Source organism: Nothobranchius furzeri, chromosome 16 (genome assembly GCF_043380555.1).
Source record: "Nothobranchius furzeri strain GRZ-AD chromosome 16, NfurGRZ-RIMD1, whole genome shotgun sequence".
Lineage (NCBI taxonomy): Eukaryota > Metazoa > Chordata > Actinopteri > Cyprinodontiformes > Nothobranchiidae > Nothobranchius > Nothobranchius furzeri.
In genome coordinates, this window is record NC_091756.1 from 22,593,831 (window position 1) to 22,738,009 (window position 144,179).

General features: G+C 42.8%; 2 protein-coding genes across 3 annotated transcripts; one reads left to right on the forward strand and one right to left on the reverse strand.

Moving 5' to 3' along the window:
• Positions 1-8,480: 8,480 nt before the first annotated feature.
• On the forward strand, positions 8,481-48,519 carry ogfod3 (2-oxoglutarate and iron dependent oxygenase domain containing 3). Of its 2 annotated transcripts, XM_015963734.3 has the most exons (10): positions 8,481-8,671; positions 11,001-11,227; positions 11,757-11,832; positions 12,705-12,747; positions 20,311-20,375; positions 22,859-22,915; positions 23,391-23,544; positions 29,278-29,401; positions 48,117-48,169; positions 48,256-48,519. In XM_015963734.3, exons 1-10 carry the CDS (start codon positions 8,604-8,606, stop codon positions 48,292-48,294), a joined length of 906 nt encoding a protein of 301 aa, XP_015819220.1. In that variant the 5' UTR covers positions 8,481-8,603; the 3' UTR covers positions 48,295-48,519. The 2 variants fall into 2 exon arrangements, with proteins under 2 accessions (XP_015819220.1, XP_015819219.1); XM_015963733.3 differs by having other exon boundaries at positions 8,482-8,671; positions 48,117-48,465.
• Positions 48,163-73,659, reverse strand: LOC107388282 (urotensin-2 receptor). The gene is made up of 2 exons (XM_015963732.3): positions 72,429-73,659; positions 48,163-48,297 (listed from the first exon to the last, which is right to left on the reverse strand). Exon 1 carries the CDS (start codon positions 73,524-73,526, stop codon positions 72,447-72,449), a length of 1,080 nt encoding a protein of 359 aa, XP_015819218.1. The 5' UTR covers positions 73,527-73,659; the 3' UTR covers positions 48,163-48,297; positions 72,429-72,446.
• Positions 73,660-144,179: the final 70,520 nt, after the last annotated feature.

The window sequence follows — 144,179 nt, forward strand, 5'->3', positions numbered from 1 at the left end:
TTGTCAACGAGCACACGGCAGAGGAAAACGTGCGCGCGCGGCAGCCTCTGTGCGCGCTCGGCAGCCTCTCTGCGCGCTCGGTTTCTGACTCCTGCTCGCTCGGCTGTAAGGGTTTTGGCACTCTGGAGGCGTGGCCTGTGGCAGATCTTCTCTGTCCTCTGATTGGTTAGTGTACCCCGCACTTTACCCTCTACCTATCTATATAAAAAAGTCTGCTGGTAAAGTAGTTGCTGGCATAGCTCAGTTGGAAGAGCGGGTGACTCTCGCCCCGGAGGATCCGGGTTCGAGGCCGGGCAAGGAAAATGCAGTAGATGTCATGTTAATTTTTCTTAGTTTCAGGTATTTTACAGTTGTGACCGTTCAACTGTCATTAAACGTCCGAATGTTTGCTGGGCAGTGTTTTAAAAAGTGCACATAAGCTAGATGGTTTTAACCATAGAAAATTACATTTTTTGTGATACTGGAAAAATACATACTGAAATAAAACTACTGATTGAAAACTTTATGACTGTGGTTGTACAATATATGACTCACTAATACACTGCAAACTCCCTTAGAGTGGGGCTTCCAGAGAGAGAGAGAGAGAGAGAGACAGAGAGAGAAAAGTTCTTGCCTCATTAATGAATTGTTTATTTTTTTCAGTATTTAATTGACAAATTATCCTTTCAAATAATTAATTGATGAGTTACATAATTGTCCATTTAGAATTGTTGAATGGACTGAGTCAAGTTTGGTGCACTTTATATATTTCAAAACATGTTTTTTTTTATTTTAATGATGCATATAAATAATTTAAATGTTAATTTAATGAAATATTTCTATTTTTTCATTACCTCACCCTTGTTTTGACAAAAACGGGACCTTGCTGGATAATATCATGGAGAAACTATTTGTTCACAGTACATGGCTCCGTAAGGATCTGTGTACCAAAGGAGGAGATACTCAGAAATCTGTCTGCAGATTGTTACAACCCAGACTGGAAGTGGCGGGCTGTAATAAGAAAGGAGACCAAACAGAGCAGTGGGGGTTCAACAACTGATTTATTTAACAAAAGTAAGGATTTACTAAAGCAAGTTAGTGAACAGAAAATGGCCATCTCAAGGTTTTACTTGGATGTCCCTCAGCAGGGTGCAGCACTGTTGAAGGTCATCTGAATGAAAGCTTGATATGCAGTTTCTTTATGAAAGTGTGTAAATATACAGTGTGGTTGCCGTACATATGTTGAGGTTCTCAGACATCAGGCTTCTTTGCCCAGGCCTTCACTAGTGGGCTATTTTAAAAGTTGGTAAGGAGAAAAACCACAGCATATAGCTGATTGTTTACAAATGCAAGGAGGGGAATAACAATCAAAATGCTTGTGTTCTTGGACCAGATGAATGGAGCGCTCCACATGCACTCAGAGATGTTATGGCTTCTGTTTCTATAACTTTACATGCAGACATTTGAGGTTTGCCAGAAAGGAAAGCTGGCCTGTACACTTTGCAGGGCACAATGTCATCAATGAAGAAACCCCTGTCTACCATGATGACCATCTCTAGTTGTAGCATTTTCAACACACCAGATTCCCAGGTTGGTCGCTGATAGTTCCAGCATACAGTGCTGAGACAAAGGTCACTGGCCTATGTGGCACAATCCAAATGAGCCTCTTCAGAGTGCAGTTGAACTTGAGGAAAATATATGACTCTGGAAGAGAGGGGAATATGGCCATTGACACCTCAGATCAGTGCAGTCAAGAATTACTGGTGTTTGGGTAGTCCTGAACGTGTTGTGATGCCCCCACCGTCTCATTGGGTTTTCATTTGTGTTTAATTGTGTTTTTCTTCTGTTGTAGGCAGCTGGTTAAGCAGCCTTGGAGGCACCTGGGCTCAGGGTGTGGTGCTGCCTACAAAGCCTACTGTTTTTCTGCTTTCACTGGGTCTCTCCTGTGTGGTGGAGAGTCCTCACTGGCCATTTTCTGTTCACTAACTTGCTTTAGTAAATCCTTACTTTTGTTAAATAAATCAGTTGTTGAACCCCCACTCCTCTGTTTGGTCTCCTTTCTTATTACAGCCCACCACTTCCAGTCTGGGTTGTAACAATCTGCAGACAGATTTCTGAGTATCTCCTCCTTTGGTACACAGATCCTCACTGAGCCATGTACTGTGAACAAATAGTTTCTCCATGATATTATCCAGCAAGGTCCCGTTTTTGTCAAAACAAGGGTGAGGTAATGAAAAAATAGAAATATTTCATTAAATTAACATTTAAATTATTTATATGCATCATTAAAAAAAAACATGTTTTGAAATATATAAAGTGCACCAAACTTGACTCAGTCCATTCAACAATTCTAAATGGACAATTATGTAACTCATCAATTAATTATTTGAAAGGATAATTTGTCAATTAAATACTGAAAAAAATAAACAATTCATTAATGAGGCAAGAACTTTTCTCTCTCTCTCTCTCTCTCTCTCTCTCTCTCTCTCTCTCTCTCTCTCTCTCTCTCTCTCTCTCTCTCTCTCTCTCTCTCTCTCTCTCTCTGGAAGCCCCACTCTAAGGGAGTTTGCAGTGTATTAGTGAGTCATATATTGTACAACCACAGTCATAAAGTTTTCAATCAGTAGTTTTATTTCAGTATGTATTTTTCCAGTATCACAAAAAATGTAATTTTCTATGGTTAAAACCATCTAGCTTATGTGCACTTTTTAAAACACTGCCCAGCAAACATTCGGACGTTTAATGACAGTTGAACGGTCACAACTGTAAAATACCTGAAATTAAGAAAAGTTAACGTGACATCTACTGCATTTTCCTTGCCCGGTCTCGAATCCGGATCCTCCGGGGCGAGAGTCACCCGCTCTCCCAACTGAGCTATGCCAGCAACTGCTTGAGAAGCAGACTTTTTTATATAGATAGGTAGAGGGTAAAGTGCGGGGTACACTAACCAATCAGAGGACAGAGAAGATCTGCCACAGGCCACGCCTCCAGAGTGCCAAAACCCTTACAGCCGAGCGAGCAGGAGTCAGAAACCGAGCGCGCAGAGAGGCTGCCGAGCGCGCACAGAGGCTGCCGCGCGCGCACGTTTTCCTCTGCCGTGTGCTCGTTGACAATGCGCGCACGCAGGTTTGTCACTTGTGCACATCCTTGTGCGCTCACAGACACAGTTTGCTCCCTCTCAGTGCACAAATGACCTCTCGCCATGTATATTTCCGCTCGCGAGTCCCGTTCACACGCGCGCTGTGGACCCAATGCGCGTGCACGGGTTGTGGCACGCTTTAAACGCCATAGTCACTGGACCTCAGGGACCTGCTGGGGGTATAGAGACTAAGAAGATCACCAATGTAAGATGGTGCTTGTCCATGTAAGGCCCTATAGACCAGAACCAGGACTTTGAAATGAACCCTGAAGTTGACTGGCAGCCAGTGAAGCTGGAGGAGAAGCGGGGTGATGTGGGTGTGTTTGGAGGACTTGGTCAGAAGCCGAGCACAGGCATTCTGAACCACCTGTTCAGGGAGGTTCTGCTCAGACACGTGAAAAGAGAGTTACAGTAGTCTAAGCGTGAGGAGATGAAGGTGTGGAGAACTGTCTCAAGTTCAGAGCGGGACAGAATGGGACTCAGCTTAGCAACGTTCCTGAGATGGAAGAAGGAAGAGCGAACAAGAGAACTGACATGAGAATCCAGGGTGAGAGCCGGGTCAAAGGTCACGCCAAGATTCCTGACAGAAGGTTTGGTGTGGGAAGCAAGCTGACCAAGAGAGTCCAGGTGTGTGGCCCTGCTGTGATGGCCTGGAGACTTGTACAGAGTGTCCTCTGCCCCTCGCCCAGTCTCTGTTGGAAGTGGGATTGTGGTTTTGGTCAGGAGTGGGCAGGTTCAGAAAGTGAGCAAGAATGAAATTAGTGTCCTTTATAAGATCTTACAACAGCTAATGGTTGGAAGACCCCCAACCAGTTTTTTCCCCCCATTCAGTATTTGCAACAAAAAAAGTCCTATTTTATAAATTATATCTGATATTTCAAATTATTACAATGTGGTGTAAAAGTTTGCTTATAATAATAATAATAATAATAATAATTATTATTATTATAATGATAATAATAACCCTCCTCCTTGAACCGTCACCTTATCGTGGTGGAGGAGTTTGAGTGCCCTATTGATCCTAGGAGCTATGTTGTCTGGGGCACCTTGTGCCCCTGGTAGGGTCTCCCATGACAAATTGGTCTTAGGTGAAGGGTGAGACAAAGAACGGTTCACAGGATCTTTCATGGGAGTAAATTCAAAGAGTTGGAGTACCCGGCCCGGAGGGTTACTGGGGTCACACCCTGGAGCCAGGCCTGGGGTTGGGGCCCGTGAGCGAGCGCCTGGTGGCCGGGCTTTCGCCCATGGGGCCCGGCCGGGCCCAGCCCGAACCAGATACATGGGCTCATCCAACTGTAGACCCACCACCTGCAGGAGGAACATGAAGGGTCCGGTGCAATGTGAATCGGGTGGCAGACCAAGGCGGGAGCCTTGGCGGTCCGATCCCCAGACAAGAAAACAGGTTTTTGGGACATGGAACGTCACCTCTCTGGCGGGGAAGGAGCAGGAGCTTGTAGCAGAGGTTGAGCGGTAGCGGCTATAGTCGGACTCACCTCGACACATAGCATTGGCTCTGGAACCCAAGTCCTTGAGAGGGGTTGGACACTCTCCTTTGCTGGAGTTGCTCCGGGTGAGAGGCGGAGGGCTGGGGTTGGCTTTTTGTTAGCCCCGAGACTCTCTGCCTGTGTGTTGGGTTTACCCCGGGGGACGAGAGGGTAGCTTCCCTGCGCCTTCGGGTCGGGGAACGGGTCCTGACTGTTGTTTGTGCTTATGGGCCAAATATCAGTTCAGAGTACCCACACTTTTTGGAGTCCCTGGGACGAGTGCTAGATAGTGCTCCATCAGGGGACTCAATTGTCCTGCTGGGGGACTTCAATGCTCACGTGGGCAATGACAGCTTGACCTGGAGGGGTGTGATTGGGAGGAACGGCCCGCCTAATCTGAACTCAAGTGGTGTTTCATTGTTGGACTTCTGTGCAAGCCGCAGTTTGGCCATAACAAACACCATGTTCAAACATAAGGATGCCCACCGGTACACTTGGTACCAGGGCAGCCTAGGTCGCAAGTCGATGATAGACTTTGTAGTCTTATCATCGGACCTGCGGCCATATGTTTTGGACACCCGAGTGAAGAGAGGGGCGGAGCTGTCAACTGATCACCACCTGGTGGTGAGTTGGATCAGATGGCAGGGGAAGATGCCGCGTAGACCTGGCAGACCCAAACGCATAGTGAGGGTCTGCTGGGAATGCCTGGCAGAAGAACCTGTCAAGACGGTCTTCAACTCCCACCTCCGGCAGAGCTTTGACCGCGTCCCGAGAGCAGTGGGGGACATTGACTCCGAGTGGGCCTTGTTCCACTCTGCGATTGAGGCGGCTGTTGCTAGCTGTGGTCGTAAGGTGGCCGGTGCCAGTCGTGGTGGCAACCCCCATACCCGCTTGTTACATCCCCGACAAGAGATGTTAAAATGCGGAGGGGGTAACATAAGAAAGATGACGGTGGAGTTTAAAATGGTTTTATTTGTAATAAAAGGTTCTAAAAACGGGCAAACAGATGGCGCGCATTATAAAGATAATGCAAAAACAAACAAAAAACAAACAAAACTCTCAAAAATGTTAACATTACACAAATGATCAACTATAAAAAAACCTGGTTAAAACTTATTAAAAGTTTTACGGAACAGAAGGTGTTTTTAAAATCCCGAAGTTGATAAAAGTCTGAAAACAATCTACTGACTAAAACACCTGGTAAAAACTTATTTTAAAAGCTTTACCCAACCGAAGCTGTTTAAAACCGAAGTCAATAAAATTGCCACAAACAAAGTTAACCTCTAACACAAACATCACAAGATCCCACTGGATCATCCAAAAACTCATCACTAAGAGTTAAAACTACCAAAGTTTAAAACTCATCACAACGAGAGGGGTTAAACCAAACCGAGACCTGGAGGACAGCAGAACCCCTGCACTGCTGCCTCCCAGACTGCTGAAGGCACAGGCTTTTTATACAGGTGTTGGTAATTAGCAGGATTCAGCTCAGCTGTGCTCCTCAGCAGCCTGGGAGAGAGGAGAAGGAGGGGCGGTGTCAGGCTGATCACTAGGGCTGGGTGATCCTGGCTCCTGCTTTTCACTCATGGCTGGCAGCCGTGACATCGCTGGTGGACACCAGATGTTCGGGGAGCCGTCAGGCTGAAGAAGGAGGCCTACAGGGCGTGGCTGGTCTGTGGGTCTCCGGAGGCAGCAGACAGGTACCGGATAGCCAAGCGGGGTGCAGCAGTGGCAGTTGCCGAGGCAAAATCTCGGGCGTGGGAGGAGTTTGGTGAGGCCATAGAGAAAGACTATCGATCGGCTCCAAAGAGGTTCTGGCAAACTGTCCGGCGCCTCAGGAGAGGGAGGCAGCAACTCGCCCACACTGTTTACAGTGGGGATGGGGAGCTGCTGACGTCAACTGAGGCTATAGTCGGACGGTGGAAGGAATACTTTGAGGAGCTCCTCAATCTCACCTATGCGCATTCCGAGGAGGAACCAGAGCCGGGAGACCTGGGGATGGACTGTCCAATCTCGGGGGCAGAAGTTGCTGAGGTAGTCAAACAACTACACAGCGGCGGAGCCCCGGGATCAGATGAGGTTCGTCCTGGGTATATCAAGGCTATGGATGTTGTAGGGCTGTCATGGTTGACACATCTCTGCAACATTGCGTGGTCATCGAGGGCAGTTCCTGTGGAGTGGCAGACCGGGGTGGTGGTCCCCATCTTTAAGAAGGGTGACCTGAGGGTGTGTTCCAACTATAGAGGGATCACACTCCTCAGCCTCCCTGGAAAGGTCTACTCCAAGGTACTGGAGAGGAGGGTCCGATCGATAGTTGAATCTCAGATAGAGGAGGAGCAATGTGGCTTTCGTCCTGGCCGTGGAACTGTGGACCAGCTCTATACCCTTGCAAGGGTGATGGAGGTGCCATGGGAGTTTGCCCAACCAATCCACATGTGTTTTGTGGATTTGGAGAAGGCTTATGACCGTGTCCCCAGGGGCACCCTGTGGGGGACGCTCCAGCAGTATGGGGTGGGTGGCTTTCTGTTAAGGGCCATTCAGTCCCTTTACCAGAGGAGCGTGAGTTTGGTCCTCATAGCCGGTAGTAAGTCGGACCAGCTCCCGGTGAGGGTTGGACTCCACCAGGGCTGCCCTTTGTCACCGGTTCTGTTCATTACCTTTATGGACAGAATTTCTAGGTGCAGCCGTGGTGTGGAGTGTGTCGAGTTTAATGGCAGGAGAATCTCGTCTCTGCTTTTTGCGGATGATGTGGTCCTCCTAGCTTCATCCAGCTCTGACTTTCAGCTCTTGCTGGGTAGGTTCGCGGCCGAGTGTGAAGCGGCTGGGATGAGGATCAGCACCTCCAAATCTGAGACCATGGTTCTCGACCAGAAAAGGGTGGCTTGCCAACTCCGGGTCGGGAGAGAGGTCCTACCTCAAGTGGAGGAGTTTAAGTATCTCGGGGTCTTGTTCACGAGTGAGGGTAGGAGGGATCGGGAGATCGACAGGCGGATTGGTTCGGCGTCTGCAGTGATGCGGACGCTGAGCCGATCTGTCGTGGTGAAGAGGGAGCTGAGCCAGAAAGCCAGGCTCTCGATTTACCGGTCGATCTACGTCCCAATCCTCACCTATGGTCATGAGCTTTGGGTAATGACCGAAAGAACGAGATCGCGGATACAAGCGGCCGAAATGAGTTTCCTCCGTAGGGTGTCCGGGCTCAGCCTTAGAGATAGGGTGAAGAGCCCGGACATTCGGGAGGGACTCGGAGTAGAACCGCTGCTCCTCCGGATCGAAAGCAGTCAGTTGAGGTGGTTTGGGCATCTGGTCAGGATACCTCCTGGACTCCTCCCCGGGGAGGTGTTTCGGGCATGTTCTGCCGGCAGGAGGCCCCCGGGTCGACCCAGGACACGTTGGAGAGGTTACATCTCCAATCTGGTCCGGGAACGCCTTGGGGTCCTGCCGGAGGAGCTGGGTGGAGAAGGCCGGGGAGAGGACGGTCTGGAGCTCCCGAGTTGGGATGCTGCCCCCGCGACCCGGACCCGGATAAGCGGAGGAAGACGATGACGATAATAATAACCCTTATGTAGAGAGCATCCACATAGCAAGGAGACATTCAATAAGAACAAAATAACAGATAAAATACAAAATAACAAACCAAATTATTAGAGTAAACACGACCTAAAATAAGCCTAAAGCTAAGAAGCCACAGTTTAACAACACGAGGTATAACAGCTCCGAAAATCTTCAATAATAGTCTCGGCGGAGCACTATCTACAACATTTTTCCAATAATCACCTGCATATCTGCAAGCTGCAAACTCGCTCTGTGTTTGTGAAGCGGTGGCAGGCAATGTACGTGGTCCAATCACAGCACGTCTTTCTTTTCCGCCTCAGCCAATGGGAGAGGTCGAATCGCGGGCACCAGGAAGTGAAGAGCATCCGGCGGCGGTACAAGTTGTTGGCGCGGCGTTCGTGATGGTTTGTATCGTTTGTGAAGGTTGGTGGAATCTGTGAGTAGGAGACATGGCTCTGCTGCGACTCAGGAACACGAAGGGCCCAAACGCAGCTGAGATAGAGAGGAAAATCAAGAGGTAAGCAAATGAAAAGGGGCGAACGCTTAGCCTAGCCACTTAATCCACACACGTTGAAGGGATAAGAAACACTGCTGAATGAGGACACGGCAACATCTAAAAGCATGGTAAAATAACGTTTTACTAACACAGCAACGTTTATGTTTATTTCTCTGGTTGAACAGAATCCCGGTCTGTTTTTTTCTGAAAAGGTAAAAGTAAAGTTGTTTGCTGTACCACTGATTAAAATATTGTTGGTATTTTCTATATTATCCTCCCCTACATAACAAGACCCTGAGCTGAGAGTTAGAATGAACTTTGACCCAATATGATTAGGAAAAAAAAAACGTTTTCATGCCAGTTTCTGTCTTTATTTGGCCTTTATCATATGACTTATAAAAAAATTAATAAATCGCGAGATTCAAGTTTATTTATTTATAAAGCGCCAAATCACGACAAGAGTCGTCTCAAGGCACTTCACATAGTAAACATTCCAATACAGGTCAGTTCATTAAGCCAATCAGAAAAAAGTTTCCTATATAAGGAACCCAGCAAATTGCAATCCTCATCCTAAGCAAGCATTTAGCGACAGTGGAGAGGAAAACTTCCTTTTAACATGAAGAAACCTCCAGAGAATCCTGGCTCAGTATAAGCAGCCATCCTCCACGACTCACTGGGGATGGAGAAGACAGAGCAGAAACACGCGTACACACACACCAGCCCACCCATACACACACATCCTCACACACACACCATATACCAAGTAGTGCTTCTATGGTTACATTGTGATTTCTTAGTAAATATTCTATTTGGTGAGAGATAAACTTTATTGTATTTATCCTAGTGAATCTATAAATGGTTAAACTAATAGTAGCACATTCAATGTCAAAGAAAGTAAAATGTTATTATCAGGAGAGGGAGAATGTTTAAATGGTTAGCAACTAGGGCTGCGCGATTCTGGATAAATTAAGAGTCACGATTTTTTTTCCCTAGAATTGAGATCACGATTCTCTCACAATTTTTTTTTCCAATATAAATTTTTATTGAACTTATAAGATCAAAGGAGATATGAAACCTTGGGAGCGAGGACCTTTTATATCTTGCGGATGGAGAAGGCAGACAACCACTTGGGTGGGGTGAGGTCACTTTAACCCTACAAACTCAAACAACTACACAACCTTGTGTAATATTACCTGCCCAAAGTCTGTTTTTTCCTGTTGTTCTGGGCCTTGACTTCATCTCACTCTCAGGTCTGCGATTTGATGTCTGAACACAGATACTGGTTTAAGTCCAACAAGAGGCAACTGTAATCATTTATGCTAGATTCATCAGCATGGACATCTACAAAATGCCATCAGCTTGCTTTTTTTCTGCTGTTGCACCAGCCCACCTACTGTCTGTTCCATCGTGCCCAAGTCCCTACAGAATGCTGTCAATGAGGCTCACCTGGATGACTTTGGGAAAAGTTCATTACTCTGTCAGTTACAACATGAAAAACTCTGGAGAGAACAACAACAGGATCCATTTGCTCAAAATCTATAAAAAAGAAATCATGGAGAAAGGAGAAGTTGAAGAAAGTCAGTCAAATACACTGTGTTGGAGGACAAAGTATACCGCGTGGTCATGCTTCCCCTCAAGACCATTTACCAGGTATATATCCCTCCTTCGCTGCGTCAACAACTCCTCCATCATTTCCATAACGACCCTCTGTCGGGTCATTTTGGAAGATACAAGACCTACAAAAGACTACAATCCCTTGCTTACTGGCCAAAAATGAGGTTTGACATCCAACATCACGTACGCTGTTGCCAAACATGCCAGTTACGCAAACCAGAGACACGGAAACCAGCTGGACAGCTTCAGCAAACAGAAGTCTGCGAGCCCTCGGAGATGCTCGGTGTCGACCTCATGGGACCCTTTCCCCGCAGCTCTGTTGGGAATGTGTACCATTTAGTCAGACAAAAATCTGGGTTACAAGGCTTTGTGGCAGATAATCTGAGGAAAGTGAAGCAGAACCAGAAAAAAACATTATGAGAAAGGACGAAGAGATGGAGAGTTTTCTGAAAAGGACTGTCTGGATTCATACCCACCATTTGTCAAAAGGAGATGAGGCCTTTGTAGCAAAACTTGCTCCCAGATGGAGGGGACCTTACAGGGTGGTCCGGAGAACAGGACCTGTTAATTTTGAAGTTGTCCTGGAAGACACCGGAGAGGATCTGAGAGTGGTCTACGTGGGGGGGTGGGGAGATGACAACCTGAGGAAATGAAACGGTTTGAACTAAATCCAGAAATCCTCTGAGCTGCGAGTTCCGATTATTTTGGCCCTCTAAACATTTCCTGTCTTTCTCAGAGGAAATGCCCTGAGGCAGGGGTCTTCGTGGCGGGGGTCTCGCGGTCTGTTAGCCCTGCTTCTGGTTGTTACGTGTGGCTGTGCGGCGGCTACTTGGCTCTACGTGACCTCTTTGGACAGTGACATCACAGAGAGTCTGGCCCGCCAGAGGGAAATCATCTCTCCTGAGCCCAGAGTCTACCTTGTCCCATGCTCTGAAGACTACGACAACTACAAACGGTATCCAGGTGAGGATGGGGTCTTTACCTTCATCTATGTGGAAATGGGACGGAGGCAAAACGTATCAGCTCCTCAATATTCAGAGTAGATTCTCTGTATTTAGTGTGAATCTAAAAAACAAGTTAAACATTTTTAGTTTTTAAATAAGACATTAGGAAGGTGTGATCTGTCAAACAGGTTTATTCCACTAGGTGGCACTACAGGCCAAGCCTGGGAGTTTAAAGCAGTTTGAGCTTTTGATCTTCTAGTTTAGAAATAAAACCAATAATGTTTGAAATAAAAACTCCTCAACTGTAACTCTTTATATATTTTGTACTTTCAAAGATAATCCCAATGGAGTTTTTATTTTTTGAAACGATGCAGCATCACAGAATAAGCACAGCTTATTCTCAGAGCGGTACTCTCCATCAGGATGCTGCAGCAAAGCCATGACGGGGGGTTTCTTAAACAACCTTTATTTTGGTCTACGTGCTGCTTCCTGTCTCAGCTGCAGGCCTGTAGAAGTAAACTCCTTCCCTTCCCGTGTGTCTCCCTCAGGATGCACACCTCAGAAATGTGGCCGAGCAGTTACAGACAGCGCGGTGACGAGGGAGGAGGCTCAGGTCCTCCGGAGGTAAATGTGACGTCTCTCTCTTCTGGTTCTAGTTTCTTCAGTTGTCTTAGGCTACGTTCACACTGCAGGTCTTGATGCTCAGTTCTGTTTTTTTTTGAGTAAATCTGATTTTTTTGTGTGTGTGGACATTCACACTATGATTGAAATGAGATGTCAAACTCTCTCCAGTGTGAACGCTCCACGGTCCCAAAGCGACCCGCATGCGCAGAAGATAAGGAGTCACAGTGGAGTCAGAACCAGGAGAGGTAGAGTTGTGATATGAAAACCTTCACTGAAAGTTCATTCACAACTTCAGGATCACGCCGGTCAAGTCTCTTGTTTTGGGCTGGAAACTGTAAAAAAAAACCTGTAAACTATTTAACTCCTTATTTCCGCCATCTTTCCGAATCATTATTCACTGAAAATGTTCCAGTATTAAGTTAATTCATGGAGAACTCACGGACACACACACACACACACACACACACACACACACACACACACACACACACACACACACACACAGCCACCCCACCCCCTCTCACGGAGAGCCGAAACCGGAATGACGCGTTGCTCCATCAGCACCTCCTGTTCTCATGCTCTTCGGTGTTTTTAATTTCTAAACAGACCTCTGAATGTTTCTGTCTGTGCTTCTCCTCAGAAACACCACGCTAACATCCGCTGACTCGGTGACGTGAAAGGCGGATCGCTACCACATATGAAAGTGACATGGGTCAGATTTGGGAAAAATCGGATCTATGCTGTTCAGTCACGGGAAAATCAGATATGGGTCACGTGGGGGAAAATGGAATTGATGCGCTTTAGCCCGCAGTGTGAATGTAGCCCAGGTCTGCAGCTGCATTAGCTCCTGTGTTGTTGTTTCTAACGTGCAGGTTGGCGGAGAGGGCGCTGGCACTGGCGGGGTCCGAGGGAGGAGTGAGTAAATACCAATCACTTATGATCTAGAGACCAAATGAGACTCCTAAAATCCACCTTTGTTAGATGAGCACACGGGCTGCTGCTGATGCAGGAATGAGTTGTTTGCTCTTTTTTATTATTTATTTTTTTGGCTAGCTTATTTTGGGTCTCGTACATTTGTCTCCAGAGTATTATTCATTCAGATGAATTATTTATATTTATTTTCAAACTCCAGATCCAGGGCAGTGGGGTCAGACTTTGTTAGTGATGCACCGATGCCGTCGAGTATTGGTTACACACCGTGTCCTCTTAAAGTGTTCTGATACACGGATTAGTACCGTAGAACCTGCGGTTGGGGCTAAACTCTCTGATCAAACCTTATGAACGTGTGCTCTGGAGTAGCATACAGAGGGCCACCGCTCAGACTAATGCTGTGGAGGAGAACTGTTGTTTCAGTGGAAATCTGTTGTCTAAAAGTGTCTCCACTGCAATCAACCCAATGGTGTTTGTTATACACTAAGAGGACTATTTGCAGCCGCCCTAAAACAGATAGTGAGCTTAAACGGGACTCTTCTGAAACCAACTTTAATAGGAGTCTCCTAACGTCATGCTGGCCGGTGATAAAAGATTTAGTACATTTCAGGATTCTCCGCAGAGCGGCTTATCCGTAAAGCCCGTGGCCGTTCAGTGTGGCCTCTCAGCCGTTCAGCTGTTGCTTTCTGAATCCCAAGATGTTTTTCTCATGACCAAAAATGGAACAGAGCCTCCAACTTGCTTTTTATTGGTGTTGCATATGGAGACTCCCAGGTCCTGCTGAGGACATTCTTGTGTGGACAGATTCTGTCCAGATGGACGGATGAACAGGAAGTTGTAGGGAAACTCGTGACAGACATTTAAATGTATCTTTTAACCTCATGTGAATGCGGTCTTCCTTCTAGGGTTGCTATGATTGGTCAGAATGCAGTCCCTGCCTCCCGCCTGGCAGCAACATTTATACCAAAAACATGTTTTGGAACCAGGCTGTAAACATGTTTATTTCTGCTGTGAAATTGGTATTTTTAGCATGGGAGTCAAAGAGGATTTGCTCGCTTCTGGCACCAGCCCCTAGTGGATGAGGGTGGAACTGCAATTTTTGGTACTTCCGTGTTGGTCTCAATATTTCACCTGCATTGTGGGGGCTTGGCGTGAACGCGCATGAAGCAGCCTGCTCGACCCGAGCAGCTCTCCTTTTCTGTGATTTTACAGAAAAACAGGCAATCACAGTAAAAATGCCAGGGCTCATTCTACAGGACCAGGGCATTGCAGGAGAATGTGAAGAAGACATTTATTATTTCTATGCATGTTTTGACTGTCAGACTTCCATAATGACCCTTTAAACCCTTCATTCTCTGCCTTTTTGATGCAAACTTATTTCTCTATCACACACCAAAGAACTGTCTCAATAACTCACTCGGGGTTCCAAGTGATGCAAATAAGATTTGTTTAGCAGATCTCAAAAAAAAAAAAAAACAACAGAACACACAAACTCAGTCCCAGCATAAATCTAACATTCAAGTTTTTTCTTGTAAACTGGTTTCCACAAATACATTTTAACTTAAAAGAATATTCCACCACTCAGTAAAACCGTGTCTTGTTAAGATTCCCCAGAGTTGGACAAGTCAGAAAAAGCATTTTATAACCAGCCAAATATGACCTGGCAGCAGTTGGTTTTCTTAGTTTAGCATAAAACAACGTAAGTGAATTCACATACACTATAGTGTGTTTTTATGTAGGTGAATGCAAGCCTTCCCTTCCACTGCTTTATGCTAAAACAACCGGTTACAACACACTTGTTCTGACTTGGCTAACTCTGGGGAATCTAACAACACACACACGTTTAGGGTCAGAAGATCCCTGTAAGAATATTAAAATTATAACAATGCAGCAATAATTACAAGGTAATACTTGTGCTTTGTAACAAAGTAACACTCTGTGGACGTTAACTTGGTGAACTTATTCACCCTGGACAGGAAATAACTGCACATAAGAAACATAAATAAGAATCAATAAAAACAAAAGTTCCAAAACAATAATTTGTGTTCAAAGTTCAAAGGAGTGGGAGAGGGTGCTCGCTGCAGAACCACAAAGGCGGAGCTGCACCAGAGTCAGCCCCGCCCACTCACGCAAACAGCCTAGCCCACCGACTTCTTCTGTTTTGTGTTTTTTTTTATCGCAAACTAACCTGACCCACATGAATTACGGCTGTTACTAGTTTACAACTGTTAATGCTATGTTCTATGCTCCAATTAAACAAGATAAATATAACTTGCTACATGACAAAGCCAGAATATATATATAGGATATATCCTGAAATGAAAAAGTTTCTTGTAGTGAATATGTGCCCACAGCCGCTCCAACAACAGCGTCCTATACAGCATTTAAGAACAATTGTTTAGTGGGCTCTGGTAGTCCAGTGGCAAGATCGTCAAACCTAAGCTTTCCTTTCCCCTCAGCTGATGCTGGTTCGACTCTCGGTTGGGTCGGTAGCTATCTATTTAGCCAGCTGAAACATTTAATTTGTTTATATTTTAGTTGTAATGTTTATTTTCTGCAAAATATTTATGTCACTAAAAGTTCTTTGAATTTGGTCGTTCCTAAACAGCATTTTAGTCGAAACTCTGCTCACAAACAGCAGGGTTTCCCTTACATAGGCTGAAATCCCACCGCCATGCCTACAAGATCCCAAGTTTGTTTTTTTTTGCGCCGTTTCCCAAAGAAGCAGCGGGAACTACTCTGTTGTCACTTGTGATCACAGCCGGCGGCTGCAAGGAGGAGCAAGCAGAGCAAGGTGAAGTTACAGCAATAAGTTACTGAGTTTAAAATTAGAAAGCTAGCAGTGGATATAATGCTTTTTGGTTTACATGTTTCAATAGCATTAAGATAAACGAGTGTTGACGATCTTGCCAGGTTTTCCTCCCCCCACCAGGCTAAGCATCACTCATTCATGTAAAATTTATTTATTTTTTCATGTCTGACTTTAACCGCATCTAATACTGTATTACGGCGTGAGCGCAACAGCGACAACTTAAGATCGATGTGTGAGCAGCCTGAGAGGTCGGGTGTTTCATCGGAACCCTTAAAACCTCCAGCAGGCTATGCTGCACTATGGACGTGTTAGCGCGCGGCACTAACAACTTAGCAACGTGACATGTCTCGGAGAAAGCGTAAAAACACGTTGGACGCTTCTTCTGAAGCGGGAAAATAACACCTCTTCTTAAGCAGAGCACGACGTCGCCTCGGCCCGTTCACGGCCGAGGCGGACTGAGCTCGATAACTGACCCAGCACAGCCACTGGGTCGTTGGAGCTGTCCCGTGACTGCCTGATGGAAAACCAGCAGGTTTCATCAGACTCGTAAAGTTTCTTGTTTTTGCTGGGGACCCCCTGTATTTTACCGCTCCCTCCTGCAGTCTTACCCTATTAAAATGTTAAATGATTCTGTAAATTCTGTGTATCAATAGAAAAAATCTCTGCCTCTGCCAGCTGCAGTAAATGTAGTCTCCAAATAATAAATAGGAGGTGCATTCATCTGTGTGTCTCCTTTGATCCGCATTAGTGATATTCTCAGCACCAGAACAGTGAAGCAAAGAAACACATTCCTGAGTTTGTTAGTCATTTTATTTATTAGGTGCATCTAACCTGTTCTATTTTTCTCTGAAATGAGATCAAATCAGTGCTTCTATGGGTTGTCTCCAAACTGCACTGGAAAATTTTACTTTATTTAGAGACGTGTCATAATTCCCCCCCCCCTCCCCCGCCACAGCTGGAAAAAATCCTAGGGGAAACACTGAATGGACTCGCACTGGCTAAATAAACAAATAAATAAAAACAAACACATTAGTCATAATATTTTAAACTGTATACCAATAAATGGTTAAAAACATAGTACTGGCAAGTGTAGCTAGAAAAGAAGAAAAAAGTTTGCGCCGCTACCGGGAGGAGAACCTGCATAAAACAACATGCCAAGCTAACTGCACAACCACTTCACCACTACATCTGATAACGAGGTAGTGTCGTTACATGTAATTGTGCCATCCAGAGTGTTTTTATAGATGGGATGAATGGTTTTTCGGCGGTATCTCTGTAGAGGTCATTTCAGAAATAATTTGTCAGAAAATTCACAGAATATCCAGATTTGAGAACCAAGACCAGACCCGCTTCGGGGGAGGAGACCAAATTGAAGCTGAGATGGGAGGAAAATGTGTGAATGAGGCCAAAATGGCTTTGGCGTGTTTCTTATGAGGAAATGACAATATAACATGATAAAAAGTTCCAAAAGTTAGATTTTTTATTTTATGGAACCTTTACAAAAACGGTTCAGTTAACTTCTCAACCCCGTCCTCAGTCTTGCATTTTAGATGATATTCTCTATAACACCCTCTTTGGTTCCAGAATGCTATCAAATCTGACAACTGGAAGGAATTGGACTGACTCTGATGAATGGGCGGGGCTGACTCTGGAATGGGCGGGGCTGACTCTGGTGCAGCTCCGCCTTTGTGGTTCTGCAGCGAGCACCACTTGGAGAAGAGGAGCCACACAACATGAGTTCATAAAGCTGGCGCCATCTGCTGGATAGGTAGCGCAATATCGGCCGTCTTTTTGGCCGATAGCCGATACTGTTAATGATCCCAATATCAGCCGCCCATAATATCGGTCGGCCGATATATCGGTCGGGCCCTACTGTGAACATTACTGAATTTTCTGATTAGTGTAAAGAATATTATTATTAGCAGGTCTGGATCTAAATCGGGTCGGTCTGAGGTATAAAACTCTGCCCTGAGGCTAAAGCCCTGCAGATATGTTTAGTTTCTATAAACATCAACAACTAATAAATAACAGCAGCCGGATTCTACTTCGTTCCTTAAATTGACTCGCCTAGTTTTGCAAGTTCTGCAGCTCTGCCAGCTGACACAGCTGGTGCCCCCAGAACCCCCTAGAGTAGTTTAATACTCATCATCTTTTTCATGTGTGCTCTTTGGTGCTGGTGCACACCTTGTGGTAGAAAATGAACTGGATATATATATGTGTGTATATATATATATATATATATATATATATATATATATATATATATATATATATATATATATATATATATATATATATATACCGTAAATCCTCTAATACAGGCCCGGGCCTGTATTTGACTCAAGCTCATCAAGCTCCAGGCCTTTATTGGAAGGAGGGCCAGTATTAGAGGCAGGCCTCTATTTCTATTTGAGCAAAATGAACTAATGGTTCGCTGGAGTTTTTGACAATTAAAATTGTGCTCACATTTTCAAAGTTAAACACATTTCTTTTAACAACGATAGTTTCTGCTTCAGCCCTCTCCCCTCCCCCTGCGCAGCAGCCGCAAACTCACTGATGCGCCTGCAGCCTCTCAGAGTTCCTGCTGCTCTAAACATTAAAATAATTATTTCATTTTCTGTTCCTCACTTCTGATTACCTTCAATGGTGTCTGTTTGTTGCAACCACCAGATACAAAAACTAACTTGTTTTTATTTGACTATTTTTCTGTCCTGTCTGTTTATTATCTTCCTGCATCTCCTCTCAATCCTAAAGAAAAACTGCTACCTGGGTTCATATATATTCACCTTATGAGTTACCTTTGAACTGCAGTTCTAAAAGATCTACCGACCACAAATACAGCCGAGTGCTCGCTGCTTGGCGGCCGCATCAGTGATCGGTGCGTCGGCGGACAAGGTGTGCCCCGCTCCACAGCAGCGAAACACATCAGGCGCAAATAAAAGATAGAAAACTTTAAAGGAAATGAACCAACATGAACGATCGCGTGTCAGTACCGACGCTCTGGCACAGCGCGTTGCCCCCCCGAGCGCAGGAGCTTGTCACCTGCTGACAGCAGGCTGCTGTCTTTTCCGAGGACTCCATCTTGCCGGTCATTATCACGTGACAGCGACTAGTCAATGACAGGCATAAAAAGTCACTATAGAGAAGTGAAGTCGACTAGTGACTAGTTCATACAACCCTGCTACTGCTCCCCAGAGTGTTCTGCAGCATAAGCAGCACGTTCTCTTTGAACTTGATATCAAATTTTCGCCTCCTCTTCGTCTCCGCACGGTTAAAGTTACCCTCGCGGTCTATCACTGGCAAATCAAAAGTGAGACGATGACACAACCGCCCCCCGTACTTGCTTGTTACCACATTCCACCCGGCCACAATAAGAGACCGGCCATTATTCACCTCCGCCGCCTCCGACACCGGCCAAAATTGGAGACCCGGCCTTTAATTGAATACCGGCCTGTAGTAGAGGATTTACGGTGTGTGAGTATATATATATATATATATTAGAACAAAAACTGAGATTAAACAGCTTGCAATAAACTCCTATTTAGAGATAATTCAGAGCTGTTTGTTTTTAGAAATGTATGGCTTCTTTTGAATTAACTGGTTTGGGGCAGCCATGGCTAAATGGGGAGAGCGATCATCTATTGAAGACAATTGACACAGGGTCACCTTACTTGGTCCGACTCTGGATTCCAGCTGTACGATTCAGATGGTGGTGCCAGAATTTGGTGACTTCAGTTTGTCCAGAATCACACAAATAAGGTAAAAAAAAAAAAAAAAAACCATGAAGGTTGGTCTGTCAGAGCCCGGATCTGAAAAAAGAAGTGTTCCCCCTAGAAAAATGTCACAGGGTTAGCAACAATTACTTGGCAGTAGCAGAAGTCTTTTGCAGACACACATTTAGTTTTTGTGGATGTAAAGTCATCAGTGAGGTCATCAGATGCAGCGCTGCTTCTGAGCTGAGCTGAGTTTATGATTGGCCGGATCAAGTGTTCTTGAGCCTGAAGTTTGAGAAGCTTCACTCGGCAGAAGCAGATGTAACAGGGAAAGGTAGGGGTAACTTCAAACTTCAGCAGGGGGCACTGTGGATGATTGGGGTTTACTTGAAGATGGATACGTTTTTCACTCATTTATGACTCTGGAAAAACAGTCCCGGTTTGCTGAGAGGTTTAAAATTATGGTCCACTGCTGGGTAAACACTCTGGCTTAGTGGTGGTTATCTTTAGCATCACCATCTGTAAATATGTGAGAGTGATTCGGGGAAAGGAGGCTGTTTCTCTGGTCATTAATGCACCAGTTTTCCACTGGAGTTAGTTTCTGCAGCAGTTGATATAACAGAAATGGATTTTTAAAGGATGTTCTGTTTTTTACTGCGATCTTAGCTGTAATGGAGTTTTCAGACAGCAGAGGGCAGACTTGTACTTAACCAGAGCCTGAAGACAGGCTTTAAAAGGGCCTGGTTTGTCCTCTGTTAATAAACAAGATGTTTACGGGGTGTTAAGACATTTAAGCGGACCAGTTGAAAGCAGCAGGGGAGCACTTGAGAAAATTACTTATTTTCAGAGCGGTGTCCCTCGTGATTTGAAGCAATAAGTAAAGGGCAGAGGCGTAACGCCACAGCAAAGCTGCAGAGGAATCGGAGCCGAACCTGGAAGCATCGCCGTGTCTACGCCAGGCTCTCGTGTTTGTTCAGTTGCTTGTTATTTGTTGTCATCCTTGTTTTTCACTGACGTCTGCAGGCTTCCATCCTGGACCTGCACTCCGGAGCGCTGTCGATGGGAAAGCAGTTCGTCAACATATACAGGTGGGAGAGCACAGCTTGTCTTGGTTCTGCTGTCTGCCATTTTCCAGAAATAAACTCAGTGTTGCGTGAAGCGGGGCGTCGGTCTTCCTGGCGTTAGTCTTTCAGTTGTCCTCGTAGTCCAGTGAAGCACGCATGTCTCGTTCATCATCAGTGGCAGAATCCAGGCTCATGCGGATCACCTGCCCCCCCTCTGTCCTCCAGGACCAGTGGGTGACATGAACTCAGAGATCCTTGGGCTGATTTTAATCAGGAAGCTGTGACACCATCACACTCCATCTCCCCACCCTTCACTTCCTGTCAGCCTTGGGGCTTCCTGATGTGTAGCAGTCACTCCGCTGTTTAGGATCTGCTCTGTGGCTGGTACATGGAACATCCTCTAGGGCAGTGGTTCCCAACCTTTTTCCCAGGGGACCCCGTTTTTTACCAGTAAAATTTTTGACGACCCCCTCCCATTCTCTCTTCCAGTACAAACATTATTAAGAAATGATAAAATTGTTCAAGCACATTTTAATATGCCTTGATTCAATAGATAACAGTAATAGTAGGCTCCAGTACAGAACAAAGTCATTAACAAAACCAAACAGAGCATAATGTGCTTGACAGTTTGTATCACTTTTCTGAACACATTGTTTCTTGTAAACACTGATAAATCAATCATTCCTTTCAATAAACGTTTGACACATAAAAAATACACTGAGCAAAATGTACTTAAATGTGTATATTACTGTTTATACTAGATTATTTACTGTAAAGGCTGTGATTAATCAACCGGTCCTAGCTTTAATGAACTTTTGACACTTGAAAATAAAACAGTGAGCTGAGCAAAATGTTCTTAAAAGTGTGTTACTTTCTGTACTAATTATTTCCCGTCTTAATATCAGTAAACTTTTCACTCATGAAAAAAATGTGAACAAAATGTAGGCTATAAACAAGTAATAAATGAAGTTTTAACCCCTTAAAGTGGAGAGGTCCTGGCGACCCACTGAGAGGCTTTGGCGCCCCCTTGTGGGGGTCGAGACCCCCAGGTTAGGAACCACTGCTCTAGGACACCGGTGTCAAGCTCTGGTCCTCGGGCCATATCTGGCCCGCGATCTATTTATATTTGGCCTACGAGATCATATAAACATATTAAAACCGGCCCGCCAGAGCATTTGGCACAACTACAAATCCCCTAGTGCTTTGTGGTGTTAGCACGTCACTTGACAGTCCGGGAGACCAGCTGTCTTTAGCCGTTCCCTCCTCAGGCTCCAGCTAACTGAAAATGCTCCTCTTACTCAAAGCTGACTTGACTCGGAGATTTGCCGACTTTGAAGCCCAGAAAGTGAGATTTTAACTGCCCAGTGACCCGTTTGCAGCCGACAGAATGCGCACCAACTAACCTCCAGACAGAGCTGGTTGAACTCCAGTTTGGTGACGCGCTGAAGTCAGAGTCTGACTCTCTGGCTGCTGCATACTGACCCAGCCCATGTTCAGCAGCACTTATCTATGTGAGCAACTGTTGTCTGTGACATGGACGTAATTTTGGGGGGGGGACATGTCCCCCCCACTTTTTCCAAAGTCAAGTTTTGACCCCTGCACTTTTTACCATCCAAAAACAGTATTACGCTATATTAAATTGACACTGGTTGAGCTCTAGGACCAAGTGGAAAACAACTGTTTGTGTTGAAGCCCGTTTCCCATTAGAGCATACTGTAAAGATCCCCCCCCCCCCCCCCCCCTTCTTAAATGAAAATTACGTCCTTGGTCTGTGATGACGATGAGCAAAACAACACCGAAGTCTCACTGATGAACACCTTCCTCAGCTCAGAGCCCAACCCCAGAGATACCGGTGAGCAGAATAAACCAGAGTGAGCTTGAATTATTATGGTTTTTATGCACTTTCACTGCTCCTAGACATGAATAGCTGAAATATAGAATTTTAATAGAAGTTATTTTTTCTTGGATTTGTTGAAAAAGGATTTAACCTACGTGAACAGGAAAGACTACAGATAGATGAGTAGAATAGAAAATCCCTTTATTGTCCCTCAGTGGGCAACGCTTGGTGTCCCAGCAGCAAGAGCAAACAATAAGAATAGAGTAGGTCGAGATAAAACTGAAATACTTAAAAGATTCAAAATACTCAGATTAAAAATTCAAAAATGATGAGTGTTCACACAAAATAAAAGATGAAAACCAACACAGACGAATATCACTGATGTTTAAACTGCACTTGCTCGTGCGTATCAGGTTTTTTTCCGGATTGAGTGTTTGTGCAAAAATAAGTTTGTTTTCAAATGAAGAGGTTCAAAAATACACATCTGGAGATCAGCGCGTGTGTCATCAGTTGTTCTATTACTGAGCCTGCAACTTGGTCCCGGTTCTTCATTTAGCCCCAGTTTGACATCCCTGCCCTAGGAAATTAATTCATACTAACAGAAGCCCTCTGTTCTCCCCCCCCCCCCGGTCAACCTGCTGTGTGGCGGCGGTGGGGAATGGTGCTGCAGGTATTTTGGAGATCAGATCAGGGACGTCTTCACACAAGAGGATTTTCAGCTTTACAGGTAAACAAGACGCCTTTATTCTAATAACCCTTGTAAGTTGTTGTCATTCAATTACAACTTTTGATCGTAAATCTTATGTCAGGAAGTTATTGATGGAGTATAATGTGACCTAAAGACTATCTCACGAAATCTAGAGCCATCTGAGAGTGTGTGTATGATGGGGATGGCTATCGGCTACTAGCTCTTCATATTGTTGCTCATTAACTGTAAGACTGACTGAGGTGTAACCATGTTCGTGTTTGCTAACGTCAGCTAGCTGTGGCAGCCATCTTGAATGGGGTTGACTCCGACATTAGTTAGCTGTAGACGTGCATCTAATGATTCTTTTCTGAGTTTCATTAAAACACAGCCAAAGTTCTGATGAGTGTCTAAAAGCTTCTGAAGTCTCACCACCTCAACAGTGGTCCCTGTAAGTGCACCAAGTTGACTAAAGCCGCCTTGAATAAAAATTTCTGTGTCCGTTTTTCGTGTTTAGAGACGTCCGAGGGAGAATCCAGGCCATCGTTGCCAGGACGTTTGATTTGGACCCAACTCTGCTATACCTCACCAAGCCCACTTTCTTCTCCAGAATCAACAGCACAGCAGCCAAGACCCAACATGACGAGTACTGGCACCCACACATCGATAAGGTAACTGACCCAAACAGAGCCGCGCCTGGTTTGGCTTCAGATAACGAAGCACAAATCTGTGTTTGCATGACAAGTTAATCTGACCTCATTGTGCAGAGGTGAGGTCAGGGCTGAGCTTTAGACTGAAGCATTTCTGCATCATTTAAAAAGGCTCCAGAGTGTGAAATATACAGCGACAATGAGAGAAGTCTGCTTTTTTCCAGGGTGTGAAGTCAGTCTCACATTCCAGCCATGAGCTTCTGTAGGGGAATTAGGGACTTCACTTGTTTTCTGTTACAGGTGGGCGGTTTATGATATTATGAAACCATGTGATCAACGAAAGTAGAATGTTTTGTCTTGCCTTCTTAATGGCAGGAACTTTTGTTCCTTCAGAGTTTAAACTTGAGTGTGTTTTGTGATGTTTTAAACAGCCAGAACAAGTGAAGCCGAACAAAGGCGAATTCTAAAGTAGCCAGTGGAGTTCTGGTTTTAATGCTTCACCAGCCATATGGTGTTAAAACCAGTTACGTCCCCCAAACATTTGGCTTGTCGTACAGTAAAACTTTTCCATATTGTTCCAGTGTTTGTGAGGTAGGTCTTTGAGTAGCAGCTTCCTGCTTGGCCACCCTTGCTCTTCTCTGCTTTTGCAGCAGCTCCGTCTGAACTTGTGTCTGATCGATCCACTAGAAGTTAAATTTGATGGTTTTGAATTAATGTCTAATCTAATGTTTAAAATTTTTTGGGGGGGATTTCTATCCTAAATTGGCTTTAACCCTCCCACTGTCTTTGTGGGTGACCCCTTGAGGAAAGTTGACCATTGAGCAGGGTTGATGGTTTATTCCTTGAGGTCCACGTGGCAGGGGTGAGGTGGTGCTCACTCCTCACCCTTGCCACGTGGACCCAAGGGATAAACCATCAATCTTACTGTGGGAGGGTTAAGATTGGTTATTTTCTGTCTTTTTGTTCTTGTGCAAGACAAGTATCTTTGCTCTCCTGAGTTTTGATCACCATTAAACAGTCAGCTGCTGATGTAAGCCCGTGTCTGCAGTAGTGCTGCAGACGTGATTTCTTCACAACCCTGTGATGTACATCCCGACTTAAAAAAATACAGTTTTTTAATAGATAATTTGAATAGCAGTAAGCAACTTTTTCATATTTTTAAATCATTTTCTTGAGCCACTATGTGCTAAAATGACCCTTTACAGGGCTAATAAAGCCTCTGTGCCCCTTTTGAGTAGGACACCCTGTCTGCGACTTCAGCCTCTCCGGACCGCTGCCCCGACTCTCCAGTGTTGTTTAAATCAAAACTTAAAACCCCGATGTGCTCATCAGCCTCGACATGAATTGTTTCTTATGCTGCGTCATCTCCACTGTAATCTGTGATGTAATTGATCAACGTTAATTGTTTTCCTTTTAGCTCTAAATTATAATTTTATCTGTGTATATTTTTAATTTGTGTTCTCCTGTTTATGTTTGTGCCATTTCCAGCTAATTGTAAAGCACATTGACTTGTCCGTGTTTGAAATGTGCTACATAAACAAAACTGCCTTGCCTTGCCTAAGTGGTCTCTCAGTCTAGTTAAATTACTGAAATAAATAATTTTACACAGTATTATAATGTTTCCAGTTTCACATAATTGTGTGTTTTTAGCAGCATTTCTGTTGCTGGTAATCTAGTAACGGTTAAATAAACAAATAAAATCCTTTAAAATGACACTAGAAGAGGCACAAGCCTGGTGGAGGACTTACATTTACTGACGTGGGTCAGACCCAACCACAGAAGAGCTGCAGCTGGGTGGTAAACACACACACAGGTAGTTCTAATAACACCTGAGCTCCATGACGTCTGAGACTGATGCATCAGTGTTACAGCGGGACTAAAGACACGATCAGAAACAGGTTACAGCTGGATGAGCTAGGAAGGTAGAAGATCAGGACTTCTAAGCGGTGAACAGGTGAGCGGATTTTCGGGACGTCCCGCTGTCACGCCAAGAAGCTGCAGATTCACGCCTGCAGCAGCGAGTCTGTGGATCTGCAGCCGTAGACTATTCATCACGTCTTCCTCGTTCTTCACTGGCCGTGATGCGCTTGGATGAAAACATCTGCCTCTTTAGCTCCCGATTAGCTGATGACAGCTTCAACACACCGCGCTGCTGAATTAGTAACGCACTCATTTTCTTATCACTAACGGAAACGGGGTCATGATGAAAGGAGTAGGTAATCAATTAGATTACTCGTAAATTTTTTTTAGTAACGCCGTTATTTTAAACAGCGTCATTCTCATCACTGCTAGTGACTACTACTCAACAACTGAAGCTATTTCCAACCACCTACCTCACTGCTGGGGGTGTTGCACAGAAACGCGCTCCCCTGTGGAAAATGTTTTTGTTCATTAATTCTTGAACTCGAACCATGTTAGACAGAAGAGATATTGCTGGTTTGCTGGTTGTTTGTACATTTTCTGTTGGTTTCATTTCACTCTTTTTGTCATCTAATCTCATTAGTTTAGCAGCTTTTTCATTAATGCCTCTCCATCTTTTCTGAGTGGCTCTCAACAGCGGGGACGCATCGAATGACAGAAGATCCACTTCACCTCCCAGACTGTCTAGGCCTCTCATTCTGAAGCCAGTTGGCCAACCCAACCCTCATTTGCATGCAAATAGCCTCTGACATCTTCTCGTGGTGGATTTTCCTTCCCCATGATCATTCAGCTGACATTGTGTCTGAGCCGTAGTCCAGGTGTGATAGTATTCCAGTTTTATCTCGCATCAGCCCTGGACATGGCTGTGTAATGAAACTGAATTACTGCTACAGACCGTGAGGTCACTTGTGTTTAAATTCCTGACCTGGTCTTGTTTTTTGTCGAAAGGAAGCATTTCACTTATTGATCCTCAGATTCTATGATGGTTGTGTAACACTGGTGTAATGTAATGAGATTGGGGGGCTAAATCATGACCCATAAGATTTGATGATTCTATGTAAATATAGAATATCAACCTGATTGACTTTGGAATGTTTAACTAGAAGAATTTAGGAGTCTTTGCTTGTTCAGGGACCATAAACACACTTCGTATCAATTCAGTCAGAGTCAAGTATATAATTAAAAATAAACTTTATTTTCTAGACTAATTATAATACACGACAAGCTATGAATAATGATGTGATGGAATGTAGAGAGAGAAAGGGACATTGTCTGCTCACACAAGAGAGAGGATCGGAGGACACTGTGCGACTTTTTCATTTGTAGCATTCAGCTTCAGCTCAAACTGTACGACTTCCTCGCTGGGCAGATCTCACAAGTCATGCGCTCACACTGTACGTCTGGTAGCAACACGTCGGACCTAAAATATGCTAAAAAATAGCAGTTTTTACACAACACGTCAGACGTTTTTGTCTTGTTTTGCCTGTTGTCCTTCGGGAGTGCTGCAGGACACACAGGGATTCATGGGGGTTGGATGAGGAAAACGAAATAAAGAAAGTAAATTTATGTTTTGTGATCAGTTTAATTTGACATGAACACGACAAACACACTTTCTTGACAATCCTTATCATTGTGTGTAAAAAACATTTAGAAATAAAAACGAACGTGTGTTTTTAGGGAAATGGCGGGCGAGCGGTGTTAATGCACGATTGCGCATGCGCCGTGAGCGGTACTGGTACTTTTGGGGTCGCAGCCGCTCGCTGCACCGCTTCAACAGTGCGATACCTTCACGAGGAACGAGCAAAATATCAAACACTCCAGAAGTCCGTGCGAGCTCACGATTGCTGATCGGTGGCTGGTCACGTGGTGTTAATCGCCTCTCATAACCCCCTGTACACTACACGACGCTCAGCGCAAAACTCGCCCCGATCTTGTGGATTCTCACACGAGTGGAAAATCGGCTCAAAAAAGTGAAAAGTCGCACAGTGTCCGCCCGGTTTTACTCGTGTCATGCTCGTATTTGTCAAAAATGCTTTATCTGTACCGGATACTAGTCTGAAATGAGTATCCGGCTCATCCCTAGCTGTAACCACCCTGGCCTGCCTCCTCCTCCTTGCTGCCTGCCGCCTGTGATCACAAGCAACAACACAGTAGTTCCCGCTGCTTCTTCGGGAAACGGCGCAAAAAAAAAATCAATAAAACTTGGGATCTTGTAGGCATGGCGCTGGGATTTCAGCCGTGGCGGGGCGCCACGGCTACGCCTATGTAAGGGAAACACTGGTTCTTATATGTGAAGCCATATCTGTTTGTATTAATGTGGAGGTCGTCTGTATATTTCCTTAGTTGTTATCTAAATACATTCTTTGACTCTAAATATTGCTTGGTGTCTTTCAATAAAGTTCTTATATTTTATTTTGCCCCATTTCATCAACATCAAGAGCTTTTGAGGGTCACCGTTTATCATTTGCTTATATTTTACATTTCCTTAAGAAATTCAAACATATTTTCTCCAAAAAGTGTTGATTTTTGGACTACAAAACTACAACCGCTAAGACTACGACCGCAAGTTTGTTCTGACCAATCAAAATCATAACATGATAACGTAACTTCCATAAGCTTCTTGTTCAGCCAATCCACTACTTTGACGTCATCGGCAGTCGAAGGACCCCGAGCCGATCCTGTACCGACACCGGTAAATCAAGAGCTTTGCCTTCCGGCTCAGCTCTCTTTTTACCACAATTAGACTGGTACAATGCCCACATCACTGCAGACGCAGCACCAATCTGCCTGTCGATCTCACACTCCAGTTTTCCCTCACACGTGGATAAGATATTTCAGTTCAGTTTAGAGTCCTTCTTGGTTGCTTTTGTGGAGGGTAACTCTGAAGTGCCTTTTTTCCTCCACCTGAGCCAATCCTCATGTAACCCTCTGATCGTGACTCGGGTTGCGAATGACCACAGTGACCAATTCTTGTCATGTGTCTTTGCCTCTGTCTGTCTGATCTCAGAATCGTGTGTACTGAAACTCTAATTTCCCTCTGGGATTAATAAAGTATCATTGAATTGAATTTACTTAATCAGCTCTCAAAGAAACGAGTTCCTAGAACTTCAGGAAACCCTGGAACCGTTTCAGACCAGCAAGACTAAACATCAGCTCGGAGAGACAAGATTGAAGTTGAAACTTTTCAAAAAAAAAAAAAAAGTGAACTTTATCCAAACCTATAGTGTTTAGAATTTTTTCTGTAAAAAGCCAAAAGTCACTCAAGATCAAATCTGGAGGCTAACTACAACTACGGCTGGTCTTGCTCACTTAAATCATCTTTTCTTTAGGGATCAAATACATTTTTTTTCATTCAATTAAAACATTTTAGGTAAAACAACATCAAGAATTTTTGCTTAGCTCAGCTATTTCTTCAGCAAAACAAACTGGATCGACGTCCTCATTATAGCAGACTGTCCATTCATCCATCTTTAGCTCCATCACTCATAAAGATACTTGAACTCCATTTAAAGCCAGGCCAAGGGGGCGGTGGGTACTTGTGTCTGAGCTCCTGATAGTCAAGTCTTTGCTTGCCGGGACTCAGTTGTGCTCAGCACCGTCATAGGTCACCTCTGTGGGCTCACTAGAAACCACGGTTGGAGGTAGTTGAAGTTGGGTGGCAGACAAGGGCGGGGTCCTGAGTATGCTAATTCCTGGCAATACATTTTTAGCTTTGTTTCTTGTCTCATTTAAAGTAAATGGACAGCCTTGAGTTGCTACATGGATGTTTATCCTTCTAAGGATCAGTATCCTGTTTCTACGGCGGGTTTTTGACTCGTTGTTATTCTCTGCCAGGTGACTTATGGCTCTTTTGACTACACCTCTCTCCTCTACCTGTCTGACTATGGCTCAGACTTCACTGGTGGAAGATTTGTCTTCATGGATCAAAATGCCAATCGGACTGTGGAGCCACGGGCAGGTACTAGTAGCTGAATTATTATACACATTTCAATTGACAACAATAACGCAAACTTCCTCTAAGGTGCAGAAATGTTTACATGCTCTGAGGCAGGGGTGTCAAACTCATTTTAGCTCAGGGGCCACAAGTGGGCCGGACCGGTAAATTAAAAACAACTTCAGATTGTTTTCTTTGTTTTAATACAATCAATATAAAACAAGGCTGGAGCCTGAGGACAGTGTATCCAAAATAGAACAAGTACAACACCTGAAGTGTACTTGAAAATTTGAAAAAAATAATCAATAAATAAAAAAAAAACATTCCTTAGTGATTCAAAGAGCTTACAGATCACATGGCTAGATCAGTTTCATGCAGCACTTAAAATATATTTGACTCATTTTACTTTTCATCTTTTAGCTTTCACCAGCACATCAATATCAGGAGTCACATCCTGAGTGGCGGCCGACTTCAGGATGTGTCTCAAGTTCTTATGTGAGCCTTGAGCGCAGCTTTGTTTTATTTATACTCATTACAGAGGAAACTTGCTCACAAAGATAAGTTTATTTTCACTCTACATTGTAAAGTATGAAAATAAAGTTTACACAACCATCTCGCGGGCCGGATTTAACCCGCTTACGGGCCGGATCCGGCCCGCGGGCCGCACATTTGACACCCCTGCTCTGAGGTGATTTTATTTGGTTTTAAAGCTATAATAATAATAATAACTTTGAAAATCTCGTCTGACCTGGCAAATAGTAAATCACAAGACGTAAATCATTTCCCATTTAAAAGGGTAGATCATAAAATCTGTGATTTAATGTAAAGACAAAGTTTATCTGTTTTTTGAAATCATCTTTTTGTCCAATGCAATTGTTTATGTGGTTTTTAGTCCTGAATGTTTGTGTTTAGGATTACTGCTACTTATTTAAAACCATGAGTGATCAGAGATGTCAGAAGTATTCGTTTTCATTTGTAACATAACACTTCAAGCGACTGCAGGATTGTACCAGAACAAGGGTCGACTGCAGGAGCCTGAGTGGGAAATAAATTCCACCTCAAAGAAGTTTTCATAACATCAGATGAATTGTAACGACATAAATAGCAAGCGTGATAAGGGGGAAATGCCCACACACAATAATAAACAAACAATAATAATGTTGGGACAATATTAATAACAGTAATAATGAGAACAGGAAATGTGTATCCAAACTAAAGTAGACTCAACCAGGTAGAGGGTTGGGTTTCAGTCTTTAGTGGCTTTAACCACCATGTGCGATTGTCGGTATGCAACTGGAATCCAGCTAGCGTAAAAGTTCCAGCAAAGAGTTCCCAACAAAGAGCAACCAGTGTAGTATGGTCTTCGTAGTCCCACGTGTACAATACATGACCCCTAACCATATGTGGATAGTACCTACCAATAGGGTGTCAGGTTGATAGACGCTTAAAAGTTTTATCTAACTGCAATCAGACTTTCTCTGGATGGTGCGATTATCTGGATGGGTTTATTGTCTCTATGAAATATTTCTTTAACAATGGCAAGTGGAAGTGAAATGTGCATGATGAATATTTACTTCATACAAGGAGTAGAAGGTACAGATAACTGTGTGAAGCTCTAGGTGTAGAAGTAAGAAGTTTTTAATACATAATTACTCTGTTGTAGTATTGGCTCCCAAAGTTCTATTAAGTAAGATAAAGAGTTTCTACTTAGTCACTTAACACCTTTGTGAGTGATGTAGTCTTTCCTGAGAACTCTGTCCAGGCTAAATAGCTCCTGATCAGTAATCAGAAACATATCTGATTCACCTCAAGTCTGATGAACGTGAAGCTGACTAATCAGCTGCTATAATCTAAACGGCTTCATGACACGTTTTTCCTGTTTCTGTTAGTCGTACTTGACCTGCTGTGTTTCAGCTGCACCTCTGAAGGAGGCCTGAGTGCACTAAACGTGCAACTGAGTGGGTAATCAGCAGCGCCGATTGCTGCACGGTGAAGATGTCTGGGATTAGATATTCATGCTCTTCTTGCTCCCAAAAGAACAAAGTTTTTTTGCTTTTGAGAAACCTGATCCATCTTTGTCATAGCAGTCTCTTCAAATAGATACTTGACTACTAAATATGGGAATGCTGGTAGTTGGAGGTAGCTTCCTCAAGGAAGTTAGAAATCCATTAAATTTATAGATTTGTTTCCCTAATTTATTTCCAAATGTCAACTTTCAGCTTAATAAGAGTGAATTTAACTAGAAACGCAATCTGAAACGAGCAGATCCATCCTGTTTGTGCTCAGACTGAGCGGAGCAGTGGACAGTCACAGTAAGGAAAATAAAATGAAACAAAATAAACAATAACCTAATATATGTAAAGAACATTATTAACTTGGAATATTTAAAATACTCAATGCTGACCAAAATTCTGGACAAATATAAAACCACAACAAATACCATCAGTAGCTACCCTGGCCTGCCAGACTCCTCCTCTGTTTAATTCTGCACAGAGAAAGGCTCTGGGAACCCTCCTATTCAAATAGCCCCACCCCCTGAGACTTCTCACCGAGCCAATCAGCGCTGAGTAGCGTACGTCACACACCACAACGCTGAGTTTCTCATAAACATGGCGACTAAGCGGAGTTCGCTGCAGCTCTTTCCTCTGTTCTAAATGACTTGAATGTCTTTAAAACCACAACAAGCAGAAGCGCTAAAAGCATTTCTTCTAAAATAAAAAATATATGTTTGCGCCGTTGCTAGACGCCTTTTTTTACTACAGCTAAAACACTACAGCATCGCGTGGTAGAGTCAGCATTTCCGTCTTTTTTTTCTAACTGGTCATTTTTGAGCTGCCTAGTCCCGCCCCTCACGTGCCTCTCTGCCTGCGGGTTACCAGACTCTCTCTCTGTTTCAGCATGGGCGATAATCAAAAAGTCCATTTGCCTCTATTTGAACCTACTAGCATTACAAATGCAAAGCTTTTTATCCTTTGATACACCAGAAAGTAACAAAGTACTTACAAACCCAGAGCCTTTACACCAGAGGTGCGCGCTTGTTTGCTGCCTGCTAAAACAATCACTACTTTCATTAGTTTAGCAGAAGCCGTGGGAGGCATGGGCCCTGATTCCTTCTATAAGGCGTCAACGCTAAACTAAGTGAAGGAACCGTTTCCTACAAGTGGACTGAAAGTGAGCCACCACTGCTCCTAAAGCCTGTTGAAAATGGCCAAATAGCAGTTTATGTTGCCAGATTCAGAGCCTTCGTGTTATCATAGTTTTTCACTCTTGCAGCACAAAGTGCAGTGTCCTCTTTAAAAAATAAGCATTAGCGCCTCAGGTTTTTGCTCCCATCAACATCAGATACCAACATAGGCCCATTTATTAAATGTTTTGTATGAACTATAGCTCCCTCAGTAAAGGTCTTTATCTAAATGTCCCCATTTTTACAGAAGGAAACCATCAGAGAGCTTCAGAAGGAGAGTGGAATAAACGTAGCACATCGGCCTTCTGAAAACTGTGTGGTGAATCTGTTCCGAATGGAAAATCTACTCCTGAGGCTTTCTTCACTTCCTGACAGCATTACTCGCCCTTTATTGCATTTGACAGAAAGCAATCCCACGGTGTTTCTGTTCACTTTGTCCCTTCTTTCACTTTTCATTGTCCTTCACTGCTGTTTCATTCCCTCTTACCACACAGTCCTTTCTTCTCTGGCCGTCACCTCAGCTCTGTTTTCACTTTTATTGAACAAAAACGCAGCAGAAAGCTGCCGGTTCCCTTCTCTTTATTCATGCATTCTCCTGTGTCGTTTCAGTCTGATTGTTCAAACTCTTTATGCACCATCAAAACGCAGGCAGCTTATCACTTGAGCGAGCAACAGGGAACCATTTCGTACCCTTGATGAACCCTATGATGGAGCGATTAGGAGGGCATACTAAAGGTTGTTACGGTAACATGTCTGCAACTTGCTTGCCCTCTCATAAGCAACCTTGTTTCAGTAAATTACAAATTAACAAGTAACGGGAAAGGTAGTTCTATTTTAATGCTAACCCAGGTTAAGTCTAGTTGCTAATAAGCAGAAATACGACAGATAATCTGTCCTGTTTGAAAAATGTCCCACAAGGAGGAATTTCCTGGCGACCCAAGAGGGCAGAGCTAGCAGTGAGAAACAAACTGCTAACAGTAGGGGTGCAACGGATCATCATTGATTGGTGATCCTTACGGATCTTTCTCTATGGTTCGGCACACAGGCGGTTCGCGGATCGGTCACGTGGAGGACGGATGTGCTACCTGTTCAGTCCAAAGGAGAAACGCACAGCGGCGGTAATGAAGGAGGAGGAGAAAAACCACTTGTATTGTTTAGGAAGCATGTTTGGGAGCATTTTGGCTCCCCTTTAAAAAACAAAGATGACACAAACAGCAAATATTATGGAGGATGAAAGAAAAACAGACGGCGAGGATATGAGTGAAAGCTGAACACAACGGGAGATCCGATCCTTGACTGAAAACCACGACATTATCCGAACCATGAGATTTTTGATCCGTCGCACCACTAGCTAACAGATTTATTTGTTTTGTAAATTAAAGTAGTTATTAAAAATGTTGGACGTCGCCATGCCACGACTCTGACATAGTGAGTTTTGAATCTAGATGAGACTTTTTCAGCAGCACGGATCGAACAAACAACCTTAAAATAGTCGAGTTTTAGTTGACACAACCTCTAAACACTGGCTGCATTTCCAGCTGGACGACGAGCATCTCTCTCCTCCCATTTTTGTTTTTTGCATTTGTGTACTTGGCTTCTTGGTATCTACTACTTGTTGGTTGTCCTCATGCTCAAAACATGACTTATTATCCCAACGCCACTCACCAAAACACAAAACGAAAGCCAGCAGATCTTTTACTAAGGAAAATGTTACTGGCATCATTGACCTGTACACACACAAAACTAGGGCTGTCAAGTTCTTGTGTGGGACACAATCCCCACTTGACAGGGATCATCTAGCTGGAGAAATATGCGCAGGATTCCACTCAGGACTTCATGGCTTCACTTTTCATTTTCCTTTATTTCATTTCCATTTCATATTATTCAAGATGGAAATGGGAGATGACGAAGCACGAAGCAAGGCAAAGCCTACGAGCAGGTGAAAAACCTAAACAAAAACAGTGTAATTGTGTAAATTATCATTATCCCTATGTAAACTACCATTCATAAAATAGGTAAATGTGTGATACTCAAATTCATCACTTCAGCTATTTATGTTTCAATTTTACATCACAACATTAAATAATTAGCAGATCTGAAATAGCTTATTAACAATCAAACACCAAGTTGATTTCTAAACACCCAACCCAAACATTTATGATGCGCACCGGAGTCCACAGTGCCAGCTCCGAGCTGCGCTTAACAATCACCCATCAGCTGATCGGCATCGCACATGCGCTACAAATCGGCGTCTTACCGGCTGCCTCTCCAGTCTTCAGATGAATCTCGATGGCACCGCCTTGGAGGATCACCACGTTGGTGCTTCCTCTAGGAATGTTCACAACAAGTTTTCTCTCCTGACATGTACTACATAAAACATTTCAGGAAATGTGCGATGACGTACTGAGACGTGGAGCGACACGCGCACTGACCATAATTAGTTCCAGCTGTTTCATTACCACCTACCCCGTGTTTTTGATTTTTATTTTTCAACTTTTTTATGTTTTTATTTTAGTTTTTTATTTTGATCTAAATACAACGCTGTATGATCAAGACTTTGACCGCACAATGGCTGAGCCACTGGAAGAACATTAAGACCTAATTAACCATCTGCCTTAAGCTTGGTTTATGCTTGACACATTCACTTTCCGCTTGGTGATGCGGCTCGCGGATGGAACGCGCTTCACAACTCGCAGCGTTTATGGTTCATGCGGCTTGTCTCTGCGGTGAGCCAATATTCTCCCAAACTGTAGGGGGCAGCATGGAGCTCTACGGCATGCATCCAACACTACACCATAGTAGAAGTAAAAATTACTGTTTACAACATGGCATTCCAGCATTTTTAACAGCGTCCTCGTCTTTTCCGACAGTGCGAGCTATTTCTCTCCAAGAATTATTAACAACATGTTGATCACGGTGATCTCTGAGAGCTGAATCATACAAATGTCTGTATTTACCAACCTCTGCCATACTAGTTCTTGCCAGTCCGCCATGTTTTTCCGCGTCCGACCGTCCGCGTGGTTAGAAAATTTCCTAGGTGCGCGTTGCGGAAATTTTGGGCCGTGCGGAGGCGCGGTGGAGGGGCGTGGTTGTTAAAATGACGCAAAATGGCGCAACTTTTCCGCGCGGAGCCGTGCGGACCTCGCGGACGCGTCAAGCATAAACCAACCTTTACTTTTTTCACGTTTGTTCACCTGGAAAGCCCTTCGCTCCCCTGATGTAGCTGCTACTCTGCCACCTAGCTGCTTAAAGTCAGGCTGCTCCATACCTTCTTGTTTTTGATCTTCTTCTCCTTCTGTGTCTTCACATTCTTCTTTTTGTTTTTTTCTTAAGTGACTTGTATTCAATTTATGGTGCATCACCACCGCTTACCGGGTTGTAACTTTTGTGCACAACTTAATACTGTTAGAAGGAAGCAAAGCTCCCATCACGCTGGTATCCGGTAGTATTTACATTTACTTGGTATCCTACAGATACCCAATGTTGGTATCTGCATCAGCTCAGCCCTTATAAATTCCTTATTATGTTGAACATTTTGACATTTGAATCCCGACGTTAATTATCCATTTCTCTGATTTTTACTTAATGATAGGAAACGCAACCCCAATAATGGAGGATTTCATGAGTTTTCTTTAGAAAAAAATCCACATCTTATTGATGAACTTTCCATGCTAGGCAGGTGGCAGACATGGTTTGAGCTGGCAGGAGTCTCCTTATCAGATCTAAAAAGCTGATGAGTGCACAGAGGTATTTATGATTCTCCTGAAGTGGCACTAAAGAATGAGATGTAATTATAGCAGCAGGAAGACAATCAGGACCTGGCCATCTGAGCGGGTAAAGTCTATGAGCACCAGGTGGATCAAGCAACCATTGTTGTCAAAGAGTTTATAATTGGAGAGGAAGCCGAGGTGGTATGGGGTTTGATGAGAGACAATACAATTTCTTACTGTAGAAGGAATGGAAAAACAAATGACAGAACAGCGCTACAACACGCATGAAGAGAATATTTTTACTGCATGTGGGGAAAGGGACTGAACTTTACTATCAGCTAGTTCTAAAACCCTTTGGCATGTTTTGAAAGTTTTATGCTTCAGCAGACACGCGTTCTAAATATTTCCTGAAGATTCACGTTTCACATCTCCACCTTTATATAATAAAATGTATAGTTTAGTCTCAAAAAGTAGAGTTGGGAACACCTTTTTCACCTAAGATTTTTGCTGAACGTATATCCCTAGAGGCAGCAAAACGCTGTGATTCTTCAGCTAATTAATTATGACCCAATAAGAGGGATCGATATTTGGACTGGGCCCTGTTGATTAGCTTAGTCTCATGTGACTGTGCTGCTGATGTGTTTATATCCTGGTGCATACTTTGTTTTTGGTTTCCTATGTACCGTGCTGTACATAGCCAATTGTTTGCCGTGCACACAAAGCTACTCATGTATGGATGTCTATTAAAAGCTAAAGTAATGCATAGGTGTAAGGTCAACTGTAGGACTGAACGTGCCAACCGTTTTTTGCTCATTTAATGGACATTCAACAGTAGAGGTGCTGAAAAAAATCGATTCAAGTCTGAATCGGGTTTCTTATTTATAAAGATTCAGAATCGATTCACAAAGGTTCAGAATCGATTCCAGGAACTCAAATGTTTGGCACGTTACAGGTTTGAGATGCACTTTTGTCTGTTTTTTATTTTTATCTTTGTTAGGAGAGTCAGTACTCCGTTTACTTTTGTGGTCCCATAAATTGGGATGATTTATGTTTGAATCTGCTGACAAGCAGAATGTAATTTTTTTTCCATACTCATTAATTTGAGATATTCTCATATTTATTTTCTAAGTTGATAAGTGAGCACTCAGGATTACTCGTGTTTATTTGAAGTTTTTGATAAACGAGAGAACACATTTTCCTTTGTAAGAAATCCGAGGCACTTTTTTTAAACAGGTTGAGGACTCAAATGTTAAACTTGTTTCCACAGATACTTAAAGTATTTTACCGTATTACTTTCAAAGCTACTATTAGGTAACTACAGATTTGTTATATTTTACAAGGTAAGCAAAAATAAATGTTGCCTTTTGGTCATAAGATTGTTTCTGGTTACAGTTTTAGAATCACTTTAGTTTACCTTGTAAATTAGCATTTTTTTTAGCACGACCAGTTTAGTCAAATAAAAATGTCCCATAGCTTTAACTAACTTGCACAACAAAGTAGTTCATCCTAGAACTGACACTCTTGGTTAATATTAATTGTGAATCGATTTAAATCGAATCTATTCTGAATCGAATCGGCACCCCGAGAATCGGAATCGAATCGTGAGTTGCTCTGAGATTCACATCCCTAGTATGCACACACACACACACACACACACACACACACACACACACACACACACACACACACACACACACACACACACACACACACACACACACACACACACACACACACACACACACACACACACACCTATTTTTTACTTCAGGACCACTTCAGTTGGAACATATTCTGACTTTGACAATTCAAAGTGCCTCTTTTTAATTATTTACAGCAATACTTAATGCATTATAAACATATTTGACACAATTCTGCTAATTATTTGGATCTATTGATACCAAAACACCCCATAACTCATTTCCACCTGTCTACAATAAAACTTATTGATTTCTTCATCTTCAATCATTAAAATTCCTCATCCACCATATACTTCTCAAACATTTCCTTTTTGCATTGTTCTTCATTCATGTCATTCCATAACCCCACTCCACAAATTGATATACTCAAACTTATCTGTATGAGTTGAACATGTTCTTTAAAACAAGTTGATGGCTTAAAGCTTCTTTCCAGAGTATTTCTCTTATCCGATGGCACCATCTAGTACCTGACAAGCATATCACACTCCTTCTGGTTTTTTAAGATGGCGACTTCACGTTTCTATTTCTAAATGTGCTTCTGTAAACGGAGCTAAAACACATTGTGTTACGAGTATTATTCTCATGTCGTGCTGTGTTCTCATATATTTATATTTAGAGACTTACTTGTCCGTGAAAAGTTAATCAACTCTGCATCAGCCGAGGTATTCATAAAATTTGAAGCAAGTAAGTGGTAGTCTAACGCTATTGGTTAGTTCTGGTCGGCACTCAGTTTCGTATTGCACGTAGCTCTGCGGGGCAGGAGGCGTGCGTGCGTAGCAAAAAAAAAAAACAACCTATTGCTTACATCATATCACAGTTCATGATGAGACAATCGCTTTTACGGATTTATGACAAATCATACATCATTTCTGAAAGGGGAAAACTCCGGAAAGATACTTTTAATAATAACTCCCTACTCTGTCACTAAACATTTGTTGAACGTTTCTTAGAAGTAAATGGTGTCTTACTTTGGACATGTTGACATGAGTTTTTAACAATCATTTGGTCAATGCAAAACATGGTTGTGAATTTTTTCATCACAGAATCAGACTCGCAAAATTAATCTCAACAGCTTTTCAATACTTTCCAGGATGAGACATTTCAGGGCTCTGTCACTTTAATGCCCTGCGATTTTCAGCTGTCCTAGACAAATCCCTCGTCGGGAGCAGAATCGTGTCAAAAACAGTTAACGTTAGGCTTATTTGCACATCTGTGGCCACAAAAAGAAGTGTTAATGGTGGCTCTTTTTTATCTTTTCAGCATTGTTGTTTCGGTTAGCTGTCTGATTTTAGTGACGTATGCTTCTCGGGGGATGCGCTTGTGATGTTGTCATTATTATTATTATTATTATTATTATTATTATTATACTTAGAAATTGAACTTCCTGGTAAACCTGTACTGGAGACAGACTCGTGTCAGGCCAGCTCAGATGAACTGCAGTGATGGAGCTCTTAGGCCTTAGCTGATTTTAGCTGAATTAAACTGCTCTGATAGGATCACAGGCAGTGTAGCTGTTAAATTATTCAATGAATTTCTGGCTTTGAAAAAAAAAAAGAAAAGTAACAGAGAGCTCTTTAGTTCTACAATTCAGGGAAACCCATACTTTGGGTTGAAGGAACGTTCCTATCTAAATCTCCCTGTGAGCTTTGAAGTTTGTTAGTATATTTTTGGAGTACTGACAACTGTGACGACTGACAGAAGGACAAACAAGGGGATGCCAGAGCAATGGCGAAGCCTGGGCTGTTGTTCCGTCTTGTAAAATGTCCTCGTCTTCTGCGTAAGGATTATTTTGTAGCCATATTTTGCAAGCGCTGTGGGCTAATACACACATCTTGTAAAAATGCTGCACTTGCACCAGTACTGTAGAAAATGCTTACTACTTAATGAGTCGGCTGCTCCCACCCCAAAATTACTGATCCGTCAGTAAACCATTCCCTTAGGATGGGACATTTATTCTGCCCGAACACAAGCATATCTGGTGTTTTTTGTTATTCAGTTATTCATTCATTTTATTTGGAAACAGGTTCTTTTTTACCCACTTTTAGCAGTCAGACAACATTCTTAATAAAATGCATTAGTTGAAAGTTTACATCCACTCACCATGAGCAGGAATCCAAAATAAATTTTTGGCTTGCAATGATTGGATCACTTTTTATCCCTATTGTCACAACTGTTATTCAACACACAGCTTTAAAGCGGGAATTCACTTGTTTTAACAATCTGCTGTGGTGTCTAGTATGATTTAATGCCTTGTGAGTTGTCTGTGAAAATTAAAGCTCTGGCGCTCCTGTTTCAGGGGGTAGACTTTGAGGGTGCAGGACGAGTCTTACTCGTTAATATTCATGATTTTTGAACATCTTGCTTCCGATCAGTTGACAGCAGTGTGACTCCAAAGATGCCCTAGCCACCTTGGATGGTTGCTCTTGATGAGGAGGAGCAGCGGGTCAAGTCAAAATCCCTCCTGGACGACCGAGCTTCTCACAGTATCTAAGGGAGAGCCCAGCCACCCTGTGGAGAAAACTCATTTCAGCCGCTGATTATTTCCGTCACTACCCAAAGCTCATGACCATAGGTCAGGCTAGGAACGTAGATCGACCGGTAAATCGAGTGCTATGGCTTCCGGCTCAACTCTCTCTTCACCACTACAGGTCGGTACAATGCCCGCATCACTGCAGATGCAGCACCAATCCGCCTGTTGATCTTGCGCTCCATCTTTCCCTCACTTGTGAACAAGACCCTGAGATACTTAAACTCCTCCACTTGGGGCAGGACCTCATCCCTGACCCAGAGAAGGCATTCTGCCCTTTTCAAACTTAAGACCATGGTCTCGGATTTAGAGGAACTGATTCTCATCCCAGCTGCTTCACACTCTGCTGCGAACTCCTCTAGTGAGAGCCGGAGATCATGTTCTGAAGAAGCCAACAGGACCACATCATCTTTTGGCCTCCAAAACGGATCATCTCTGCACCTTGGCTGCGCCTAGAAATCCTGTCTATAAAAGTTATGAACAGAATCGTTGACAAAGGGCAACCATGGTGGAGCCCAACGCTAACTGGAAATGACTTACTGCCGGCTGTGCGAACCAACCTGTGACATGGGTCATACAGGAGCCTAACAGCTCGTGTCAGAGGGCCTGGTATTCCATTCTCCCCAAGTAACCCCCAAAGTTCCTTCCAAGGGACGCAGTCAAACGCCTTCTCCAAGTCCACAAACCCATGTAGATTAGTTTGGTGAACTCCCACACACCCACCAAGACCCCCTAAGTGTATAGAGCTGGTCCCGTGTTCCACAGCTAGGACGAAAACCACATTGCTCCTCCTGAATCTGAGGTTTGACACTCCGTCGGTGTAGGGCTGTGCGATCTGACAACATATGATCGTTAAGGATTATAAAGTGGTGATGCTTGGAGATCGTAGATCCATCTATTGCGTTCCATTGCCTGTGCCATTTCTTGCTCAACTGAGTCACGCAATTTGCTAGTTTGCTTCTGTTGTCAGGACAGACACACCGACAGCAAGTTTAAGGCAGTGCGGTTGTTTAGTGCGGGTGCTCGGTAGGGCTGAGGAAACCTCCAAACGCCAACTCCAAACGGGAACACCCCCTTCTTATTCACTCCTGAAATGTTACTTCACCTCTGATATTTCAAAATAAGATATTTTCTCCGCTCATCTATTTGTCTAGACAGACAGGAGCCCATATGAGCTCTGGGATGATGGAAAACGTTGGTCAAATTCACCAGTGTTTTCTTCACAAACTGAAATTCCTGGACACTCGACTCATGAAAATGAAAGGCTTTCAAACGTCTGGAGGCCTGCAATTATTTTGTTTCAAGGAAAGTTGGACCGATCTCTTCTGTATACAGAAAGCCGTAGTCGTGCTAAGAGCAGCAGTCAGCTCTGACGAGAAGAGTTACAGCATTATTTGCATCACTTGGTGGTGTTGGCTGAAGAAAACGGATAAATTCTCGCTGCAAAGCCAAGTTAGTCTTCATCGATCAGTGTCCTGTTATCTATTGATTTATTATTATTATTATAATGATCGCGGGTTGAGACACCTGAGTCAGAATGCGACCAGAGACGATTTCTGATGGAATATCGAAAAAAAGGTCTGTCACGGATACGGAGTTAATTATCGACAGTCAATTTGTGGTTTTCAGGTTTATTTTATTTTGCCGAGATCAGAGAAGAGGCACATTGGTCATATTTTCCAACGATTTAAAGTTTTTTGTTTGATAAAATTAAAACACGTCACCGACGTGTTTTCGCAAACACTGCACATGCACACATTCTTCTCATACATACACACATCCCACAATCATACACACACACACATATCACAGCAAGGCTGTGGCAAGCCGTTGTAGCATGTAATTCACCAATGCATCTATTTTTGATAATAATTTAATCTGGATTATTGCCAACCCACACACGTTACAATACATACGCCACCATCATAATGTTACCAGTAGAAATGAAATGTTATTAGCATTTCCAGTAGCTTGCTACTAAAAATGTTCTTGAAATAATTAAATTCGACTGACTATATGTGGATGTATTTAGATCTGTTATTTAGACTGAGATGAGTGATGTATAATACAAGCATAAAATGCTCAGATGGGAAAAAGAAAACTAGACAACATGAATTTAGTACACTTTTTTGAACCTTTTATAATTTTGTTGTATTTTCACATCTTTAGCAGCAGACCACAGTCTCGTTCCAGTTGAAACATCATCAAATAGAATATATGATTAATCGACAGCCCTACCCTACCTTCCATGGTTGCATGAATACAACCTTTCCCTGCATGTGAAGCTCAGATGGACCAACTGTAATTTAACAGTAACACGTATGATGCAGTTTTTCAGTGAAGTACACTTTTGAAGGCTGGCTTGAGTCATACCAACTTCTCCAACTGATTATTATTCTGCTTCTCTGCATGACCTGGAAATGTTTCCTTTTGGAGTTCAAAACTTCTTAAATTCCTCAGGCTATTACCTCGCCTTTGTGCTGCGGCTAATCCGCTCCTCAGACTTTCTGGTTTCCCACAGTAAACACTGAAATGTTTATATTGCAAGAGCTGTTTTTCAGGTAACTTCACTTTGAACTATTCTTAAGATCATGATACTAGTTCAAACACCAGAAGATGTTGCTGTTTCTCAGCGGCAGCTCTTAAGCTGGGCGGACACTGTGCAACTTTTTCACTTGCAGCATTCAGCTTCAGCTCAAACTGTACGACTTCCTCGCAGGGCAGATCTCACGAGTCATGTGCTCACACTGTACGTCTGGTAGCAACACGGCAGACCTAAAAATATGCTAAAAATAGCAGTTTTTACTCAACACGTCAGACTTTTTTGTCTTGCCTGTTGTCCTTCGGGAGTGCTGCAGGGGGACACACGGGGATTTATGGGGGTTGGATGAGGAAAACGAAATAAAGAAAGTAAATCTGTGTTTTGTGATCAGTTTAATTTGACATGAACACGACAAACACGCTTTCTTGACAACCATTGTGTGTAAAAAAAGTGTAGAAATAAAAATGTGTGTTAATACGGAAATAGCGGGCGAGCGGTGTTGATGCATGATTGCGCATGCGCCGTGAGTGGTTCTGGTACTTTTTGGGTCGCAGCCGCTCGCTGCGCCGCTTCAACCCTCACGAGGAACGAGCAAAATATCAAACACTCCAGAAGTCCGTGCAAACTCACGATTGCTGATCGGTAGCTGGTCACCCTGTACACTACACGACGCTCAGCGCAAAACTCGCCCCGATCTTGTGGATTCTCGCACGAGTGGAAAATCGGCTCAAAAAAGTGAAAAAGTCGCACAGTGTACGCCCGGCTTTACTCTTTCTGCACACACGTTTGTTTGTGATTAAATAATCCCACCGCTCATTCTTTGACTTCTTTCTCTGGACCTCTCTCCCCCTGAGCCTGAGATCAGTGGACTCAGTGGTCTCCTTTAAAAAGCAGCTGAAGACTCACTTGTTCAAGCTGGCTTTTGTATGACCTTCTTCACCACCCTCTCTTTATTCTGCTCTCCCCACCTATTCCACCTTCCTCAGGATCCACTGATTTCCCTCTTTCCTATTCACTCTCTCTCTTTCTTAACATTTTTTCTTTTAAATCGCAATAGCTTATTCTTGCTCATTTTAAATATATTTTTAAACATTTTCTAAATGCTTTTTTATATTTTTACAATTTTTATATTTTTTGTTTTTGTGAAGCGCCTCGTGATTTTTGTCTTGAGAGGCGCTATAGAAATGATATTTTCTTCTTCTTCTTCTTCTTTATTAAGTCCTTTGTTTAGCAGTGAGCTCTAATTTTCACTGGCATCCTCTAATCTAATAGACTCCCAAGGGGAATTAAAACTCCCACAGACGCACAGGAAAAGACACTAACACAAGCAATTTGTATTTTCTCAAGGGGCCATGGAGCACACTAATTGAGGCACAACCACAACAATTCCAGCTTTTTATTTCACATTATCAAAAAATCCTCAAAGGGTAAAGAAATAGCAGGTTTTATAACAAAACTAGTTTCAAGATTCTTTAAAATGCAGGGCTGTTAATCTGATCCACAGCAGCACACTTCCTTTACCAACGGTTACATAAACGGGGCTTCAGGAGAGATCAAACTGTTTTGGGAGCACCAGTCTGGCTGCTTTATAACAGTAGCTCATTAGTTGGTAAAACCTAAGATGAATAAAGGTTTGTGCTGAGAGGACCTCACCAGACTACACTGTGTGTTAGTCGACGAACAACGAAGAGTGCTGAGGAGTTTAGGATGAAGTATAAAGCCGACATCCCCTTTCGGTTCAAAGCTTGCATCATTTAACTATTATTATGTCACAGATGTAAAAACTATAAACATCAATTAGTTTATTCAAGTTATTAAATTCTATGCATGTGGGGAGGGGGGGGGGGGTGCAGGAATCGGTCCGCTACCGTTTGTCATCATCAGCGGAGGGCAGGCCCGTGGTTCGTGTAGCTCATGTTGCAGTGTTGTCATTTTAGCAACCACGCTCCTCCAAATGGCCTCCGCGCGGCCCAACGTTTCCACACCTAGGAACTTTTCTAACTACGCAAACAGTCCTGCACGGAAAAACATGGCGGACTAGCAAGCGCTCGTAGTGGCGGAGGTTCAAAAGTACAGACATCTTTATGATTCGGTCCACCGTGATCAAAATATTGTTAATAATTGCTGTCACAGTCGGAAAAGACGAGGACACAGTGAAAGAATGTTGTAAACAGTGGTTTCTACTTCTTCTGTGGTTTAGTGTTGGATGCATGCAGTTGAGCCCCATGCTGCCCCCTACAGTCTGGGAGAATATTGGCTCACAGGTGAGACAAGTCGCAGGAACCATAAACGCTGCAAGTTCTGATGCACGTCTCGTTTCCGCACGGGATGTACCTACGTCAAGCATAAACCGAGCTTTAGTCTGGCGGGTGACCAAGCAAAGCCTGGCGGCTAGGCGGGCTTATAATGCGCTGCATAAATGAATCGGCAGATTAAATCCGTAAGTCAAACATTAACCTTAGTGCCATTCTCTACCAGTCTGAGTTTTAAAAACACTGAAATAGCTGTCTGTTGACTTTCTTTGTATTTGTCCTGGTTCATCTTTTTACTGTATTTGTAACTATTTTTATTGTAAACTGGACCTCGAGTCTGTAATAAAGTATCTGTGTCTGTCTAAGGTGAGAGCTAAAGATGTCTGAAATGTCCCACATGCACTTTTTATTATATATTCATCCTTAATGTAAAATAATGTAAGTTCCATCTGGAGGTGGCCCACATCATTTCATTCATCCTATTATCGGTAATTATTTCTTGTCCAGAAAAAAAAGTCTATCAAGTTAGGCTTAATTCAAGGTGTAATTGCATCTGCTGAGGGTTACACTCACATGGGTCATGCACCGTGGAGTTGGTAGAAAACATGGCTGAATTCTAACAGTATTGACTCATATCAGCGATCACATCGTAATGACTCAGACTCTCTGGTTTTCGGGCTACTGTCACCCTAACCCACGCCTTAAAAACTCTTAACGTTTTCAACTGAATCACTCGTAACAGAGTATTTTCTAGCATAGCAAAGCAGCAAAAAGTGGAACAACTTCTCCCGTCCGCTGAATTCACCCTTCTAAATAAACATTAACCCAACGTTAACTATTCAAACCGTTTCAACAGGTTTGAGGTCATTTGGCCTCTCTGTAGGTGTTTCCTGATTACACGGGGAAGGGGCTTGGTCCAACTCTCCACACAAGCAGGATAATCAGAACACCATTTTCATATTTAAAAAATATCAATAATACTGCCCAGCTCTAGTTCAATTCAATACATTTACTTAGTGAAGGGTAGCTATCGTTAAATCCTAATTCAGCCCACTGCCTCCTGCTGGTGTTATTAATATCAGCAAATAAAAAATACTAAACACACTTATTGGAAGTTAGGACTCTTTATGGTTTTAGTGTTTTCAGCTCAGAACTTCATGCTCCATCATGTCTCTGAAATGAGACCCTTGGGCTCAAACCAGATAACAAGGCTGTGAGTGTGAGCGGCTACTTTACCTGATGTGGAGTTGCCAAGCATCTTTTTACGAAAGATTACAGCATAAAGGGGGTATGGGGCTACGCTGCCGCAGACCTTCATCTCCTCACGCTTAGACTACTGTAACTCTCTTTTCACGTGTCTGAGCAGAACCTCCCTGAACCGTCTACAGGTGGTTCAGAACGCCTGTGCTCGGCTTCTGACCAAGTCCTCCAAACACACCCACATCACCCCGCTGCTCCTCCAGCTTCACTGGCTGCCAGTCAACTTCAGGGTTCATTTCAAGATCCTGGTTCTGGTCTATAGGGCCTTACAAGGACAAGCACCATCTTACATTGGTGATCTTCTTAGTCCCTACACTCCCAGCAGGTCCCTGAGGTCCAGTGACCAAAGCCTACTGGTTGTGCAGCACCAGGCTAAAGGTCAAAGGTGACAGATCATTTGCTGCTGTGGCCCCCAGACTCTGGACCTCTCTCACCCTGAGCCTGACATCAGTGGACTCAGTGGTCTCCTTTAAAAAGCAGCTGAAGACTCACTTGTTCAAGCTGGCTTTTGTACGACCTTCTTCACCACCCTCTCTTTATTCTGCTCTCCCCACCTATTCCACCTTCCTCAGGATCCACTTATTTACCTATTTCCAATTATCTCTCTTAACATTTTTTAATCACAATTGTCTATTTTTGCACATTTTAAATATATTTTTAAACATTTTCTAAATGCTTTTTTATATTTTTACATTTTTTGTTTTTGTGAAGCGCCTCGGGATTTTTATCTTGAGAGGCGCTATAGAAATGATATTTTCTTCTTCTTCTTTCTTTAATCTTCGATATAACTAGCTTTTTTTGCGATTGAAGCCACGATTGTTAAGTTCTTGTAACAAGGCACTCCTGAAAGTGTCTGTCCCCCCCCCAGTCCCCGTGCAGTCTCTGGTGATCTGACCTCCAGCTGTAGCAGAGAGAAACTCCTGGAGCGCTGCATGGCTTCAGTTTATCATTTCAGCTGCTTCTGTTTACAAAAGTGAAACTTATTGTTCATTTTTACTTTCATTTTCAATATATTTGCCAGCCGGAGTTTGACAGTAAGTATAAGTTGGTTTGACATTGAAGAGATGTACTTTGTAACTGGCCACACTACTGTCAGCTCGGCAGTCTTGTTGTAAGGTCGAGATTGAAGTTTCCACAGAAACCCACTCCCAAACAGTCCCTTTAAAAGACTTTAGCATTAGTTTCAGGCCAATAGGTTGTTTTATGTACGCACAAGTGTTAACTTTTGTACTTTGATGGTTTAACCATTTTACTGGTGTTGGTTCTGATTCACTTTCATAAAAAAAATCAAACTCAGACATGTCCAGAAATCTTGTATAAATGCAAATATTTTTGAGTTTATTATTTAAATATGTCAAACTTACAAGAATTATTTTGCTAGACTTTCTGTTTTCTTTCTTTTTTACCGTTTGTAGGCAAACCGCCATGGAAATGGAGCGATGCTCCTCTTCTCCAGTTCGCCTGATTTAGCATGCAGCTTGACAAAATAGGCAAAATGTTTCTGGAGAATTATCAGTGATGGTTCAGTCTCCTAAAACGTCCTTCTCAATTCTTTTCAACCCAGGACGAGTGTCTTTCTTCTCTTCTGGGTCGGAGAACCTCCACCGCGTGGAAAAGGTAACATGGGGCACACGCTACGCCATCACCGTGTCCTTCACCTGTGATCCCGCTCACGCCATTTCTGACCCGACTCTTCCCTGAAGCATCCGTGGATGATTGGGGGGGCGTTGCTGTTCGGATGAACCCTGCAACAGAGAGGAGCAGGAAGCGAATGAGCAAAACATCCAGAGAATGGGACTCTATATACCTGGACCCACATCGAGCAAGAATAATTCAGTTGAAATGGCAAAATAAAATGGAGTGAAATCCAATCTAGCAGCTGTGGTACCGGCGCACTAACGTTTCCAATGAATTATAGGGGAGATGGAGCAGCAGCAACCAGCTGTAGTTAAACTTTAGACCGTTAAATGACCTCCGCTCCATCAGCAGCCAGCCTTTGCTTTTGAAACGCTGCTATTCCACAGGAAAAAAAGCTCATCTGGACTTTCAGCTCCTGTTTGAGAGGCTGTAATTATCCCGATCCAAATGAGCAACGCGAAGTGTAAGGACACAAGCATAGCTGCCGATGTGATTCCTGGTAAGGCTCAAAATCTAGAAGCAATTCTAATGTCAACCTTTGCTACATAGCTCACCCACAAAGTGTTTCTTCAAACTGATATTTTATCTGATGACTTTGGTGGCGAGCCTGTCCACACTGCTGTCATTTAGAAAGCGACTGTTGCAACGCTGACTTTGACCCGTGTAACAGTATGTTTGGGGTTGCTGTGTTGGTTATTCTGTGTCCATCTGCAAAGATTTGTCTTTTTTTTTCCTTCTGATACTAGAACCAACAGTTCTCAGGTGTCCGGCATCTTTATGGTCATTCAGGAAAGCGGTGGTTTGACAAAATGTTTTCTCTTTTTGAAAAAATACACAAATGCCAAACTCAGCCAGACATGTTTCAGGTTCCTGACCTGGGAGGTAGTTTTAAAAAGCAGCAGATGGAGAGTTTGTCGAAAGGGTCTTTTTGATACAAGTCCATGTGCCAAAGCCTAATTTTAACTCGGATGTATTGTTTTTTTTATGTATTTTGTAGTTATTAAACTTTAAGATCTGAGTGAACTTTCTTTATTTGTATATTTAAGTAGTAGTAGTGGTGGTGGTAAGCTAGCCACATAGCCACAGCTCCCCTGGGGCAAGGCTACCTCACACAGACGCCGCCGGTGCCTCCAACCTCCACCAGCAGGCAAGGAGGGTGAGGTGTCCTGCCCAAGGAGATAAACTGAGCAGGGGTTCAAACCAGCAACCCACTGGTTACAGGATGAACTGAGCCACCGTTGGCCCCAGAAGAAGTCGAATTAGCAGTCTGCATTGTTTATTCTCAGTAACGCATTTTAGCTGAGTCAGAAACCCACAGAGCTGCCTTCAGGCTTAGTTCTCTGTTGGTGTTTACACATACTGACTGGAGATCAGAAGAGTGTTCACCAACAGCCAGCTGCTTGGTTCAATCAAAAGACAAACCCTGTGTAGATGAACTGTCTCCCTACTCTGTGATCCTCAGATTACAGCAGATGGAGGGTCTGCTTTCCAGTGGCACTGAGCCAGCTCTTTGTGGAAAACCAAACCAGCTCTAGAGCCAGCCCTGCTATGTTTGTAACTGTGTTTCAGCACACCTTTTCCCTGAACTAAAAGTAAACTACACACACACGCACACACACACGCCCACACACCAGTGAAATGCTGCTGTTCTCAGCTCCTCAGAAACTGTTTTCATTCACCGGATGATGAGAGAAGCACAACAGAAACCTACTTCTGTCGTCGACCTTGTGAGAAGAATTTCACTTCTTCTGAATAAAGACGTCTGAAATCCTGAAGTTAGCCTCCTTGAAACTGCAGATGGTTGAACACAAAACTCTTAGATGTCTATTTCAGGTGACGGCTTTGCACAGAAAACCTTTTTGAGCTTCTACTAAATTCCTTTCAAACACACTCTGAGCTTCTGTGTTCACAAACATGACACGACTGCTGAACGCAGCTTTCCAACTTCCAGTTGGGTGTAAAGAACTGTTCAGTTACCATTAAGGGACTCTCTGTAGCCCTGGAGGTTCACCTGTGCTAGGTGAGCTCCAGAGCAGCAGCCCGCTGGCTGACTTATTTTTGCCTCTGGCTAAAAGTGCACACCTTCATCTGGAGCTATTATAAACGTACGCTGCTGGGGGTGTGTTGGCGTACCTTGCAGCACAATCTCACAGTTGAGCAATGGAAACACTTTATTATGACGAGGTCCATCAGGACATAAGGGACAGGGAAAGATGAGTTGTGGGTTAAATTCTAGGAAGACTTTCTTATGGAAATGTGCTTTCAAATGTTTTCCACACTGAAATATACATATAGTGGCCCAGAAGGTTCATGGAAATACAATCACTGCAACACGTCAAAAGAGGTATTAAAAACTAACTAAAATAAAGTAGCATGAAAGGGAAGCACAGCAGAAAGGGAAGTAAACAAGAGACTGCTGTAGATGTATTACAGTGGTATGAGTCCAATGACCAGGCCCTGAATGTTGTTGTTGTTGCGTTCACTCGTGTTTGTTTGTGCAGGGAACTTGTTTTTTTTTTTAAGATTTTATTTTGGTGTTTCTTTTTTTTTTTTTACTTCTGTTTCTGTTTGCCATTCACACCCTGGCGGGGATGAGCTACAGTGTAGCCACAGCTGCCCTGGAGCGCACTGACGGAGGCAAGGCTGCCGAGCACTCGCTTCACCGGTCCCTCCGACCACCACCAGCAGCAGCCAAGGTGGTTAAATAAGTGTCTTGCCCAAGGACACAACAGCAGAATTCTGCCTGGAGCCGGGATCGATCCTTCAACCTGCTCTGCCTTCTGAGCTACTGCTGCCCATGAAAATATGGCGGATATTCTCATGATGCTCTGTGGGCGGAATGTGACAACATTACTGATTAATGACTGACTGTCATATTTGGGTTTTCTAAGTCTTAAGTTTCTGGTTTCATTGTTTAATTTAGTTTATTTCTATAGCACTTTTCACAGACGTAGAGTCACAAAGTGCTTCACAGATAAAAAGAATGAGCTCAAAACAGAAATAGATTATTATCAGAAAAATTGTTATAAAATTTCTTAAAACTCATGAAAGATGATTACAAATTTGAGTTAAAAATAGGAAAACCGAAGATTTAAGTTAAAGCAGCTTTAAATTAAAGTTTTTTTTTTAAGTGTCCAAGCTGTCAATACTACATAAGGATAAAGGAAGATCATTCCAAAGTCGGGGTGCAACACTCCGGAAGGAGCGATCGCCTTGACTTTTATACAAGGTCTTTGGAACTTCTAGAAGGTTCTGGTGTTTGGACCTGAGGGCTCGGGTTGGACCCTGGGGTTGCATTTATAAAACTTGCTTACGCACAAAACGGGGTCGGAAAACTGCGTAAGCAAATTTCCACGCAAACTTTGGGATTTATGAAAGAAAACTTGGCGGGAAAATGTGCGCAACTTTAAGTTGACTAAGGACCTGGCTTACACACACGTTGGACATGGAGAGCACCTGCAGTGCTGCTGCTGAGAAGGATAAAACTATGAAATCCTGCAGCATTATCACTTGTACTGCTTCGTTCTCACACAGAACAAGACCCCCCCCCCCCCCCCCCCCCCCCACACACACACACACACACACAGCCTGAAGTGCAGATTATGGAATGCAGAATATCAACAGGGGCAGACTGAGACAGAATGTTATGCATCTGTGAAAATGTGAGCGTCCTGTCACTGACCCGATTAATCATGTGCCCTGACTATTTGGCTGACCGGTTAGTGTGTGACTCACCCGGGAGTCTGGGAATTGAATCTCGATCGGACCTTTTTTTTTAATATCCGCCACAGATCTCTTTCAAGAACTCACAGCATTGACGGCTTCAGCAACGCTGTGCCAGTCCGTGGATTTTCTCTTATTTGTTTAGCAAAAGCACTTTTTTTGTGTGTCCTGGGACTTCCCTTGGGTCTCCTCCCAACATCAGGAAAACCTCACCAGGGAGGCATCCAGGAGAAATCCTGACCAGATGCCCAAGCCATCTCAACTGGCTCCTCTCAACGTGGAGGAGCAGCGGGTCTACTCCGAGCCCCTCCCAGGTGATTGAGCTTTTCACTCTATCGCTAAGCAAGAGCCCAGCCACCTTGCAGAGAAAACTTATTTCAGTTGCTTATATCCGCAGTCTTGTTCTTTGGGTCACTACCCAAAGCTCGAGACCATAGGTGAGGGTAGGAACGTAGATCGACCGGTAAATCGAGAGCTTTGCCTTCCGGCTCAGCTCTCTCTTCACCACGACAGTCTGGTACAACGCAAAAACGTAGACGCAGCACCAATCCGCCTATCGATCTCATGTTCCATTTTTCCCGCATTTGTGGACAAGACCTGGAGATACTTAAACTCCTCCACTTGAGGCAGGACCTCGTCCCTGACCTGGAGAAGGCATTCTACCATTTTCCAAGAACATGGTCTCTGATTTAGAGGAGCTGATTCTCATCCCAGCCGCTTCACACTCGGCTGTGAACCGCTCCAGCGAAAGCTGGAGATCACGTTCTGATGAAGCCAACAGGACCACATCATCTGCAAAAAGCAGAGACCAGGGGTCTCATTTATAAAACATGGTGCAGAATCCTTACTAAAACCGTACTTAAGCTCAGCAAAAAATTACACTCACTCCAAGTAGGTTTGTGATCTATCAAACATGGAGTACGCACAGCTGCACGCAACCTCCACTTCATAAATCACAAACTACCTAGAAAAGTTCTCAGGTGTTTTTGAATCACATCCCGCCCTCACCACGCCCACTTACCGCCATAAATGGTCAATGCAAAGTGCCTTGTGGATCTCATGCATATACATAAGCTGGCTCTTGCAGCACTCCACCATTAATGATGGCGACCGCGGATCACGGAAGTGCTATTTCACCGAAGCAGAAGTTGAGGTACCTGTGGGTGAGGTGGAACAAAAGGAAGTGCTTTTGCTAAACAAATAAGAGAAAATCCACGGAGTGGCACAGCGTTGCTGAAGCCGTCAGTGCTGTGAGTTCTTCAGAGAGATCTGTGGCGGATATAAAAAATGGTCCGGGTTCTGTGTGCGCATGAACAGTACAAGTGATAATACTGCTGGCATCCATAATTGGATCCTTCTCAGCAGCAGCACTGCAGGTGCTCTCGATGCCCAAAATGTGTGTAAGCCAGGTCCTTAGTCAACTTAAAGTTGCGCACATTTTTCCGCTACGTTTTCTTTTATAAATCCCAAAGTTTGCATGGAAAGTTGCTTACGCAGTTTCTGACCCCGTATTGTGCGCAAGCAAGTTTTATAAATGAGGCCCCTGATCCTTAGGCCACCAAAACAGATCCCTTCAACACCTTTGCTGCGCCTAGAAATCCTGTCCATAAAAGTTACGAACAGAATCGGTGATAAAGGGCAGCCTTGGTGAAGTCCAACTCTCACTGGAAATGAGCGTGACTTACTGCCGGCAATGCGGACCAAGCTCTGACACCGGACACCTAACAGCCCTTATCAAAGGGCCTAGTACCCCATACTCCCGGAGTACCCCCACAGGGCCCCCCAGGGGATGAGGTCAAACACCTTCTCCAAATCCAGAAAACGCATGTAGATTGGTTGGGAAAACTCCCACGCACCCTTCCAACACCCCCTTAAGTTGCAACCCATCAAATCAAAGCAAAAGACCATTGCCAATAAAGTCCTTACTGCACCAATCAAGTCTGTTTCCCTTTTTTCATAATGTCTGGCCTACATGTGAAATGTGCACTGATCATTCAAGTCTTTATAATGGCATGATTAAGTTTGGCTTCCAGCATAAGGACGATGGCTCTTCCTGTTAGCCATGACAACGGAATGATGGCCTTCCATCCAGCTGCATCATTGTCCAACTTTTGGCAGAAGTTTAGTTCAGTTTCATGTGCCTTGTTTTCAAACTAAACTTAGAGAAATTGTGTTCCTACTGCAGGTGACCCAACCTCATGCTACGTATGGCTGCATCATTGCCAGCATTTGTGGCTGAGTTTGTTCAAGCTTTGAGGGATGAGTGTGTAAACCGATGAGCCTGATTGTTTCCACAGAGATCAACTTCAAGCTCTGAATTCCAAAGCACAGATTTGGCAAAGGAACGTGTCGGATGCCATTGCTATATCTGATAGGTGAGAGGCCAGAGTATCGTGTTAGAGCTTGTCCTCTCAGCAGCGAGAAAAAACAAGGAACTCATTTCTGTTACCCCTTGATTCATGTATTCACACCGTAAGATAATGCAGTCGTCGAGGCTCATACCAATAGGTCCAGGCATGTCTCTTGATCTAACTATGCCACTAGCTCTGACAATGTTTCAGCCAGTTTAATTGGAGGTAAAAAAGCATGTTTTAGCTGCCGCCACATGACATCTTATTGAAATATTTGACAAGGTTCTATATAAACAATGTTTTTAAAGGATCCCTTTATTTAGCTAAACTCGATTGATGGCTAAAAGGCTAAAGACAATGGAAATTGCTTTGAGACCTTGGAAAGCGCTTCATAAATCAATTCGTGGCCAATCCGTAACTTTCCTCTTCAGCCAAAAGAACCAACGACAAGCTGGATAAAATCTGTTGCTGTTCCACCTGCTGCAACGGTTCCTTTCAGAATAAAAGCTGAACCATCACGACCCAGGTTTGGGTCTCATTAGATGCCAACAAAATTGTCGTGACCCGGAAGTATCTCAAGACTGGTGGTCGGCTGCCGCGGCTATTCCTATAGGCTTCGGCTCCACAAGGTCAAGCTGGACCTCTTCACCTCCTGATCTAGATGGGGACTTCCGCTAAGGGTATGTAGACTGACAGAATGGCGTCGTATGTGTTTATGAATCTCCTAACCAAAGCTTAACGCGAAGACATCACCTTCAGTTCCCATCAGAACTAATCGTTTCTTCGGATTTGCTGGTTCTGAACAACATTCCACACTACACCATTCTCCGTCTCACTTCACCTTAGTTACACCATACACTTAGTGTTAAAGTTAGTCTAGTTTAATTTGTTTTTAATAAATCTTTAAACTTTTAAACTCGACTCTCTCTCTTCTGTTGTCTCTGAGTGAATACGAAGCTGTTATCTAATCCCTGCAATAAAAAGTTCCAATCTTCTGGTTTAAAATAACCTCACAGATCCGTAAGGTTGATTTCATATTTCCTATGGAATCCTACGTCTTATGGCTTATTAAATAACACGTCACTTAAATCATTACATCTTACTCAGTTTCACTAATGCCAGTTGTTTGGCATCATCTGTTGATGTCATTTTTAACTGAGCAATCAGCATCAATCCCACAAGTCTCACGCAGCGGCTCTACCGGGTCTTTCTGAGTACAATCCTAATTCAGGTTCTTGGTTGGGTCCTTTCAGCCCAGCCTGATGAAATGGAGCATTGTGTATGCTGCAAAAGCCCAGTAAAACTACAACAAAGTTCTGATAGCAGAAATGGGCCTAATGAGACCTGCATCATACTGGGACAATGAACTGTGTGAACGGGTTTAGGATTTTTTTTAATTTGAATTTTAAAAAGCAAAAATACACTTGATTTTGAACATTTTATTGACTTGTATGGTTAGTAGTTGGCCTGGTGTGCCAGACTACCTCTGTCTATTCTACACATTCTCTGTGTAGATTAGACAGTCTGGGAGGCCAGGCTAGTGAGCAGGAGGTGTTTTGTTAGGTCATAAATCTGGTGAGCAGAAACTATTTGACTCCCCAACTTTAGCAACGAGGATGCAAGCTCGCTCTGATGATCAGGCGTCGTGCGCCGGTGGTCACTTTGAGCTCCAGAGTTAACTTGAATCCTGCTCTCAGATCCGCCTAATGCTTACTTAGCTGCATCCACGAGGACTAATGAGAATTTAGACTCAGCTGATTTGGCTAATCCCTGTTTAACGAAGCTCTGGAATACTCCACCACACAGCTGTAAACCACAGAATGCTAATGCAATATTTAACGAACAACATTGAATTGTAAAGCTAAAGACCAGAATAGAGCTGCAATATAATCTGTGCTGCTCCAGAAGTGTCTGTCCCTCTAAGGGTTATTTCTGAGGAAATTCTTTCCTCCTATAATCCCAAATGAACATCATCCACTGGCATAAAACTGTGATCCTGTCTCTTAATACCAAATGTCAAAGCTGATTTTCATTCGAGTCGTAAGCTTGGAGACCTTTCCAAATGTAGATGGAGGTCAAACATCATGAATTTCTGAATGTTAAAAAAAAGGATTTCAACACACAGGAGTGCTAAAATCAGCAAAGGTGGAAAATCTGGATTAGATTTTTTTTTTGAAGACCGCCTTTAATAAAAGATGACAATTTGACAGCTTGGTTTGTCTTTTAAAGGTCACTTCCTGAACGGAAGTCTCCAAATGTGTGGATATGTCACCAAACATGACTTTATTTAATTGAAAGTTGCTTTTTTTCTTTCATTTATGTGATGCAGCGCCTCGTTATTACTGTGACACCAATTTACACATGAGACTCTACGCTGCTGTTTGTTTAGATGGTTAAAAAAAAAACGTATTGCCTCTGAAGTGGCTGTCGAGTCTGAATAGTGAGGTATCATTATGGACAGTAAAACGTTTTTGTTTGCATATCAAATCCGTCAGCAAGACCGTAGGAACCATCAAGTCTGGTTTTCAAGGGAAACTGAATGCGGGATCATCTCTAGAGAGGCTCCTCCAGGAAGCTGGCATATCATTATCCAAGTCGTCCATAGATGAAGGACATCAGGCAGGCCCATACAGAGGGTTCATTAGCATTTTCATGAGCCTCGGGAATATATAGTGCTGTCAACGTGCACCGAATAGACACAAAGAACGTGGAAAGAAAAATGGTCAAAGAGCATCAACTGTAAATTATACGAAGGCAGTGTGATGCATGAGCGTGCATGACTTCCAGTGGCACTGGGTAACTAGTGTTAACGAAGGAGCAGGTGGCTGGATTCTTTATCCACGCGGGTCTTCTGCCCGCTCAGATTTAGACGAATTTAACTCAGCCTGCTGGTAGCAATTGGATCACCAGCTCCTTTTAATCGAGCTGATTTTTACTGGCTGGAAACAAACAGTCATAGAGCTGCGGGAGGCGACATCACGGAGGAGAAAACACAGAGTTTAGGGATGTTGGGGCACTCTCACCAGTGTATTAGGGTTAATTGTTCCTGACTGTTAACTGTGTGTCCAATAAAGAATGTCTAAATGAATTAGACTGAAATGCTCAGAAACATCTTTACCATGCAGGAGTGACTTCTGGAGCGATGTTGATAACTGGAAAACTTTTGGAGGAAAACCTGGTGTGATGCGAAGAGATGGCATGGATGGAGCAGCTCTTCTTTCTAGGAACATGGCCAATTGTACTAGTCCTCCATGACAGACCAGGGTCCAGACCAGGAAGCAGAGTCGTAGTTTAACACCCCCAGAGCTCTCAAGCCTCACGCAATGAGCGTGAGACTCACGTATTTTCCTGTTTTACACGCACGCACGCCACACATGAGATTTCTCATGCAGAAAATAGCAAAGCCCATATTGAATGGGCTACGAGTGATCAGTTGACAGCGTTGTTCAGAGCTTAGCCTAAGCCCCGCCCTCTGTGTAGCTGTCGGTCTGGCCTGCAGCCGAAGCTGCGGAACACTCCTCCTTTTGAGAGTTATTGCTAGGACAGGGGTCGGCAACCCGCGGCTCTTCCATCCATCTGATGCGGCTCTCTGTGCTTGTCAACTAATGAATGGATATTTAAATAAAATGCATTTGATTTTACTGCATTACTTTTATATCTGTATGTTGATTCTAAATGTAAAGATTGTCTGCGTAAAGCTGAACAGGTCTCGGTCTTACTGTGAGACCGGGTTGACGGGTCACCTGCTTGTGTGTAATCACTGAGCTGAAGAGGATGTGAGATTCTGGACTTTTTCCTCAGACAGGCTCAGGGATGCGTCGCCCATAGGCGTCATTTTAACCGGGGACGCCGGGGACATGTCCCCGGCAAAAATTTTGATTGGCAGCTGTGTCCCCCCCACTTTAAAAAAGCCTGCTGATGAGGATTTTTGTTTTACCAGCTCAGATCTTATACCAGGGGTCGGCAACCTGTTCCCATCAAAGAGCCATTATTACCCGTTTCCCACAGTAAAGAAAACACCGCAGCAGCCGCGGCGTTGTGGGCGGGGCCTAGCCTCAGACAGCAGAGAGCTGCTCACAACCAGGTGACAGCAACAGGTACCGGTCGCTCGCATGGGCGTCGCACCCGTGGGAGATTCAACACCCACACCTTTCCAGCTGTTTTGCTCACCTCCACACCAGTCTGGTTTCTTTATGTCGCACTCACTCTGTTTGCCTCATCTCCTTCTTCACCTCCGCTTCTGACAGCCAATGTCGGGTTTCCAGGAGAGCAGGAGAGGGAGGGACGGAAGAGCTCGACTGAATTCATAATTTTACATCTTGACATTAGCTGTACAAAGTCTGAGTTTGATAAAGTGAAGAACAACAATTAGCAGAGGTTTATAACAGGCGCGGCGCCAGGTTTTCATTTTTGGGTGGGCCACGGTCATTCTGGACGGACCTTAATAAGCAGTGACTTAGTGAAGCAGGCAGGTTGCGCTAGAAAATTTCGTTTAAAAAGACGTCATAAATGTGTTCCCCCGTCATTTTTATTTCTAAAATATGAAGTAAAAACTCACAATTTAATTTTCATTCATTTGTCATTAATATGTAGTCTACACCCGTGCGTTAAGTGGACCATCTTCCAGTGAAAGCAAAGCATCCAGCCCATCTCTCCAAATGCGTAAAATGTGCACCACAGCCGTTAGGCGCGCGCGCACCGTCAGCTACATCAGCCCAGACAAGAGCAGAGCAAATAGAATAGAGGATCATTCCGTCTGGATGTGGATGGAGATTACATTTTACAGCAGCCTGATCATCATTTAAATAAAACCATCACCTGTCTTCTAGTCCACGCTATCAGCATTATTTTAATTGGTGTGTGTGTGTGTGTGTGTGTGTGTGTGTGTGTGTGTGTGTGTTTTCCACTTCAAACACTGGTCTAACCAACCAGACCAGCATGTCCAGTAACACATTAATGTTACAATTAAACAGTTTCACTTCATGTAGGCTAGGAACGTTTCACCTGCCGTGGCCCGACCGCTTCTGATCCACATAAACTTTGTGCGTGATCAAATGTCTCTACAGGTGCTCTCTGAGCTGAAGAGGCTGTTCTGCCTCAGACTGGATGCGTCATGCGTCTCCATATTAGAGACGGGAACAAGCGCTGTTCAGCCAAAGTTTAATAATTTCATAAAAAGAACATTTTTCCAAGCTCATCATGCGCATCAGTGTGCGTCGGGGTAATTCTTTCAAAACAGCCAGCATCCTTGAGTTTATCCATCAAAATACAGTCAAATGGAAATATCTGTAACCTGCCATTTAACTGTTTTGCCTTCTTGTGAAGATTGTTGCAAAGAGAAACAACTAAACTTGATTAACCCCAGAGCCACGAGCAATGCGCTGTACCGACTGTAAAATGAGGGGAAACGATTTAATCGGATCCTTTTCTCTTCAACATGGTTTAATGTAGTTTCATTCAGTACAAACTTTAGTTACACCAATCTAACGAGACAGAGCCTGGATTTGTATTCTGAACAGTTTAAACATGTTTAAAACGGAGACGTGCGTGACGCATCTAAAATTCTCACCTGCTCCGCTATTATGGAAATTAAACTAACAAGGTGAATAACATCAAATTATTTTAGGCACAGACAACATCTCCCACACTTTTGAAAATCTTGCAACGCGCCTGGTCGCTCGTGTACGTCAAAGTTATCTTTCATAAGAAGATAATCATAAAACGATTTATATAAAGATGATCCAGAAGTTGTAGCCCGTCTCTGCCTATACAATATTTTGATATTTTTCACCCTGTTGGTGGTTTTACTGAGCAGGTGCCACTTTTGTCCTACGTTTCTTTTAAAAACATGTTTAGACTGTTCAGAATACAAATCCAGGCTCTCAGAACCAGAGCGCATGTGAGAAGGTTCCTCCCACTGAAGCGAGAGTTTTCCAAACCCGGTCTCTCAGAGATTTGTCACTTAGAAAATGTTCCCTGATTATGAAACTTTGGCTGAAAAGTGCTTGTTCCTGTCTCCAATGTGGCGACGCATCCAGGAGCCGTCTGAGGAGAATCCCAGAATCTGACATCCTCCAGCTCAGGAAGCGCATATGATTACGCACAAGCGTGACGCGTCAACCCGGTCTCACAGTAAGACCGGGTTGACCTGTTCAGGTTTACGCAGACAATCTTTACATTTGGAATTAGCATACAGATGTAAAATTAATGCAGTAAAATATAAAGCTTTTTATTTAAATATTCATTCATTATTTTATAAGCACAGAGAGCCGCATCAGATGGATGGAAGAGCCGCATGCGGCTACAGAGCCGCCGACCCCTGTGCTAGCCTACTTTATTGTCCCCAGCAACTTTTAAACCCCACTCAAGTGTATGGTTATTGTCCCCAGCAATTCTGAAAACAAACTGACGCCCTTGGCGTCGCCACATTGGAGACAGGAACAAACGCTATTCAGCCAAAGTTTCATAATCAGGGAACATTTTCTTAGTGACAAGTCTCTCTGAGGGACCGGGTTTGGAAAACACACGCTTGACTTTGAGGAATCTTCCCACATGGCTCTGGTTCTGCGACGCGCTCCAAGCCCCTCTCCACATCTTCAGCTCGCTGTGCACCGTACGTACGCGCTGACAGCGAGCTGCGCTGAGCAGTGTCCAGCTCAGATGGGAATCTTTTCTTGAGTGATTTAGCTACATCAGCGATGTGCCTAATGAAAACATGTCAGTTTGTCTGCATGCGTCAGGTTAATTCTTTCTATTCTTTCTCCGTCAAAATAAACAGTCAAATACGGGAACTGTCTGGTCAGCACAAGTCCTGCTTTTAACTGTTCTGTTTTCTTGTGAAAATTGTTGCAAAGAGGTATAATTTAACTTGATTAACACCAGAGCCAGGCACACTGCGCCGTTATCTCTGTCACTGTAAATGAGGGAAAAACAAATGGATCGGATCCTTTTCTGACCTTCCCCACCTACAAAGTTCAGTTGCAATCAAACGTGGCAGAGCCTGGATTTGTATTCTGAACACTTTAAACATGTTTTAAAAAGAAACGTGTGACATAGGGGCTCCTGCAGTAAAACCACCAACAGGGTGGAAAATATCAAACTACTGTAGGCAGAGACGGGCTACAACTTGTGGATCCATCTTATAAGAATTGTTTTATTGATCATCTTCTGTTGAAAGATAAATCTGACATACACGAGCGACCGGTATTGGCTGCTGTCACCTGTTGTGATTGGTTAAAGCAGCTCTCTGCTGTGGCTCCCAGTGTTTTCTTTACTGTGGGAAACAGGTAAGAAACTGTTGTTGCCCACCCACCACCCCACTGGGACAATGTCCTGCCCACAGCCAAAATCACACAGATTAATTCAATAACGACCAATGACAACTAAAGTCGTCATTTGCATTTTTTTTACTGTGTGGGCGTCAGAACGAGCCCCCGCACCGTGTGAACAAACATCCCAGCTCTAAAGCCGATCTTCATCCGCATACGTCACACGTCACGTTATCAGGAAGCAGAAAATCCATGTGTTAGGAGATCGATTTGAGCCGCTGCTGTAGAAAAAGCGAGATGCGAACCGGAAAAGCTTCTGCCGATCACAATTCAACAACGAATTATGAAAGAACGGATAACGCTCGAAATGTGCGGATTCTTCCTGATGTAAGAGGTGAGTCTCCGCTTTGTTTTGGCGTCGACATCATCCTAGCGCGCAACGTTCTGTGACTCTTAAAAAAACAGTAAAAACGCTGAAAATCGCTGGAGTTCAAAGTCAAGGGAGTACAGGGAGGTGGAGTGTACAGTCGGTAAAGATGGCTCTCCCTTGCCCTGTCTCCAACATGCCTCCATCTAAAATGCTAGGTTATCCAGAGTTATCTCTGTAGCTTTGCTGCTATAGGCTTAGACTACTGGAGGATACACTGACCACTTTTCACACTCTACTGCTTTCTTCTACAATCTGCTCTTTAACTGTATTATTTTCTGCTATTTCAGCTGTTAACTTTATTTTCTCTCTAAGTGTTTTTCTCCCCAGAAGAAGCTACAATGATGTTCTGCTGAGCTGTGGTGGCCTCATGGAGGGGGCCATCGTCTAGCACACTGCTGCTAACCACTTAAACATTCTCTCTCTCCTGATAATAACATTTTACTCTCTTTGACGTTGAATGTGCTACTACTAGTTTACCCGTTTAATTATAGATTCACTAGGATACATACAATAAAGTTTATCTCTCGCCAAAAAGAATATTTACTAAGAAATCACAATGTAACCATAGAATCAGTACTTGGTGTGTGTGTGTGTGTGTGTGTGTGTGTGTGTGTGTGTGTGTGTGTGTGTGTGTGTGTGTGTGTGTGTGTGTGTGTGTGTGTGTCTGTCTGTCTGCTCTGTCTTCTCCATCCCCAGTGAGTCGTGGAGGATGGCAGCTTATCCTGAGCCAGGATTCTCTGGAGGTTTCTTCCTGTTAAAAGGGAGTTTTCCTCTCCACTGTCGCTATGTGCTTGCTTAGTATGAGGATTGCTGTAAAGACTATGACACTAGTCAGTGACTCGATGCAACCTGCTGGGTTCCTTATATAGGAAACTTTATTTCTGATTGGCTTAATGAACTGACCTGAATTGGAATGTTTATTATGTGAAGTGCCTTGAGACGACTCTTGTGGTGATTTGGCGCTATATAAATAAACTTGAATTGAATTGAAATTGGGAACCGGTTCTCAACAAGAACTGGTTTTCTCTTCCCACCCCTACTCTCTACCCAGCCTGCACTCATCTACAATATAATGTATGCATTCCATAATATTAACACATAAAAGTTGCACATAGATTGTCACAAATTATTGAGTCTAATACAATCAGCTATCAAGTACAATTATTTTTGATTGTGCAGAATAAAAGAACCACACGTGTTGTGGTTACATTTGCATGTATCTGCATATTTAAATGGAGATTTGTCACGGGCAGGTGTCTGGTGTTTCTTCACATGTGCTTAATTCCCCACTGACCAACATGTACATTGGAAATGCGCTTGCTTTCATGCATATGCATAATGTGATACATCTGGACTAGCTGAACTATTTCTCAGTTTAGGAGTATGCCATCTGTTATGTTGAAGTCCGCCCAAGTCTTTTGTACATGGAGAATGTGGATGTGCCCACAACCATTTACACCAAAAGATAACAGTGCTGACCTATTAACAGAGCATCGTTATTTTAAGGGATTGAGTTTTTCTTTTGAGCTTTAGCAGACAAATCTAACCAAATGTCATTTAATTTTTTTTTTTTACATGAAGCCTTATCATCTGTCCTCAGTGCCTGCCTCGGGCAAAATGAGGTTAAAGTGATTAATATTCATTACCCCTTCTTTCCACCGGAGCCGTCAGCAGCACGTTACTGCAGCAGCACGTCTTGCTCGCGTGAGCTGCTGCTTGGCCCTTCCCACGAGACGCGAAGCAGCAGGGGAGCAGCTGTCACCGACAGAGCAGGAAGTCACACGAGTGACTTCGTCAGTAAACACAACAACAAGCAGGAGAAAATTACAACATGGTTTGTGTTTTATGTTCTGTCCGTTTTATAATCGCCAATACGGACCTGAAAAACAAAGGAGACCGCTAGCTAGGTGATAACTTCTCACGGGGCCGCACAGTTAGTAACCTTTTTTAAAGTAAAGCAACCGGAAGGCAGTACGTTCTTTATTCAGAAAATCTTGGGAGCTTCGCTCCGTTTCCGCGTCCGATTTCCTGTCTTTCCTTCCCCAAAAATGTCGAACTTGACCCATTTCAGAGGCGTCGCGCGTAGAAAATAGAACCGGCGCGTAAAGGCCGCGACATGCTGCTCCTGAGACGTGGCCGACTCGCGCTGCTGACGGCTCTGGTGGAAATGGTTCTGTTGACCACAGCGGTTCCTATCAGCAGCTATGACGTGCTGCTGCAGTAACGTGCTGCTGACGACTCCTGTGGAAAGAAGGGGTTAGGCTACTTTGCTTTTTGGGAATTAAAGTCATAGGCGTCATTTTAACCGGGGACGCCGGGGACATGTCCCCGGCAAAATTCGTGATTGGCAGCTGTGTCCCCCCCACTTTCAAAAATGCCTGCTGATGAGGATTTTTGTTTTACCAGCTCAGATCTTATACCAGGGGTCGGTAACCTGTTCCCATCAAAGAGCCATTATTACCCATTTCCCACGGTAAAGAAAACACCGCAGCAGCCGCAGCCTTGCGGGCGGGGCCTACCCTCAGACAGCAGAGCGCTGCTCACAACAGGTGACAGCAGCCGGGGGCATCGCACCCGTGGGGGATTCAACACCCACACTTTTCCAGCCGTTTTGCTCACCTCCAGTCTGGTTTCTTTACGTCGCACACTCACTCTGTTTGCCTCATCTCCTTCTTCCCCTCCCGCTTCTGACAGCCGATGTCGGGTTTCCAGGAGAGCAGGAGAGGGAGGGACGGAAGAGCTCGACTGAATTCATAATTTTACATCTTGACATTAGCTGTACAAAGTCTGAGTTTGATAAAGTGAAGAACAACAATTTGCAGAGGTTTATAACTGGCGCGGTGCCAGGTTTTCATTTTTGGGTGGGCCACGGTAATTTTGGACGGACCTTAATAAGCAGTGACTTAAGTGAAGCAGGCAGGTCGCGCTAGAAAATTTAGTTTAAAAAGACGTCATAAATGTGTTCCCCCGTCATTTTTATTTCTAAAATATGAAGTAAAAACTCACAATTTAATTTTCATTCATTTGTCATTAATATGTAGTCTACAACCGTGCGTTAAGTGGACCAACTTCCAGTAAAAGAAAAGCATCCGGCCCATCTCTCCAAATGCGTAAAATGTGCATCAGCCGCTAGTTGGGCGTGCCGCGCGCACCATCAGCTGATCAGCCCAGACAAGAGCAGAGCAAATAGAGACAGAATAGAGGATGATTGTGTCTGGATGTGGATGGAGATTACATTTTACATCAGCCTGATCATCATTTAAATACGTAAACCATCACCTGGCTTCTAGTCCACGCTATCAGCATTATTTTAATTGGTGTGTGTGTGTGTGTGTGTGTGTGTGTGTGTGTGTGTTTTCCACTTCAAACACTGGTCTAACCAACCAGACCAGCGTGTCCAGTAACGTATTAATGTTACAATTAAACGTGATTAACCCCAGAGCCATGCGCACTGCACTGTACTGACTGTAAATGAGGGGGAAACTATTTAATCAGATCCTTTACTTTTCAGCATGGTTTCATGTAAAGTTTCATTCAGTACAAACTTTAGTTACACCAATCTAACGAGACAGAGCCTGGATTTGGATTCTGAACAGTTTAAACATGTTTGAAACGGAGACGTGCGTGACGCGTCTAAAATTCGCACCTGCTCCGCTATTACGGAAATTAAACTAACAAGATGAATAACATGAAATTATTTTAGGCACAGACAACATCCCCCACACTTTTGAAAAGCTTGCAACGCGCCTGATCGCTCATGTACGTCTTAATTATCTTTCATTAGACGATAATCAATAAAACGATTTATATAAAATGGATCCAGAAGTTGTAGCCTGTCTCTGCCTTCAATTTTTGGTATTTTTCACCCTGTTGATGGTTTTACTGAGCAGGTGCCACTTTTGTCCTACGTTTCTTTTTAAAACATGTTTAGACTGTTCAGAATACAAATCCAGGCTCTGTCACGTTTGATTGTTGTAATTAAACTTTGTAGGTGGGGAAGGTCAGAAAGCAGCTCAGGAGCGCCGACATGATTACGCACAAGCGTGACGCGTCAACCCGGTCTCACAGTAAGACCGGGTTGGAACTGTTCAGGTTTACGCAGACAATCTTTACATTTAGAATTAGCATACAGATGTAAAATTAATGCAGTAAAATATAAAGCTTTTTATTTAAATATCCATTCATTATTTCACAAGCACAGAGAGCCGCATCAGATGGATGGAAGAGCCGCATGCGGTTCCAGAGCCGCCGACCCCTGTGCTAGCCTACTTTATTGTCCCCAGCAATTTTTAAACCCCACTCAAGTGTATGGTTATTGTCCCCAGCAATTCTGAAAACAAACTGACGCCCTTGATTAAAGTCTTATGTTATAGAAAATCTTCCTGTACCCACTTGAGCTGAAGGAGAAGCAAACACTTTTGATACCCAGGAATGTAATATACAATTCTGACAAAGTGAAGACTGAGACACAGGCTCTATAAATTTAAGCATGAGTTTGGGACACCTGACTTACACACAAACGGTACCCAGATATCCAATTCCCCCCTTGGAACATTGGCTTGGAAATGTCACAGCTCAAGATAATGCTCAGATCATTTTCATAATGATAGAAGATCTGACACCAAGGACACTTTTCTGTCCCAGTCAGTTTTTGAGGGACTCAGCATATGTGTCCAGACACAAGTTATGATACCGTCCTTTTTGCTCTGTTCTAACAGTTAGTTCTGCGTGGACTCCTGGAGCAGAGCGACTCATGTTTCTGCATCACTCAGCAGCAGAATGTCTGTCTCTGTTCTGATTCAATGGATTTTAGTGTTTTAGCAATTGAGAAAAACCGAAAAAAATCTCAAACTTTAGAGGTGCTGGGATTCAATTTAGCTGTGCTTCAAGCACTGCAGGGTTGAAGAAGATGCAGATAATACACCCTGACCAAACTGGTTTCATAAAGGGGAGGCATTTGTACTCAAAGTCACATAGATTACTTAATTTGATCAACTTTTCTTACGGTTGAAACATTGAACCTATAATCTCTTGATAAATAAAAGGGTTTTTGACAGAGTTAACTGGAAGTTTCCATTTGCAAATTGGCACAAACTCCTTCATAAACTGGTTAAAACATTATACAGTTCACCAACAGCACGTGTCAGGACAAAGTACCAAACATCATCCAGCTTCTGTCTTCAGAGGGGGACCACGCAGGGACGCCCACTCAACCGTCACTGTTTGCTATCTTTATTGAACCACTAGCAGCAGTCGTCAGGCAAACTACAGGTATTAAAGGCATAAAGTGTAATAACATAGAACATGACATTTTTAGTGTCCCGCCTTGAGAATTTGGTCGGCATTAAGGGATCTGCGCTTGACTGGTTCTGCTCCTACTTTGACAACAGGTCTATTAGAGTTAGAATGGACGACTGCTCATCTCCCTCTGCTGCTCTTCCTTGGGGCGTGCCACAGGGGTCTATCCTCGGCCCCCTTTTATTTAGCATTTATATTCTTCCACTGGGACTAATCTTCAAGAAGTTCAACATTAACTTTCATCTTTTTGCGGACGACTGCCAGATTTATGTTCCCTTGAAGACTTTTACCTCCATCCAGCTGTTCCTTGATTGCCTGAGTGAGGTTAAAGACTGGCTGGCAGCAAATTTTCTGCTGCTGAATGATTTTAAGACCGAGTTTATTGTTTTTACTTCTAATGGCTCGTCTTCCTCTTCTCCTGATTTTTCTGCTCTTCCTTTTGAAATTAGTCAAACAATTGTTAATCTTGGAATTAAAATGGATGTGGCTCTAAAAATGGACCCTCATGTTAATCACATGGTTAAATCATGTTTTTATCAGCTGAGACGTCTTTTCAAACTAAAACCCATTCTGGATTGGCGCCACCTCGAGACAACCATTCACGCTTTTATCACCTCAAGGTTGGACTACAGTGCAATTCTGTTTGGCATTTCAAAAGCCACATTATCTTGCCTTCAGCTGATACAGAATGTGACAGCAAGATCTCTGACTAATACGGGTCGTCGGCAGCACATCACTCCAATTTTAGCAAGACTTCACTGGCTTCCTGTGCACTACCATATACGTTTTAAAATTGTATTGTTTGTTTTTAAGGCGTTGAATGGCTCAGCATCACTTTACATATCTGGGTTACTCACTCCTTATGTGCCGGGTAGGACTCTCCGGTCAGGTGACCTACACCTACTACAGATTCCCCGTCTACGCTGCAAAACCCGTGGTGAACGAGCGTTTTCTGTCTGCGCTCCGAAACTCTGGAATGATCTCCCGTTGAATATCAGACTCTCCTCCTCCATTGGGGTTTTGAAGTCTCACTTAAAGACTTACTTTTATTCCCTTGCTTTTATTGCCTAGCTATTCTATCTAGGTTTATTTACACTGTTCTTTTACTGATGTTATTAACTTCTCTTGTTCGGTTCTTTGTGCTATGCTCTAGCTGTTTTATTCTTTCATATTATTCTTTTAACCTTATATGTTTATACCCCTGTACAGCACTTTGGTCAGCTCACATGCTGTTTTTAAATGTGCTCTATCAAGTAAATGGAATGGAATGGAATAAAATCAGTCTTTATGCAGATGATGTGCTACTTTTTCTCAAGAATCCTCAATCCTCTCTCCCAAGAAATTGAATTGATTTTCAGGTGTTTCAGATTATTCAATAAACTGGTTAAAATCTACAGTTCTCCTAATTAATTTATATTTTTTCAATTCCCTTAATACACAGTTAGAGTCAGGGAATATTACATACTCGGGCATCTCTCCCAGGTTGGCAGATTCAACAAAACTAAACTACATCCCACTTTAAAGAAAGAGGAAGATGATCTTGCTTGATGGAAATCTCTACTGATTGGGAGGGTTGCCACAATTAAAATGACGGTTTTACCAAGAATCAGTTACTTAATCTCAATGATCCCAAGAAAGCCACCATCTGACTGGCTTAGGTCTCTGGACTCCTCCATCACTAAATAAAGAGATTTTTCCCTTCCTGTCAGGAAGAACATTTGGAATATTTATGGAAAATCAAATCTTCAATATTGGAAGCAAAGTTTTATCATTTCCTCTTTTACCCAAAATGAAAGAATCTAATTTTCAGAAGATTAATTATATTTATCCATGCTCTGAATGTTTTAGACTAACATTTAATGTGGGCAGTAATGGATATAAATTATGTGAAATAATTATTGTTGTTACTAATATTAATAATTTAATAATTAAAAAGTTATAAATAAAGATTTCTTTTAAGCAGCACAAACGGTGACCCCTGTCCTGAAATGAGTCATGGTCGATGATGCAATACTCACTGTCCCAACTTTGCAGTTATTTGCACTATTGTGTACTACACACTCATAGCCGTGCACACTTCCTCCAAGTGCTCTTGGCTGAGGGCCGGAGGGTGCTGTGTGAGTAATGGGACTGAGCCTGAAACCTCTCACTACACCGGGCGTGGACAACAGAACAGCCAGAAAGATCTCACATAGCAAAAAACAAAATCTACAGAGAGAAATGAGTAGTTATGACCATTACGACTGATCCTGACCACCACAGGTGACCTCACTACTACAAACAACGGTCCACTGGTGAATGTGGACCAAATAGGTGTCATTATGAGCAACCTCATGAATGGTGATGTGTGGAAAGGGGTCTGCTGAGAGGCTTTTTCTGCCACAAATGAAGGTGTGGCGCGTAATGCATCATGAAATAACCTCTTATAAAGAAGTGAAACAGTGATTTTCCACAGCTGCGACTTCCTCCTCACCCAGGAAAACCAACTGAAAACACTATTTACTGGTATGACTGGAAACTGGAAACACAGTTCTGCAGTCCTTCTCTAAAGCTCACACAGAGAATTCATGACCAATAATTTCATCAGCGAGCCACATTAATGTGTGAGGGAGCAAGCCTGAATCCAACACAGGCTGAACCTCCAGGACCCCACCGTGGCCCACAGCTGGGAGGTGTGACGGTGTGACAGCCACTCGTGAATTACTGAACATGATCGCATTTGTGGTTTCTGCTGCTTTCTGCCACGAGCGACTGAACAGGCCTTTATGAGACTGGATCACCACTGCTGCTTTGACTGTTGATAAACTGGATCTGACATGTGGTGAAAATAAAAATGTGCTCCTTCATCATTTCATCATCTGTCATCCATTCCCATCTCCAAAAACGTTGTGTGCCTTGATGTTTCCAAACCTCCTGCATTCGGATATGCTCTATGCCTCCTTTTGGCCGGGTTTGGTGCAAAAGAGGGAGGGAAAACCAAACCTTTAGGGCCTCCGCTTGGACAGACTTGATACCAGAATGTACGTGGGTTCCGGGAGAACCGGCATCTGCCAACTGGGATGTTGGTGAATCTGTTTAAAGGTTCCAGATCGTGCTGGTTTAAACCTCGGAGAGCAAAGGTGGGCACAGTCTACGACAACAAACTACTGTTGGCACTATTGAGATGCCATTTATCTTAAATACGAGTTATTTTCATCAGCCTGAATTCTTAACCAGAAATGAAACAGTTCGTTTTAATGAAGCTCCGCCCACACCCATTCTGACAAAGGTCACCTACAACAGCATCGTAGACCAGCCTGCTGTTGTGTTGGCCTTGCTAGTCCAGTGGTTATTGTGACCTGTCTGGCACTCTAACCAGTGGACTACCAAGTCTGATAATAGTCGCCTGAGACACATATCCTGTGCTGGGCAGGGGAGGCATGTTTTCAATTCAATTCAATTCAATTCAAGTTTCAATGTTTCAGACCAGACTAGCTTCTGGAAGAGGAACAGGGCCCGACTTGTTTCCATTGATGCTTTACGAGATTTTCAAAGTAAAACGGAAAATTTGCAGCTGAAACAGGAAAATGCATGAATGCAGCCAAAAGTGTTTTTTTTTCTTTTTCATGAGGAAATGACAACATCACACCGTTAACGTTAACATTTTTATTTATGTTTAACAGGAGGCTGGAAGGAATGCATTAGATGTGACCATCTGAAAAGTAGGGGGGGGGGGGGGGGTGATGTGTAATTGTTTAATCATGTGAACAGTGAATGAAATCCTCTCAGAACCTTAAATGTGTGTGTTGTGTGTACATAATAATGTAAATTCAGCTTTAATAATTTTCATTCTATACAAACTCTGCTGATTTTAGAAGCATTAATGTCAGTATATCGGTATCAGCAAATATCGGTTATCGGCCATAACAGTGATCTTAATATCTGTATCGACCCAAAAATTTCATATCGGTGCATCACTATATATATATATATATATATATATATATATATATATATATATATATATATATATATATATATATATATATATATATATACACACACACACATACATTCATATAGACAAAATTGTGACTAAAATAAAAGGACTTAGACGAAAGACTAAAACTAAATAACATTTTTTGTCTAAATCAACACTGAAATCCTTTTCTAATAAAATGTTCCCTTTATTGAAATGTGTGTGTTTAATAAATTGTTGAGCTGCATTAAAAAGTCACAACAAAATATTTTTTTTCCTTTGTTTTGTTATTTCAAAAATAAAAATACTATTATGACTTGGAAATAAAAATCATAAGATTGTTTTGACCTCCACAAGGGTGTTCATCAATGCAATACCAAACTTATGTAGTACGTTTGTGTCCCTTACAGTGTGCTGCATAGTGCAGGAACCCACGTTTTTCATTTTTATTTGTGGTTTTTAGTGGTCAAAGGTTACAATATAGACTACCCGTGTGTATACACATGTACCTTTGTTGTTATTTTTCAAATTATTCTCTTGTGTTGGTGCCGCTGTAACAAGTGAATTCCCCCACTGTGGGATCAATAAAGTCTATTCAATTCTAATTTGTTGTTTCAGTTTATATTTTATCACCAAATGTTGGAGAAACGATTGTTATTACAGACAAAACACGATTACAATAGTTTTCTCATGTTCAGTTTTTCTCACGTGCTTTTATTCTGTCTTGACTTTTGAGTGACCCTCTGGGTCCGGTGATTTAACATCTGTCCACACCTGGATGTGTTCTAAAAAAGCTCCCAGGTGTTTCCCCACATTTTGTTTGGCCATGTTTGTGCAGCATAGCTGTAATGAAGAGGTCTGCAGGCATCCAGCAGTTACAGATTTTTTACAACAAAGTACAGAACATTTAGTTGAGCTTTGGCACTAAACTAAACTAAAGCAACAACACGGAACAGTTGGTGCGTTAGTGCAGAGCGTTCCCTGAGGGTTCCAAATGGAACTAAATGAGCTATTCATGCTTGGGTTGTAAATGGTTACCATCGAGACGCAGAGCTCGTGCGCGCAATAAGGTTAAAGTGTGATTGATGCGCGTGCACACCAGTCGCACTTTACGCGCGCTCTTGCTGTTTGCAGAGAGAGACCAAACGTTGAGCCTCAGAGCGCACGTTCACCTTTTACGCGCAGACTTCGCGCGCGCATGAGCACCTACCTGCATCCCCCTCACGTGTCACTTCAGCGTTCCCATGGCCACCGCCTCAGAGTTAAAGTCGAACTGCGTGCTGGAGGAGCCGGACTTGCCCCAGGAGTGGAGGCTGGGCGGCCGCTGCTTAAAGGAGGACGTGTACTTGTAGAAGCTCTTGTGGCGGTTCTTCAGGTACTCCCGGTAGTTCTTGGTGAGCAGCGTGTAGAGGAACGGGTTGATGCAGCTGTTGCTGTAGGTGAGACTCGCCACCAGGTAGTTGATGCAGGTGTGCGTCTGCGAGGCCAGGCTCAGGGGCTTGGTGTGGTACAGGGGCAGGAGCTGCCAGATCCAGAAGGGCAGGAAGCATGCCCAGAACACCATGACGATGGTGAAGATCATGATCAGGACCTTCTGCTTGGGGCTCCTCCTGCTGTCTTTACTGATCACTGATTTGCGCTGAGACTCCAAGTAGGTGCGCGCCAACCGGACGTACAGGTAGCCGATAATGAGCCCTGGAGCCATGATGCTGGTCCCAAACAGGACCGTGACGTAAACCTTATAAGCCCGAGGCGCCCAGGTGGGTGCGCACATCCTCTTCACGCCCCCGTCCGGTAACTTCTTAGAGGTCTGTGCCACCATGATCATCATGGGCACTGTAAGGACCAGGGACAGCAGCCACACACCCCACGCCAGAGCCTTGCGGTAGCTCTTGGAGCGCCGGACCGTGTCAAGCGGCTGCGTCACGGCTAGGTAGCGCTCGGTGCACATCACTGTGAGCGTGAAGATGCTGGCGTGCATGGTGAGGAGGTCCAGGCTGAGCAGGATACGGCAGCCCACGTCTCCAAAGTACCAGTCCTTCAGGAAGTAAGTGGACACCACGAAGGGAATGGTGGAGAGGTAGAGGAGGTCCGCCAGGGCCAGGTTGATGATGGAGATGTACATGGAGGTGGCGAACCGGATGGAGTGGCACATCACCACGAGCGTGTACACGTTACCTGACACCCCGATGATGTAGACCACGGACAGGAGCGTCCCAAAGGTAGATGTGATGATGAGTTCATGATCCACGGAGCCGCCACCGAGCCGCGCCGGACCCGCGTTCGGAGTCAGAGACCGGTTGTTCATGACGCGCTCTGCCGCGGTCCGGTCCGGTCCGGTCCCAGTGCGTTCGCTTCAGCCCGTCTCTCCACCGAGCACCGCTGGAGGAGTTCAGAAAAGCGCGCACTGCGTGGTCTGAGTCCGTTCACCGCTGATCTCCCCGCGCGCTGCTCCTGACGTCACCATCACTGAACAGACACCCGGGATCTCAGGCTCAGGGTGACCAGCTGCTCACGGAGTCCAGATCCTGAACAGCCCAGACCAGACTCAGACCAGTCTTTATTTACGCAGAGTGAATGCGCGCGCGACCACACATCAAAAACAGCTGATGTGACGCACTGACCAACCTGAACAGGTGATATAAAACAGCTTCAGATGGAAATCTCCGCTCATCTAGCTTTTCCCATGGAGATGTTTAACTTCTTCCCACGTGCGCATCCCCTGCACCGCAGGTCTAGTCTGCTTTCTGGGTTGTTTTCCTCTGGTGCTCCTGCAGAGGGACAGGAGGAGTCCTGCTGAAAGTCCGCCTGAGACTCAGACTCGGGAAGTTGGACAGACTGAGCTGCAGCCCGGAGCTCCGCGAAGGAACGTGCAGAGAGACTTTTCAGCTGATTTGAACCTGGCAGCAAAAATTCTCATTCTATTCGCATAAAGTATCACATCAGTCCGACCAGGTTCTTCGAGTGGTTTCAGTTTGATATGATACACCAGACATGATACCTGCAGGGCTTAAACTGGGTTCCTATGGGGTATTTATGGGCTACAAACCCCTGTAAGTATAATAAATATCTTGAAAACTGTGTAAGTACCCTGTGTATCCTTTATTCACAAGAACTTATAAGTACCAGTCTGTAGCTAAACGATCCAGTTTTTATGGTTTGTGTGATTAAAGCTGAGCACTTAATCAAATTATCATTTCAAAGATGACATCATCTCCTAATGATCACAAAACACATTTCGACCAAAAATAAACAATTTATGGTAATTAGTCACATTCTGCTGCATGCTTTTATTTTGTGAATGACGGTACTTCCACCTTTGAAATCACAAGTCATAAAAAGTCAGCACAGATGCAGATGGCAGAAAAAGGGCAAAACACACTGAACACAGCCTTGAAGCCCTTTTTTCAGAGCGGCTCAGCTCAGCTTGACCCGACACTGTTTGAATGTTTTTTTTACATCACAACTGGAAAACAACTCCAGTGGGGGCTCATCACAGCAGGGTGGTCCCTGGAGTCAGAAAAGTGTCCTGTTCACTACGCCATATATATAACGCACCAACGAATGACACGGTAGTCGAGTTGAGCTCGCTGATCAGTCTGTGGCATTTTGTCAGACTCTGAAAAGAAGAGAGGAGGCTGCAGGCAGCAAGGCAGGTGTACAGGAGAGCGTGGGTGACTCCACCCCCTCCGGCAGCCAATTAGTGACCAAGAATCTTTTGACATCATGAGTTTGGCCCAGAATGGTTCAACTGGAACCACATTAAGTTGGTTTTAAGAAAGACAGCAGCAACCACAGGGTTGTTACTAGAGGGAAAGCCGTGGAATCGCACAGAACCGAGCCGTGCTGAGTAGGTGTCAGCAACTACTCGTACTGCTGAATTTGTTCAGGTTTTTTATTTAGTCATTTTCTCTGTGATTTACTGGCTTCCTGAGAATTTCCACAACACGCTTTTGGATGCTTTAGTTCATTTCCTTCCCCTGATCTGGGTTCTCTGCTGCCACACATTGTGATACTTTGCTTTGTTTCACACCTGCTCCCCTCCAGCGCTCCTTTGTCTCTCCAGACAGATCAATACATCATTAACCAGCTATCAGGAGCCAATCAAGTCTCCCTTAACAGACCTCACAGTCATCCATCTGCAGGTGGATGACCTGAGGGACCACCGATGAGCCACGCATCTCCAAATAAAAACGGGCTCGGAGGTTTGCTGGAGCCAGAATGGTGCTGCGCTGCAGCTGCTGTGGAACAACCTGGATAACCAGACAGATGATAACATCTGAGTCCGCAGAATGACACGTTCATGGTGGAAGACATATCATCTTTAGAGTTTTACATGATATTTAACAACAAATCAGGCAGAACGTCAAAGTTAAAGCCCAGCTTCCTCCGCTCTAATCTGAATGTTCACGCAGGATTTTGTGCTGTAACACAAGTAGGAGTAACAGTGACACTGATCTCTCCAACCCCACAAACCTGATGATGAAAAACAAGTTTAAATGTGTGCCTCGTTGTAGGAAATCACTTAAGAAGTCATCCTCAAAGACAACGTTTCTTATGTTTACTCCACTATGCTGTGAGAGTCAAGGTGCGCTGCTGGTTTGGAGGGATTTTTCATTATTTTGAGACGTGAAAGGATAAATAAATACAGCTTTAGCCGATGTAGACTGCGTCCTGGACCAGAAATGTTCACTTTTAACTGATTTACAACAGGATAAATCAGGTTTTAGAGAAAAATATAACACTTTTAGTGAATCCAGGGTTGGGATTTCTTCATACATCTGCAAAAATAACCAGTTCTTCTAGAACAATCTAAGACATAAAGTCCCAAAACAGATTTAAAATGTCTGTGGTCAGAGTTGTTTTATTACAGCAACACATCTGTCTCTCCACATCAGGAAATTACCTACAGTGTGTAGTGATATTACAACACACACTCACGTGTGTGTGTGTGGGGTCTTTACAGTAAGTTTACAAGATTATGTATAACACTACAGCAGGAGTGGGGAACCCTGGTCCTCGAGGGCCGGTATCCTGCACGTCTTTGCTCCAACACTTCTGATTCAGTGGTTGATTCACCTGTTCAGCAGCTCATCAAGCTCTGCAGAAGCCCGTTAATCACCTGCCGATTGAAATCAGGTGTGATGATTCAGGGTTGAAACTAAAATATGCCGGATGGCGACCCTCGATGGACCAGGTTCCCCACTCCTGCACTACAGTCCTGACGCTCTTGTGCAATGCAGAACTGTGAAGTACACAGGTGGCAGTAAAACAAAAAACTAATATTCAACTTTGTTTTTCACCTTGTTCATCATTTTCATTCCTACGCATTGTCACCAGTTTACACGTATTTTCTGAATTTCTGACCAATAGCGTTCATTTACATCAGATTCTGGCTGAACTCGTAGTCCTGGTGCTCAACCAGTCTAACAGCGTAATATTGTTTTCGGACGCTAAAAAGTGCAGGGGACAAAAATTTACTTTGGAAAAAGTGGGGAGACATGTTTAGGATCAAATCTAAATTCCTAAAGTTACATTTTTGGAATCCAATCGGACTACACAAACTTAAGCCTAAATAAAAATATAAGAATTTTAATAAGTTAAACCGTAATTTTTAAATTAAGCCAAAAAATAAGAAGTTGCATCAAACAAATTTACTATCATAAACAATTAAAAACAATTATAAACCTACATATTTACAATAACTTCTGATTATGAAAAGTAAATACTGGAAGTTAGATGTAAACAGACACAGCTGCATCTAGGTTTCAGGATGAAGTTGTAATTTACATAAGCTTTTATATTATAAATGTTTGTAAATAACAACATATTTTAAATCAAATATAAATTAGGAAAGTGAGAAAAAAATATGAATTAATATTAATAATCAAGTTTAAGTCAATTAAATCAAATTTAGACATAGAAACAAACTTTGAAATTAAACACGTGAAGTTGGACTGCTGTTAACTACAAGGACCTCTCAGAGGAGGTCGCCTACAGAACATCTCAGAGTGGCTAACACCTGATCAGTTATGGATGTTCTTGTCCGGGTTCCTCCTGCAGGTTAAGAGAGGTTAACAGGCTCACAATGTCATACCCTTTAGGTTCAGCATTAGCATGTTAGCTAAACATGTAGTTTCAAATCCACCATGTTTAGATGTAGTTTTATTTACATTTTTCTTCTAAATATTCAGATTGAATTATTTTATTTAAATAAAAAGTGTGTGTAAGGCCATATGCAACTTTTTCATAGTTTTAAAAATTGTCTTGAGCCGGTTTGTGCTAAAATGACCCTTCACTCAGACCCTCACTGCCCTCTGTGGCCAGAAGACCGCACTTGCAACTTCAGAGTGGCGGGCCGCCCTGTTGGACTTGGCTGAGTGGAGCTGACACACCTGGCGCTGCAGTCTGCCACCAGCCCATTCCCTGCATGTTTTAGGTCACGAACACAGCTGAGATGTTTTATTTAGTGACGAACCGCTCCTGTAGACACTAATGAAGGCTGGGGAGATGTTTCAGTTCTTAGACTAAGGTGTTAAAATGACCAACGCACAGCGAGGAGATAGGTTTCACTTTCGGTTTTAACCACAGATAATTAATAGTGGACACTAGGGGGTGCTAAAAACAAGCAAAACTACCAAGTGTGCCTTTAAATGTCATCACAAATATTTATGCTTAAACTTTTAAACTTAACATTGTAATTTCTGTTTAAAAAGTGACGTTTTCCCACCAGTTTTATTGTTTTCGGGACAAAATGTGATGAAACTGTTTATTTTTAATGTGTTTCTTTAAAACCTGCACTCCGTAGCCATTAACTTTACAGCAGCATCCACACAATATTTATTTTTGCATAACCATATATTTATATATTTATATAACTACATTTTCCATCTTGTGTTTCCTGTCCAGTGCACCAACTGGGAGCCGTCCAGTTTCTTGTGTTGATATAAAGCTTCTCTGATTCTGATAAACACATCGGAGGTCCGTCATGGCAAACCCATCCCAACACGTGACCTCCTCCCCTTCGTGGGTCCCATCAGACTCGCAGGAATACAGATCTGCTCTTTTTCGTTGTGTTTTTAACACTTTGTTGGAAATCGTGTGACCCTGCCTGTTGTGCTGCATCACATCAGGCGCGGCGTCCTTCAGAGCTGGCTGACGACGGGAAATCAGCAGCTTTGTGACAAACACAATGGAGCCGGAGATTGAAAGTGAATAACAGAGTGAGGGGACTGTTGTTGGAGGAGCACAGGCTCTAGCGTATTGTTGTTGGGGTGCTGAGTGAGTGCGGAGGTCACTAGAGGTGTTGGACTTACAAAAGGTGCCCAGTTAAGTTTCTTCAAAAGTCACATAAACTTTATTTTCAGTCATTATATAATAATCGCTGCTGCAGCATCCTTGAGTTGTAATAAATGTGTTGAACTCCGTTACCCGATGGAGTCCACGTGTGCACATAGCTGCTGCATGGATCTGAATGAATTATTCATTAATCCAGTAGCTTATTTTGTTGAATGAGATGTGCATTTAAGCACTTTGTGAGTAATATATTCTGCCTGCTGTGTTTTAATGCCTCTTATTTATCGATCATATGGACCTCCTCCCTCTCAGTTCTGGGTCATGCTCTCTGGACATTCTTCCTCTCTGCACCCTTTTGGCTTCATGCCCCAAAGGCCAGGCTCCTATCTCAGGCGCTGTGAGCCGGAGAAGCCTTCGCAGGAGAGAAAAGATTCGTCAGCAGCTAAAATCGTTGTGTGTGTGTGTGTGTGTGTGTGTGTGTGTGTGTTAAGTCTGTGTAATCTTATAAAACTGGCTCTGACTGAACAATAAAACACCGTACAGTATTACCTGCCGACAGATGCTGCACAAACACTCAACAACCTGCTCCTTCTTCCTGGTGAGGAATGAAAGCTATTTGACGATTCAAAACACACCTTGTGTTTTCAGCAGCACCTGCTATGGACGGTAAGCAAAAGGTGCATAATTCATCATCATTGATACATTATTGATTATGTATTCTTTTGAAATCCCCCCCACACACGCACACACACACGGTAACCCCTTAGAATGCTGGGGCAAAAATATTCTTTATTTAATGAATCAAACTTAGCTCGCTGAGCCTGGGTTCTTCTGTTTCTGACTGTATCTTCAACACTGCAGTCTTCCATTAAAATAAACACAAAGTGTGACTTTTTTGCTGTTTGCTTTTGCTTTGAGCTGAGTCTGCGAGCTTAGTTTCCATAGCGATCATCAGGAAGGAGTGTAAACAGCTTATGGCGACAAAAATAGAGGGAGCAGTGGAAGCGTGCATCTGAAATGCTGCCTGCAAAAGGAAGTGGGTGTCAGGTGTGGAAAACATTTCCAATTTTGCATCAGGGAGCAGAAATCTGTTGTGTTTGGCTGCTGACAGTGAGACAGGAGTCAATGTGCTTCTCCTGCAAGCACAACAATTTATTTATATGCATGCTCTCTTATTGATGAACGTTAATGCCTCGTGATAACGCAGCGTGGGTCAGAATAGACGGACCCCTTGTTCAATGAGGCCAAAGGAACACTTAAAAACACATCAGGTCCCAAACATCCTGCAGGGTCTGATAAGGAGTTGGTAACAAGTTGGCAACAACAGGATCAGATGAAAATGATCAAGAGCTTAGTGAAAACCTGCTGCAGCAGGTCGGTCTAATGGGCCATTCCCATCTGTACCGGGTCGGCCCGCGCTGGGTAGCGTAGGTTGTTTACATATCTGGGTGGCCTGGTATTTTTCCGGGCCAAACAAGGCTCATTCTCAGCCCTCTTCTCGAGGGGGTCTGCTTCAGGCCGACCAGGGCCAACACACCCACTGCTGACAGCAAATTCACACCTTCCATTAGAGCAAGCCTCTGATTGGTGGGTAGAATCAGCCCACATGGGCTTAAGGCAAGGATGTGTGGAATCAACCGGGCCAGACTGGGGCCGACTGGGGCTACCCAGCCCGGGCCGACCCGGTACAGATGGGAATGGCCCATAAGTGATAGCAGCCAGCAAGGTCCTCAGTCATGTGTGAGGCCCTCATCTGCTTGTTAGACATGTTCAACCATATCAGCATGCTCCTTATGGGTGGTGGATGGTGTCTCCACCCACATCCTGACCAGGACGTCGCTGAACTCCTGGACAGTCTTAGGTGGAACCATCAGATCTACCTAAAAATGACGTCCCAGAGATGTTCTATGGATTTAGGTGAAGGCCTGTCGGTGGTACCAGAGCCTTCATCCTCCAGGAACTGCCTGCATACACCTGCCATGTGAGGCACCAACAGTGTATCTAAGGATTTCGTCCTGAAACCAAACAGCAGTCAGGAGTCCTCTCCAGACTAACACCGACCCACTTGAACTCGTATGCACCCTCTGGCTTTGCAGCATAACAAGTCAAATACTAAGAAATGATCCAGCTCTTGACTTTATTACCAAAGATCAGCTTAACCGGTTAATCCAAAGGAAGAAAACTAAGAGCTGTTAGACATAAAACAAAATACTAAATGATTTAAATGGATATTTCAGCCATTTTGTAGAGTGTTTCTGTGTTAAAGTTATAAATAATTACAATGTTTTGAAGATGACTTCTTGAATGGCCTCAGTCTGGAGAAATAGCTTCCATGTCTGACAGGGCTGATGAGCTAATGGCTAGTCCTAACACAACTCAGACCAAAGTGGTGTTGAAACAGCTCCAGTGTGACGAAGCTCATGAAGCTTGTGAAACATCTTCAACGTTGGCCTAAGTACTGTTCCTGTCCCGAGAATGATTTTATGCATGTACACTCAAAGTCCCCAGATGTGCTCTTGCTCCGCCCATTTTATAGAGGATGCATCGGGTCTATTTGTCAGTGGACTTAGAGATGCGATGCAATGTGGACTTTGAGACGTCCCGTTGCGTCTCAAACTAGCGGTAGAGAAAGCTCACAACTGTAGCGTTCTACATCAGAAGTACAAATAAAGAAATAGAAAGTTGTCTGTTATTGTAAATAATTATGTGTAACCTGTAAAATTTGTTGTGTATTGTTTTTTTTCAAACTCCTCACGATCCATCGAAATGTTAATTAGCTCTCAAAATAAATCACTATCAAAATAAAAGCAGCGTTGCCTTAAATGGCTCTGTTCGATAAAAAAGAAGACGTGTGCCGCAAAAAACAGGATGATCAGCAATCAGCAACTCATTGCACGAGGAATCAACTTGCGACCTGAAACAGACCCGAGTTTGCAGCCTTCATCCTTTTCTGCGTCAACAATAACTCTGGAGGTGTGTGAGGGGGAAGACTAGCCTAGTGAACTAGACCAAATTCTTGCTTTGCAAAGTTTGGTCTAGGAACGCTCCACTGGAACCTCTGCAGCCCCGAACAGCATTCTGGCTAGCCAATCACAGCTCTCTAGAGGGGTTTCAAACACATAAAAAGCTGTGATTGGCCCATAATGGTGGGCCAATCATAGTGCTCTATCTGCTTAGTGAACAAATCACAGAGCTTTATTTGCTTTGTGGGCCAATCAGGGCACTCTATATGCCTGGTGGGTGGGATGATGCAACAGAGTGAAACAAGAGTATGTCACATTCATTGTCCAGTGGAATGCGGAGATCATTTGAAAGACAACGGTAGAACCCGCCCCACAACCGAGAGCCGTCAATGGAGCGTTGCCAGACTAAATCATACATTTATTTAGTCTGGCTTGCCAGGCTAGGGGAAGACAGCATCAATCATGAATAATAAAAGCATAAATACACCATGACACAAACTTCTCTGCAGCCTATGTAGCATCAGAACATGCAGTACAACAGGCTTGTTGTTGACAGGAAGTGAAGCATTAGTTTTACAGACAGGCTAATCTACTGTTTAGCATATTTAGTGTAAATGTTTACATGAGACCTGCTTCAGAAACATCTACAGGAAGAATCGTCAAAAGTGAGCATCATCGTAGCTTTTTTTTTTATTTCTGTGTTTCTTCCCTTAACTCTTTCCTTAACTTTTACTGAATTTTTTTAAAGTCCGCAAACAAATGGAATGAGAAGATCTCTGAATGTCGACGCTCATGTAAATAAATAAATAACGTCATTTTAACACACGTAATCATACATGGGAGCTTTAATATTGTTAATAATTGTCTCGCTTTACACTACAATGGACGGAGCGCAGCCTCTGTGGTGAAATACCCGTCCATCAGGATTATCAATAACTAGTATAAACACATCACATGTATCCCTGTCCCTGTCTTCCTTGTGAAATAAATTAACGTGAACCTTACCCGGTAAAAACACGTTCGCTGCCAATCTGAGGCCTGCTAGTCCGCTTGATTGATCGCTGCAGTTCATCTCCGTCCTCAGTCTCCATCAAAGTTTTTAAAAATAAAAAACGAGTTGAGTTTACATCCTTGTCTCTCAGGCCCTGTCCACAGGTAGCCAGGGATCTGCCAAAACGTAGATATTTTTCTACATTTTGGCCTGTCACCCACACGAAAATGGAGTTTTTTCACACGAAAACGGATCTTTTTAAAAACTCCGGCCAAAGTGAGGATCTGCGTTTTCTCCGTTTTGGGTGTCTGCGTGTGGACGGACAAAACCGGAGTTTTAAGGTCCGCAACGTCACTTTCCGCGACAAAAAAATGCTGACATCACGTGTGCGACCTGTGTTTACACTAGCCGACAGCATGGATGCCCTCAGAGCTGCGCTCGCTTTATCAATTGTCCAAGCGCTTTTTGCTTGTTTGTTTTTGCAAGAGGAATTACTGCTCCTTGCAGAAGACCACAGACGAAGGACGAGGTTAAGAACGGGGGAAGTACTGCCGCCTACAGGTCTGGCATGTCCTTAACAACGTATTTATCCGGGTACGTGTGGACAGAGTTTTTTTTAAAACGAGGTGGGGTAGATGCAAGTTTTTAGAGCGGTGGATATTCGTTTTTAAAAAAAAACCGGCTACGTGTGTCCCCGGCGTTAGTGCAGCCGACCACGCAGCAAGCTAAAACCATTTTACTGTCAAATCACCTCAATAAAAGCCATAAAAGGCTACAAACTGGCTTGTTTTGACTACCTTCACTGGAGTTTCTATGGGTGTAAACGTTTTTTTTTTGCTGTTCATCATGGCGAAGGAGGCGGTCACATGAATGGCGTGACGTCACGTGCAAAGGGTCAATACAAGCAGCCACGTGCTCCGCTGCCTTACCTCTAATCCCACTGACAGTGACACATAGTTACTCTTTCTCAGCTTTTGAAGGTGTCAGCTTCCTGACTGACCAATTTCATGACCCAGTTCTCGCTCTTGCTTGTTTCCTGCTGATTGGCTCAATCCTATCACCAGAGACACAGATCGATGCTCGACTGCAGGAACTGCTGTCACTTCTTTATTCCTTGATGCACAATTTACTCCCCAGAACAGACATCCTCATCAAGCTGCACCCAACCGCTGCCTTTCTTGGTGCTGCATCTGAAACTTTTATTTACTATATAGATTTCTGGGAAGATAGCAGTATTGAGCTGTTTTTATTATTGAAAGCATCAAGTGGAATGTCCAGTGGAGTCATTATCTCATTATCCTGATCTTCTTGTGCTGTCTTATGCCAATAAACCACCCGATCACCGTGAGTGAGAGCTCTGCCCAACCAGCTTGGTTCTCTGGACCATTTCATTTGCTGCTGAATGAGTAAACAGCACTGTTGGTTTTGCTGATCAGATTAGCATAAATGTAAATGCATGAAAATTAAGCTTCTTTTTGTCATTAATAAGAATTTGCATGTTAGAGCAGATGCAGATACAGAGTTTGGGAGGAAATGGAAATCCTGACCCTCCAAGTCGAATGTCTGCAGATGTTTAGTACAATAATAACCAAAATGTTTTAATCGCAATGTTTCTCACGAAGCCTTTGTGCTTAGGGCACCAAAATAGCTAGCAACTGCCCTGGTTTTACGCCAGAGAAGGCGGCGCCCCAGCGTTCCCCAGAGGGACGATCCACCACTGCTCCTACTGGGGGATCATGGAAACCATCAGCAGCTTCTGAATCTGCTCCATTCCTGTTTCTGAGCAACTGATATTTATGAGAGGACACCTTTTAAGGGCACACGCTTTCTTTATGTAGCACCTTGTCACATGAAAAATCAGAGTCCTTCACAAAGACAGTCACATCAACATTAAAACACGATGAAAAGACACAAAAAAAGTAAAAATAACAATAAAACACAAAAAAGGTTTGAGCAGCAGCTATTTAAAGAACTGCAGCTGCTGTTTAAAGGTGTCCAGATGAGAAGAGAGGTGGTTTCTTTCTCCCAGAACTGGTGAAGTCATAGCCCACGGACTTTTGCTGGAGGGGAGGAGAATGTATCTCTATCTCCATCTTCACCATGGTAACGGTGATGAAAATAAAAATGACACCTATGAAAATGTTTATCTTCTGATTAGCTCAATGTGCTAATGTGTTTTCTTCTTGTGTGCACAGGAGGAACTTCAGTTCTCTGCTCGAGGAGGGAAGACCGTAAGTAACGTTCTCAGGTCTAACTGTGGGCAGGGATAGTGGTGCTGTCTCACATTTCCTCTGTGATCATGCATCTGGTGTGCTCTCGCCACATCTGGATAGTTTAAAAAAAAACGGGAAGTGTTTTCCTCTTTCAGAAATACCAGCTGTTCTTCAGAACAACACCGGTGTGTTTGTACCAGTCTGAAAGACGACTTTAAGAAGAAAGAAGAAACTGAAACTGAAACTTTAGTTTTGTTCACTCCGGGCTGGTATTGTTCTCTGATCATTACTATTAATGTTGTTCATCAGGACATCGTTAACATTTACAGTCTTTGAAAGAAGGCCAAAAATCATATTTTTCATGACTCTTAACAAAGTTCCACGACGAGCTTCAGCAAACCAGAAGAAATGAGAGCGAGACGAGAAAACTACTCCAACAGGCCGTGCCACTGCTGATCACAAGTGTCAGACCAGATTCCTCTAAAAGCCAAATCTGTGCGAAAATATGGATTTGTTGTCATTTTCCATCACACTGTCATGGCGTTCTGATGGCAAAGGCACAACAACATTCCTCTTTTGAACACGGTAGTGTGGTTGAACTGCATTAGCAGGGTTTCTCACAGCTCATTTGGAATTTCCTTGATGATCCTGAGAGTTATGGAAGTAGAAGACCCAAAACAAATTTTCACCAGCACCAAGCCAAAGGATTCAACTGGCTGTCTGTCAGAACACTGGACGACCCTCGACTTGTGCCGACTGCAGCCCCATGACCGTTCCTCACGACTGAAGACCCTTGTCTGTGTGGTAACCACTGGGTGTTTCTACATGACAACGTTACAGGACAAGGGACATCATCCAGCACAGCATCTCTCTTCAGGACCATCCTGTGTGTTCCCCCGATGTAAATCCATTTGGGAACCTTTAGGGATGGATGGCAAGAGAAGGTTACAAATAAAAACAGTTCCAGACAGTAGATGCCCATTGTGCGACTGCCGTCACCACCAAAGAAAGCAGGTCGACCACGGCTGACTGTTTGGTGTGATGCATCTGACCACCCATGCTGCCTTTAGTCAACAAGATAAATGCAGTTTTACTGTACTGCCACTTTAAAAAATATTTTCCAGCCAATATCTTTAAAAACAAAAACAAGAAACATTTTGTTCCGGTACATTTATGTCACCCTGTACCTGAGAAACTCAGATTCAAGATGGGAGTGGTGACCAAACTGTCTTTGAAGGGAAATTAAAATTTGAGCAGATTAACACACATCTTAAATTGTTTGTGATACAAAAATGTGCACGCTCGTTGCGTGAGGCTTGAGAGCTGTTTGTCAGCTTGTAAAAGTTCGTTATTAGCATGACTACAAATCACACATCGGTATGTCGCATATGTGACGTCATCACAGAATCTCCTCTCCCCTAGCGTAGCTGCTTCCTAACACAGAGCTGCCATCTCACGCAATGAGTGTGAGAAACACGCATTTGACCCTCTTCACACGCTCTCACGTCACACCTCCAATATCTCATGCTGAAGAATCGACCCCCTCCTGCTCTGATGGTCAGTGGGTGGGGGCAAAGCCGTACACCCCCCTACCCCCACCCACCCAACCCCCCACCCCCAGTGCTCTCACTCATTGAAAGGTTCTAAAGACGGCAGCTCTGTTACCACATGGCCAGATTTCTGGTAGTTCTTTCCTCCTGAGGGAAGGATTCAAAGTTCGCTGAACTTACAGCCATTTTTCTTCTGCTCTTCTCCGTGTCTGGATCAATGACGTCAATTTCGGGAAGCGCATTTGTAGTCCTGCATGTTTTTTCCTCAGAAAACCTAAAATAGAGCTTCTCCTCATTCAAAAAGCACTTTCTACGCATCAAAATGCATCTTTAAATTCAAAGACATCATATGTGAAATCCATGGTGCATAATAAACGGGATTAGAAGATAGCATTTTTAGCCTCAGTAGACTTAATTTGTTTGTTCTTCCGAGGGCCCATGATCCGGAAGTAGACGGGGGTGACTTAAGCTTCCTGCTAGCATTAAGATGGTCGACTGAAAGTGTCACAAAAATAGTAAACAAATGCTGGCAGGAGTAGATGGCCTGTATTTGTTTAGCGCCTTCTTAGGGTTCTACAACCCGAGGCGCCACCTACTGCACTGGAGTGGAACAAACTTAATTTGAGTTTGGTTTTCTAATGTTCATGTAAACTAGGATAAGGGCTCTGAGTTGATTAATTCAGATGGACCTAGATCGACTCAGAGGTGCATGTAAACTCATGAGTGCTGCTGCTTTTGGAGTTTTGAGGGTGAGTGTCTTCAGGAGATCAGGTGGGCTCGGATGTGCTCACAAACAATCCAGCACTAAGCTCCGACTCATGCAGCACAGCAACGAGAGTCAAGGCTTTTTGATGTTTTCCCCCCTTCATGCATCCAATCAATCATTAATCAGGAGTAATGAAATCCAACGTTTAACACGTTAGGTTGCAGCGGTGCAGCCAGCACCAGCAAACACTCTGTCATCGTCAAAAGGTGAAAACTGCAACAATAACTGGTGGAGGAGGCAGTCAGCTCCTCACAGATGTCCTTCTGAGATGAAGAAGATGATTGATGACGGCTTGAACTCCTGAGAGCAGCATCTCCGCTTGTGGGCGGAGCCGCAGAGAACGGATCTGTCTCGTTGCACCACCTGAAGGAGAGGAGAGGAGGACAAAGGGGAGGGACACCTCTTAAAGCCACTTGACTGGAGCAGGTATTGATTTTTTCTGATTAGGATGCTGTCCCCTACAAGACACATGATATCATTGTTGCTATGATACTAGAACCATGTTCAGCATGGCCTCCTGACAAATGTTTAACTGGAAATGTGAAGTATTCTTAACACATCCTCCCCCTGCAGGAAGCCGGAAGGTGGCAACGACATGCTGTGGGGATTTTCCTCTGCTGAAGGCTTTGGAAGGCTTGTGAAGGTAATAGGAGAACAGAAACGTGTCGCGCTGCAATCTGCCACTGCAAATAAACAGATTTGTTATTTATGGAGCTGACAACCCTGACTGAACTGACAGGAGGAACACTTGTGGGTTTCTAAAAAACAAACCAAACGTACAGTTAGTCTGTTTGCTGCAGTCTCACAAAGAATCTACCAGAACTTTTATTTCAAATTCTAATTTTAGTTTCAAATGACCAAATCTCAAGATTCCTCTGGATGATGTTATGATTTGATTCCTACATTTTAAAGGTTACATATGTATGGGGTTAGGGTTAATACTTACTAATTATCACAAACCTGTTCCACTGTTTCCATTTTCAGAGATAAGGGCACATGTTCCATAACAGATGCATCACAGAGATGTACTGATAGGGCTTTGGGCTTCTGCTACTTCTGATTCTCCTCCCCAGAACCAGAAGAAGAGGGCCCAATAAAAAATGACAGCTACAAAGCTTTCCAGCCCTCATGAGGTAGAACACGTTGTCAGAAATCTGATTGTTTTGGTTGTTTTCTTTGTTTCTGCTCGTCTCCCCTCTAGATCACTCTCCACTATCTCGTTGGAGAACCTGCATGGTTGAGGCCTGGAGATCAAACGTTGGAGATTTTTGTTCTTGTTCAGCCAGTGTGACTCTGAAATATCCGCTGAATGCACCAAGTTCCTATAAAAGGTGAATAACCTTGAAGTGGCTTCCCATCTTTCAACTTGTCAAACATAAAATAATGTAGACACAAGTGTCCATCAAAACCTCTGGAAGCTCACACGCGTGTTCTGAAAGGACTGGATCAGTTTCGCACAGCAGCTGTTTGAGGCTTAGCTCCATTTCCATTAACTCTCCAGCTCTCTGATTGGCCGAGGCTCTATCAGGCTGGCTGCTGTAACGTCCAGCAATGGTCATTTTATAGGTACAGTTTGACCATTCAACATCTGGTCAAAATGGAGACACGAGGCTGCATGTGTTCCCTTTAAATTGGCCTGCCTTCATCCCATCAAAGCCTCTCTGCAGCTCTGAACACACGATAACGTAATGTCGACAATAATGTTCTCTCCTCAAGGTCCAAGCTTCCCTTATCGTCCCACAGGATTCTTGATGCCTCCAAATAAGTGAACACTCGCAGCTCGGATCAGTTGCTAAATCAAAGAATGATTTCCTAAATTAAATATGAACTTCTAAAACTTATAAGCTAGATTAGGGGTCGGCAACCTGTTCCCATCAAAGAGCCATTATTACCCGTTTCCCACAGTAAAGAAAACACTGGGAGCCACAGCAGCCGCGGCGTTGTGGGCGGGGCCTACCCTCAGACAGCAGAGAGCTGCTTTAACCAATCACAACAGGTGACAGCAGCCAGTACCGGTCGCTCGTGTACGTCATAGTTATCTTTCATAAGACAAAAGTCAATAAAACGATTTATATAAAATGGATCCAGACGTTGTAGCCCGTCTCTGCCTACAATATTTTGATATTTTTCACCCTGTTGGTGGTTTTACTGAGCAGGTGCCACTTTTGTCATACGTTTCTTTTTAAAACATGTTTAGACTGTTCAGAATACAAATCCAGGCTCTGTCACGTTTGATTGTTGTAATTAAACTTTGTAGGTGGGGGAGGTCAGAAAAGGATCCGATCAATTTGTTTTTCCCTCATTTACAGTGACGGAGACAACGGCGCAGTGCGCCTGGCTCTGGTGGTAATCAAGTTAAATTATATCTCTTTGCAACAATTTTCACAAGAAAACAGAACAGTTAAAAGCAGGGCTTGTGTTGTGTTGACCGGATAGTTCCTGTATTTGACCGTTTATTTTGACGGAGAAAGAATATAAAGAATTACCCCGACGCATGCAGACGAACTGACATTTTATTCTACGCACATCGCAGATGTAGCTAAATCACTTAAGAAAAGATTCCCATCTGAATATCTGACCTGGACACTGCTCAGCGCAGCTTGCTGTCAGCGTGTACTACATAAGGTCCACAGCGAGCTGAAGATGTGGAGAGGGGCTTGGAGCGCGTCGCAGAACCAGAGCACATGCGGGAAGATTCCTCCGACTGAAGCAAGCGTTTTCCAAACCCTGTCTCTCTGTCTCTTTGGCTGAATAGTGCTTGTTCCTGTCTCCAATGTGGCGACACATCCAGGAGCCTGTCTGAGGAGAATCCCAGAATCTCACCTCCTCTTCAGCTCAGAAAGCGCCTATTATTACGCACACGCATGTCCCGTCAACCCGGTCTCACAGTAAGACCGGGTTGAAACTGTTCAGGTTTACGCAGACAATCTTTACATTTAGAATTGGCATACAGATGTAAAATTAATGCAGTAAAATATAAAGCATTTTATTTAAATATCCATTCATTATTTTACAAGCACAGAGAGCCACATCAGATGGATGGAAGAGCCGCATGCGGCTCCAGAGCCGCGGGTTGCCGATCCCTGAGCTAGATAATCATTAAATAAACGTTTGTTTATTGCTACTTATAATAATTATAATATAATGAAATGTTTCATTAATCTGTGCTCAATGATTGAAGTGTGAAATGAATGTTATGTTATGATTACAGTGATTGAAATATGTTTCAGCATGTTTATACGACAAGGTCATCACCATTTGCACTCACACAAGAACAAAGTAAGGTTAAGTTAAACCCATGACACATAGATAACCCTTTACCCCAGATCAGAGCCTCCGGTATCAAGGAAGGCGCGTTTCTGAGGTTGTCTTGGTAACCATTCCTCAACTTGTCAACCTCTGGTTGGCTACACAAATCATAACATGAGAACATTAAAACTGGATCACTCTGGTGATTCATCAGTTCTAGAGAAAGCTTCAGACCGGCCATCTGAAGCAAAACCTCTCTAACCCATCAAAGCTTTTGACACGTCGTCAAAACCTTTTTGCACCTGCGAAGCTGATACAGCGAACAGTTCCTGCAGAACAAGCTGATATCGTTTCGACTCTTTAAGAGTCCAAGACGCGCGGTTCCCTCCATCTGTTGTGACCCGAGACATCTCTGGACTAGAGAAGTCGGTGCTGTGGTCAATCTACTGGACCTGGGTGCCAGAGGTCATCTGACCTCTCTGACCTTCGGATCCACGAAGAGGGTCTCCGAAAACGGGTGAAGTAGACACACAGATAGCGTCTGATGCCTTTTGATAATAATCAACTTCTTAGCTTAACACAAACCAAATTCTTTTACATCCAGAACTCAGCTCTCCTAGATACGGAAGTTCTGATAACATCGCATTCACACATAGGTTCATACATCACAGTAAATGTTAGTTAACTTGTCATCTTTTAATTGTTGGTAAAATAAATTCTTACTTTTTTAAACCTAACTCTTTTCTCAATCAAAACGAAGTGTGTACAATCCTACACACTACCGTATGTTTCAGTGTAATGTAGTGGATCAATAGTTACATCTTATGTAGGAAACCATCAAAGGTGAGATTCCATAGAAAATATGGAATCAATTTGATGTATCTTTGAATACCACCTTTAAACAGAAGATTGGTACTTTTTATTGCAGGGATTAGGCAACACTTCGTAATAACCCAGAGTCAAGAGAGAGAGAGACAAGTTTTAAAGTTTAAGAAGATTTATTTCTAAACAATTTAAAACAAGGCTAACTAACTCCAAACACTCTATGTGATCTAGGTTGTGAATGAGGCAAAATGGAGGGTGTAATGTGGAATATTGCTTTCAGAACTCTCGTTTCCAGAGAAGCATTAGTTCTGTGTGGGAGTGAATGTTTTTCTCTAAACTACAGTCGGAGTTTCAAAAACCACATTCAGACGCTATCTTGCCAAGCTACATACCCTTGATGGAGACATCCGTTTAGATCCAGAATGTCAGGTTCTCGGACCCCCCTTTGGTACCGGAGCCGATGAAACAGCGTACGGTACGACAGACTAGTCTTGGGATTGCCTCCAGGTAAGCGACAGTTGTTTGACAGCGTCAGCGGGACCCTGAAGGGTCAGTGAGTTCAACTTTTACTCTGAAGGAGCATTGCGTCAGGTGGAGCTTGCAACAGGTTTATTTTCCACCTTGTCGTTAGGTTCTCTGTGGTTAAAAAGTTACGAGTGGCCGGCTTGCAACTCTAGAACGTTTGAACTGAGCTAAGGGTGACGTGGGAGTTAGTTCTATAATCCAGATGTTTTGATTTATGGTCGAATCAGAATTGGACACAAAAATAAACACCGCACAGATTATGCCATGTGTCAGAAAGGAAAGCTCTGATTGGACAGACAAAGGAATGTGTCATGTGACCTTAACATTACGTGTGATCAGTCTAGTGTGTAGTTTAAAGTTATATTACTTATTAAAATACTATCATAGGATTATAATATCAGGTAATTAATATTCTCATTTCACAGAATGATTTAACATTGAGCTTTACATGATTATTTGGACTAACAAAGTTATTTGATCATTATTTAATAGAGAAAAGAGTTCTTGGTCTTCTTTCTTCTTTTGAGCTGTAGGGTGAGGCAAATAGCTAGTTAAGACAGTTTAGATGCAGAGGCATCAAAAGGCCTTGAGCCATATCTCAAGGAGATAAGTTCTTCCTGAGGAGAAAGGAAAACAGTCCCTTCATGACGTTGTTCAGGTGTTGCTGCTTCAGGTGGCCGACCTAACTTTCAAGTTTTATTTTATCAGGATTTTCAAAACACAATTAACACATTTTTGATTCTCATGAATCAGAAGAAATCTAAAAGCCTCACTAAGTAAAAATTAATAAAACAATAAATGACCTGCTCGTCCACTTTTCAGACTCACTTTACATTACAATCGCTCACTTATCCATTCACACACGGGTAATGATGAGCTTCATTGTAGAGCAGAAGGCCTGCAGCGCACTGACAGAGGTGTGGCTGTGGAACACCGGCATCTCCGGTCCCTCCTACCACCACCAGCAAGCAAGGATGGTGCAGTGTCTTGCAAAAGGACATGACTGACATTGATGGGGCCTGGGTTTGAACCGACAAACCACCGGTTACATGCTTACCTCCTGAGCTCATGGCTCTGTAAAAGACCACCAATACCTCATCACCTCAAAAAAATACTTTTAGTACTTTTGTGTTGATGTTTTTATTTGTAACTTGAGAAAAACATGCTGTAATACAACAAATGATTCTTTTGAATTAAAATGGAGTCAAGAAACGGATATAAGTTTCTCTTCTCCTGACGAGTGGAGCTTTCCCAAGTCTCCTTGATCCTGTCAGATCTCACCTCACAAATCAATGCAGGAAGAGTGACTGAGACATCAGCTGCAGTAGACAAACCATGAGACCAGTGACTCAAATCCTGCAAAGCTGCATGAAATCTGTGAGCTTTTTAAGCCAGGAACTTTATCAGACCTCCTTGGGCCTTACATTATTAACACTGATGGATGAAATGGAGCACATTTTAAAATAACCTGGATAAATTATGATGTGGGCATTGTATCGGTCTGCCGTGCTAGAGAGAGAGCTGAGCCGGAAGGCATAGCTCTTGATTTACCGGCCGATCAACGTTCCTACCCTCACCAGCTTTGGTTAAGGACCGAAAGAATGAGATCACAGATACAAGATGCTGAAATGAGTTTTCTCTACTGGGTGTCTGGGCTCTCCCTTAGGGTGAGAAGCTCTGTCATCCGGGAGGGGCTGAGAGTAGACCCGCTGCTCCTTCACATCAAGAGGAACCAGTTGAGGTGGCTCTGGCATCTGGTTAGAATGCCTCCAGGACACCTCCCTGGTGAGGTTTTCCGTGCATATCCAACCGGGAGAAGATCTAAATGAGGACCCAAGACACTCTGGAGGCATTATGTCTCTCAGCTGGCCAGGGAACACCTTTGGATTCCACTGGAAGAGCTGGCTGGGGAGAGGGAAGTCTCATACTGCCCCCATGACCCGACCTGGAAAAGTGACAGAAAATGGATGGATGGATGAATAAATTATAAAAATCATGAGGAAGCTTGGATTCAACGAATTGTGTCAGTCAACCCGCCATCATGCCTGAGGACACTTTGGTTCAGTCAGTAACAGGAAGTGATTTCTTTCTAGGTATCGTGTTCTGGACTCGTTACTAAAAACACTCTGAGCCAGGAGAGGAGCAGAGTGAAGGCGGACTTCAAACACATGATACAGCATCCTAAATCCCAACTAGTACCAGAATCAGGAGGCGTTGCTGCAGCGCCGGTGCTCTGTACACACGCATCATGCACAAAGCGTAGGGCACCCAGTGGCCAAGGGGGCACCAATTATGAAAAAAAAAACCAGACTATATAACTTATGAGATCGACTGTTGGATACCATGCACACCAGAGGCAGACTGGTCCTCTGTGAGTTCTGGAGAATCCTAGAACGGCTGGTGTGCTTCAGACCGGTGTCCAGGGGCGGATTTAGGATTGAAAAAGATCTGGGGCTTAGCCCAAATAAGTGACTTTCTACTTTTAAAGGGACTTTACGTAGTTTTGAATTTTTATGCTCGCGAATGCCCCCTCCGGCCAAAAGCGTAACAGCAGCTTCAATAGTAGGCTCGTGCACGAGGCGCGCATGCTGCACGTGCACACTCCTTAAAGAAAATAACAGCTGAGATGGTCCCTTGTGTGTGTGTGTGTGTGTGTGTGGCCCGGAGGACAGAGGACAGGAGAACGCGCAGCTAATTAATAAAATAATTTGGTTCTCTACCTTTCTCTTCAGCACAGCCGACAAATGTTTATGATGGGTCAGTCCTCCTGCATGCTCAGATCATTCCCTTCCCTTGCTTCAAAAATTGTTCCAAAATGAAAGTTGAACCCACATCTTTTTTACCTGTTAATTCAATGCCGTTCGGCGATTCTCAAATAAAAATGTGGGCATCTTACTGTAAAAAAATATACCATTAATGTAAAAAAGAAACTCTAAATAAACTACCGTAAATCCTCTAATACAGGCCCGGGCCTGTATTTGACTCAAGCTCATCAAGCTCCAGGCCTTTATTGGAAGGAGGGCCAGAATTAGAGGCAGGCCTCTATTTCTATTTGAGCAAAATGAACTAATGGTTCGCTGGAGTTTTTGACAATTAAAATTGCGCCCACATTTTCAAAATTAAACATTTCTTTTAACAACGGTAGTTTCTGCTTCAGCCCCCTCCCCCTGCGCAGCGGCCGCAAACTCACTGATGCGCCTGCAGCCTCTCGGAGTTCCTGCTGCTCTAAACATTAAAATAATTATTTCATTTTCTGTTCCTCACTTCTGATTACCTTCAATGGTGTCTGTTTGTTGCAACCACCAGGTACAAAAACTAACTTCTTTTTATTTGACTATTTTTCTGTCCTGTCTGTTTATTATCTTCCTGCATCTCCTCTCAATCCTAAAGAGAAACTGCTACCTGGGTTCATATATTTTCACCTTATGAGTTACCTTTGAACTGCAGTTCTAAAAGATCTACCGATCGCAAAAACAGCGGAGTGCTCGCTGCTTGGCGGCCACATCAGTGATCGGTGCGTCGGAGGACAAGGTGATGTGCCCCGCTCCACAGCAGCGAAACACATCAGGCGCAAATAAAAGACAGAAAACATTAAAGGAAATGAGCCGACATGAGTGATCGCGTGTCAGTACCGACGCTCTGGCACAGCGCGTCCCCCCCAAAAGTGCAGGAGCTTGTCACCTGCTGACAGCAGGCTGCTGTCTTTTCCGAGGGCTGCATCTTGCCGGTCATTATCACGTGACAGAGACTAGTCGACGACAGGCATAAAAAAACACTATAGTGAAGTCGACTAGTTCATACAACCCCTGCTACTTCTCCCCAGAGTTTTCTGCAGCGCACGTTCTCTTTGAACTTGATATCAAATTTTTGCCTCCTCTTCGTCTCCGCACGGTTAAAGTTACCCTCGCGGTCTATCACTGGCAAATCAAAAGTGAGACGATGACACAACCACCCCCCGTACTTGCTTGTTACCACATTCCACCCAGCCACAATTAAAAAAGCGGCCATTATTCACCTCCGCCGACTCCGACACCGGCCAAAATTGGAGACCCGGCCTTTAATTGAATGCCGGCCTGTATTAGAGGATTTACGGTATGTTCACATCCAGAATCAAACCCAGATCTTCCACTCAGGTGTCCACTGTCTTACTGAGTGAGCTATAGCACAAGTGACATCTTTTGGATCTGTATCAGCTGAAACAACTTTCAAAGAAGGTTTTGGAGCGAAAATGGCTATTTTGTTGCTAATTTGCAGGAAATATCTAGAAGAAAGTAGCTAAGGTTCATCACTAGGCGTTAGGAACAGCGACAAAGTCGCTGAGTTGGCACTACCTCTCTCTCTGCTGCTAAAGCTACTGATAGCAAATGCTACGGGCTATGCCTGAGCGTGAACGAGCATGAAGCAGCCTGCTCGACCCGAGCATCTCTCTTTTTCTGTGATTTTACAGAAAAACAGGCAATCTCAATAAAAATGCCAGGGCTCATTCTACACGACCAGGGCATTGCAGGAGAATGTATGAAGAAGACATTTATTATTTCTATACATGTTTTGGCTGTCAAACTTCCATAATGTCCCTTAAAGTGAAACATTTCAACTTTTGACGAGCAGACATAAAGCACTAGATTACACTTATGAACCGGTATGATTATATAATAAGTTTATTGTTAGCTGCTATACAGTAAATCCTCTCTGGAACTTTACATTAGGATTTGAGCCATGGTTACGCAGTAATCCTCACATTTATTCATAACCTTCGATTACAGAAAAGACAAAATACATAGACGTCACTGAAATAATTAGAAACTCTAAATATAGCAAATAGAAAACACCTAAATGATAATAGACCATTAAAAATGAGAACTAGAAAGCTCTACTGCCATTATCCAACAAGTGAAAGTGCTGCTGGCACAATGAAACTGCAGAGGTCCTGGTCCTGATATTTACTCTGGAGTAAAGAAAAGGAAAACTCAGGATAATAAAAGCACCATAAACACTGCTGGCATCTGAAGGTAAGATAACCACAACTAGGTTTCAGAGTTTTTGGTGCATGGTGTGGTGGTCACTAGGGGAAATGAACTGTTCTTGAGCCTTGAAATAAAACTTTGCTTTTGAATTGTGGTTGAAAAAAAATTAAAACAAAACAGACCCAGAAAAATGAGAACACTTTACCAATGAACCAAGGGTTAAAACACCTGTCAACAGGTGCAGACGTCTGAGTCTCGGGAATCATTTGGCTGCAGTGGTCTTCTCCGTGTGGATAAAATATTAGTTTATGGATCATGCTGTTGTCTTTTAACATTTATGCTGAACTACAGTTTGAAAGCAATGTCATGATTTTTGAATTATTATTACTTTGTCAGGGATAGCTGTTCATTTTCCTTTAATGGGAGGGGATGAAAAACATTGAGGATGAATTAAAAGATTAAATTAATAACTATAAATAAACAGATGGGTAGAATCTGATATGTTTTGGTTTATACAGACACTGTAACTTCTAGAAAGGTACGATCTAAACCAGTCTAGAACAGTTCCAGAGATCCCCAGGTCACCAAGTCTGTTAGTTCTGCTGCCATCAACAGAGTCCTGTCGTGTCCTTGGCAAGGAGACACAACTCAGCTTGCCTGCTGGTGTTGGTCTGAGGTGACGTCAGTGTATGGCAGTGCTCGCCACTGTCAGTGTGCCCCAGGGCAGCTGTGGCTACATCATAGCTCATTCCCACAAGCTTGTGAATGTGTGTGTGATTTTAGGGATGGTACCTTTGACATTCGAATCGATCCGGTACTAATTCCCGGTACCTAGGAATCTATACCGGTACTTAACGGTACCAGTTTTAGATACTTTTGAGTGTTTAATATTTTAATTCTCTTTTATAATAAAATACATATTTTTCTCAATATATAACTATATTTGATAAATATCACGATAACATACAACAGTTTGTATTTTAACATCGTCCTTGTAGTTTTATAAGCTGATAATTAAACTGAAGCAAACATCTTTACTGTGAACTAAATTTACTGTATCTTCATTCCTTTTGCCGTCCTTTTTCAATTGATTTTTCCTACTGGGAAGTTAGAATTTCCGAGGAGAAAGCGAACGCACCATTAGCTGATAACAATGGTGGCAATGGAAGCTAACATATCAAGCTAACGTTATCTTAAACAGTTTATTTAGCTGCTGGAGCAGATTAAAACGATGATGCCTCACACTTAGATCGTTGTCGCTGGTTTCATCTTCACCCAATCACCCGTCGCATTTAGTAAAGTGAAGCAAAACTTTAGAGCGCGTTCATGTTCTTCCAGTCGGACATTCGGAGTTCCGAGGTGAAAACAAACGCACCATTAGCAGAACGGAAGCTAACATATCAAGCTAACGTTATCTTAAACATTTTATTTACCTACTGGAGCAGATTAAGATGAGGATGTCTCACTTAGATCGTTGTCGCTGGTTTCATCATCACCCAGTTACCCATCACATTGAGTGAAGTGGACCCAAGCTTTAGCGTGTGTTCTTTCTACCATGCTGCTCTGTTTACAACTGGCTCGCAGCGACCGACGACATAACTCTCTTGCGCATGCGTAGCTGTCTAGGCAAGTTGTTGTTATGAAGAACGGGTACCGAAACGAGGCACCGTTTCAAATGACGTGAATCGGTGCTCAGTCGGTACCTTAAAAAGTACAGAATTCGGTAATTGTAGAACCCTAAGAAGGCGCAATACAGGCCACGTACACATGACATCAAACAGTGATGTCAAATGTGATTTCCTTTGTTTTGGTTTAATGGCAGATTTGGCGCTATATAAATAAAATTGAATTGAATTGAATGGCATTAACTTAAGGTTTGTGGTCTTGTGAGTCCAGTGAGGAGCTTAGAGAGGAAGCCATTCTGCATCCAAGACGTTCCCGGTGTGTACTGGACTGCAGCAGAAGTTGTGACTGAACCGTTCTGCTGCCATTTTGCTCTAGTGTTTTAAGTCAATATTCCTGCCAGCCATTAAAGTCTCAAATAACATATCAAGCATGACCACGATGCGTGGGACAAAACATATGGCTGCAACAATCTGCGCCTGAATGTTTGACGAGCCAGTAAAAATCAGCAAATCCAATCAGCTAATCAAGATTGTATGCATGCGTGTCATTGTAATCACAAAGTAAAACACTTGATGATCTTCCGGATGTCTCAGTGGGTGGCTCTTCAAGTGTTCTCTCCCTGAAGGGCGGCTTTAGTATGGATGGATAAATACTGATAGACAAACAAACTCAGTCTAAAGACAAAACCAGTTTCACAGGAAACAAAATGTCAAAGAGAGAAATAAATGAGATGATTCAACTGTTGTGCATCAGAAAACCTTGATGTTCTTGAAAGGAAGGTTTTCTTCTTTTCTGTCCTTGGCCAGCTTCCCCATGTGCTGCTGGCATAGGAGATTGAAGATTCTCTCTACAAAGAACGCAGCTTTGATAATGAGAACAGTGGCCCTGCGTCTTGTTGCTGTCCATATGGCTTTCACTTAGAAGAGAGTCGCGTCATGGGCACATTCCAGGTAGGCGCATGACAGTGGACGCCAATCTAGCCTGGCTGCTGTGTGGGATGTGCTCCCCTTTGAAGTGAGTTCCCATTTGTAAGTACTTCACAGCTGTAAAGAAGAATGACTGGGATGATGAGGCTGCTCTCTTTGCTCCAGTTTCTTCCAGATCTCCCAGAACTCTCCATCTAAACGAGAAGCTGGTGTGACATCCTGCTCACCGTTCTGTGTCTCAGAACCAAGCAAGAAATATATGAATGGCGTTTTCAGGGGAAGTGCTCTGCTTTATATAAAGGATAACACCCAGAGAGGTTAGTGCTGTGTTGTAAATGATGGAGACAAAGAAAGTTAGATCACATGGGTTATGATCCTTCCAGACATCATCAGTTGGAAAGTAGATCATGTGATTTTTACTTGTGAAAAATAACATGAGGGGATCAGTAAACAGTGTAGGGTAACTAGTTTGCTCCACAGAAACACAACTCAGCTGAAAAATGGTGGTGTTGCTGGATATTTTGCTCAGTTTTATGGCTTTTTGTCAGACTCTGAACCAGGAAATGGCTACAGGCAGTGAAACAAGGCAAAAAACTCGGGAGCAACCAGTGACTCCGCCCCCTAGCCAATCAGTGGCCAGAATCACGATGCCAGCCCAACTCAGCCTTGCCAGGTACCTCAATGGAGCAGGGACTAAAAATACACGAGAAAGTAGAGAGAAAATACCGAACCTTGGAAACAGAGGTCGGGCCGAGCTGCATAGGTCCGAGTTAAGCTTGGTTTATGCTTGACGCATTCACTTTCCGCTTGGTGATGTGGCTCGCGGATGGAACGCGCTTCACATCTTGCAGCGTTCATGGTTCATGCGGCTTGTCTCTGCGGTGAGCCAATATTCTCCCAAACTGTAGGGGGCAGCATGGAGCTCTACGGCATGCATCCGACACTACACCATAGTAGAAGTAAAAATTACTGTTTACAACATGGCATTCCAGCATTTTTAACAGCGTCCTCGTCTTTTCCGACAGTGCGAGCTATTTCTCTCCAAGAATTATTAACAACATGTTGATCACGGTGATCTTTGAGAGCTGAATCATACAAATGTCTGTATTTACCAACCTCTGCCATACTAGTTCTTGCCAGTCCGCCATGTTTTTCCACGAACGACCGTCCGCGTGGTTAGAAAATTTTCTAGGTGCGCGGTGCGGAAAGTTTGGGCCGTGCGGAGGCGCGGTGGAGGGGCGTGGTGGTTAAAAAGACGCAAATTTTCCGCGCGGAGCCGTGCGAACCTCGCAGACGCGTAAAGCAAAAACCAACCTTATCACCTTAACAGACTTTCCTTGTGAGGAAAGAGTTGCATCTTGGGTAGTGGTAGCTCAGGAGTTACACCTAGTTTATGCTTCTGTGTCGGTGCAGAGACAAGCAGCGCTACTAACTTGTTGCAAGGGTGCTTCAAAGATGCACGGAATTGAGCCCACTTTTCTAAACGTCCATAGATCTAGATGGAGAACGCAAGCTTGTAATTGGTCAGAATGCCACTTCCTTTAAATTTGTCAACAGCTCCGCCATTGCTCCCTCCAAAAAAAAAAAAAAAAAAAAAGAGAGCTGACAAAATCTAAGGGCAGACTTGAGCAATGAGAGCAGCTTGAAGAATACCTCATGGAAAAAGTAAAAATATAAACGTTTTATTCACCCGTGACTGGAGGAGTGTGAAGATGCGTTGCGAGCGTTTTATTCTTGGACGGAAATGAAGAGAAGCATGGGTTTAGAGGTGGCGAGGGCATGAAGAGGTGGAGGAAAATGAGGGACAAATTTGTCTGCGTTAAAAAGTCTCTGAAATACAAAAAACACAACATGACAGGATATGACACACACACATATATGTTTTTTTTGTGTGTGTATTCTTTGTTTTTGCGTTATAAGGTTATTGTGACAACCCTCATTCATCCCCTCGGTCCTCCTCGTCATCCATACCTGAGCCTGCTGTCCCCACTGCCGAGTTTTCACCACCAGGGACAGTTCCGGAGCAGCTTCCTCTCCCAGCGCCATTTCAGGACCTTGGAGAGAGGCATGCCAAAAAAGGCTACAGCTGATCTGAATCAGCTATCAAGCAGCCCATAGGGCTTCAAAAGAGGAGCGCAGCAGACAGACGAGGAGATCCAGAGCTAGTCTGTGATTCTCCTGAGCTTGGTGACGATTCTTGCTAAGGGTAATCTGTGGTGTAAGCTTGCTTAGGGTTTTCTATAGGGAATAGGCTTAGTTCCTCATTTGCAGGTTAGCTGACAGAGTATCAGTTTTCTCATTTTGGTGTTTTTGTCCCCATTGGACTTTCAGCCGGGGATTTTTCTGTTAGGTGGTTTTTATTTAGTTCAGCTAAATGCCGTTTTTCAAAAGCAGTTAACCGCTTACATTTGCAGCTTCCACCTTTTCATCACCGTTCCCTGTTGTAAGCCTTATTTTGCCATTAGAAACGGACACCCTTTGTTAATAAACCTTTTTGTTTTTACTCTCGCCACCTCGTTATTTATCCTCTCACACACACCTCCACCTATTTTTCTGTGTTAGTCCCCTCATCCTCCCGGACGTTCAGGAGGGTACGTAACAGTTATTTTGTCAGAAATAATCACAAAGTGATTTAAAGTGTTTAAGGCAGCTGTAGAAATGTTACAGTTAGCTGTTAATGCAGTAAGTAACCAGATCATTCAGGATTTAAAGGTTAACTTTCTTAGTTTCATGTTTTAAGAGTTTGGAAATTCTACTGGTCAGTCTGAAATGTTCTTAAAAGCAACAGAAACATCAACTCAATGAAAGCATCATCTCATACTTTAATTAAGTGGCGTTAATTCTGATATGATGAATTTATCAGTTTTTGCTTTCTTTATGGCTTTATAAAAAACAGATCCAAGATGGTGATAGCCATATGAAGCCAGTTTCTCCCATCTTACATAAACATACCTAAACATCATAAAACCCTGTTAGTCTTATTTGGGTAATTATCATGACGTGACTGCCGTAGGATAGGGTGACCATATTTCCATGTCCAACAAAGACATCACACTAGGGCTGGGCGATATGGCCTACAATCAATATCACGATGTATTGAGGATTTTACCTCAATAACGATAAATGGACGATAACTACAGGTATGCGCAGAGACAAAAGTTGTCCACTAGATGGGGCTGTCACTTGTATTATTTTGAGTCACATTTTTACGTGACTCAAGGTGGTACAGCTTCTTAAAGGGAAATGAACGCTGCCAACCTACACACATCTTTTCATTTTTTAATTATCAAATTTATTGACATGGGAAAAAGGATCTCGATAAGAGTCAGAAATTTCAATAACGATACAATTTTGATTTATAGCCCAGCCCTATGTCACACTATGACAAAACCACACAAACCACGTTGGGACTCATGGTGTTAGAGCTAAAATTAATATCAGCTTCTGGCAACAAAAAGGCTCTAAAACAATTCATATGTAAATATTTTGCATATTTACTGCAAAATCTCGTTTTTCTGCTTTAGTGCTGCAGCAAGGTTTTATGAATAATAAATTATTATACCTTTTGTTTTACTACAGCATTGGTAAGCTTTCTGTGCACAGATTATTAAGGATGCTTGTTTCAGCTGTGAGATTAGACGATAGGATCAATGATAAAAACAATGATGTCATGGACTCCATGGAAACTTTCAGAGAATCCACAAAAAGTGTCTTTCAGACGGTTTTGTTACAGACAGATGTTTGGGAGTTTAGAAAAGAAACAGATGAGACGGCGTGCCCGACAATTTTGTTTTTCGTCGTACAACATTAGAACATGTCAGTGATGTCTAAGGTGTTTTTATAAAAACTGTATAGTTAACACTCCTGGACAGGCTAGGAATTACAGAGAGGCTTCTGGGGGAACCCAGTGATGGGGGGTGTTCCCTTTTGCCTTGGCCCCTAAAATGCCTTGAAACGGCCCTGGGTGTGTGACTGAGTTTTGAAGGTGATCTGAACTGTATCAGATGTATAAATATTACATGTGTATAACTTATTGTTTTATAAAACGTGTAGTGGAGATAAATCTACCTACATTTGACTTTCAAGCTTTGTTTTCCTGTTTTTGTTGAACTATTTCCTGTCTGTCTCTCATCTTCCTGCATCTCCTCTAAACTCTCCAGAAAAAAACTGCTGCCTGGATTCTTACTGTTTCACCTCATCAGTTACTTTTGAACAGATCAAAGGGATCTCCTGACCGCAAAGCGGGGAGCACATTTCGATGCTGCGTCAGTGAGGCGAAATCACCACAGCACAAGATGAGCGAGAGTGTGAGGAACGATTAAAAGACAGAGTACCAGAGGAAATGAACGATCATGTGTTAATAATAATGTTTTGTTGCGCCACCTTGAGAATGTATCGTGCGCTCTGTTCCTCTCCGCTCAACAGAACCCCGCTACGCTGAGAGTCCATAAATATTGTAATACAGGCAGAAACTGGCTCCTTCCCTGAAATATATCTAGCGCCCATAACCCAATCCCTGCTCCTGGATGTAAAACCGGACATTTTGATCAATGTAGAGAGTGAAAAGTGGACATGTCGGGGCAAAGAGGACGTATGGTCAGCCTACCATAAGAGCCGCAGTCACGTGAGTAAACTGTGTTATATTTAACCATTTTCTTTGGACAAGGAAGGACAGTGTCCTCGCAAGCAAGGTACCTTACCTGCAGGCAAGGCAAGCTGAGGTTCCTTGACATTGAGAAACACCCTTGGTGGTCTGCCTGCATTCCGTTAGCATTCTGGTCAAACACAACACTTTGCTAGCCTGGCCTGTCAGACTCGTCCTCTGTTTAATTCTGCACAGTCTGGTAACTCACAGGCAGAGAGGCACACGAGGGGCGGGACTATGCAGCTCAAAAATAACCAATCAGAAAAAAGACGGAAATGCCAACTGTACCGCGCGACGCTGTAGTTTTTTTAGCTGTAGTAAAAAAGTTGTCTGGCAACGGCGCAAACATCTTTTTTTTTGAAGAAATGCTTTTAGCACTTCTACTTGTTTTAAAGACATTCAAGTCATTCAGAACAGCAGAAAGAGTCACAGCGAACTCCGCCGCTGTCTTCGTTGTTTATGAGAAACTGAGTGTCGCTGTGTGTGATGTCCGTGACGCTGTAGTTTTTTAGCTGTAGTCTAAAATGGCATCTGGCGATGGCGCAAACTTCTTTTTTTTAGAAGAAAGGCTTTTTGCGCTTCTACTTGTGGTTTTAAAGACGTGTCCAGGTCAATTAGAACAGAGGAAAGAGCCGCAGCGAACTCTGCTTCAGTCGCCATGTTTATGACAAACTCGGCGTTGTGGTGTGTGACGTACGCTGCTCAGCGCTGATTGGCTCGGTTAGAATTCTCAGGGGGCGGGGTTATTTGAATAGGAGAGTTCCCAGAGCCTTTCTCTGTGCAGAATTAAACAGAGGAGGCGTCTGGCAGGCCAGGCTAACATTTTGCATGCATGAGTCACACGAGCTGGATTGTTATTTTCATTTATCAATAATCATTTTATGCTGGAAAACAACAGAACAAAAAGCTTTTTCTTTACATCTTAAAACATACTTCCCATTTTGTTATTTTTGTCTTACACAGGGCAGTAAAAATGAAAAAGAACAAAGTTATGCATGCAGGAAGTTCCACACAGAACGAATGTACAAGAGTTTTTAAACCTACCTCTTAAACATTTGGCATGATCACAACTTCGTGCTTGCTGTGGATGATCCTCGGCCTTTTTTACACCACATTTACCCCACTATCAGTAAAAGTTCATTTATCTCCATTAAAAAGCACCGCCACAGTTTTGACCTTTTTGTTTGCTAGTTCTGTTGAGCCCTGGCGGCATTCTTGATTTAGAGTAGATTTTATTAATCACACAGTGGAGAAATTCACTTGTTACAGCAGTTTGAAAAGGAAGAAGAAAAACAAAAACATGCGTAACGTGAACTTTCAACATGTTACAGGTAAGCTATTATTGCAACCTTCAACCACTAAAAACAACAAATCAGAAGAAAACTTGTGTTTCCAGATCCATGCAGCATAAGGGACACAGACATACTAATGCAAATCAGGCATTAAACACAAACTGAGTATTGCATTGATGCCGGTACCAGTTAAACTGCGGAGGTATACACTCTTACTGCAGAGGGGATGAATGACCTATAGTAGCGTACGGTAGTTTTACATCCTGGATGTCTCGGTCTGCCACTGAATCAACATAAAACGCTGACTAGTTGTTGATGCATTTTAAATAATTCATCCCTGAAAGTTTCCTTAAACTCCTGTTGTTAATAAAATGTTTTGTAAAAACAAAGTTGAGTCCAACAGCATCCAGTGGAATCCAAAAGTAGAGAATTTTATGTGATCTGTTTGCAATCAGTTCACACTTTTGAGTGCCTTTCAGGAACTGCCACCGCTTCAGTCGTTCTGAAGCATTTTGCTTTATCCACATGACCGTAATACCGTATTTTCCGGACTATAAGCTGCTACTTTTCCCCACGCTTTGAACCATGCGGCTTATAATGAGGTGCGGCTTTAGTCAACCAGAAAGGATGGATGCTGGAAATTCTAATGAAGGAATGGTTAAAGGAGCGCTACGGAAAGCGCCCAGGAGGATTTTTTTTCACAGTAAAATGGCACTGCTTGTTTTCCCGCTTCATCCCGGGATGATAACAGCAACACGGACATCGCCACAGAAAAGGTATGTGACGAAGCTCTTCTGAGGCTGTTCAACTCCGCCACTGAAGAAGATGACTTCAGTGGTTTCCGTGCGCAGGAGGACGATGAATAAACTAATCAATAACTTTTCTGTTTTGTTTGATACTGATCAGTTCAGTTACATTCAGTTAAACTACGTTTTCAATTCAGTAGATATCTGCGGCTTTTAGCCCGGTGCGGCTTATATTGAGGTGCACTCTATAGTCCGGAAATAACGGTACTTAGTTTTCTCTTTTTAGCAGTAGCCACTTCCTGAATTTACGTTCCCCTGAAGATTCCACATTCCATTAACCCTCTCAGGCTCAAAATAAGTTTTGATAAAAGGACGAACAACTAAGTCCTTCAGGGGAACGTCTGAGTTAAAAATGCTCATGAAACACGTATGTGGAGTAACCAGGTAAGTGGGTTTTAACTGTTGCAAATCTGCAACGCCTGCCTCCAGTGGGTTAAATCATTCCCCTTTTCTTTTTGGCACGTACAATCACTTAACCTTACAACTATTGTACCTAGACTATAGTATAGTATAATACTACATTTGGAACTGATGAGTTGTTTGGCCTTTGACTTTGATCTTGACCTCATGCTTAGAATTAATTTGGGCCCAGGCTGTATCTGGGAGAACTTGACACAGCTCCAGATCAGAGTTATTCTTCAATGCTGGCCTTCTTCTTGTATTTATATTTTAATGTCTTGTGTTCAAACCTTTCACAGAGTGAACTAATGCATCAATCTGATCAGCTGTTTTTTGGTTTGTAAAAGAAGTTTGAGTTTATTATGAGCTCAGTCCCTTTTTCTTCTGACATATTTGCTGGATTCAGTCAAGTTCTATGAATGGTGTCCTCATATCGGCTTTAAGTTAAATCGTCCCATTTACCAGGAAGTTATGTAAAATGTCACATGTGGTTAATAACAGAGAATACGGTGGATTGTACATTACTTTTTTTTAAAAGACAAAGAATCTATTCAACTAAATGTTCTGATGCCTTTTAACAATTCTACCCCTCGCTGACCCTGGCTGCATGGTGGTGCAGTTGTTAGCACTGTTGCCTCGCAGCACGAAGGTTGCTGGTTCGAAACTCGGCTGCGGCCTTTCTGCGTGGAGTTGCGTGTTCTCCCCATGCATGCATATGCCCTATAGGTTGTAAATTGTAAGTCGCTTTGGATAAAAGCATCTGCCAAATAAATAAACATAAACATAAACCTCCTGCAATGACCTCCATGTGTGCCGTTACTCATGAACCAGAAGACGTGAGATTCAGAACGTGTATCAGGGACTGTGATTCATCAGCTGCACACACCTTGTGGTGAATAAAATCATAAAAGAATGCATATTCCACACATGGATATTTAAATACAGAGTTCACATGTTTTTTAGGGGATAAAACTCTGGCACTCCTGCTTCAGGAAGTGTAAGTTAGCCAGAGCAGAAGGAAGCAGAAGATGGCAGGATGTGGAGTCTTATTTCTTGATATCAGGGTTTGAATTATGGGGGAGCTAAGGGGAGCCGGGCTCTCCTGAAAGGGTGATGGCCTCCCATAGAAGCTCCTTCTGGACTTACACATCCAGAGGGAGCCCGACAAATATCAACCTATACTGCGTTATTTATAAAGGCTCTCAGCGTACCACAACTTCGTTTGAGCAGAGAGGACAGACAGTGCTCATGATCCATGCACTCCAGGCAGTGTTGTGCCCGAACGCGTTCATTGAACGATCGTTTGTGAATTTGTTCCTTATTTCCGTGAACGTGAAATGAAGGTGTCCAGGATCAGGACAGGCTTTACCTGGTGGTCCTGCTGCGGGAGCCCGTACTCACAAGCATCCTTTCCCTGGATTCGGACACACCCTAGCATAGGGTGACCATATACGCCCTCTTTTTCCCAGACGTGTCCACTTTTCACTCTCTGAAACCTGGCGTCCGGGGGTGGGGGTGGGGGGGTGGGGGGGTCCTTGTATTTATGAAAATGTCCGGTTTTTCATCCAGGAGCAGGGATCAAATTATGGGGAGCTGGATATCCTACACATTCAGGGAGAGACAGAAAAAAGGTTTCTACCTATATAACATCATTTAAAGGCACTCAGCGTACTGGGGGTTCTTTTGAGCTGAGAGCACTGAGAAAACTATACAACCAAAAAACTATAATTAACACACAATCGTTCATGTCCGCACATGTTCTCTACTTTCTGTCTTATTTGTGCCTGAAGCGCTCTGCTACTGCGGAGCTCATCACCTGTGCTGCGGTGATTTCGCCTCACTGACGCAGCATCGAAACACGCTCTCCACTTTGTGGTCAGGAGATCCCTTCGATCTGCTCAAAAGTAAATGATGAGGTGAAAAAGTAAGAACCCAGGCAGCAGTTTTTCTGGAGAGTTTAGAGGAGATGCAGGAAGATGAGAGACAGACAGGACAGGAAAAAAGTTCAATAAAAACAAGAAAACAAAGTAAATTGTAGGTAGATTTATCTCCACTACACGTTTTTACTGTATAAAACAATAAGTTATACACATGTAATAATTAAACATCTGATACAGTTCAGATCACCCTCAAAAATCAGTCACACACCCAGGGCCGTTTCAAGACATTTTGGGGGCCAAGGCAAAACAGAACACCCCCCACCCCTATAACTGGGCTCCCCAGAAGCCTCTGTGTAATCCATACCCTCTCCAGTAGTGTTAGTTATACAGTGTTTGTAAAAGCCCCTCAGACATCGCTGACATGTTCTAATATTATCAGATGAAAAACTAAATGATCAGTCATGCTGTCTCATCTGCTGCTTTTCTAAACTTGCAAAAAGTAACAAAACCATTTGAAAGCCACTATTTGTGGATTCTCTTATAGTTTCCATGGAGTGTGTGACAACTTATTTTTTCATTGATCCTATCGTCTAATCTCACAGCTGAAACAAGCATCCTTAATCATCTGTTCACAGGAAGCTTACCAATGCTGTAGTAAAACAAAAGGTATAATAATTTATTATTAATAAAACCTTGTTGCAGCACTAAAGCAGAAAAATTAGATTTTGCAATACATATGCTAAATATTTACATATGAATTGTTTTAGAGCCCTTTTATTGGCAGAATCTGATATTAATTTAGTTCTTACAAAAAAATGGGTCCCAACGTAGTTTGTGTGGCGTTGCCATAGTGTGACGTCATAGGCACAGATCCCCTGTCCTCTTTTTTGGAAATGGAAATATGGTCACCCTACTCTAGCATAGTATTTTAAAACACATGTTATATAAAAATATTAAATATATTATTTCAAATAGAGACAATTTACCAAAAGAAAAATAACCGTAGCCTGTATGATGGTAAAGTTGCTGTAGTTCATTAAGGACAAGCAAAATGATAGCTCTGCTAAATTTCACTAGTGTCTGATCAGCACCATCACGATTGCTAGGCGACAGGGCAAATAGAGAGGTAAAGGCAGGAATAAATCAGAAAGCTAGACCATCCAATTACACAGCCGCTCAGTTCTGGTCTTCAAGGTTGACGAAGGACACGGTCTGCATTGACCAGATAAGCTGTGTGTGTTCTGATCTCCTCAAGGAAGTCTCTGTTTTCTAACATGTCCTGTCTTTTCCCAACCATACCCTATGAAGAAGCTGAGCAAGGGCATTGTTGCTGTGCATGATAGGTTACCAAGTGGCATCCTATACGAGATTACTTTATTAAATCAGGGTTGCCCCTGGGCATCAAAGTAGACAGGCTGCATAATCGTTAATGGAACCAGAGTGTCTCAGCATGTCCCTCAGCCTTGTGTGTGTGTGTGTGTGTGTGTCACACTGTGATTCTCATACTGGACCAGAAAGGAAACAATCTGTTGGCACATCAGCCCCATTCAGAATTTCTTTAACCAACTGTTGAGATTTTCGGCGCTGAGGAAAACTAAAGGTGAACCCATGTCAACAATCAGATCTGAACATCGCTAACAGGCAGGTTGTTGGATTCATTCAGCTTAAGTGAAGGTCTTTGAGCAACTGTGACCCAACCACCATTTAAAAGAAAAAAATTTTTATAGTGTAGTTGCCATGGTCACAAAATCTTAGTGTATTTAGAGTTAGCTAGAGGGACCTCTGGAGGCTAGTTTAAAGGCAGAGTGTGGAATATTTTTACTTGTTTACTATTTCAATACTGTGTGTTTTTCATTAATATTTAATAAATAATTAATTCATATAATTCAATTTTTCAGTAGTACATAGTTTTCCTTTTCTCTCACTAATATTAACAATAATAAAGTATATTTCATGAATATATTTGTGAGGAAACAGACTCCATCATCATCCGGCACTGTAATGGCATCAACCGCTTCGAGGAGGGTGTACCGTTTGGCGGGTCCGCGATTCATCAGAATGTTCGTAGTGGCATGCGAGTGTGTTGGGAGTTTGTAGTGGGTGTGTGATGTGTGTAGGATGTGTTTGTCTAAACGTATTATTGCAAAAAAGCCGAAAGACTGGGACTACAGAGAACTACAGTTCGCGGGAAAATTATGTCAAAAAAGGTTTAAAACAAGGGTTTGAGGGAGTGGGAGATGAGCGATGCGACAGAAGCAGGATTTCTGGAGTGAGAAGATGAAGCTGCTGCAAATGACTAATCAGGCCTGTTCTACACATATTCACAGGGTCGGCCTGGGCCGGGTAGCCCCAGTCGGCTCCAGCCTGGCCCGGTTGATTCCACACATCCTTGCCTTAAGCCTATGTGGGCTGATTCTAATCACCAATCAGAGGCTTTCTCTAATGGAAGGTGTGAATTTGCTGTCAGCAGTGGGTGTTGGCCCTGGTCGGCCTGAAGCAGACCCCCTCGAGAAGAGGGCTGAGAATGAGCCTTGGTTGGCCCAGAAAAATACCAGGCCACCCAGATATGTAAACAACCTACACTACCCGGCCCGGTCCGACCCGGTACAGATGGGAATGGCCCATAAGATGAGGAAGTGGCGCCATGCGGCTCTCCAAAGGCGAACTCCCACTGAAGGGCTCTGCTCTCCCGGGTTTCGGCACCAAAAATGTTGGGTAATTTTTATATTACTCCCATATTACCTCAAAGAAAGTCAAAGCACACACAGAGGGATTAGATTGATAATTTGGTAAATTGTAATCAGACAACATGAAAACCACAAGAATGCTTTGCAAAGGGTGAGAGAATCAATACACACCATACGGAAGGCAGTTTGCTCTCACACCGAACCGACACTGTGGAGCGAATTTATTTGCAAGAACACACACACACACACACACACACACACACACACACACACACACACACACACACACACACACACACACACACACACACACACACCAAAGAGATAAACACCCATAAATTTCTCAAAAAACCCCTTTGCCTCAGGAATCCACAGAAGACAAAAAGGATTCTTCAGATAATAGATCAACAAGTCTCTTGGTCTGGCAGGACGGTGTTCCTGCAAAAGAGACTCCCGGTCTGACCTCCATATAATAGAACAAAAGTACCTGAAGCAGAAAGGCGTTCCTGCAAACATTTAAATGTAAATAAGGGTGAGGTAACTTTGTTTGACAATCAGTTTTTACCTATCAGAGAGCTTCTGTTCAGACTAATAATACTTTGTCTCCTATCCATCTCTGTCATGGCACCAGGCAAGGCTGTCCTCTATCCCCGTTACTCTTTACCCAGGTCATGGAGCCGCTTGCTCTCTGGTTGCGGGCTGAGGTTGGCTTCAAAGGTATTGTACGTAAGAATACAACTCATAAAGTGCTACTATTTGCAGATGACCTCCTCCTGTATGTTTCTGACCCTGCAAACTCTTTTCCGGTTATTTTTGATATCCTAGATCATTTTAGTGCTGTCTTCGGCTATAAACTAAACTACCAAAAGAGCGAGCTCCTGCCAATCAATACACCAGCCTCCTCACTTCCGCATACAATGGTGCCATTTAAATGGTCAACTGGCGGCTTTTGGTATTTAGGAATTTGTGTAACCAAGGTCATATCCAATCTGTTTCAGGCAAACTTTGTGCCGATAATCGAGAAAACTTAGCGGGATTTTGTTCGGTGGTCAAATTTGTCCCTCTCACTTGTAGGCCGTATCAATTTAGTTAAGATGATAGTGCTTCCAAAATGTCTATCTTTTTCAGCATGTTCCTGTTTTGCTAACCAAACCATTTTTTGATAAGTTAAATAAGCTAATTTCAACTTTTCTATGGGGAGGTAGGCCGCCAGGATTCGCAAATCAGTTCTCCAATCACCTAAAGAGAAGGGAGGTTTTGCCCTCCCTGTATTCAGCTTATATTTTTGGGCGGCAAATGTACAAAATCTTCTTTTTTGGTTACAAGATGAGTCTGTTTCTCTACCAGCGTGGATACAGCTGGAGCAGGAATCAGTTCCCTTTTCTTTACATTCCGCTTTATGCTTGCAGCTTCCATTACTGCTTTCACATCTGTCTGATTCCCTGTTAGTTAATATGTCTTTGAAAATTTGGAAACAGATTAGAACGTTTTTCGGCCTCCGTGGTTCTTCAGTTTTAGGCTCTGTCTAAATTGCCTATTTGATCTTTCAAGGCCTGACTTGGCATGTAAGTTATGGCACGCTAATGGTATCAGATCCATTGGTGATTTGCACCTAGATGTGTTATCTTTTACTCCTTTCCTCAACTTACTAAAAATACAATTTACCTAATAACCACCTTTTTCGCTTTTTTCAAATAAGGGACTATGTAAAGAAGCAGTTTCCCCACTTTCCAAATCGCCCCCCCAGAAACTCTTTTAGACAGTCTTTTGTCTACAGATTGCTGGGAGGTGCATTTCTGTGCTCTATGGTCTGATGTGGTCGACCTCAACACCAACTCTTACCACCACTAAAATGGCTTGGGAAGATAGCCTCGGGATCACCTTATCTGAACAGCAATGGTACTTGGCGTTATTTTTAGTCACACTTGTCATCCACATGTGCTCGACATAGGTTGATTCAATGCAAGGTGTTATTTAGGATCCATTATACTAATGCTAGACTAGCCAAAATGTATCCTTCAGTTAGCAATGCCTTTAGTAGATGTTTTTTGTCACCAGCCAATCACGTACACATGTTCTGGTCCTGCCCAAAACTGTCTGCATTTTGGTCAGACATTTTTGCTACGCTGAGCACGGCCTATGGTAGTGCCATTGTGTCTAATCCCCATCTGCAATTTTTAGTCTTCCACCCACCATGGACTTACCACAACGGTTGAAGAGAGTGGTAGCATTTACAACCCTTCTTGCCCGTAGGTTGATTCTGTTAAACTGAAAAAATTCCCAACCCCTTCACATAACTACTGGATCAGGGAGGTGCGACACAATCTGAAGGTCGAGAAAGTAAGATTCTCTCTTAAAGGGTCTGTTAATTTATTTAATGCCACCTGGAACCCTTTCATACTCTAAACAGAGTCTCATAAAGCTGCTTTCCGGAGTTTTCCTTTTTCAGAAATTATGTATGATTTGTCAGAATTCTGTAAAGTGATTATCTTATTATGTACTGTGATATAATATAAGCAATACGTCTTTTTTTTTTTTTTTGCTAAGCACGCCCCCTGCCCCGCAGAGCTCCGTGCAATAGGAAACTGAGCACCGACCAGAACTAAACAATAGCGTTAGACTACCGCTTAGATGCTTCACATTTAAGGAATACCTCGGCTGATGCAGAGTTGATGAACTTTTCACGGACAAGAAAGTCTCTAAAACATAAATATATGAAAACACAACATGGCATGAGAATAATACTCGTAAAACTGCGTGTTTTAGCTATGCTTGTGGGCTACAGAAGCACATATATGAACAGAAACATGAAGTCGTCATCTTAAAAAAACAGAGGAACAGCGGTTTTGTGTGATACACTTGTCAGTCACTAGATGGTGCCATGGGATAAGAGAAATACCCCGGAAAGAAGCTTTAACTGGAATCAGCTATAGAGCATGGATATTGGTATTTGCACATGTGTGTATACTTAAACACTTTTTCAGTTTTAATTTTGTAACATTTTTATTTTTCAGTGTGTTTTTAATTTTAATTTTAATTTGTTATTTTTCATTTTCTTTACCCTTTTTCCTGTTCATTCTGGGTCCCCACGGGTATTGTCATAAGAGTGTGTGTGTGTGTGTGTGTGTGTGTGTGTGTGGGTTGTTGTCAGACAAGTCGGTAGGTGTGGGAGGGGAGGATTAGGTGCAGAGGTGTGACCAAGTCACTGCTTTGCAAATCACAAATAATTCATAAGTATTTCCAGTCAAGTCTCGATTCAAGTCCAAGTCAAATACAACCAAGTCCAAGTCGAGTCCAAAGTCAATGATGTGGAAGTCCAAGTCAAGTCCAAGTCCTTAACTTTGAATTTTCAAGTCATAATCGAGTCATCTGTCCAACTTCACTTTAATGACGATGATAATAAATAAATTCCAGAAAAAAAGCTTCTTGAAGCTTCATTTATTTGCTGAAACAAGCAGAAATTGCAACTGAAATTGATTATAAACAAAGTGCTGCTGCAGTTAGCAGTAAATCAAACCCAGAACCAAGAATGATTTATGGTTTTTATCCACGCCATGCCACTTAAGTGCTAAAATATCAAATATGCTCAAGTCATCATCAAGTCAACAGATACAAGTCGATTCAAGTCACAAGTCATTGGCGTTCAAGTCCGAGTCAAGTTGCAAGTCTTTATAGATTTTATCAAGTCAAGTCAGAAGTCATTTAAATAATGACTCGAGTCTGACTCAAGTCCAAGTCATGTGACTCGAGTCCACACCTCTGGTTAGGTGTGTTTTGGGGTTTAACATACAGTGGAATTTCTTAAGTATATATATTTTTCTATGTTCAACGTATTCTGTATGCTTGTTCATACTAAAATGTTCAATAAACAAAGTTGGAAAAAAATAAAAAAAACAATCGGAAAGTAGGCGGAAGTGCCAAATGTACGCGCAACATTAGTTTTTTAGCTGTAGTCAAAAATGGCGTCTAGTGACGGCACACAAATCTTCTTTAGCACTTCTTGTTGTTGCTTAAAAGACATGTCCAAGTCATTTAGAACAGAGGAAAGAGTTGCAGTGAACTCCGCTTCAGATGCCATGTTTATGAGAAAACTCAGCGAGTCCAGCCTAAGTCAAAGACAGCCAATTCCAAGTCAAGTCCAAAGTCAATGATCTGGAAGTCCAAGTCAAGTCCAAGTCCTCAACTTTGAATTTTCAAGTCATAATCAAGTCATCTGTCCAACTTCAATTTAATGACAATTATATAATGATTGATGCAGAAATAATACTTCTTAAAGCTTAATTTATTTGCTCAAACAAGCAGAAAGTGCAACTGAAACTGAAGTGCTGCTGCATTTAGCGGAACAAGATCAAAACCAGAACCAAGAATGGTTCATTATTTTTGTCCATGTCATGCCACTTTTGTGCTAAAATAAGATGCAAGTCGATTCAAGTCACAAGTCATTGGCGTTCAAGTCCAAGTCAAGTCGTAAGTCTTTATAGATTTTATCAAGTCAAGTCAGAAGTAATTAAAATAATGACTCAAGTCTGACTCGAGTCCAAGTCATGTGACTCGAGTCCACACCTCTGTGACAACCGAGACAAAAATCCACGTTTTGGGATGTGACGTAGTGACCACTGTGTGAGATTGATCACAGCAGGTATAAAAAATAAAAACATAAGAAAGAAGTGGTCAGATGGAGCCTAAGATGGCAATAATTATTGATACTATCAATAAAAACAGCATTATGGTGTGCAGTGATCAGATTATCCAGATCTAAGGGATCATTTAATGGAAACATTTAAATTAACCCAAAATGACCTTAGGCAAGCATTATTGTTCATCATATCAAACAAATATCAGCAGCCTGCTGTTGCCTAGTTTCTACAGGAACACATTGGTTTCAGTTGAAGGATTTGTATTTTATTTGTTGGTACAATTATACTGTCTTTGGTGTTAGGTTTATATGTACATATCCTTTGGTTCTTGTTTTCTCCTTACCCCTACCTTGGTTTCTTCTTCTATATTATAAAGGCAGTAAGCTGTTTGTAGGTTTTCACTATGTTGGTTGCTTCACATGACATGAGGTGCTTCAATAAAGCAACCTCAAACTTTATTAATGGTTTCCTCTCTGAATGCGGAGCCTCTGCCGGTCAAAATCAGACATAACAACAGCATTTTGGATTAAAGAGCTCATAATCTCTGGTCCATTGAAATCCATCTTCACACCGTTGGATGGGAGCCATCTATTTCCATCTCTGCTTTGAGTCCACAAACATCTCAGAATGACCAGATATTAGAGCGATCAATGCTGATAGCAAAGAGCTTTGCTTTGTTTTTTTCTGATGACTGTGATCTAATTGTCACTGTCACCAACTTGTTCCTGTCATGAGTTTCAATTTATATTAGTCATCACGGCGAATTTATAAAAAAAGTGTCATCTTTCAAACCTCTGCACTATAGTGATTAAGTGCAATTATGCAGTTCAACAGAAATTGATATATTCCAGCCTCTTCTCTCATTATCCTGACATATTTATTATTGAGCCAAAAGTGTTATTTATCTACAGCAGTTGAGCAGATCTGAATGTGGTATACCTGCAAATTAATCTGCAGCCAACTGTCAAATAATCACAGGAGACAATCAGGGAACGGGAGCTTTAAATCATTGTGTCATTCACTAAATCTCACTTTCTAAAATCAGGTGTGTGAAGGATCTATCATCACTGTCAGGCAAAATCTAGTATCTTAAATTTTCATAATGTTTGTGTATTACTTTGCTCTGTGGGTGACCATCTGTTGTTTTGTTTGTTTCATGAGTAGTTTTCATGATCACACAGTTTCATTAATGTAAATTTTATGATTCATTTTTGGAGGTTGCTTCCCAACAATGAAAAAATGGTGCTCCGATTGTAATGAAATATGTGAAAGATCAACTTCACTGAGAAACCCATTTTTTATAGATTATTTCTGATAATAAATATCAGGCTGAACATGAACATAGTCTCCTACACATATCTCCTGCATTAACTTCTGATAGAAACTAGACGGTGAAACTTCAGGATTAGAAAATCCTGACAGATCTACGTCACACTGTCACTTAACATTCATTACGGGGAAGTCTGTTGTTGGTTTAACATCCAGGAAACAGCAGAGAATGACTTGGCTAGTAGAAGCTAACTGTTAGCATTAGCATCTCCACCACACAGCAAAACTCCTCCAGGCTCGTGTTATTTGTGCAGATAAAACATCAACATTGCAGAGCAGACAGAGTCAGTGGTAGAGTCATGTTGCTGTCAACCCATGGGAGAGATATCCAAATATCGGGAAATAAGAGTACAAATCCTGATGTGTTCAACTTAACTCTGACCTGGCTCACTTCTAGTTCCTAAAACAGGTGCGCTGGAGCTGCTTTCCCCCAGAGAATGACTTAGAAGGCATTCCTTTCCACTACAGACCACTGCAGATGTATTAAAAGATGAGTGAAGTTGACCTTTAACAGACACCCTCTTTGCCTGCTGGTGGTGGTCAGTGAGCTCTGTTGCACTGATTGTACGGCGCCTCTGTCAGTGTACCCCAGGGCAGCTGTGGCTATGATGTAGCTCATCACCATCAGCATGTGAATGTGTGAATTAATAATTGTGTGAAAATGAAGAGCTGATACATAATGAGCAGAGATTAGAAATCCTGCTTTCAAATATAAAATTTAAGCTAGATGTTTGGTGGTTTAGTGGGGTAGCAGTAGCTCAGGAGGTAGAGTGGGTTGTCCAGTGATCAGGAGGTTGCAGGTTCGACCAGAGAATGCTGCTGCTGTGTCCTTGGGCAAGACACTTGACCCACCTTGCCTGCTGGTGGTGGTCAGAGGTACCAGTGGCCTCGCCTCACCTCCGTCAGAGCACCCCAGGGCAGCTGTAGCCACATCATAGCTCATCACCACCAGCTTGTGAATGGGGAAATGTTTGTCGTGTTGTGAAGAGCCTTGGGGGGGTTGTAGAACCCTTGGAAGGCGCTACACAAATACAGGACATACCATTTAAAATCCTCATATGCATGCATGTGAGGGTTTTCTCTGACAGCTCTGGTTTCCTCTCACAGACCCAACAGATGCGTGTTCACGTTGATAAGAGTCCCTAATTGTCCCTCAGTGTTAGTGAGTGACTGGTTGGTTGTCTCTGTGTGTGTCCCTGTGATGGACTGGAGACCTGTCCAGGGTGTCCCCCGCCTCTTGACTAATGACTGCCAGAGATTGGCACTAGTTCCCCATGACATTGCTGAGGAAAACGGTTAAAGAACATGAGTGAGTGATAGTTTTCAGTCATGTGTATGATTTGCTACCCTGGAGACCTGGTGGGCAAAACATGGCTCCCTGGAGCCTACAGTATACAACACAGCAGAACAAATGTGTCACTGTTGCACTTTCCTTGACCCTTACTTACTTTGATCACTTATCCATGGAGGAAAAGTACAAATACGTTTAGATGAACTGAAAGTTTTATGGACTGTCACCCAAATTCTCCCTTGGCTGATTTATTTATATGTTTGACAGTAGTCACTCCTCTCTCTGGGCTGGATTTATTAGTAGACAATCCCTCATCTCACTCCACCTCCATGAAGGCTTTCTGAGAGACAGACAGGTAAAGGATGGTAAATTGTGGCACTAGTAAGAAGTAACAAACATGAAAATGTTCATTGTTGAACCAGTGATCAATTTTAAAGGGGGCCTTTAATGAAAACCTGAACCTTTGCAGCTCTTTGCTGCCATGTTGGTCTCCACACTGTAAAAGGCAACCTATAGTAACTACCCAATAAAGGGGAGGTAACAATTTTCTTAGTTAATTTATACCTCATATATGTTTTGAATAGTACCTTAAAGTTAAGAAAGAACTAAAGGAACTGGGTAAAATCTAACTGGCATTTATTAGTAAAGTTTAGTAAACTAAATTAGACACACATTCCAGAGCTAGGATCAATCCTGCAATCTTCTGCTTACTGGACCACCAACTCTACCTTCTGAGCTATACTGCTGTCCAATGTAATGCTAGTATGAATATGCATTCATTCAAACAAAAACAATCCAAAATGGCATATTTCTGGTTTACAAAAGCTGAACTGAACTTGCATTCATTGTTGCTCAAGACTGCTATAAGAGATGGTCAAAATTTTCCTCAGAATTGAAGAGCTTCTGTAACTCTAGATACATGAATACTTGAAATGTAAAGCAAATACAGCACAGAACTGTGAACCCATACTCTAGCCAACATGTTCAATTGTTCTAAATATTAATTAAATAAAATGAGTAATCCATAAACAAATTTTTTTTGGGTACGTTTTAATCATAAAAACTTGGGTTCTATTTGTTAAATAAATAAAATAGGTAGAATTAACTCATTTTTCTGTATTTCAGCCTTTAACTAATACATTTAATAACATTTTAGCTGATTTTATTGGGTGATATTTAAAAATCCCCCAAAAAACAGTTTTTTTTCAGTACCCCTATAAACGCTCAAAACATGAATAAAAACAGCTGCTTCAGGTATTAAATGCCTAAAAAAAGGCAGTTTCAAAAAGTCCTCATTTGTAGCATACATAGAAACCCCTTTTATCTGTGGCGTGCTCGTGTGAATTCTTCAACTTTATGACAATCCAGAAGTGTCCAGAAGTAGTTCAGCTGGCTCTGATTGGACTCCGTGATTTCTGATCCGTACGAAATTGGATCGCATCCATTCTGCATTCGGTGTGAACGACGCTTCAGGCCCTCTCTCAGTGGCAGCTGGCTATTCTTTTATGTAGTTGTTTATACTTTTTTTGTTCTTTTAAATGGTAAAAGCTGGGGTTGTTATTCATTTGGGCAGGAATGGGACATGTGACCTAAAATCTGCATCCCAATGTGTAATTTTCTTCTGTTTTGACAAAGCATCCAGGGGACTAATTTATAAAAAATTGCGTTCTATTGCAGCGCTCCACCATTAACATTGGCGACGGCAGATCAAGGAAGCGCAACTTCACCAAAGCAGAAATTGAGATACTTGTGGGGTCTTGTTCTGTGTAAAAACGAAGCAGTACAAGTGATAATGCTCCAGGATTTCATAATTGTATCTTCTCAGCAGCAGCACTGCAGGTGCTCTCCATGTCCAACATGTGTGTAAGCCAGGTCCTTAGTTAACTTACAGTTGCGCACATTTTTCCACTAAGTTTTCTTTTATAAATCCCAAAGTTTGCATGAAAAGTTGCTTACGCAGTTTTCCGACCCCGTTTTGTGCGTATAGTTTTATAGATGACGCTCCTGACCTGTATTGGAATGTTTACTATGTGAAGTACCTTGAGACAACTCGTGTCTTTGTTGGTGCTAAATAAACTTTAATTGAGTTAAATTGGCAGGTGGGGAACCCACTGCAGAGAGAGGGGTCTCAGGTGCAGAGACGACACAGACACTGGGCCTGTTACTGACCAGAAAATGCCACAACGGCTGGCCACATGGGCGGCGCTGGTAACAACACCATAAGAAGAAATGTGTTCCTGGGGGAGCTTCATGGCTAGCGGTTGAGTTAACCAAGTCCATAGCTTCAACCCATAGAGGTCAAAGGAAAATACTCAAGGTTAGACACAAACACAGGATGAAATACCAACATGTGGCCAACAGAAAGGTCAAGGAAAGACACAGAATACAAGGTCAGTGGAGCCGGAGCATAAGGACTGACGTCCACGGCACAGGGTGTGAGTGTCAAGATACGACCCTCGTCAGCCGCAGCCAAGCAGAGGCTTTCCCAAAGAGAACAAGACATGATAGAAACGTCTGAATCAGTGTCTAAGATAGCATCACAGGTCAATGACCCCTCAAGGGTCACAGGGATGTGAGGTTTCTGTTTGGGACCTTTACGGATGATTTTACACAGAAGGTCAAGCTTCTCGGGCTTGTCCAGCAGGAAAGGATGACTTGACCCGCTGACAGGTTCAGAGGATGGTCGAAGATCAGTACTGATAGATGCAACCTCACCAGACCCCACTGAGGCCACAGGTGTCACGGGACGCACCGTTGGGGCAGATTCAAGTGCTAGAGGGCTCCTCTGTTTGAGGGAGTCATGCACCTGAGCTACAAGTGTAAGAGGACGTGCACCCTGGTCTGCAGAAGAGATGAGTAGAACCTCTTTGGACTTTGGTGAGGTGTCAACCAAGTCACGAAGAGCTGATCTCAGTGCAATGCACAGGTCATCAGGGGACCCGATGGTGGACTCAGACAAAGAGTACTTCTACTAGTTTATAAATCACTCAATGGCAAGGGGCCAGAAAACATGTCGGATCTCTTTCCTTTATATATGCCCAGCAGGGCTCTGAGGTCCTTAGGAAGCAGTCAGCTGGTAGAACCCCGGATCAGAACCAAACAGGGAAACTGCTTTTAGCTACTATGCTGCTCACAGATGGAATCAACTTCCTTATGACCTCAAATATCCCCCAACTCTAGAAACTTTTAAATCAAAACTGAAAACCTCCATGCATTCATCAGCCTTTGAAAGGCTTACACTGCACAATCTGCACTGCATTGTAGTACTGTACGTGCATTTTAATTGTCACGTAGATTTTAATCTTCTTGCTAACTGGAAAGCACGTTGACTTGCCTGTGCATGAAATCTGTCATAAAGCAGTCGAGCCTAAAAATCTAAAATTTGTAGAAAATTGTTTTCCTTTTTTTTTTTTTTTTTTTTTTTTTTTACCGTGTCCTGTCTGGCTGTGAAGCAAACAGAATTAATGTCTGAATGCTGGTGACAAGCCTTACAGATTTACTCTCAGGTGGAGCATCAAAGCGTTTGCTTTTAATGTCACGCCTGATACTTAAAACTTTACTGTTATTGTTGTTGAATGCATTGTAATTCCGTCACACACTTCCTCCCTCATGATCACACATGCACATACAACCCAAGACTTAAAAAAATGCACGCCGGACACCCACTCATGCTCCCCATACACACCCTATTCACTCTGGTCCCAGTACTGCTGCACACTGGGTACAACCATCACCGGTAACCAGAGTTTGACCCTTTCTGCTGGGGTGCTGATGAGCAGGCTCCCCCGCCCAACGCTGAGCACAGCAACCCACCACCCCAAACCCCAACCAGACGGCCAGATCTCCCTCCTAGCCTCCAGCCCCAGGAGGCCTAGCAACAACAGAGGTGGCTAAGACCCCTAGTCTCCCTCCGCCTGCTCCAATATAGTGTTGTGTGATCATGAGGTGTATTCCATGGCTGTGGTGAGTGGGCAGTGTGGGCATCATCCGGCCTATGCCAGCTGGTGCCATCGCACCACCCCACTTACACCCTCAGCCATCAGTGTCTAAGTGCGGTTTAAAATTGGAAGTGGGCACCGGCACCTGGGAGGAGGCTGAAATATCCCCCTGCCAAATGCCGTTGAATGTGCTCACTCCCAAGGCCCTAAGTGTGTTTGTGTGGAATGTCGTCAGTGTTAGTGTATAAGGTGCAAATAAAATTGGGAGGCAGGTTGTCACAGGAATGCGGAAATGGGGTCCATACCCGCACTCCCTGACTTGCCCACCCCCCATGGTCCTATGTGTATGTTTGTGTGATGATGTGAGGAGCAGGAGGAGAGAAATATGTGGGGATGGGGAGGAATGGCTGGCTGGGCTTAGCCCTCCAGGGAGCCAGCTCCCCTACTGGCCCCAATAGGCACCTCTGTTGTCAAACTGCCGCCCAGGGCATGGAGACCCCAGCCCATCCTGCCGGGGCCCAAAGCAGCAGCATTACAGAGCCTCACAGAGTCCAAGGGCACCAACCCAGCCCCACCCCAGCAGAATATCTATGCCCATCGCTGTATTTGCACAACTTCCAGAATATATAAGACATGGGACATCCAGGTAAGGTTGGGTCCTCCCCCTCCTGAATCTCCCCATCCCCTGTGATGGAACGGCAGAGGAGCCAAGGTCTACCTGAGGCCCCCGAACCCGGGCCAGGCACTGCTGCATGTTCCTGCCTTCTTCCCGGCAGCATACATGTCAGGACCCGACCCCCAAGGCCCCGCCCAGATCCCCACACGGGGCCAGCCACCCCCAAACCCCGAGCCCCCAGGCCCCCACCCAGACCCGCCCAGGGGCATTGCAGCCGCCAGGCAGTGACCCATGGCCGTCGCCAAGCCCCCCAAGGGGCCCCACTCACAACTGCCAGTAGTCCACCCCCTGAGGCAACCCAAGCACCTCCAGAGGGGGGCAATGGCCCCCCAGTCCCAGACACCCCCAGTGAACCCACCTCCAGGGAACATCTGGACACTCCAAACTCAGACCCCACACCCCCCCACCCACACCATCCCGTAGGACAACATCAACGGCCCCCCACCCTCGCTATGTGATGGAACCGATCAAAGGAGCCCAGAGAGATTCATCTGAAGTGGAAGCAGAGGCTAAATCAAGTGCAATATGATCTAACAAAAGATTTCTATACTGGTTAATGCAGAGAGTTTCTCTATTTTTCCAATTCAAGAGGATAATTTTCTTAGCGATGCATATGGCAGTCAGAACCACGTGAACCAAAGATGTTTCAATCGGGACATCGTCCAGGTTTCCCAGTAAACAAAGAGAGGGGGCGGTTGGGATATGACATTTCAGACATTTTGACAGGTCTTCACATACTCTACCCCAGAATTCCTGGACAGGTGGGCAGGACCACAGTGCATGGATGTAATTGTCAGGAATGTGGTTTGTGCAGTGTGTACAGGTGTCAGACGACACAAACCCCATCTTGAACATCCGATGACCTGTATAGTGTACTCTGTGTAGAATTTTGTACTGAATAAATTGTAAATTGGGGTGTCTGATCATTTTAAAAGTTTTTAAACAAGTTTGGGACCAGTAGTCCTGGTCAAAGCTAACTGATAGATCCACCTCCCATTTTTCAATAGGGATTGCAATTTTATCGTCTATTTTGGACAGTGTCTTATATACTTTAGACAGTAGTTTGGGGGGTTTGAGATTATAAAAGTCTAATACCCTTGGTGGTGTTTGTAATTCTATTTTATTGAGCTTAAATTTTCGTTTGACTACAGATTTAATTTGGTGATATTCTAAAAAGCTATTCTTATCCATTCCAAATTGGGAGACTATTTGATTAAATGGAATGAAGTCCAATCCTTCATATATGTGTTCCAGGTATAGGATTCCTGGAAAATGGTTTTCCTGCAAGGAGAGAGATGGCAGTTGACCCACTGTGTAATTTTTCAACGATGCAGAAAAATGACGTAACCACAGTTTTTTCATGTTGTGCTTGTAAATATTGCATCTGGTTAAATCACACACAAACCTTTTTTACTCTGACTTTTTGAGGCTAACACATTGCATCAGTCAACACAAATGTGAATTTCAGTAGTTGCAATTCATCCTAATGAAAAATAGGCACAAATTTCCACATCCACATTTTCTATTTGTGTTTACAAAACATGAAAGTATTCCCTCATGACTCCGCATGGACGAGTGGGTATAGAAAATGAATGGATGGATGGAGTATTCCTTTCTCAAGCTTTGTAAAAGGAGACTTTGGAGAAACTATGCAACTTCAAACCTTCAGTAAAAAACACAAACTTTTGTTTTATTAATCCCTGACCCCCATCTTACCTCTGCCTACGGTCACGTTTGCCCTCCAGCTTTTTTCCATCTGATTTCTGATCTCTAGTTTTAACATTCTGTGAGGTTCTTGTGCTGTATATAATCACCATGATATTCCTCTGCCAAGTGTGAGATTTTCTAAAGAAATATGCACTAACCATTTGTATCGAAAGAGAATCAGGAATAAACACAAAATTCTCCTTTTATTTATTTTTTACCGTGTTTTGTCCGGCTGTGAAGCAATCACAATTGATGTCTGAATGCTGAGGACAAGCCTTACAGTTTTATTTACAGGAGAGGGGGATTCACAAAAATAAACAATAAACGATGAATAAGAATCTGTTTCTAGACCTGTAGAAACAGAAAAAAAGGGGACCCTAGGGCGACCAGCCCTACTGGGGACCCGACAGAGCCCAGGGATCCAGACCCCACCAGGCAGCCATCTGGAGCGACCCGATATATCCCAAAAACTTCCTGCCCCGAATTGGAAGCTGAGGATACGTAGGCAGACCGAGGCACCGCCCACCAGCAGAGAAGTGGCAGGGGGAGGGTAGGCAAAGATGTCGTAGCACCAAAAGATGTCACGGGAGAGGGAAGGAGTTCAAGACCCAACCTGACATTCAGACACAAACACAGTCACGCGCTCCCTCCCTCATGCTCACACGTACACATGCGACCTAAAGACTTACAAGAGTGTACATTCATACAACCACTCACCCTATACACACCCTACACACTCTGGTCCCAGTACTGCTGCACAGAGGGCACAATCATTCCCGGACACCAGCTAGTCGTGTTTTGCATGGAAAATGATGAGCAGGTGTCCCTGGCAAATGTAGAGAAAAGTGACCCACCACCTCAGACCCCGACCAGACAACCAGCTCCCACTCCTAGCCTCCTGCTCCTGGCAGCTAACTGAGAACAGAAGTGTGATAAGACCCCTAGTCTCCATCCACCCGCTCCAATGTCGTGTTGACGCATGTTCTAAAGTGCATTCTGTGGTTGGGGGTGGGGGGGCATCGTCTACCTACACCAGCTGACACCCCCCCTCAGAGCCCTCGGTGTCTAGGAGCAGCTTAAAATTGGAAATGGGCACTGGCAGTCGGGGGTAAGGCTGAGAGATCCACCACCAGGTGCCGTTGAGTGTGCATTTGTGTGGAATGTCAGTGGTGGAGGTGTTTAATGTGCAAATAAAAATTGGGGTGCAAGCTGCCACGGGGCTGTGGAAATGGGAACCATACTCGCACCCCCGGACTTACCCACACAACACAATAAACCCAACATTCTTTGTTCTTTGAACTGCTTTGATTGTTTACTTTTTTAGAGCTCATTTGTCCAGATGCAGTAGCCTCTTATTAGCTATAATTCAATTCAATTCAATTTTATTTATATAGCGCCAAATCATGACAAGAGTCATCTCAAGGCACTTCACATAATAAACATTCCAATACAGGTCAGTTCATTAAGCCAATCAGAAAAAATGTTTCCTATATAAGGAACCCAGCAAACTGCATCAAGTCACTGACTAGTGTCAGTGTCTATACAGCAATCCTCATACTAAGCAAGCATATAGCGACAGTGGAGAGGAAAACTCCCTTTTAACAGGAAGAAACCTCCAGAGGATCCTGGCTCAGTATAAGCAATCATCCTCCACGACTCACTGGGGATGGAGAAGACAGAGGACACACACACACTCACACACACACACACACACACGCACACACACACACACACACACACACACACACACACACACACACACACACACACACACACACACACACACACACACACACACACACACACACACACACAGCAATGTGTCTATGGTTACATTGTGATTTCTTAGTAAATATCCTATTTGGTGAGAGATTAACTTTATTGTATTTATCCTAGTGAATCTATAATTAAACAGGTAAACTAGTAGTAGCACATCCAACGTCAAGGAAAGAAAAAAGTTATTATCAGGAGAGGGAGAAACTTTAAGTGGTTAGCAGCAGTGTGCTAGCCGATGGCCCCCTCCATGAGGCCACCACAGTGCAGCAGAACATCACTGTAGATGGAGGCATGTTGGAGGCAGGGCAAGGGAGAGCCATTTTTACCGACTTTACACTCCACCTCCCTCTACTCCCCCACTTGTCCAGATCTAGGCTAACATCAGATTTTAACCATAGGCCCTATCAAATAAAAAATGTTTTAAGCCTAGTCTTAAAAGTAGACAAGGTGTCTGCCTCACGGACTAAAACTGGGAGCTGGTTCCACAGGAGAGGAGCCTGATAACTAAAAGATCTGCCTCCCATCCTAATTTTAGATATTCTGGGAACCACCAGTAAACCTGCAGTCTAAGAGCGAAGTGCTCGGTTAGGAACATATGGAACAATCAGATCACTGATGTTTGATGGAGCTTGATTATTAAGAGCTTTATATGTGAGAAGAAGGATCTTAAAATCTATTCTGAATTTAACAGGTAGCCAATGTAGGGAAGCTGAGACAGGAGCGATATGATCTCTCTTTTTAATTCTCATCAGAACTCTAGCTGCAGCATTTTGGACAAGCTGAAGACTTTTAACTACATTCTGTGGACTTCCTGAGAGTAATGAATTACAGTAATCCAGTCTTGATGTAATAAATGCATGAACTAGTTTTTCAGCATCACTCCTGGAAAGGATGCTTCTAATCTTAGCAATATTCCGATGGTGGGAAAAGGAAATCCTACAAACCTGTTTATCGTGGGATTTGAATGACATGTCCTAGTCAAAGATAACACCAAGGTTCCTGACTTTGTTCTTGGAGACTAATTTAATGCCATTCAGGCCAAGTGATTGACTAAGCAATTTCCTTTTCTATTTATTTATTTATTTTTTTCCATGTCCTGTCTGGCTGTGAAGCAAAGAGAATTGATGTCTGAATGCTGGTGACAAGCCTTACAGATTTACTTCTCAGTTTAACGAGCACTGCCTCTCCATTCTGGACAACATCTGTCCTGTCAGAACCAGATCAGTTCCTGCAGTGAACCCTACTCCCTGGTTTAATGACAGCCTTCGCAGCCTGAAGCGCGAATGCAGAAAAATTGAGCACTTGTGGAAGAAAACCCATCTCCACGTCTATCTGCTGCACCTAAAGGATCTTCTGACATCCTTTAACTCTGCAGTCAGAGATGCTAGGATTTCCTATTTCTCCAACCTGGAGTTCCAGAGCAAGGGGAACCCAAAGGTGCTGTTTAACACCATCAGCAGCATCGTGTCTCCTGCCTCTCCTACAGCCTCCATCCACTCTGTTGCAGACTGTGAGAACTTTCTGTCTTTCTTTGTGGACAAAGTCAATAAGGTTAGATCTAGCATCTCTCCTTCAGCCTTATGGCTGCCTCTCCCGACTCCAACCAGGCCCATCATCCTAGATAACTTTGCTCCTGTTTCTTTGCCTGAGTTAACCAAACTAGTTAACTCTATGAAGACCTCTGCATGCCCCCTCGACATCTTACCCTCATCTTTGTTTAAAAGTGTTTTTCAGTCCATCGGTCCCAGCGTGCTCTCCATAATTAATGCTTCTCTGGTCTCTGGTCAGGTCCCTGCTTACTTTAAGAATGCTGTAATCAAAAAAAAAAAAAAAAAAAAACGAATCTTGACGCCTCTTTCCATAGCAGCTTCAGACCCATCTCTAAACTTCTGTTCATCTCCAAGATCTTGGAAAAGGTTGTGGCTAAACAACTCACAGCTGCTCTTGATGAACGTAACATCTGTGATAGCTTCCAGTCAGGTTTTTGTAGACCTCATTCTACTGAAACAGCTCTTCTTAGGGTCTCTAATGACCTTCTGACTCACAGTGATGCAGGGGACTGTTCTGTTCTGGTCCTGCTGGACCTGACTGCAGCCTTTGACACTGTTGACCATCACCTGCTACTGGAGAGGCTGAGAGACTGGGTAGGCCTATCAGGATCTGCTCTGGAGTGGTTCTCCTCTTATCTCCAAGTTTAGGTCCTTCACCACCTCTCTTACCCATGGTGTCCCACAAGGTTCTGTGCTGGGGCCTCTGCTCTTCCTCCTCTATCTGCTTCCTCTTCAGGAAATCCTGAGCTCCTTCAAAGGAATCTCCTACCATCTTTATGCAGATGACATCCAACTGTACATCTCCTTTAAGCCCCATGAGATGTCTAAGCTGCAGCTGTTACACACCTGCTTAGACTCTATCAAAACCTGGATGGTGAGAGCTTTCTTCAGCTGAATGAAGATAAGACTGAGGTCCTAATCTGTGCCCCAGACAAGCTGGTTCCCAAAGTCAGTGACTCTATTGGTCAGCTTGCTTCCCACACCAAACCTTCCATCAGGAATCTGACCCAGCTCTCACCCTGGATTCTCATGTCAGTTCTCTTGTTCGCTCTTCCTTCTTCCATCTCAGGAACGTTGCTAAGCTGAGTCCATTTCTGTCCCGCTCTGAACTTGAGACAGTTATCCACACCTTCATCTCCTCACGCTTAGACTACTGTAACTCTCTTTTCACGTGTCTGAGCAGAACCTCCCTGAACCGTCTACAGGTGGTTCAGAACGCCTGTGCTCGGCTTCTGACCAAGTCCTCCAAACACACCCACATCACCCCACTTCTCCTCCAGCTTCACTGTCTGCCAGTCTACTTCAGGGTTCATTTCAAGATCCTGGTTCTGGTCTATAGGGTCTTACATGGACAAGCACCATCTTACATTGGTGATCTTCTTAGTCCCTACACCCCCAGCAGGTCCCTGAGGTCCAGTGATCAAAGTCTACTGGTTGTGCAGCACCAGGCTAAAGACCAAAGGTGACAGATCATCTGCTGCTGAGGACCCCAGACTCTGGAACTCTCTCCCCCTGAGCCTGAGATCAGTGGACTCAGTGGTCTCCTTTAAAAAGCAGCTGAAGACTCACTTGTTCAAGCTGGCTTTTGTATGACCTTCTTCACCCCTCTCTCTTTATTCTGCTCTTCCCACCTATTCCACCTTCCTCAGGATCCACTGATTTCCCTCTTTCCTATTCACTCTCTCTTTCTTAACATTTTTATAACTACAATTGTCTATTTTTGCTCATTTTAAATATATTTTAATCATTTTCTAAATGCTTTTTTCTATTTTACATGTTTTGTTTTTGTGAAGCGCCTCGTGATTTTCATCTTGAGAGACGCTATAGAAAAGAGCTTTTCTTCTCTCTCTCTCTTAATTCATGCACTTAAATATTAATGTTTTGATTTTACTGAAAAGCTTGTTCTGTAATAGTTCCTTTACTATTTTGATCAAAACAATTAATCTCAACTCTGAGGCTGCTCAGTAAATAGTTTTCAAACAAACAATACACATATCAACTTCTGATCAGACTTAAAATAACGTATTGATGTAAACCACACCCACTTCCGGTTAAACTATACCCTCTTCCGGGTTAGGCCACGCCCACTCCGAGTACAGATACAGATACAGATCATTTAGATGGTTGAACAGATACAGATAGTGGTGTACTCGCTCATCCCTAGTTAAAATCTGATCTGGACAAGTGGGGGACCAGATGTAAACTGAGAGGTCCGGAGAACATGGAGCGTGCTCTTGAACCACCAAAACAGATGAGTAGAACAAGCGCGGTGGAGAACTCGCTGTTAAAAAGGACTTGTTTCTGTTTTGTGATGTTTCTCTGAGTCACGGTGAGGAGTCCGATATGAAACGGTGCAGAACATCTGAGTCACATGATGGTCAGAAGCAGGTTTCCCAGTAATTAGACAGGTTCACGCTGGGTTTGTGTTGGTTCAAGCTAAACCCTGTTAAAGCACATTACAGAGATGCTGAGAGGATTTAATTAAAGCTTTGACTTAGTCTAAGATTAGATCTGACTTTTTTCAGAGGTTGAAGTCAGTGATGTTTTTATCTTTTAAATATTTAGAGATTTGTTGTCATTTTAGAATAAATACCATTTTAATTCAAAATTAAGAAGAAAATTAGCAAGAATATGTGTTTATTCTCAATGGGATGTTGATATTAGAGGGAAAATTAATTGAAAACAAACATAAATGGATCTAAAATATTACTGGTACTTTCATTATTATTATTATTGGAAAATCAGTTGAATTATTAAATTAAAACTCTGAAAAACTGGTTAAACCTGCACATTTTTATTGAATTTGATTAACATTTAAAAAAATTTTTTAGCTAAAGTTACTCAGAGCCACTACCTCAAAGTGAGGAGACAAACCCCGCTCCTCTCACCAGGGAAATTCAGCAAAAACATTCAAATTAGAAAATAGGATTGTTTTTTTTAATGTTTCACTCTAGACTGAACAAATGAATTTAAGTTATGTCTTTGAAAACTTTGAAAACCTCAAACAAAATCCATGTAATTGATATTTGTTGTCATTTTTCTGCATCCTCAGGAATCAGCTGGATGGTCGTCATCCTCGAGCAACACCAACTGTTTCCAGCTGGTAAAGAATGTACTCAGTAGCTGCTAAGTTCAGCTTCAGTGCCTACTGCACATCAAATCTACTGTGTGTGTGTGTGTGTGTGTGTGTGTGTGTGTGTGTGTGTGTGTGTCATTCCTCTTACAGCAGGGTGTTGTTTGACTCTGAAGGTAGGGAACACAGAGCAGTGAAGAGTGAAAAACAAAAAAAGTAGTCAAAGGGTGAAAAAACACCCAACACTGTCAGACTCTGGCGATATGAGACGAGGAGAAAATGATTCTTGGTGGAGCCTGAAGTGTGAATCTTCTCAGCTTAGAACTAGATAAAGGAGAGCGAAGCAGGGTTTTTAATTATAGACTCTGAAAACATTTCTAACGTAATTTTTTAGTTAGGCTGCAAGAGCACACAGACATTATCCTATGGTAGCTGAAAAAGCCCTCAAGTTCTGTTTCCTGTCTGCTACACTGGCTTGCTGTGAGAGGCGCGAGAGACCCGTGGATGTCTGTTACAGCTGGTGAGCAGTTTGAGTAATTATTTGTTATTTTGAATGGGAATTTCTTAAAAACTGTAAAAGTTTAAAACAGAGGTAGGCAGTGCTGGTCTGTAAGTGTCACTATCCAGCATGTTTTAGTTGTTTTCCTCTTTCAACACACCTGGATGTACTGAGTAGGTGATTAACGAGCATCTGCAGGGTGTGTGACTTATGCAGAGGAAGTGATTTTCCACGCAAAAGAAAAAATTGACAGAAAAATGTACGCAACTTAAAGCAAACTTTAGACCTGGTGAAGCACATCTGGAGACGTGAAACCTGACAGGGGGCAACCCCTTTCCAGCGCCGTAAGACTGGAGGCACGTGAGCGTGTATGTTCATTTTTGCAGCTTTTAGTTGGCCTGGGGTAAGATGGAGGGTACAGGTGCAGACTGTGTCACTCACTTCAGCTCCTCCAAGAAGGAGCCTGCTCTGATCGGCTCTAAGAGCCCTTTCGTGCATGACTGATACATCGCTAGTGTGATAGCACTCCGCTTCATTCAACCACATTGTAATAACACGTCACCTTACACGCTCAGTAACAGAAGCGGCGTTGTAAAGATGGGTGAAGTAATTCATCTCATTACTCCGTTACCTAAAAAGTAGCGCTGTCAGTAATGTAGTTATACTTAAATGACATTACTCCCAACACTGGTCATCGGTCACAGATGCACTCCAGTGGAACCACGGCCCACGGGTGCACATGAGTGCACACAGCAGCTAGTGCTAACTCCGGCACCGAGCTGCGCCATCAGACTGGCTCTGCCTGTTCTCCTCCGTGATAAGAGCATAATTAAGAGGTGTTTCAATAACATGTCCATTAAAGGTCAACATCAAAATATAAGTATATATGAACTTATATTTGAATATCTGACAGTCCGCGCCTCCCCTCACTGTACTTATGCAGGAGCACTTGTTATTTCAGTCCGTGTGGCAGAGGAGCGTGGATTCAGCCACAACAACGCTAAAGGCCCCGTGTGTGAAATCAGTTGAGATCATGATAAAAAATGTGACTGTTTAGCTCCATGCAGTTCAGAGAAAGTATTGCAGCTACGGTGGCCCACTCATGAGTTTCCAACCTCTCTAGCCTAACCCACACAAAGCTTATAACTACTCAACCAGCTAAAAAAGCTATTTTAATTATGACTGTTGTTGCCTCCAGAAATGGTCCATTTTCCACCTACAGTCTGACCTCTTCAGTATCTGGCCATTTGGAGACATAAGTCTTAACTGGTGCCTTTAATCAGCAAGAAAGATACTGTTGCTTGCCCAAGCTCCCTCTTATCTAAGACTGGGATTTATTCACAGAAGAAGACCGATGAACAATATGAGTAACTAATCATATAGTGAAATGGACAATATGGCTATATGAAATGTTTTGATTAATCTGTGCTTAAATGAAATGAATATTATTATTACATTGAAAGATGAATAAGGATAAAATGAAATATATGACCCATATATTTAATCAGCGTACTGACTGGACAAGACACACTTACCATACCTCCATGATGCAAGTTAAAATTAACGTCACTGCACATAGATATTTTCTTATCCACAAAATCAGCATCTTCATATCTAAGGGAGATGTGTATCTGAGGTTGTTGGCAAAACCCCTTTACAGGGCAAGTTCTGATTCATCAGTAAACCTAAATATGGCCGTTATTAAAACAGCATCACTTCCTGAGTGATTCAGTTGAGCCTAACTCGGACTGGCCATCGGAGGAAGCCTCTGCTCCCATTGCATCTTCGACAAGCTGTCAAAACCTGTTGCACGCTACAGCTGACCGCAAACGGTTCCCTCAGAATAAAGCTGAACCAACTCAGACTCCTTAAGAGTCCTCCATAGGCGCAAAACAAGTCCACCTGTTTGTCGTGACCTGGAGACGACTCTGGACTGACCTGGTCGTTCTGCAGTTTCTCTATGGACTTCGGTACTGTAGGGTCCACGGACTCCCCAACATCTCGGATCCAAAAGAGAGCCTCCAATAAGGGTACGTAGACTCGACAGATTGCGCCTGATGTGGTTTTGTAAACCATCAACCATAGTTTATAGCGGACCAAATTCACTCCCACTCAGAACTCATTTCTCCAGATACGAAGGTTCTGATAACATCACATTCACACATCATCACACATCACATTCCATCCACTTAGATTCATTCATCACATAGAGTTTCCTAGTTGTCATGCTTTTAATTGTTTAGAAAATAAATGTCTTACTTTTTATAAACTTGACTCGTCTGAATTAATACGAAGTGTGTTACGATCCCTGAATAAACAGAGAATTCTAAATCTTCTGGTTAAACATTCAAAGACCAATCAGACTGGATTTCCATATTTATATAGAAATTCACATCTTATTGGTCAAATGTAGTGTAGCATGTTGAGCTTAAAAAGCACCCAAAATAAATACTTATGCTTAACCCTACACTGTTTTATCAACCTACCAGTCCCGAAGGAAGCAAGCTAGTTCTGTTAGATCTTGAAGCTGTCACGATTCACACACGGCGGAGAGGTGATGTCAGCTGGGAAGTCAGGTGTTGTGAGAAATTGTGTTCCCCTGAAATTCTGTCTCCCCGTGTTGGGAGGTCACACTTCAGGCTATCTTCACAACATTTGTGATAAACTTTTACGGTAAAATTATGTAATGTAAGGCAATAACGTAATGATTCTGATTTTTTATATTGTAATGTATAGAAAGGGTGATTTTTCATCTACAGTTTGACCTCTTCAGTATCCGGTCATCTACAGACAATTCTGCCTCTGGTGCCCTCTAATCTTCCAAGCTGCAAGAAAGGTTCTACAGTGTTGTTGACATTGAGATTGTTAACACAGTGTTCCTTCACCAAGGTCTTTCTGCCAAGCTGCTGCTATCTAGTCTTTTCATCACAGAATAAAGAATGAACTTTATAAATAATGAAATGAACAAAATGGTTAAATGAAATACCTAAATTATCATATAATGAATAGACAGGGTGTTAAATGAAATGCTTTGATTAATCTGTGCCTAAATCAATGAAGTTGAAATGAATATTATTATTACATTGAAAGATTTATATGTTATGATCAGTAATGATTGATATGACAAGGCAATCATGATTCACACTCACACCCCCATGTGCATATCTTTCTGACAAGGCTACAGTTAAATGTCCTGACACATAGCGGTTTTCTTATCCACAAAATCAGCATCTTTTATCTGAAGGAGGAGTGTTCTGAGGTTTATTTGGTAAAACCCTCTTAATATGGCATGTTGTGACTTGCCAGAAAATCATAACATAGGAATTAATAAAACTTAGATCACTTCCTGTGTTATTGAGTTCATCGAGCCGAGTTGAGTTTGTTTCCAGCTAAGACTCCGGAGTGGCCGATCTGGGACCAGCCTCTTTGAAACATCTCTCTGACATACAGTCAAAACCTTTTTTACATGCTGCAAAGCTGACTCAGCAAGATTCCTTAAGAGTCCGTTCAAGACACAAAACAAGTCCACCTGTTTGTTGTGACCTGGAGGCATCTCTAGACTGGAACTGGTCGTGCTGTGGTTATTCTGCGAACCTAGATGTCTTGAGGTCCACTGGACTTCCTGACCTTCCGGATCTGCAATGGGGGTCTCTGATAAGGGGTACGTAGACACAGCAAGATTGCGTCTGATGTTGTTTTATAAATAACCAATTTTCTAGTTTATAGCAGACCAAATCCTTTCACACCCAGAACTCAGTTTCTTCCAGATACAAGGTTCTGATAAAAAAAATCACATTCCATCCACACATATTCATCCATTTCATAACTTGTCATGTAATATAATTAGTCTAGAAAATAAAGTTTATTTTAATCATATACTTGACTCTGTCTGAATTAATACTAAGAGTGTTTATGGTCACTGACTAAGCAAAGAATCCTAAATTCTTCTGGTTAAACATTCAAAGATCAATCAGGTTGATATTCTATTCATATAGAATCATCACATCTTATTGATCATAATTAAACCCCCCAAATTACACTACGTAACTGACTGTTACAATATATCCTCCTAAAACAATAAAAAGGGTACAATAAAAACATTTCTGTTAACGCTTTACAAGCTTACTTATCATTTTTGAAAGTTATGTAAAAGGATGTAATCTTAACCATCTGTTATTGGAGGTTGTTTAGTCCTCATAATGGACAATAAAATATGTGAATTTGGAAATATTTGCTTTTTAATGCCTAAGGTGAACAGAATATTTCAGGGCAACATAATTTCCCAAACACCTGTTTCACGTGGATGAGAGCACCTTTGTAAACAAGCTTGCTACCAGCTAAAGGATATGGAAAAGAAAGGAAACAATCTTGTATGGACATATTATTAACATATACAGCTTCTGGACTTGATGGTGACCTGTCAAATTTCATGTGTCTTTCGATTTAATTGTTTATTATTCAAACTAATAAGTACAGCAACAATGTAGCTATAGGGAGCCTAAGTGACTTCCGCATCACGGGTCCCCGGAAGAACGAAACAATGCAAGTCAACGGGGCTAAAAATGCAATTTTCTAATTCCGCTTGTTTTGTGCCATGGATTTCACATATGATGTCCATGAATTTTAAAGACGCATTTTGATACCAAGAACGTGCTTATTTTAGAATGGGGGGGGGGGGGGGGGGGGGTTAGGTTTTGTTTTGAAAATAAATCCAGGACTACAAATGCGCTTCACGAAAGTGATGTCATCGAACCAGACATGGAGAAAACTGAGGGAAAAGGGCTGTAAGTTTATCAAACTTCCCACAGGAGGAAAGAACCACCATAAATCTGGCCATGTGGTAAGTAGCTAGGGTATTAACTCAGTATTAGCTTAGTATTACGCTAGGGGTGAGGAGATTTTGTGGTGACGTCACATATGCAATGTGCCGATTTCTAGTTTGTAGTCATGCTAATTACAAACTTTTACAAGCTGATAAATCTCAAAGTCCGTGACTGGCGTGGTCGAAACGCCCACCATTACTTTTCATTTAAATTGCAGTACAATATGTGTGTGCGATCCAGGGCGTAAGGCATAGCGGATTAGAAAATAGCCTTTTTTGCCCCGTTGACTTGCATTCATTTTTTCGTTCTTCCGGGGATCCGTGATGCGGAAGTGACTCAGGCTTCCTATTATTTTCTTTTTCTTAGATGAATTAGAAGACTCCAGGCTTCCAGGGTGCACTGCTGCCCTCTGCTGGTTATTTCAGGTTACAGTCATAGTCCAAACACACAAAGCAGAGTTTGTATGTCCTTAAACAGCTACTGTATTTCAAGATGGTGGATGACCATGAAGCATCAGCCACAGTTTATGTATACAAAACTGGAAAATTTCAAGCTGAGAGGAATGTTTAGAATTGATGTTGGTGAGAAATATTAATTAAAAAAGGACAAGTTTGTGAAATGGAAACAGGATTCATAGTAAACAGGTAAAATATTACACACTGGAGCTTTAAAGCAGCCATGAGTCTGTCTGAGGCAAAAGTCCCATAGCCATGCCCCTGCAGAGCCACACTCAGATGAGCTGAATTAACACACACTGTATTGAGCTGTTTTAGGCAGAGAAGAGCCCCTGGAAAGGGCCTACAATACTTTTGTTGCACAGAAATGGCATACAGTCCCCTTTCATCATGGAGCTCTGTGGCTTTACTTTTATTATTTTTGTTTCACAGATTGAAAGACCTCTTCAGTCGTGTATTTCAGCTTGATCGGAATAAAAACTCACCAACTAAAAAGAGACTTTATCTGACACAGTTCCACATCTTTGGCTTAGTGTATCTGTATTCATCACATGCTTCATTACCAAGGCCACACAACAATTCCAGGTGTGTTGCAGTGACAAATTGTCTCTTCACAGGAGCTTTTCTTCTCACAGATCCAGTCTTCTCAGTGGGTGGTTTATCTCAGTCTGGTTAATTTACCACAAAGTGACTTCATAACTTCTACACAAAGTAATTCAACAAATACGTCTCTCCTTGAAGCTGCTTGGAGGTTCGCAATTTGAGTAGCATGTTTAAGGAACGCATAAAGACGCGTGGCTTTGTTTTGTATGCTTTTAGAAAATACAGCAGCTGCAAAACTGTTGTGGTCAGATTACCTCTACTCATCTGAGGCAGACATTTTACTGTTTGGAACTTTTTTCCTAGGGTGAAGTGATCACACAACTTCAATGTGTTTTAAAAACAAGAACTGAATGCACAGGTTTGAATTTATTGAGAATTTCCTTTGTGGGGTGACAACGGCACTGTAGGGTTGCAGGCTGGCATGCTGCTCAGACTGTCAAAGTCGTTATGTCCTTGAGCAAGACACCTATCCCTCCTTACCTTATGTTCACTTTTTAACCCTCCCACTGTCTTTATGGGTGTGACCCCGTGAGGAAAGTTCACCATTGAGCATTGTAACTTGATGTTTGGTGCTCACTCCTCACCCCTGCCACATGGACGTCAAGGGATAAACCATCAACTCTGCTCAATGGTCAACTTTCCTCGCGGGGTCAGTGGACAGTGGAAGGGTAAAGTGATTGCCTCAATGTAGCATTTAGTAATATCATAGACTCTATTGGTTTTACTCAAAAAATACATAGCTCCACCCACTCCTGCCATCATACATTAGACCTTGTGCTGACATATGGCACAGAGTGTGAGGAAATAATGATATTTCCACATAATCCAGTCCTGTCTGACCACTATTTCATGACCTTTGAGTTAATTATAACTGAGATCTCTAGACATGAAAGTAAATATCACTATAGTCTATCTCTATCTGACAATGCTGTTGCATTTTTTAAATCAACTGTTTCATCTTTACTGTATTCAGTAGCTCTCCCTGGTTCAATTCTGATCAACACACTTTAAAGCAGAACTCTAGAAAATTGGAGAGAACATGGCGCTCTACCCTCCGAGAGGAGTCCTACTTATCCTGGAAAACTCGTCTTGTGCTTTATAAAAATAGGCTTCGACAAGCTAGAACTGCATATTTTTCATTGCTAATTGAGGAGAATAAAATAATCCTAAATTTCTTTTCAGAACAGTAGCCAAACGTACACAGAATCACAGCTCTGAGTTATCTATTCCCTTAGCCCTCAGCAGCAATGACTTTATGGGATTTTTCACAAATAAAGTGAATTGTATTAGAAACAAAATCATTAGCATCCTCCCCAATGCGATTTCGTCTTCTTCAGTAAGTGAGGCGGCATCAGAGGTAAATGTAGAACCTCATCTGTGTTTGAACTGTTTTGATTCAGTTGAGCTTTTAGAGTTATCAAAAATATTAACTTCATCTAAACCATCAACTTGTATTTTAGATCCAATCCCAACCAAAAAATAAAAAATAAAAATGCATTTCTTTTGGTTACTGCCCCCATTCTAGATATTGTGCTGTTTGGTTGATGTGTTAATCTCACACGAGGAGGGCATGTTCTACTACCAAAGAAAACAGAAGTATATGCTTTTATTGTGAAGACCAGTTGTCTTAGGGAGAAAAAGGAGTTAGGAGTTGAGTTGTGAATAAAGTGCTGTTTTGGTGACGGATACCTCCTCTGACCCTTCATTCATCTGCCAACTCCTACAATATAATCAATCTATACTTAGTAAATGGATATGTAGGATTTAATGAAGAAGACGGTTCTCTCTGCTGTGTGAATGTCTTGCGAGGCCAGGCACCTTGCTTAAGAGGACACTGTCCTTCCTTGGCCAAAGAAAACAGTTAAATGGAATAGACTTACATCATGTGACCGCAGCTTCTGCGGTGGTCACGTAATGTCACGTGACACTTGAGGTAACATTATATTTTATGCGTATAAGTTTCAATATAAATATATAACGAGCCTTTAACTTTTAAAATTGTGTATATAGTGGTTAAATTAAATATGTAAGCCAGTTGCTACCTGCTAGCCACCAAAGCTGCAACTACTAAGCAACTAACCAACTTCTTTGGATATAAAAAATATTTCAGATATCAACCCGATAGCTACAACTCATTGACTTACATTTAAACTTGAAATTTGCCACCAAAGTAGCTGCCGGCTCCTGATCTGCCATCCTTTTGAAAATACAGCGGTGTATTCTTGAAAATGTTTGACCAAGGCTAGACTACAAGACACCTCCTGGGTATCCTTGCTCAGCTAGCTAAACGGGTAACAAACGGAAAACATCAACAATGGAAAACGCCTTGGTAGTTCGTGATGACGTATCTCCTAGGCAACCGGGGGCAATTTGTAGGCCTCCAAACTTTTGAAAGCTTTTACATTTTCATGGGAGAAGGGTCCAGGGCTTTCTATTAAACAGGAATAAATGTTTCCTGCCAAGATATCAGCAAATCTCAGTGTTTTTCATCATCCCAGATCTCGGTTTAGTTTCTGTCAGTTAGAAATACAAAACATGCGAGGAAACTTTGGGAAGTGTTAGCAAAAAACAATGACAAAAGTAGGATCATGCAGCAGCTACCAAACCACCACCAGGCCAGCAGCAGCTACCAAGCCACCACCAGGCCAGCAGCAGCTACCAAGCCACCACCAGGCCAGCAGCAGCCTACAAACCACCACCAGGCCAGCAGCAGCTACCAAGCCACCACCAGGCCAGCAGCAGCCTACAAGCCACCACCAGGCCAGCAGCAGCCTACAAGCCACCACCAGGCCAACAGCAGCGCTTCCAAGCCACCACCAGGCCAGCAGCAGCCTACAAACCACCACCAGGCCAGCAGCAGCTACCAAGCCACCACCAGGCCAGCAGCAGCTACCAAGCCACCACCAGGACAGCAGCAGCTACCAAGCCACCACCAGGCCAGCAGCAGCTACCAAGACACCACCAGGCCAGCAGCAGCCTACAAACCACCACCAGGCCAGCAGCAGCTACCAAGACACCACCAGGCCAGCAGCAGCTACCAAACCACCACCAGGCCAGCAGCAGCTACCAAGCCACCACCAGGCCAGCAGCAGCCTACAAACCACCACCAGGCCAGCAGCAGCTACCAAGCCACCACCAGGCCAGCAGCAGCTACCAAGCCACCACCAGGCCAGCAGCAGCCTACAAGCCACCACCAGACGATTCTGGAATATACCATAGGCCAATAGGCCCGGAAGCCCAGGTTTTACTAAACACTAATTGCTAAAAAGGAAAAAATACCAGCAACCAGCATCTGGGAAAGCCACAGGCTACAGGCATCAACTCAGGAAGCTGGGCTAAAGGATTCAACATCAGCAATTAGCAACTGGGTGAGTCATTGGCTACAGGCCTCAACACAAGCTACCAAGAAACAGGTTTAACTGCTGATAGTAACAGTTTTTCAAGATGGGACCAAAGAGGATTAATAATGACGAAGTGGATGAAATTAAAAATTCACTTGACTTTCTGGCTGAAGAACTTACTACAGTCAGGCAACAACAGAAAAGTATTATGGATTTGGTACAAGAAGTAAAAAAACTGAAACAACAAAATGTTGAGAAGGACAAACAAATCTATATTTTGCAAAAACGAGTGGATGAACTAGAGCAATATTCAAGAATAAATGATGTTGTCATTACAGGAGTTGATATAAAACCTAGATCATATGCTCGAGCTGTAGCAAATATTAATGGGGAGGAACCAACTGATACAGATATGAATCATGTGGAAAGGCAGGTAACAACTTTCTTTCACTCACAGGGTATTGAAATCAGTGAGAACAACATTGAAGCATGTCATGTTTTATCAAGTAGGAATACGAAGGGAAAAGTGTCTGTGTTAATGAGATTTGTGAGCAGAAAGATGAAAAATTCACTCCTTAAGCAGGCAAAAAAGTTGAAAGGAACTGAGGTCTATGTAAATGAGCATCTGACAAAGTATAATGCAGAAATTGCAAAGAAAGCCCGTTTTCTGAGGAAGCAGAAAAAGATCCAGGGTACCTGGACTGCAAATTGTAAAATTTTTGTTAAATTGAATGGAACTCCAGAAGAAGCAAAGATACTGGTGATTAAATGTTTAGAAGATTTGGATCAATTTCAGTAAAAGAGATGATGGGATAGAGGAATGGAATGTGTAGATTAAAATATGAGGAAAATGAAATTTCATTTAGGACTTGATCTTTCAATGATATTTGGATTTTGAAACGTGATTAGTGTGAGGGAGATTAGAAATTTATAATGAACAGGATGACAAATGAACTACATATTGACACAAATATAGGCTGTAAAGATAGGTTTTGGGATTTTGACAGCAATATTGATCCTGATTACAATTTCTTTAATAATGAAATACATGAATGTAATTATTACAATGAAGAACAATTCAACATGAAGATGAAGTCAGAAAATAGTTTGACAATAGCTCATTTCAATAGCAGAAGCTTATATGCAAATTTTGACGCCATCAAGGAATATATAGCACAATTCAAGAAGCCATTTACTATCATTGCCATATCAGAGACATGGATAACACATAAAAAGGAAGGAAATTTTGAATTGCATGGATATGACTTTATCCACCAAGACAGAATAAGAAAAAAAGGAGGAGGGGTGGCACTTTATATTGACAAAAATCTTAATTACAAAAAAGCAGAAATGATGACGACTACTATTGAGGGAGTGATGGAATGTGTAACAGTTGAAATAAGCATGAAAAAGAAGAAGAACATATTAGTAAGCTGTATATATAGAACACCAGGCTCTAAGATTGAAACATTTAAGAATAAAATGGAGGAGATGTTTACAAATTTGTACCAGAAGGGAGTGTTTATTTGTGGAGATTTCAATATAGACTTAATAAATCCAAATAAAAACAAAAGTACAGAGGAATTTACTGATATAATGTCCAGTCTAGGTTTATTTCCATTGATAACCAGACCGACTAGAATAACATTACACTGCACTACTTTAATAGATAATATATTCACTAATATAATGGAAGAAAAGGTGGAAAGTGGGTTATTAATAAGCGATATGAGTGACAATCTACCAGTTTTTGCTTCTTATGACTGTCATTATAAAAATGAAACAGAAGAAACTAACTATATGTATAAAAGAATGAAAACTGACCAGAGGTTAAATAGTCTTAAAAATGATTTATTAGAACAAGATTGGAATATTGTTTATGAAAAAAATGAAGTAGACCAAGCATATGATACCTTTTTAAATATATTTAAAAGTCAATTTGACAGAAACTGTCCAGTTATCAAAAATATTCAGAGGAATAAGTATAAAGAAAAACCGTGGATGACAAAAGGACTACAAAATGCATGCAATAAAAAAAACACACTTTACCGAGAATTTATAAAAAACAGAACGACAGAAGCAGAACAAAAGTACAAAAGATATAAAAAACAAACTCATAAATATAATGAGAAGGTGTAAACGTGAATATTTTATTAAAAAGTTAGAGCACAATAGAAACAACATAAAAGGCATCTGGAAAGTTAAATGGCGTAATTAGGAAAGAGACAGGGAATAATAACTATCCACAACATTTTATAGAGAGAAAAAATAATATTACAAACATGAATGAAGCAGTGGATGAATTCAACAAATATTTTGTAAGCATAGGATGTAAATTAGAGGAAAAAATAATAGTTGGTGAGATACAAACGGATGCCACAGAGTATGTTGAAAGAAATAAAAATTCTGTATTTTTAAGAGCAGTTGATGAGAAGGAGATTTATGAGATAGTTAGAAATATGAAGAATAAAACCAGTACAGACTGGAACGATATTGATATGAAAACACTGAAATGTGTGATTGAGAGCATTGTAAAACCATTAACACACATTTGTAATCTTTCTTTTCAAAAGGGGTTTTTTCCGAATAACATGAAAGTAGCAAGGGTAATTCCTATTTACAAGACAGGAGATAAGCATCAATTCACAAATTATAGACCTGTGTCAATACTATCACAATTTTCCAAAATATTAGAAAAGCTGTTTGTTAAAAGATTCGATAATTTTGTTGATCAATGTGAGTTGCTGACGGAATGCCAGTATGGCTTCAGGAATGATAGGTCGACAGTCCAGGCACTGATTGATCTTAATGAGGAAATAACAGAATGCATTGACAAAAAGAAGCATGCAATAGGGTTGTTTTTAGATCTGAAGAAAGCTTTCGATACAGTAAACCATGATGTATTGATGAGAAAAATGGAAAAATATGGTTTCAGGGGTATAGTTTTGGACTGGATAAAAAGTTATTTATCAAATAGACAACAATATGTGCAAATAAATCAACATAAATCAGGACTAAGAGAGATACAATGTGGGGTACCTCAAGGATCAGTCTTAGGACCTAAACTATTCATAATGTACATAAATGACATTTGTAGGGTTTCACAAGTATTGAAGTTTGTATTGTTTGCAGATGACACAAATGTTTTTTGCTCGGGTGTGGAATTGCAACAGGTCCTGGATGTGGTCACACAGGAAATAAATAAATTAAAAAAATGGTTTGATGTAAATAAACTGTCACTAAATTTAGAGAAAACAAAATTTATGTTGTTTGGTAATGAAAGTAGATACAATGAATTAGATATAGTAATTAATAATGTAAAAATTGAGAGAGTATATGAAATAAAATTTCTTGGGGTGGTCATATAGACAGCAGGATCTGTTGGAAGCCACACATCAAATATGTTAGGGGGAAGCTTGCACGGGGCATTGCTATATTGGGGAAAGCTAAGTATATTTTAAATCAGAAAGCACTTTATATATTATACAATACGATGCTACTGCCATATTTGAGCTATTGTGTAGAGGTCTAGGGAAACACGTACAAAAGTAATTTACAAACAATAATGACAATGCAGAAAAGGGCTATCAGATTAATAACAAATGCAGGATATTTGGATCACACAAATGAACTTTTTATTAAAACACGGACAATGAAGTT

What these genes read in the sequence shown, in the direction of transcription:
- ogfod3 (XM_015963733.3), top strand. Translation starts at nt 8,604, where the DNA reads ATGGCTCTGCTGCGACTCAGGAACACGAAGGGCCCAAACGCAGCTGAG. An exon ending in CAGTTCGTCAACATATACAG is followed by an intron (nt 20,376 to 22,858) that starts GTGGGAGAGCAC and finishes ATGGTGCTGCAG; the next exon opens with GTATTTTGGAGATCAGATCA. An exon ending in GAGGATTTTCAGCTTTACAG is followed by an intron (nt 22,916 to 23,390) that starts GTAAACAAGACG and finishes TTTCGTGTTTAG; the next exon opens with AGACGTCCGAGGGAGAATCC.
- LOC107388282 (XM_015963732.3), bottom strand. Translation starts at nt 73,526, where the DNA reads ATGAACAACCGGTCTCTGACTCCGAACGCGGGTCCGGCGCGGCTCGGT.